This window comes from Lontra canadensis, unplaced genomic scaffold (assembly GCF_010015895.1).
Source record: "Lontra canadensis isolate GAN:19392208 unplaced genomic scaffold, GSC_riverotter_1.0 scaffold19, whole genome shotgun sequence".
Classification (NCBI taxonomy): Eukaryota; Metazoa; Chordata; class Mammalia; order Carnivora; family Mustelidae; genus Lontra; species Lontra canadensis.
In genome coordinates this window covers 13,045,440-13,167,335 of record NW_022631013.1, presented here as the reverse complement: position 1 = coordinate 13,167,335, position 121,896 = coordinate 13,045,440, and the positions used below count along the sequence as shown (strand labels likewise).

The 121,896-nt window shown below is 45.9% G+C and overlaps 4 protein-coding genes and 1 long non-coding RNA gene across 7 annotated transcripts in view; 3 read left to right on the top strand and 2 right to left on the bottom strand.

Moving 5' to 3' along the window:
* Window positions 1-4,261: 4,261 nt before the first annotated feature.
* TOMM5 (translocase of outer mitochondrial membrane 5) lies at window positions 4,262-9,055 on the top strand. The gene is made up of 2 exons (XM_032860621.1): window positions 4,262-4,474; window positions 8,421-9,055. Exons 1-2 carry the CDS (start codon window positions 4,354-4,356, stop codon window positions 8,453-8,455), a joined length of 156 nt encoding a protein of 51 aa, XP_032716512.1. The 5' UTR covers window positions 4,262-4,353; the 3' UTR covers window positions 8,456-9,055.
* On the top strand, window positions 8,622-76,926 carry FBXO10 (F-box protein 10). Of its 3 annotated transcripts, none has more exons than XM_032860618.1 (12): window positions 8,639-8,716; window positions 23,395-23,513; window positions 51,851-52,441; window positions 55,365-56,198; window positions 60,442-60,591; window positions 62,864-63,000; window positions 67,111-67,181; window positions 68,932-69,084; window positions 70,253-70,522; window positions 72,225-72,538; window positions 73,637-73,818; window positions 76,110-76,926. In XM_032860618.1, the coding sequence occupies exons 2-12, from the start codon at window positions 23,439-23,441 to the stop codon at window positions 76,282-76,284; spliced, it is 2,952 nt and encodes a 983-aa protein (XP_032716509.1). In that variant the 5' UTR covers window positions 8,639-8,716; window positions 23,395-23,438; the 3' UTR covers window positions 76,285-76,926. The 3 variants fall into 3 exon arrangements, with proteins under 3 accessions (XP_032716510.1, XP_032716509.1, XP_032716508.1); XM_032860617.1 differs by lacking the exon at window positions 8,639-8,716 and adding an exon at window positions 20,534-20,573; XM_032860619.1 differs by lacking the exon at window positions 23,395-23,513 and having other exon boundaries at window positions 8,622-8,716.
* On the bottom strand, window positions 56,422-70,245 carry LOC116869409. Its single transcript, XR_004383034.1, has 3 exons — window positions 70,232-70,245; window positions 62,101-62,103; window positions 56,422-56,502 (listed from the first exon to the last, which is right to left on the bottom strand). It is a non-coding gene; the product is annotated as an uncharacterized LOC116869409 (long non-coding RNA).
* A 17,895-nt stretch (window positions 76,927-94,821) lies between the features above and the next one.
* POLR1E (RNA polymerase I subunit E) lies at window positions 94,822-111,053 on the bottom strand. The gene is made up of 13 exons (XM_032860616.1): window positions 110,942-111,053; window positions 110,274-110,377; window positions 109,024-109,100; window positions 106,817-106,902; window positions 104,619-104,677; window positions 103,718-103,862; window positions 100,952-101,059; window positions 100,259-100,355; window positions 99,870-99,874; window positions 98,405-98,533; window positions 97,402-97,483; window positions 96,503-96,634; window positions 94,822-95,299 (listed from the first exon to the last, which is right to left on the bottom strand). The coding sequence occupies exons 1-13, from the start codon at window positions 111,015-111,017 to the stop codon at window positions 95,140-95,142; spliced, it is 1,260 nt and encodes a 419-aa protein (XP_032716507.1). The 5' UTR covers window positions 111,018-111,053; the 3' UTR covers window positions 94,822-95,139.
* Window positions 111,054-121,756: 10,703 nt separating this feature from the next.
* The window catches only part of ZBTB5 (zinc finger and BTB domain containing 5), an 11,829-nt gene continuing 11,689 nt past the window's right edge, over window positions 121,757-121,896 (top strand). Inside the window, exon 1 of the mRNA XM_032860613.1 lies at window positions 121,757-121,863. The gene's annotated coding sequence lies outside the window, so the exon portion shown is untranslated. The remainder of the gene's footprint in view (window positions 121,864-121,896) is intronic.

Here is a 121,896-nt window from a genome sequence, read left to right as displayed (position 1 = left end):
AGAGTCAATTATCATATGGTTTCACTTATTTGTGGAGCATAACAAATAACATGGAGGTCATGGGGAGATGGAGAGGAGAAGGGAGTTGAGGGAAATTGGAAGGGGAGGTGAACCATGAGAGACTATGGACCCTGAAAAACAACCTGAGGGTCTTGAAGGGGCGGGTGGGAGGTTGGGGGAACAAGGTGGTGGGTATTAGGGAGGGCATGTATTGCATGGAGCACTGGGTATAGTGCAAAAACAATGAATACTGTTACGCTGAAAAGACATTAAAAAAAAAAATAAAGCGTGAAAGGACTTCCTCTTGCTGGGCAGTGATTTTTAGAAGCAAGCTATCCCCTCTACTGGGTGAGGACTCTGGTTAAGGATCACAGAGCAGTCCTTCCCTGATCCTAACCTTTATTTCATTCGTGGTGGGTCCTCAGGGGACTTCAAAACAAAGCTGATTTTGGGAACACCGGACCATGTTCATCTCCTGACGGAGTAAGGAAGAAGACACGTGGAGTTGTTAATGACACTGTCCAGATTAGCTACTGCTGATGGCAGTGGAAACATGGGAAGAAGGACTGCTGTCAGCCTCTTAATGAATAGCAGCCACCCTTTATCCTGTCCCTCCCAAGCTGAGGTCAAACAACATCCCATTTTTCCAACCCTTACCTCTGAGTTGAAGATCATCAACGAGAATAATCACAAAGTATTGAAATCTGCAAGGTCATGTGGAAAAGTGCTGGACTGGGAGCCCAGAGACCTACCTAAGTCCCAACTAGCTATACCTCTAGATTCCCTCTGGGCCTCAGTTTCCTCATCTGTCAAGTGAAGGGGTTGAACTGTTCAATAGCCAAAGCCTGTAACTCCCAGTGCTTTAGAAACCACAAGGTTCCTGTGATTATGCGTCAGAATTATTCCCCAGTCATGAATCATCTGTCAGTCTCTGACCCTGTAAATACAAATTCCTCCCCAATGATGGGATTAAAACACTCAATTCTCTTATGGGTAAGTTGTGCGCACCGAACGTTTGGGTGCAATACTGTCTGGGAAGTCGAGGCAAAGGAAATAGCTCCTAAATCCCTCCTGGGATCAAAATGGAAAACAAGACAGGCTGTGACATCAGCTACCATTTCCTCTATGATCAGACTGCAAATATCAATGTTAAATTATGTGTGCCTGCTTTTCATTTTTGCCTTTCATGGCACAACCATAGGGAATCCGTTGCTTCTAACCTTTTAGCAAGGTGATGAAGGAAGAACAGGAAAGATGAACACATATTTTCAGCATTTTTGAGCTTCAAGTGATTTTAAAGATTAGACCCAATCCCCTCATTATTCCAATGAGGAAAAAAAATGAAGAGTCCAGGCTGTGGCACAGCTTACCCCAGGGCTAACTTCCTGAAGTGTGTGATTCCCAGTTGCCGCACCTAAACGGAGGGCCAGTGGACAATACCACCACCTACAGGCCGTAAAAGGAGGGGCACCCAACAAAGAAAGAAAGGAGCCTAAGCTCTTTTAATGAGTTTCCTCCATTACCGGTGGAGGAGCCACGCAAGGAGAGGACGGTTGATCAGGATCAACATTTCTGGAACAGAAAGAGCTCACCCTCCCAGATTGAATCCAGAACCAGTTCCTCACCTCAAGACCGACTGCTCCTTATTTCTATCCACTACTTTCCTGTCTCTCTACAGGTAGGCTGTCAAGCACCACACCTTTCAAAGAAAAATTGTTAGGAGAGTAAGGTTGCCCTTTAACAGGTCAGTTATTTGCCACCCATCACCTGTCCAGTCAACAAGTGCTGCTTTATACAGCATTGAATGAATGAAGTCCAAGTGCTAAAAATTGGATCTTTTTACCAAGATAAATGATTTTTTGTGAATTTCTCCCCTCATTGGTTCCCTGTGAATCCAAGCAAGTTACTCAAAAGCATCTCAGTAAAGAAAAAAACAGCAGTTCTATATGGGAACTGTTTATCTAAACTCTGTCAGCATCGGGATCTTTATTACTGGAATCACTTAAGAACTCATTCCTTTCCAGCTCATTTTGCCTCACTGTTCAGGTGGATGAGATATGCCTTATGGTTACATTCTTCCTACTGCTGGCTACACGCTGGCTGTTTCGATGTCTGATCACATTTGATCATATTTTGACATCCACACACTCCAGACCAGAATGCCCTAGATGACACAATTAGAATTCAAAATGCTTAGACTGTTAGAACTGAACCGGACTTTCAAGAGCATTTAATCAGGGGCACCTGGGTAGCTCAGTCATTACAGCTGCCTTCAGCTCAGGTCATGATCTCAGGGTCCTGGGGTGGAGCCCCTCATCAGGCTCCCTGCTCTGCGGGAAGCCCACTTCTCCCTCTCCCACTCCCTCTGCTTCTGTTCCCTCTCTCACTGTGTCTCTCTCTGTCAAATAAATAAATAAAATCATTTTTTTAAAAGTGCATTTAATCGTGTCTTCTCCCTTTACGACTAAAGAAATGGAGTTGTACTGAAACAGAGATGCATCCCTGGTCACATGGCTTGAGAATGGCAGTGCCAAATCTGAAAGCTATGTCTCCAGTCTTCCTGTCCAGGTTCTTTCTACAGCCCCTGCTACCTTCCAGTGTCAGTGCAGTACTCTCAAAGTGTTGGATGGAGGATGCTCCTTGGGAACAGCCCCTTCCATTCCAGAGCTGCTTCTAGTATTCCACTGCATGAATTATAGATAGAAGAGATTACCAAAGCCTGAATAAGCAGATGAGTTCTCTTTCTTGCCCCAACATCTTGCATTCTGTCAATCAGGAAGGTGGGCAGCAATGCTTTAGTTATCAGTTATTGCAGTAAATGACAGTTCTAACTTATCCAAACGCACTGTTGCTATTCAGTGTGTAGTTAGGAAGGCACATTCTGGGTTTTGTTTCTTGTTTTTTAGAGAGGGGGAGAAGGGAGGTGGGTAGAGGAGAAGGGAGAGAATCTCAAGCAGGTTCCAGGCCCAGCATGGAACTGAAGGCAGGGCTTAATCCAGCAACACTGAAATCATGATCTGAGCCAAAATCAACAGTCGGACACACTTAACTGGCTGAGCCACCCAGACGCCCCAGGCACACTCTGGTCTTGAATTATGTGAGCAATTCAGTCATCTGGATTGTGTCTAAAAATTCTATATGGCTAGTTGGCATGCAAAATTTGGAGCTGCACTGTTTTGATGATTCTGTGACCGGAAATCTGATTGTACTAAACCTCTACCTCTTGACTCCAGTGATGCCCATCCAGGAAGGCACTAATGGTTAAAAGACTAACAGAGGATCAGTGGCGTGCAGGGGAAAGAGAGTGCATCTTGGCATTATAATTATCTGCATTAGAACCCTGCCTCTGCCCATCACTAGCAGAATGACTGTAAGCAGTGCACTTGGTTTCTCAGCCCCCTCTCATCTGTAAAATGCTGAAAGGAGCTCAACTTGTTTTTTATATACTGTATTACTGGGCCTATCTGTAAGGATTGGTTAATGCAAGAAATGAGAATACAATAATAATATGGAGTTTAAAACTTTCTTATGTCTGGGTCCCACGGATCTAAATACAAAACCCTACCGTAGGGGTGCCTGGCTGGCTCGGTCAGTACATGATACTCTTGATCTCAGGGTCCTGAGTTCAAGCCCAGGTAGGGCACAGAGTATATATGTGTGTATATATATTTATATAAATTAGAATGGGGATGACAATAACATTAAAAAAAAAAAAACTACTGCATATACTACTTGTGTAATCACAAGCAAGTTTCATCATTTTCATCTTTTTGTTTTAACTTTCGGAAAATTTTCAAACATGCTCAAAATAAAAAGACTAGGATAATTAAAATGATATATTAATCAACAGTTTAAGCAATTTTCAACACTTTGGTAATACCGTTTCATTTCCCTTCCTCAACACTTTTTTCCCCTAAGGTATTTTAAAGTATATTTGGGCAAGTTGTTTTAAAGCTCTCTGTGTTTCAGCTTTGTCATCTAGGAAATGAAGATTTGAATATCTAACTCGTGCACAGAACTGTAGCTATTGTTATTTATGGTGGTATCTTCGAGCATCGCCCCCTCCAAGGCGTAAAAGCATTTTGCAGCATACCGCGCCCTGCTCAAGACAAAGCTTATTCAACAACAGCCTTGAGGAACCGGAGTCCTGCGTGGCTGAGACTACGACGCCCCCTTCAGGCAGCCCGCTGCAGAACCTCGCGGACGAATGAGGATTGTCCCTCGCAGCTCCCCGTCGCCGCGCGCGAAAAAGGCAGGCGGGAACAGGAAATGGGATGGGGCCGGTTCCGGGCGCCTGGCAGCCTCTGAGGAGAGCAGAGCGTGGCACCTGGAAGCCGGGGAGGCAAAGCCGAGATGTTCCGGATCGAGGGCCTTGCGCCGAAGTTGGACCCCGAGGAGATGAAACGGAAGATGCGCGAGGATGTGCTCTCGTCCATACGGAACTTCCTCATCTACGTGGCCCTGCTTCGAGTCAGTGAGTGTCCTTCTAGGCTGCGGTCATGAGACCCGCGGGGAGCTCGCGGACACCACCCACCCAACTGTGGTTCTCTGGGGGCCCGCGAGCTCAGCTAGTTGAGTCGTCGCGGGGAGAGTGGGACATGGGGATCGAGATCAGCGGGCGCAGGCGCGACTTAGGGTCTGCGGGTCAGGGTCAGAAGTACACGCGGTGGCCGGGACTGCGAGGGTGATCATCCCGCCTCGCCCTGCGGTAAGAGCGTTTGAATTGAAAGAGCCTCAGGGTTTATTACCTACTCCCCTGCACTCCCCTCGGCTCCCCTCCCGAGCAGCCCCCTCGTTTTGCCGACCGAAGCTGACAGCTAGAGTAGAGAAATGGCTGGCTCAAGGTCATTCAGCGATTCAGTGAATGCTCTTGGTCTAGAATCCAGAGCTCTTAATCCCAAGTTTCCTTCCTTCAGTGCTGATCTCTCTGAAATACAGGGTTTGCTTCTTTTGCTCACTTGTACAGAGGGTGACGTAAATAGTTGTTTCTTACTTTTTTTTTTTTTAAGGAATGAGAAGAAAAAGGAGTCTGTAGGATTAATAATAATACCTGAAGGTTTATTTGAATTTACGTTTGGCAGAAGCTTATTTGCGTTAGCTGGTCTTGACCGTAACGCTTTGAGGGAGGCCGGGCTTAACATTCTGTATATCTTTTTTTGCGAATGAGAACTCACCTTTCAAAGGGGGTCTTAACACAAAATATCAGAGTTTAAAGGGACACTGAATATTAGAGAGGGGTGCAGCTTTGTAGATCACTTCTGTAGTTTTACTGATAGGAATCTCAGAAGTGACCTGTACCCCAGTCCCCAATTCTCAGTTCAGTACTCTTTTCATTGCACCTTGCAGTGTATTGCTGACAAGTCTGGGTGGAGAGGCAGGGATGGTTGAAATAAAGGAAGGCCACACCAAGGTCATACCCGTAGAAGGCTCAAATTGGGCCTAGGCCAGAGCTCACTGAAGCCTGGTACCCCGTCCCTGACTATGGTATTACCCTGCGTCCCCAGGAGAGGGAGCCCTGCTGAACAGAAACACCAATCCTCCTCCTTCAATGGCTTTTTGAAACTCCCAGCTTATTTTCTCCTCTTCCTTTTTTGTTGACTTAGCTGCCAGTAAAATATTTATTTCTTTTCAGTGATCTTTGTATCTGATATGAATTGATTTTCTTAAAAAAACAAACAAACAAACATACAGAATACTGTCCCACATTACCACTTTTAAAATGACAGTATAATTCACATAGTATACAGTTCACCAATTTAAAGTGTAAATTTCAACCTAAGTGTCTCTTGATAAGTGGGCAAAGAAGATGGGGTGTGTATATACAATGGAATATTACTTAGGCATAAAAATCTTGCTATTTGCAACAACATGGATGAACCTATAGGCTATTAAGCTGAGTGAAATAAGTCAGAGAGAGATGAATACCATATGATTCCACTTATATGTGGAATCTTCAAAAACAGAATAGAAACAGAGTGATAAATACAGGCAACAGACTGGTGATTGCCAGTGGGGAGTAGAGTGGGGGATATTGAAATAGGGGAAAAGGTTTAAAAGGTACAGACTTCCAGTTGTGAGAGAAATAAGTCATGGGTGCAACGTGCAGCATAGAGAATATAGACAATACTGTAATAACTTTGTGTGGTAGCTAGACTTATTGTGGGGATCGTTTTAAAAATACTGAATCCCTAGGACATACACCTGAAACTAGTAGGATACTGTATGTCAATTATACTTTAAAGGAGAAAAATTTTAAAAATGAAGAGTATGTAATTTAGTGATTCTTAGTATAGTCAGAGTTAATGCATTTTAGAACATTTTCTTTACCTACAAAGTGGACACCATGCCCATTAGCTGTCATTCCCCATTTTCCCCTTCACTTTCCCTTGGCAACCACTAATCTGCTTTTTCTTTATGGATTTGCCTATTCTGGACATTTCATGTAAATGGAATTGTAGAATATATGACCTTCTGTGTCTAGCTTGTTTCACTTTGCATTGTTTTCAAGGCTCATCCATACTGTAGCATGTGTCAGTATTTCCTTCCTTTTTATTGCCAAGTAATTCCATTGTGTGGGTATGCCACATTTTGTTTATCCATTCATTTGATGGATGTTACCATTTTCATCTGATAAGAATTAGAAATATCTGGACATACTTCTACTTTGTCAGCTTTCAGCAGATCTCAGTATCTTCAGTTTAATGTCAACAGTATGTTTCATTACTTTAGCATGGGTATTGAGAAAGAGGATCCTTCTGGCAGCTTTTTTGGTCTCAGCCCCTTTTATTAACTAATTTTTTAAATTGTGGTAAAATACATGGAACAAAATTTATCTTAACTATTTTAAGTGTACAGTTCGGTGGTATTAAATACATTTGTAATGTTGTACAGCCATCACCACCATCCATCTCCAGAGCTCTTTATCTTGTAACACTGAAACTTTATGGTTTTGACATCTCTTAAGGCTCTCATAGAAGTGAAATCAAATAGTATTTGTCTTTTTGTAACTGGCTTGTTTCACTTTGCATAGCGAAATGAGGTTCATCCACGTCATAGCATATGTCAGAATCTCCTTCGTTTTTAAGGCTGAATAATATTCCATCGTATACCACATTTTGCTCATGCATTCATCCATCTTTGGATCCGGATTGTTTCTACAGTTTAGCTACTGTGAATAATGCTGCTATAACATGAATATGCAGATATCTCTATTTTTTATTTTTTGAGGACCCAGCATGCTGTGATCCGTAGCAGGTGTACCATTTTACATTCCCACTAGCAGTGCACCAGGGTTCCAGTTTTTCCACATTCTTTCCAACAGTTTGTTAGTAACCATCCCAATGGATGTTAGGTGGTATCTCATTGCAGTTTTAATTTGCATTGTCTTAGTGATTAGTGATAGCACTTTCATACAGACAGTAATAACACTTCATTAGATCCCAATGCAATATTTTTGTTTTTTAGCCATTTCTGTTTTTACGCTACTAGACCCTTATAAGAACTAAAGTAGGCCTGTATCATAATGTGATTTGGATTGTATAAGTGATACATAGCTAATTAGTGGGAGAACCAAAATCGGTGTCTAGCTCTTCTGCTTCCCCAGTGCAGTACTATTTTCTCCCACCCTCTGCCTTTTTCAAATATGTGGGTTTTTCTTTTTTTTTCTTTTTTTTAATTTTTTTAATAAACATATAATGTATTATTAGCCCCAGGGGTACAGGTCTGTGAATCACCAGGCTTACACACTTCACAGCACTCACCATAGCACATACCTCCCCAATGTCCATGACCCCACCCCCCTTCTCCCAACCCCCCTCCCCCCGGCAACCCTCTGTTTGTTTTGTGAGATTATGGGTTTTTCTTTTTAATTATTTATTTGAGGGGCAGGATGCAGAAGGAGAGGGAAAGAGAGAATCCCAAGCAGACTCTGCTGAGCAGGGAGCGTGATGCAGGGCTCAATCTCATGACCCTGAGCTCATGACCTGAGCTGAAATCAGGAGTTAGACATTCTACTGACCTGAACCCAGGCACCTCTTAAATATGTTTTAAAAAGTGAAAAAATGCCAGTTTGTTTCTCCTAGCATTTTGTTTCTTTGACAGTTAAATCACCCAAAGTAAAAAGTATGGTCTCTTGAAGGAGGGTTGAATTTACTCTTAGTAGTCCTAAGAGAGAGAACTACCTAAAGAAAAGTTTGTATACGGTGTAAGAATGAACCTTAGAATAGTCAGAGCTTCATGACACTGGAAAGACAGTGAGTCTCTTTTGCTAGGTTATGCAGGGAGAGGCTTGGCCATAATTTGGAGTCATTTTAAAAATGTAGTGAACTAAACCTGTAAGATTCCCGCCCCCCATCTTATAAATTCCGTAATGTAACTTGTGGGCTAATAGATCTGAAATTCTGGGTTTATTTTTCTTTCAGCACCTTTTATCCTAAAGAAATTGGACAGCATATGAAGATGGGCACCACATGTGAATGCATGATATGAGGAACCCAGTTACAATTTCTACTCCTATCTACAAATGAATAGGCCCAGAAATATGTAAGAGACTCTTGGATTGAATGGACATAAAACTTTTACTTGTTAAGAACAAGTTTGGCTCTGGTGACTGACCTTCATAGCTAAAATTTAAAACTACTTGGGAAGTAAAGACATCTTGGGTCATAATACACCCATATGCCTGTGATGTTCAGCCTCTGTGAATGTTGATATAATTGTAAGTAATGTCAAAGTCCATTTTCTAGCAAGTATTAATTATAAGGGAATTATGTCTACAATAGCACTGTCTTGTTAGTCATTTCTGTTTACCTTTTACTTTTGTCTGGAGTATGTATGTTGAAGAATTCCTTATGATTAGTTTTGTTTTACAGAAGCCAGCACATAGCCCCAACAACACTTGAGCACAGGACCATCATTCTATATTTTTAATTAAAGTAGCAACTAAGGAAAAAATTGGGATTTTATTTCTCTTAACCTGCTTTTTGCTACAGGCCTCTTTAATATTGTAATTATTACAAACTACATTAAATTGAGTTCCTCTTGTTTTGGACTGAAGGATTGACTGACATTATTTTATTGTTAAGCAGTCTTTGTAAAAGGCAACATTGCTCCGTGATGCTGGGAATCCATCTGTACCACCACCAAAGGAAAAAGTGCTGCTTTATGTCTGTTCTCTAAGTTTATTGGGGGAAGAGGACAGTCCTTAACCTTCTTCCCGGATACAACTACAGTCACCTCTTTTTAGCTAATTGTATTGGTATTTACCTTCATGTCTCTAAATAGCATGATTGTGGTGTTATTTTATGATTTTTTCTTTTTAGACATTGCCTACTGACTTCTCCATGTGTAGAGGGATTAGGACTCTTTCCTTACCTCCGTCATTCTTACCGCTTCTCATTTCTTCTTCCTTCCAATGTACTTAGTGTGCTTTTGTGTGAATCAATTTCATGATGACTCTAAATGCTATTTGTTTTCTTTTCCTGTACATATTTTTGTTTTTCCTCGGCTTTGTTTTCTATAAACTTAACCTAAATCAACTAGACCCTTTACCATATATCTAAATTGATCACAGTGTTCAGTTTCCCTAGGCATCCTATTTCATCTTGGCAAATAAGTCTTTCCTGGAGCTTTCTGACCTGTCCCAGTCTGGATTGTGGTCCCCTATGCCTTAGGTGTAGTGCTGTGTTCTGGGATCTCCACTCACTGGCAATTCCAGGAATTCCTTTTCCTCTTCTCCCATGTTAGATCTCTTTTTTTCTGTATCTTGTTTTCTTTATCTCACATCTGGAATGCATTTGAGTCTCTGTATTGAGTATAGTACCTCTGCCCATAACTGCCTAGCATCCCCAATCCAGAGAACCCTCTATTTTACCCTTTTCAGAGAATAAACGTCTAATTTGGGGAGGGAGGTGGGCAAAAGAGGCTGCTTAGTTAGCTACATAGAGTTGCAGAGAGCATTATGAATACTTAAATCTTCCACCAGTCCTTATTGTAGTGTCTACCCCTTTGCTCCTACTTCCAAAGGTAGTGGAAGACACCAGTTCCTGAACCTTATAGGGATTCTCTGATGTAAGTTAGGTTGTTTGTTTTGCTTTTCTACTGCTGACTCAAGATGTTTTCTTGGAGCTACCATGTTATTTAGTTGTCCATCTGCTTTCCAGCTTCTAGCTTTTTGCTGCTATTGTCTCCTTTCTTTTCCCATTCTTTTAGATTTATGCCTTAAGACGAAAATCTTTGCTGTCATTTAATGGAATTTCAGGAGGCAGTGGAAGTAGGTGAATGTGCTTGATCTACCATCTTTACCCAAATAGCATGTATTTTTACCTTGTGATGCTGTGTTTCATTTTGGTAATTTATATTCATTCCTGACCTAAGGAGGTATGGTATATAGCACCATGGTCACAGTCACTGGCTCTAAAGACAAGCAGATGTGATTTTGTGTCTTGATTCCAACACGTAGGAAATGGGTGACTTTTAGCAACTGAACCTCTGTATCTCATTTTCTTCACCTGTAAAATTAGCATGGGGGGAACATTTGTCTACTTCAGAATGTGTAAGGATAAAGTAAAAGAATACAAGTGGAGCCATGAGTGCAGTGCCTGACATTTGGTAAATGCTATTTATTGTGGGTTTTTTTTTAAGATTTTATTTATTTATTTGATAGAGATCATAAGTAGGCAAAGAGGCAGGCAGAGACAGAGAGAGGGGGAAACAGGCTCCCCGCTAATCAGAGAGCCCAATACAGGGCTCGAACCCAGGACCCTGGGATCATGACCTGAGCCAAAGGCAGAAGCTTTAACACACTGAGCCACCCAGGTGCCCCAAATGCTATTTATTGTTAATGGTTAGTGTTTGGTAGAAGGTGATTAGAAGTGATTTGTGCTAGCATTCACTGTATTAGTAGGTTTCATTTATATTTTCAGATGTTGTGAGATAGCATGTTTATATTCTAATTGTATACAGACTTCAACATTAGCAAACACTTAAACTCACTAATAACTGTTAATTTTACAGATGAGGAGTTTGAGACTCTGGAAGATTTGGTAGCTAATAAATAGTAGCTGTCCAAGATTTAGGGGCTTTTAATTTTTTATTTATTGTATCCTATCTTTAAGTGCTTTTCTTTGTTGTATGATTGTTATCCTGGATTCTAGCATGTGTTCAGGCTAGAATAAGGGAAAATGTGATGGTGCAGTTTTTATTGCTGACTTTTTAAAATTCAGGAGGGGGGTATCTAATACTTGTAATAAACAATTTGGACACAGTACATCAGAAAACATTTGGCCATGTGTATATATTTGGTTTGAATGTGTGATGTGAAATAGTAAAGAACCATAGCAGATTTGAGTTTTGTAAACTTAAAATGGAGCATAGAAAGAAATGCAGATAATTGAGAAAATGCTAACCCACAAACAGGTTTTGTAGAGGGATCCGATCTTAGAATCTTGCTCCTCAATTAGGTTAGTGTTCTTCCTGCTACCACTGAGTTTCTTTTTCTTTTTTTTTTTTTTTAAGATTTTATTTATTTATTTGAGTGAGAGAGAGATCACAAGTAGTCAGAGGCAAGTGGGGGTGGGGGACAGCAGGCTCCCTGCTGAGCAGAAAGCCCAATTCAGGGCTTGATCCCAGGTCCCTCAGATAATGACCTGAGTCAAAGGCAGAGGCTTAATGCACTGAGCCACCCAGGCACCCTGAGTTTCATTTTTAAACTGCTTAATCATTGTTCTTTGAAGTTCTTCCGAGAAGTAAGTTAGCATTTCAGTTATAGCATATTCAGTAGTTTACAGCTGGGCAAACTTGGGCCTAGATTTGGAAGGAAGAACAAGTGTAGGAATGTGAACGTTTAGGGATGCCTGGGTGTTTCAGTTGGTGGGGCGTCTGTCTTCAGCGCAGGTCATGATCTCAGGGTCCTGGGATCCCTCTGCTTGTGCGTGCTCGCTCGCTCTCTCTTTTTCTCTCTCTGTCCGAAAAATAAATAAAATCCTTAAAAAAAAAAAACTTTTAAAAAGCGGGGGGAATGTGAACTTCCCCCCTCCTTTGCTCGACTAAGCATATCTCTTTACCTATAAGATCAGGCACCAGAGTGTTGTAGATAGGACAGACGTTTTAACCTTCTGTGAAAGGTCAGATGGTAAACACTTCAGACTTTGTGAGCTCTGCGCTCTGTCAACTCTTCTTGTAGTATGAAGGCAGCCATAGATGATATGTAAACCAGTGCAGCAGCCAAAACTCTTAGTTGCTGAGGGAATGAGTACCTTGGTCCTAAAGCTGAGATCTGGGTCATTTACCACAACATCCACTGTAGTCTTCTTGAATCCTCACCCCTCCCCACCTAACATGCCATTTCTCTGCTGTCTTTCATCATAGTTTAATGCCTCAGTAAAGTGGTTTATTTTCATATCCTTTCTCTGGTGATCTCTTGAACCCAATCCCAATAGGTTTACATCCCCAGTGATCCTCTGAAACTGCTCTTGTCAAGGTTAACACTGACCTCACTCTGTCTGTAGCACACAACGCAGTTTCGTTACTGTAACCACCTTGCAGACCTTCCAGAACACTAGTTTCCTAATTTTTCCTCTCTCCACCCTTTCTATCCCACTTATCCTCTCTTCTTCAGATTCTTTTGTAGAACCTCTTTATGTCTAACCTGAAACTTGCAGGACCCTAGGCTTCATTCCACAGAATTCTTTCTCTCTCTCTCTCTCTCTCTTTGTTTTTTTTTTTACTGTATCTCCTTAAAATTCTCTAATGGCTTCCTATCTCACTCAGAGGAAAAGCCACAGTCGTTCTGGGTGTCCACAGGTTCTGTACAATCTGGTCCTCATTGTATCTCTGAAATCGTCTTTAATGACTCTTCCCTCCTTCACTGCATTCCAGCTACACTGGCCTTGCTTCCTCAAACAAACTAGACATGCTGCCTCTGGGCCTTTGCACTATTTTCTCTGTCTGGAATGCTCTTCCCTTAGATTTTCAAGCGTCTCACTCCCTCTTTCAGGTCTCCGCTTAATGGTATTTTTTTCAGTGAGACATTTCCCAACTCCTCTGTAAGTTACAGGATGTTTCATCTTGTGAAAATCCAGCAAGTTGTATACTTAAGATATGTGATTTTTCCATAGTTACTATTTCAAAAAACTTTTTTTTTAAGTTATAACCTCTCCAGGACTCCGGAGCCCCTCCTTTATTTTTCTTAATGGCACTTAACGTATTTTTCCTTATTTATTTTGTTAATTATCTGTCTCCCTTCATTTAGTATATGTTTGGTGAGGATAGGGATTTCATCGGTTATGTTCACTGTAGTATCTTAGTACCTAGAAGACTGCCTGGCACCTCATAGGCACTCCGTGTTCATTAAATAATAGAATTAGAGTGGAGAAGTTTTTAAGTAGCTATGGGAAGTGTGAGAGCAAGCTAACAAAAAAGAGCTAAGCTTGTCAGATGAGATTAGTACCCCAATTAAGATAGGGGCTTCTGCCTTTGCAGTGCCTGAATGTGGGCTTTTTGTCTAGCACTGCTCTGCTGTCCAGAGGCAGGCTTAGAGAAGGTGGAGAGGTGGGTTTGTCCAGGTTTGGGGCTCCGCCACGTGGCTGAGGTGAAATGACAGGGTCAGGGAGGGATTGAAATAATGCACAAGAACATCTAAAGGGATCAGGAGGAAACGGCGGGAAGGAGCTGATGGACAGAAGAAAAATAGTGCTGCTGAGGTCAACTGCAAAAGTGGGAGTGGCAGAGCAGTAGCCCTAAAGCCCTCTGTATGCCCCAGATGTCTTTCCTCTACTTTCCATGTAGGTAAAGGGTCCTGTTCTGCAAAATAAGATCCATTCATTTTGCTTCTTTTCTGAAGGGAGAAATCTCACCAGTGTGTGGCTTTTCAGGCTGTTGGCACAAGAGATGGTATATTAGAGTTTGTTGGTTTCACGACTAAGTATGTATGGCATGGTCTGACTAGGACCACATCGGACATACTACCACAACTTACTCTCCCCCAATTTATATGTTCATTTAGGAGGAAAGAAAATCTCCAAGAGCAAATATGTTCATGATACCAGGAGACTGAAGACTAATTTTTATGGGACAGTGTGGAAACATGGAGACTCTTACTGCATGTGTTACAGCAATGGGGAGTTTATGAGATGCTTTTCTTCGCAGAAATCAAGTTGCATTGCCTCTGATCATTTGAGCTGATGGGAGAGAAGCAATACATAGATAATTTAAAATAATAAAAATATTGCAAAAATGTTTTAAGAAATGTGGTAGATAAGAACTAGAGCAGGGAAATGTAGGAAATGATCAAATGAGTTGCTCATCTTCATATTTGTAAAATTCAGCTTTTATATAACTTCAGTATACTTCTGAGTACAATTTAATAGGCTTACTATTATATCTTTACATCAACTGAAATTTATACTCAATTTTCATAATAACCATTGTTTTCATTGGTTTCAAGCAAATAACAATCTTCACTGAACATGAAAGTAAAAGTGCAAATAAGATTTTAAGCCTACTAAATCTAAGAAGTTATTAATAAAATATTGTTACTAGCTTAGTGAAACAATGATTGCTATTAAAGTGTTGAGGGCAAAGGCATTGAGTTTAACATCTTATTTTTCTTCTTTATGCTAGCCTACACTTCTGTTAGCAAGCACTCTTAACTATGTGTTAGCTAATACAGATCAAAATATTTTTTATTTCCTTCTTCCTGATTTGTGTCTAAAAAAGATGGTAAAGTAACATGTTTTTAATACTTGTGTGTTGGGACTCTAAGGTAAATGTGTCTTCCTGTTTATGAGGAACTGATCTGTTCACATGCAGTTTTAAGAGTAAATGGGTGCTGGGTGTCGGATACCTGGGAATCAAAGGATGCATACTAAGAACATTTGGAAGGATTTTCATACACAGGTACCTCTTGGTGGTGGGCTCCCTGCCACAGGAGAGGCTCAAGTGTAACAGGACAGAACACTGGTAGTGAAGTATGTTCTGTAAGGCAATGCCAGGCATTGTGTACAGAGGTGCTTTTCAAAACAAGCTCCATACCGAATCACATGGGAAGCTTAAAAAAAAAAAAAACTACTGAATTAGAATTGGCTGTGGATGGAGCCCAGGAATCTATTTTTTAAAAAGCATTCAGGTGATTTCATTGGTCCAGGATCTGCTTTGGGTAATCCATAAGTGAGTTGACCTTAAGGCCTCTTCCAATTCTGAAATTCTGGACTGATTTAGGAATAAGAGTCAAAACTGAAAACAAAAGCAATTTTAGGTTGCATTTGTAAATGACAACATTACGGTCTCCAGATCTGACAGAAGCTTCAAGAGTTGCCAGCTTGCCAGAGTCAAGTTTGGTAGAGTACTGGAGATGACTAGAAAGCCTGCCATGGGAGAAGTGGTTGAAAGAATTAGAGGTATTTAGCCTTGAGAAGACCTAACGGGGAGTCTGAGTGCTGTTCTTAAAAACGAAAAGTGTATTGTCAAAAGAATTGTTTGGGCAGACAGATTAGGATAAAGGTTTGGAAGCTAAGAAAGATTCTTTCTTGAACTCCCTAACAGCTACTGTGACCAAGGTGGGCTGGGTCACAGACGGGACTCTTCACTGGAAATGAGTAAGAATCTGAACGTGGGTACTTTATAGCGGGAATTGTCACTATGGGGAAATAAGGTTTCTGTTGTCTTATTCTCTTCCTGAAAGGTACTTGAATACAAGTGCTATCTCACGTTTTTCTGTCCCACATAGAATCTTTACAAAGAAGGGGCTGAATAAATGACTGCTGGATTGGAGGTGGAAAAATTAGGAGCTTTCTGGGCAATACCTCTTGTATAGGCCTCAGAAAAATAATTCCCATTCTATTTGGTGGAGGTGTTCACATGCACAGATTTTATTCAGTGACTACAGAGGAGCAGGCAGGCACTGGTTGCTGAGTGATACAGAAGGGAATTCAGTCATGGTACATGTCCTTAAGAGGCTTACAGTCTAGCAGGGGAAGCAGACATTACCTAATTTCATCAATAATTGCATATTTTATAAACTGCGGGGTGATGTGGTGGTAGCTGTGAGAACTTGAAATAGGGGAGCCCTGACCTGTTGGGCTGGGGAGGAAGCCGGGAGGGCTCCCTGAGGAAGTGATTCATCAAGTAATATTGGATGACTAGCAATTGGCCAGATAAAAGAATGGGGAGACTTCGAAAAAGTATTAAAGACTATCTATTTATGGAAGAAAGAAGGCCAGTGTGACCCAAGTGTGTTGAGCACAGAGGAGCCAGAAAACCTGCAGTCCTTTCAGAAACTGTTTGTTTTATTCTCACACTTTAGTCTTAAGAGAGATCACACCCTGACATCTGCTGGCTAATGTATATACTGCAGTTGCAAATTACACCAGAACAACCATCATTAACCTATTTTCTTGAAGTCTACAGTAAGAAATGAAAATAAAGCACCACGTCTTTTCCCTGTTCGCATTATGGACGTCGCATAGGAGACAGCACAGTTGTGACTTACAGTCTACTTGCGTGAACTCAGTATTACGGATACACAAAGGTGGTGCCACTTGCCTTGTACAAGTTCACGAACACATAGAAATCATGTATATAAAAGTTGAATAGACTTGTTACTGAGACGAAAAATATTACAAAATCACTTTGTCTTATAAACCCACTATCTGATGAAATGGTTTATGAAACATTCTCAAACTGTTATCTTCACAAATAAAACACAGCTGGCTTTAATGCAGTAAGCATTCTAAGGCTAAAGATGTGCTTTAAGCGTGTCTGATAATTTTCATCTTTTTCCCAGCCACATTAGTAATAGTATGTTCATTTTCCACTTATGTCTATAAAGGACAAAAACGCAAAAAAAAAAAAAAATATTACATAAGTAGCTGTACTGACAATGATACTGCTACATTTCAAACTTGTGCTGGCAGCCGGCTCACCACGCAGTCGTTTGAAATGTTCATTAATCAACTGGCATTAAAAGGATAAACTTGGTGAACAAAGGGTGATTGAAAGATATCAATATGTAATGTAAAAAAATGGGTTGTTGGAGGGTAAGGGTTTATGTGTTAGGAAAGAGCACTAGCATCAGGAGTTAAAAGACCTAGGTAATAGCTTCAGTTCTGCTCTTAATTATATGACTATATGAGTCAGATTTTTTTTTTTTAAACTTGAAACACCCAAATCCAGTTTAGGTAGATTTGGAGAGAAAAAGAACTCAATGAAAGGATTATAGATATTTAGCATCACTAGGAGGCCTGGAGAATCGGGCTCAGAGACTAGGCACCTGGAACATCACCCATGGTTACTTGGTCACTCAACACAGTCTGGTGCAGTGAAGATGCCACCGTCTCTGCTGAGGATTAGATGCCACCACTTAACCAAAGCCACAGGCCCAGAACCCTGCAGTTTCACGACAGCCAGTGCTGCTGTAAGAACTTCATCTTGCTGTGTTTGCCATGCTTACCAAAGAGAATTATGCCAGGTCTCCACTTTGCTGTCTCTGGCACCCCATTCGTAGTCCAGGGAATATTTGTAGTGTCAGGGTCACGTGGAGAAGCAGAGAAAATACCTGGATCTCAGCCTTTATAGTGAAAGGCATGCTCTGATTCCTACCCAGCAAGCTCGAAGATGGGGAATTCCCAAATGTAGGGAGTTCAGATAACCGGGCAGCCGAAAAGGAGGATACATCTACTACATTGACCCTGGACAAATCACACAGCCTTACTTTTCTGTAAAGTAAGGTCAGTGAAGTTCGCATGGCTGAGGAAATGCTATATGTTTACCTATTCATTTTACAATAATTACCAACTATGCTGGACTGCAAAGGTGAACACATCCTCTCTAGTCTAACGGAGGAGAGAAGTCAGTAGACCAGCAAGTGGGAGGACAGGCATACACAAAAGAAGTGCAGGCAGAAAGAAGGGAGAGCCCAACTGCAGTTTACAAATGATGTTCTTTTATTTAAGTACTTCAATGTAAAATCATTTTCCACGTTACAAGTGAGTCTTGTGCCATTAATGGTGGACAGCACACTCTTGGAGAGAGCTGCTCTTGCACTCTTGAAGGGCTTAGCTGTTCTATAGAAACACCAAAACAATGTTGGCTGGCACAAATGCAGAAAGGCTTTTGATTGCTTACTGACATATATCTAGACTGTCAGTTTCATACAATGGGACACTTTTCAAAGGATTAAACGTGTCATAGCTTCGCCAGTCATCAATAAGATAAATCATCCAGCTCACTGTAGCGTGAACCACCACTGTTCTGATCTGACCCAAGTCAGAGTGCTCTTTCTACTCTATCTGGCTACTGTGTGTACAGCTTTGTGTCTTTGCTCAAAAGAAATTGTTGGCTTTAGGTTTAGGGTGTTTTTTGTTTTGTTTCAATTTATAAAGGAAAGCAGCTGCATGGTAACTTGGACCTCATCCAGAATCTGTAATACCAAATTCATCATGTGGTAATAACAGATGGAACACATTTTTATAAAATACATCCTATAGAACCAGGACAGAGATCAATGGGACCACAAGAGTCAGCTCAGTCCAGTGCAAAAATCTTGTTTTCACAGGATTCTCAAGTTAGATTTCTATAGCTAACATTCTCTTACAAAATCCAGGGGTCTACGGGGAGCCTGGGTGACTCAGTCCATTAAGTATTTGACTCTTTTGATATTAGCTTGGGTCGTGATTTCAGGGCCGTCAGTTCAAGCCCTGTGTTAAAAAATTAATTAAAATCCTGGGGGCTCAGTGGGTTAAAGCCTCTGCCTTCGGCTCAGGTCATGGTCCCAGTGTCCTGGGATCGAGCCCCGCATCGGGCTCTCTGCTCAGCGGGGAACCGGCCTCCTCCTCTCTCTCTCTCTCTCTGCCTGCCTTTCTGCCTATTTGTGATCTCTATCTGTCAAATAAATAAATAAAATCTTAAAAAAATTTAATTAAAATCCAAAGGTCTATATCCAACTGCTTGTTTGATCACTTCATTTTGGTGACCCAGGTATCTCATATTTAACAAATGCAAAATTGATTTCTGGATCTCCCACCTCCAAATATGTTCCCCTTACAATAGTTAACCATTTCAATAAATAGCAGCTCCGTGGGCCCACATCAAACCAGTTTGACTCTACCTCAAAAAAAGTATCTCAAATCCATTCCTTTATCTTCACTACCAATACCACAGTCCAGGTCTTAACCTTGCTTCCACTCTTTTGTCTATTATCCACACAGTAGCTGGCAGTTTTTAAAAAAAGTTATCAAACCCCTCTCCACCACTTCAATGGCTTCCTTTTACATAAAATTTTAAAATCCTTATCATGGCCTACTACGTGCTGCCTGATCTGGCACCTACCTACTTCTTTAACTTCACTTACAGTGTTCTCTTAACACAATAAGCTTCAGACAAACTGGACATCTTCAATTTATCCAAAAAGCAATCTTTTCTCTGCCCTGCTTTGCCTCACTCACCCCACCTAAAAACCTTCACTCAGGCTTTCTGTGCCTCTTTTCCATCTGGCTCACTCCTTAACCTTCCTCGGAGAAATCTTCCCTGACCAACGTCATCTTGCCCCATAATTTAAAATCAGGGTTTCTTCGGTGAACTTACCATGATTTTTAAATACACTTTTTTTAAATGATAGTGATTAATGACTACCTTATCCACTCAAGAACTCAAGAATTAACTTTAGGAGGACAGGAACCATAGAAGTTTCATTCATTTCTGTGCCCATAATAATCAACACTGGCACCAACAACTAACACCTGTGCAACATTTACTGTGTGCCAGGCATTGCGTTAAACACTATACAAATAATAATTTATTTTTAAAGATTTTTTTATTTATTCATGAGAGAGGCAGAAGCAGCCACCCCCCCTACCCCCCCACCCCCCCGTAGAGCAGGGAGCCCAAGTGGACTGGATCCCAGGATCCTGGGATCATGACCTAAGCAGAAGGGAGACGCTTAACCGACTGAACAACCAGGCGCCCCACATATAATAATTTAATATAAACTCCCAATAGATTGCCTGGCCTACAGCCAGCGAGCGGTCAGTTTGTTGAATGTGCTCCTGCGTGCACACCCACGAGTTGCTCACCACCTCCTGGAGCAGCCCATTACCCTGACAAATAACTGGTGACTGGAAGAGTCTTCTTGGTATTGACCCCCGCATACCTCCCTGCAAATTCCGCCCACTGATTCTATTTCTGGCCTTCTGGGGCCACGCACGCACTGGAAGCCGTAACCGTCCTTTCCACAAGCTCGACTTGGCAGCATCCGAAGCGTCTCCCTGGCGTCTCCCTCTCGCTCCCCTCCCCGCCCCCTCCCTGCAGAGACTCCGGGTTCCTCTTCTCTGTGCGGTGGTCTGGGAGCGTCGCCCCGGCAGCCGGCCCCGGCTCCCAGCATCCCCCGCCTCGCGCGTCACGTGACGGGGCCCGCCCGCAAGAGCCCCGCAGCTGTCCGCCCCCGGGCGGGGCTCGCGGCGCGTCCGCCCGCCCCCTGGCCGCGCGCCGCCGTTCTCGCGTCTCCGCTCGGCTGCGCTTCGGCTCCGGCTCTCGCGGCCCCGGACTGTTGTGGGCGAGCGCCCCAGAGAGCCCCTGGAGAGGTAAGCGGCGGTCGGCTACCGGAGGCTGACGGCGAAGTTATTCCACTCGCGTCCGCGGGATGCCCGGGGCCCTGAGCAGGGGGCGGCCCGGGCGCCTGGAGGATGCCCGTGGGGGGACGTGGGGCGCTTTCCGAGGCGACTCGCCGAAGAGGCGCCTCTCGGTCCTGGCGGAGGCTGAGCACCTGGCCCTGGCGGGACCGGGAGAGGGTGCCCTCAGGCCGCCCGAGGCCCGGCGCTCCCGCACACTCCTGGCACCTGGAGCCTCTGCCACGCCGGAGGAGAGCTGTGCCTCGTTTTCCCAGCCCATAAAACGAGCCGGCCAGGAAAGTGGAGCTCCGCGGTTGCATTCAGCCTTGAGGTTTTACGAGTGTGCAAGTGAAGTCGAAGAGGAGGAAGCAGATTTCTGGGGGTGGGAAGAGCCTTCGCCCAGAAAGGCAGGAGCATCTGGGGCCGGGCACCTACTATTAAGCATCCTGTGTATTCTGTGCAAATCGCAAGTCTCTGAGTTTGTTTCTCCAGGTGGTAACACCTGGAGAGTGTTAACACCTGCCTTGCCTCCCTCATCAGACTACACTGGAGTTCAAGGGGGAAAGCCATTTGAAGAGCCGAACTCTGGAGTCAGTTAGACCTGGGTTCAAGTCCTAGTTCTGCCACTTGCCAGCTGTGTGACCTTGAGCCACACAAAACGCTCATCTGTTAAAAGTAGATAATAATAGTACTTAGCTCATGAGGTTGCTGTGAGGTTCACTGCAAAGGGCTTAGCGCAATGTCTGGCACCAAAGTGCTCAATTATTCATATACTGTTCAATTTATTTGGTAAGCTAGAGAGAGCTTCACATGAGGGGTGTTTAAATCACACTGCAGTTTATATATATTTTGTCCTAAAAAGAGTACTGTTTGGGTTCCGCAAGAAAGAGGCCAAGTGGGATCGTTTCCCCTTTTCTCTTTCTGGGCCCCCTTTGCCTTCTCATTTACAACTGGCATGTAAACCTGTTGTTCCTACCAAATGAGTCAGGCAGGATGGGAACATTCATGTACTGGAGCAGATGGGTATCAGATTCCCTCTGAGGGGAAAGAAAAGTGCCAGGCATGTGCTGCCACCAAGAAAAGCACAGTACAGTGATTGACTGTTCAAGTAGGAAGACGCCTGGGAAACTGTCTAATCCAGCTGTCTCATTTTGCACATGGAGAAACTGGACCCAGAATGAGGACAGGATTTGAATTTTCAGTGCTGGACAGAATGTTGGCACTGGGTGGTAGAAAGAACACATACTGTTAACCAGACTCTGTGTTTTCCCCGATTTCTTTGTTAATTCCTTTATTCAGCAAGTATTTATGGAGACCTACTGTGTGCTTGTACACCTACTAGGAGCAAGAGGAGAAATCTATTGATCTCCCTCTGCTGGTTCTCAGTACATTTTATAATAATAATAAGTTCTGTCTCCCAGTGAGCTTTCCTCTTAGCAGCTGGCCCCAAGGGACAGAACCACACAGAGAGGTCTGAATTATTTCATGATCAGTCACGGAGGTCCCTGAGCCCTTGTTGCAGCCTCTAGAAACTGAAGAAAATGCTGCTTTGTCAGGGCTTTTAGGAAAGGATTTCCTTCTGGCCTGGAGTACTTGGATTTCTTTGTCTTTCTGGTTTCAGGCCTCTTATTGTTTTTAGATTTCTGAAAAGAGCCACCCTCGCCACACTGCCTTCGTTTTGGTTTCCATGGTTATCAGATGAATTGTTTTTATGATAGCACAAGTAGCTGTTAAGTAATACATGGTCAAGCAGTCCGCAGTTCACTGTGGATTTCTGTTTCTGGGGGTGGTGCTCTGTTCTTTGGGGTGGTTTTTTTTTTGTTTTTTTTTTCTTCAGTGCAGTGCATTCGTCCTATTCTTTCCTCCTTTTCCCCTCCTTCATTCTTTCCTTTAACAAACATATATTCATGCCATAGCCAAGAGGAGTGGGACCAAGTAGAAACAGAGATAAAGACAAAGACCCTGGTTTAGGGAACTCGGAATCTTTGGAGGGATAGTCAGGGCGTTACCGTCTACAAGAGCAGATCCGAGCTTCTGATAAAAGTGCAGACAAGGATCCAGGGAGAGCACTCAGAGGTGGGAGGGAGGGTCCTGGGCCACCAAGAAGACATCACAGAGTAGGCACCCCTGGGTGGCTCAATCAGTTAAGTGTCTGACTCTTGATTTCTGCTCAGGTCTTGATCTCAGGGCCGTAAGTTCAAGCCCCACGTTGGGCTCCATGCTAGGCATGGAGTCTACTTTTTAGAAAAAGAGAGAAGATATCACATATTAAGATGCTCTTCAAGAAAGATGTAAAAGAAACAAGTTCCCTTTACATGTCTCAGTCACATAGTAGTAATAGACGGTACAAGAAGCATATGTTCTTTCAGTTTGCCTTAATGAATGAACCTTCTCTTAAGTCACCTATCATGGGCTTTGAAATGACTGCTAATTTCTCTCAGTACCCTCCTTCTGTTAGCTTAGGGTGATGTATTACTTTCCTACTCATAAACGTGGTGTTGTGTGTATAAAGGTAGATAGTAGAGACATTTGATTAAGATTTTGTCTATTTCAGTTGTTTAACCTGTATGTCTCATTTCACCAGTTGGGTCTAATGTAGTCAGAGACTCCTTTACTTTTCCAAGTAATCTCCCAAGTCCTTTAATGCCCTCTTTGGTGAGAATTCCAATGTCTCCCACTTCCAAGCTCCCATGGGGTTTACACAATCCAAAGAAGTGAATCTGACTTCCACTCTCCAAAGGAGAGACAACTCCAGGGTCTGGGCAGTCCACCCACATTGTTATTTCTGACACAGCTATATGGTATCACTATTGAAGAGCTATCCTGCACGCTCCAAGGATGTGCGGTCACTGCTGCTCAGCGCCCTTATTGGACCAGGTTCCTGCCAGCTTGATCCCATGCTTGGATTCCAAGGTTAGAGCTTTTTCAGTTTGTGCTCCCATGCTTAGCCATTTTCCCCTAAAGCACCACACTCTGGGCAGTGTGTTGAGCATGTCACCAGGCTGGTTTCTGCCTGTCCTCTAGTGAGTACTCTTTGGGGGGATTTGGGGCTCTTTTGTGCTAGTAGCCTTGGTCAGGGTCACTGCAGACCCCTCAGGAGGTTACCCTATTGCCAAACCTCTCATCAGGGTTTGGAGGCTCAGTCCATTCCTGACCCTAACCCAAGGCATTTTGGCAAATTGGTTCTACTTCCTCTCCAGGATTCTGCCTACCAAGAATTCTCAAATGGCAGATAGCTACCCTAGAACTTTGGATGCCTATTCAGCTTTTCATATAGAAGAAAGATCCTCTGGTGTCTCTTGGCAAAGCACATATCTGTTCCCAGGAGACTTTCTCCACCCGTAATCCCAAGAAAAGTAGGCACTATTGCAAATTTAAATGGCATGTACTCTGTTAGGGATTTAGGGCTAGGTTTTAATTTAAAAGTGAAGTTCCCTCAACTTTTTAAAGAATCAAACAATAGTTGGTATGTGTATTTCACTGTCTTTATTTATTTAAGACTTTATTTATTTGAGATAGTACAGGAGAGCTGGAGCCCGAGTCTCCCCCCCCACCCCACCACACAAGTCGGGGGAGGGGCAGATGGAGAAGTAGACTTTCCCCTGAGCAGGGAAGCCTGACACAAGGCTAATCCCGGGAACCTGAAATCATGACCCGAGCCACCGAGGCGCCCCCTCATTGTCTTTAATTTAAACTTTCAAAATATGAGGTATAACAATGCATGCAAAGAAACCTCACAAATGGTTGCATAGTTTAACAATTCTAAGAGAAATATACATGGAACCACCACCATGTCAAGAACTGGAGCATTGCCAGTACTCAGTAGCACCCCTTCCAAATCATAACCTCCTTCCCAGAAGCCACTACCTTGACTCACATGATAATCATTTGTTTCTCTTTGTAGTTTTGTCACCTATATTTGCATCCCTAAAGAGTATAATTTAACTAGTTTTTTTTTTTTAACTTCATACATAGAATCATACTGTGTGCGTTTTGTGTTGGCTTTCTTTTGCTTTGTGTGCTGCATCCATGAGGTTACCCTGCTTATTTTCATTGCTGTTTCATGATATATGTCACAATATACTTATTTGTCCTATAGTTTACAGATACTTGTGTTGCTTATAGCTTCTGACTACCAAGAACAGTACAGCAGAGAACATCCTTAGACATTTTCTGTTGTTTTTGTGAAGCTTCTGTAGGTAATAAGTGTTGGAGTGGAATAGCTTTGCTAGATAATGCCAGTTTTCTGAGTGATTGTAACCATTTACTCTCCTACCAGCGGTATGTCAGAGTTCCAGTTGCTTTACATCCTTGCAAATACTCAGTATTATACGTTTAAACTCTTCTCGTGGGTCTGTAGTATCTTTTGTGATTTTACTTTTCTTTTCCTTGGTTACTACTAATGTTGGGCACTGTTTAATTGATTAATTGGATATCCTCTTTTCCAAATCGCCCATTCAGTCTTTTGCCTGTTTATCAGTTTTTCTTATTGATTTGTTGGAGTTCTTTATGTATTTTGGTTAGTAGTCCCTTGTCAATTATGTTTTAAGAATATCTTCTACTCTGCGATTCTCTTTTCACCCTCCTAAATAGTGATGTCTTAGATCCTGTTCTGTAGAGGCAAGGCCTGAAATAGGGTTTCTTGTTCAAGTGGTATATTGGGAAATGTGCTCAGGAAAAGGAGAATGAGGGAAGCAGAATGGGGGTAGGAGGGGGAAGACTGGTATAACCAGGTGAGGTGGCAGTTTTCCAAAGAAGGGACATTTGTGGGTTATCAACTGACATTCCTATGAGAAGGTTGGGTGTACTGGCTAGTGGAGACTCTGGTTGGGTTACTAATAGTATTCTCTACATTCCATTGAGATACATTCTTTTTTGTTGTTGTTTAAGATTTTATTTATTTATTTGACAGAAAAAAACACAGTGAGAGAGGGAACACAAGCAGGGGGAGTGGGAGAGGGAGAAGCAGGCTTCCCACTGAGCAGATAGCCCTGATGCGCAGCGCAATCCCAGGACCATGAGATTATGACCTGAGCCGAAGGCAGTCGCTTAATGACTAAGCCACCCAGGTGCCCTGAGATACATTCTTTTCTTTTCACTCCACCCAGATACAGCTCCAGGATTCTGGTTGGTCACAATTTCTGGGAAGATTTACAAGAGGAAGGGTAGTGGAACAAACTACAATCCTGCTGCCACAGCCAGTGCAAAAAAATGTAACGGCTGCTCATTACCTTCCTCATCTGCCATCTATTCTAGATTCCTTTCCTTTGTCCCTTGAATGTTCAGAGAGTGCAGTGATAAAGCCACCTGGTTCTGGAAGTTCGTTGTGTTCTGTTGTGTTATTTTTGACGACAGATTCAATATTTTTAATGGTTCTGATGGTTTTTAATTTCTTCTTTAGTTTTACTAAGTGATATTTTTCCAGGAGTTGGCTCCTTTAAAGGTTTCACATTTATTTATATAAAATTGTTTATAATATTCCTTGTTATTATAATGTCTGCGACATCTGTAGTGATGTGCCCCTTTTCGTTAGTTTCATTTTTACGTTTTCTCCCTTTTACTCTTCCTTAGTTTCAGTAGCATTTCCTTTCACAGAAACAACTTTTGTCTTCATTGATATTCTCCATAGTAAGCTGGTTTTCTATTTCATTAAGTTCTGCTCTTTTATTTTTTTCATTCTACTTTTCTTTAAAATATTTTTATTTTTAGGGGCGCCTGGGTGGCTCAGTGGGTTAAGCCTCTGCCTTCGGCTCGGGTCGTGATCTCAGGGTCCTGGGATCGAGTCCCGCATCGGGCTCTCTGCTCAGCGGGGAGCCTGCTTCCTCCTCTCTCTCTCTCTGCCTGCCTCTCTGCCTACTTGTGATCTCTGTCTGTCAAATAAATAAATAAAATCTTTTAAAAAATTTTATTTTTATTTTTATTTATTTATTTATTTATTTTTAAGATTTTATTTATTTAGGAGCACCTGGGTGGCTCAGCGGGCTGGGTTATAATTCAGGTTATAATTCCAGGCACCTGGGATCGAGCCTCACATTGGGCTCCCTGCTCAGTGGGGGCTCTGCTTCTCCTTATCCCTCTGCCCCTCCTCCCTGCTTGCGTTTCCTCTCTGTCTCACTCTCTCAAATAAATAAATAAATTATTTATAATTTACATAATAAATTATTTATTTATTTATTTGAGAGAGTGAGACAGAGAGAAAGCAGGAGCAGGGGAGCTGTAGGTGGAAAGAGAAGCAGGACCCCTGCTGAGCAGGGAGCCTGTTGTGTGTCTCCATCCCAGGACCATGGGGTCATGACCTGAGCTGAGGACTTATTAATTAACCCACTAGGCCACCCAGGCGCCCCTCATTTGTATCCTTTTGATTCTTTCCATTTAAGGCTACACATTTTTGGGGCTCCTGGGTGGCTCAGTGGGTTAAAGCCTCTGCCTTCAGCTCAGGTCATGATCCCAGAGTCCTGGAATCGGGCTCTCTGCTCAGCGGGGAGCCTGCTTCCCTTTCTCTCTCTGCCTGCCTCTTTGCCTACTTGTGATCTTTGTCTATCAAATAAATAAATAATCTTAAAAAAAAAAAAAGGCTACACATTTTCCTGCAAATACTGCTTAGTAGGTGCTCATAAGTTTTGATGTGTGGTATTTTAGCCATTTATTTCTAAATATTTTCTAATTTCCATTGTGAGTTCCTCTTTGACTCATAGGTATCTTAGAAATGTGTTTAATTTTCAAACATACGAGTATTTCCTGGTTATTTTTTATTGTCCATGAGCTTGTTCTATATAATTTTAATCCTTTGAAATTTGTTGAAATTTTTATTAAGGCTTTGTTTATGGTCCATTTTTATAAATGTTGCATGTGTGCTTGAAAAGAATGTGACTTCTGCAGTTACTGGATTCAGTGTTCTGTATTCCATTAGGTCAGATTTATTAATTCACATCTTCTGGGTTTATTTTTGCCTATTCTAGCTATTACAAAGAGAAATGTGTTAAAATATCCTAAGTTTATGAATTTGCTTATTTCACCTTGTTTTTTTTGCTATCTTTGAGCCATATTAAGTGTATACAAATATAAACCTGTTATATTTTCCTGGTGAATTAACCTTTTATCATTATAAGTTTGCCCTTTTCATCTCTAGTTAAAGAATGGTGGATTTTTTTTGTTTGGTTGGTTGATTTAGGGAGTTGGGGGAGGCCTTAAACTCTATTTTATCTGATACCAATGTAACTACACCATTCGTTTTTGGTTAATCTATGCAAGGTATATCTTCTCCCATCCTTTCAGTTTTATTCTTTTTGTGCTGTGTGTTTTAAATATGTCTTTTATAAATAGCATGTGCATTTTGCGTTTTTTTTTTTAAAGATTTTATTTATTTGACAGACAGAGATCACAAGTAGGTGGAGAGGCAGGCAGAGGGGCCGGTGGGTGGGGGGGAAGCAGGATCCCTGCTGAGCAGAGAGCCCCATACGGAGCTCGATTCCAGGACCCCGGGATCATGACCTGAACTTTAACCCACTGAGCCACCCAGGCACCCTGCGTTTTGCTTTTTTATCACCTGTTTTTAATCTCTTCATTGGAAAATGTGGTCCTTATTAATGTCACCACTGATGTACTTAGGGTTAAGTTTGCCTTAATATTTTATCCTTTGAATATATTTGTCTTGCTAGTACTCCATTTTGCTTTAGCTCTTCCCTCCTTTTAGAATATTTTTAGTCATTTGCTCTTTTTCCTTCTAGTTTGGATATTATGCACTTGCTCTTCTTGAATAGTTACCTTTGAAATTTTAATTTAACCGAAGTTGATAAGTTATGGATAAATATGTTATGGATAAATATAAGTTATGGATTAATTAATTAATTTAATTTTGGATAAATAAATATGGATAAATATCCTGCTCTTCTTTTGGACAGTACGGGACCTTAGACCACTTGATCTCTTATTTTTTCCATCCTGCTTAGTGGTAGACTAGTCGTAACACAGTGTGTCAGCTTTGATTAGAGTCAGTTAAAGACCACCAGAATAAATGTGATGAGGGAGGAAAAAGGTGAGAGAACGAAGAATTTGAGAAAACAATATGATTTTGTCAGGACTCTTTTGGTTGCAAGTAATCAATCACCTTATTAGACTCTCTGGACTTTAAAAAAAATCTGTTTGCTTATAAAACTACATAGTGGGGCGCCGGGGTGACTCACTGGGTTGTGCCTCTGCCTTCAGTTTGGGTCATGGTCTCGGGGTCCTGGGATCGAGACCCGCGTTGGGCTCTCTGCTTAGCGGGGAGCCTGCTTCCCCCTCTCTCTCTGCCTGCCTCTCTGCCTCCTTGTGATCTCTCTCTCTGTCAAATAAATAAATAAAATCTTTAAAAATAAAAAATAAAACTGCATAGTGGATCCAAGGGTTCAAAAAATCTTTTTAGGATTTTTTTTTAAGAGTATCTCCCTCTCCGTCTCTCTCAGTCATTCAGCCTTGCGTGTCTTAATTCCTTCATTCGTCAGATGAACTCTTCCAGGTTGTCCCCACCACTGGCAGGACTGATGGGATCTTCTGATTCTGCTTTGGGTCAAGTATGAGATAGAGGGTTGAGGCACTATAAATGATAGTCCCACTTCTAAATGGACTAACTGGAGTGGGAGCAGAGTTCCTCTGAGGAACCAGAAGAGGGAAGGTGTGCTGGGCAGACAAAAATTATAGCTACCTCAGTCCACTGTGCCGAGTAGTGACTTGGAAGAGTAACACACAGAAAGAAGAGGGTGTGATTGGAATTAACTCAGTTAATCTGTACAAGAAAAAGGGAGAAGACATCACCTCTTCATGAGCCCATTGATAGGGAAGGAGGAATCTGGCCAGGCAGTTCCTTCACCCACCAACCAATGCCAATGGCAGTGCTTTGTCATTGTTTGTGGTCCACAGTAGCAGAGAAAAGGGAGAGCTAGTGTGGGCTGTCTAGTATGTGGGCGTGTATTCAGCATGTCAGCTGTGGTGCTGGCTATTCCCACGGGCCTTTTTAAGAGCAACTTCTAGATCCACAACTCCTGTTCATGTCAGCCCCACATAACCATGTTTTCTCCCATAAGATCTTGCTCTATTCCTACTCCCTAGTCAGAATTTCGTGGGCCAGAGCCGAATGTCAGACCCAAGAACGGCCAATTCATAGGCTTACCAACGACCTGTGATATGAACTACTGGAAAACAAAGATGAATGTTTGTAGAAATTTGAACTGGGAATTGTGGAAGAGCACTTAACTACAGAAATTGAGGCTGAAATGATATGTAAGTCAGGCTTTTGAAGAGTTCTGGCTAGCTGGTGTTATGGGGAAGCAGAAGCACTGAGAGAGAGAAAGGTGTTTATAGACTCCAGGTAAAAGGAGAATGGAGCTGACCCATGAGGGATTGCTGAGTCACGTGATGAGCCCCCACAGGCAACCCCATGGGGCTGCTGTGGATCCAAACCTTTCATCCTACACTCTGGAAGATCCAACCCTACTGTGATCCTATTCCATAATATCCTCACTAGCCCACATAGGTTTATATGCTAAGCCCTTCCTTTGCACTTGCTGAGATCAGAAGACTCACTAGAACAGATATTCAGAACTTGGGGGCAGTGCCCACGTGGGTGAATTTCTGTTACTGCCAATGACTGCTCTGAAAAGAAATCTCACTCTTCTTGTCATTGGATGGTCAGCAGCTACAAAACTTGTCGGCTTGAGGACAATAAATAATACACCCACTGCTTCGCCGGCTGTCAGTGTCTGCATTGTTGGCCATGGAGCAGGGCAGTGGGTTTGGCAGTGAGCTCCTTTCCCTCTGTGGTCTCCTTGTTCCTTACCTCACAACAGAAACCCCTAAATTATTGCCTATAATTAATTTTTTTCCTGAGATATTGGAGGTTTGGTTCAAATGCATTACAATGAAAGAAAGGAACTTAGGGACAGGAAAAGGTCCTAGGAGAGAAGGAATTCATCACCATTTATTGTGTGTTTACTATGTGTCAGGCACGATGTTAAGTGATTTCCATCCATTCTCTCATTTCAGCCTCACAACAACTCCCTAAGGTATTATTATCCCCGCTTTTATAGATAAGCTCAGACACAGGATGGTCTGACTCCATTGAATGTGTAATTTTGGGTGTAAAGTAACAATCACTTGGTGTGGAATTGCCTCAAGCTGAGAGCAATTAAGGAGAAATATGAGAGCCGTGTGTGGTGGCGTGGGAGTCAGGAGGTAGTGGGAAAGGTTCTGATCAGGTGTTCTCTCCACAGACCAGGCCTGGGAGGAGCCCCAGTAATCTCATGCACTAATGCATAATTGCAGGATTAAATTCATCCTTATTTCATGATCTGTGAGTTTATGTGTCTGTGTGGTGAGGTTAGAAGGTCCTCCCCCATCATTTCACAAGTTTAGGAACCCCAGAAGCTCAGGAAGGGAGCTAGGAGGCAGGCCGCTGCAGCGGAAAGAACAGAGGCTCCAGACTCCGTCCAGGTGAGGAATCACAGCTTACTAACTAAATAAAAGGAGTAGCTTTATTCCTGGAATTGGGGATAAGAAGACTCCTGCCTCTTAATTCTTGTAATTGCTCACTGAGATGACATATAAGAGGTACCTGGCATTTAGTAAGCCCTCAACACACCATTCCCTGCCATCTCCAGGTCACCCAGTTGATGAGAATCTGGACTAAAACCCAGGTTTTGGAATTCCCAACCCAGTGCACTCTATAGGTGACCCACCATGATGGTCAGGGTGTTGAAGGAGGGAGAGAGAGCCCTCACTGCTCCTGACCACACTCGGCACTAAACATGCATCAGAACACAGCCTTCTGGTCTATGCCATCAAATTTCAAAGCTAAAATAAGAAACAGCTGGTTATTTTTCAGGCTGAGGAGGGCTGAGGCTTAAAGAAATTATGAAAAGCCCAGCTGAGATTTTTGTCATTTTCAAAGTTTTAAATTTTGTCTCATTTCCAGTAGTATGTGTGTAGGTATGTATACAGGGCTCTTTCTTGATTTACAGTAATTTATTCTGTATACTTTCAAAATAAAATCCACAAAACTTGAGAGACATTTACTTTGAAGAAAGATCTAAAGTTAACCTGTTACAGTTGCTTCATTAATTCAGTTTGTAGTAATTTACACTGGTGTTTAGTGTGCTTCATAACATGGCAGGTTGTATTTTTTTTCCCTTCATCAATTCTAGATAGAGGTGTTTTTTTTTTTTTTTTAAGATTTTATTTGCTTATTTGACAGAGGGAGACACAGCAAGAAAGGGAACATAAGCAGGGGAAGAGGGAGAGGGAGAAGCAGGCTACGGGCTGAGCAGGGAGCCAGATATGGGGCTTGATCCCAGGATGCTGGGATCATGACCTGAGCCGAAGGCAGATGCTTAATGGCCGAGCCACCCAAGCGCCCCTCTAGATAGGGTTCCGAGCTGTCCTAGAATCTCCCCTACCCCCCCCTTTTTTTTTAATTAAAATTCCTGCCACTTTGATACTGATATGGCCTCCCATAGGTAGGATGTACGTGTATTTTCTTTAGTAAACAATGAAGAATATGGCAGCTCATTGTATAATGTACACAGCAGAGTTATGAAGTCCCCCGCCCTCAAGATTACCCAGTGAGGGAGAGGCAGAACCCAGACTAAAAGCCTGCTGAATCCCTTTTATCTGAATCCTCTCAGATAAGGGATAGGGCCTTTTATACTGGGATATGAGGCAGTACCCTCTGCCTGCAAAATTAAAGAGAGCTCTGTGAATCAGTCCCGCTGGCCTTTCTTCCAGACCCTTTCAAACTCCTGGAGCTGCTGCCAGACTGAGCTTCTTCCTGTGGCCTCAGCCTGGCTAGAGGTTTCTTACCCTGCGACTGCTGACACTCTCCTCTGTCTGCAGTCCCCTTTCCTGGATTCTCTGCATGCCCCAGCCCTACCCATATCTCAGAGTGCCGCTCTTGAGAGGCCCGCTTGTCCATGAAGCTTGGGTTAATGGTTAAAAACCTAGTCTTTGGTGGGGGCGCCTGGGTGGCTCAGTGGGTCAAATCCTCTGCCTTCAGCTTGGGTTGTGGTCCTAGGGTTCTGGGATGGAGCTCCGCTCAGCAGGGAGCCTGCTTCCCTTCCTTCCCTCTCTTTGCCTGCCTCTCTGCCTACTTGTGATCTCTGTCTGTCAAATAAATAAATAAAATCTTAAAAAAAAAAAACAAAAACCTAGTCTTTGGGGTCAGACCTGGTTCACAGGGGGGTTCTGTTGCTTTCTAGCAGAGTGATTTGGGGTAAGTCATTTGCCGCATTAGTTTCTCCCAGACTTAGTTTCTTCATTTGTAAAATGAAGACAGTGATACTTTAGATCGGTGCTTTTCAAACATACAGACACACAAGATCCCTGGTGATCTTGTTAAAATGTCGATTCTGATCTACTGGGTACGGGGTGGTGCCCAAGAACTGGTGTTTCTAACCAGCTCCTTGGTCCTAGGAACAGCACTCTGAGTTGCAAAGCTTTGTGGAGGGATTTTGAGAGAATAGAATGAAATTATGCATGAAAAGTGCTCAATATGGTGTCTTTCAGATATTCGTGCTGAGTAAGTGGTAGCTGCTGCTGGTTTTGTTGTTTTCTATTATTACGGGCTGATTTCCCTACCTGGAGGTCCCTTTATAGGCTTTAAACAAAGGCTTTCCCTCTTACGGCACTCCTGAGCACTTTTTCACTTAAAGAGATTTTATGGTTTGGGGGCTTTGTCTCCTACCAGACTTGAGGATAGGGTCTTCGTTTTATTCCTCATTCCCTTACAGTGCGGACTACATACTCAGGTTTCTTTTTTTATTCCACAGGGATCTTTGTCACAGTACAAATTCAGTGGCTAATGGATTAAACAGTCTCAGCTATTCTAATATACCAGATAGTGATGATGATGATGATGATGGTGATTCATTCCTTTGATAAATGTTTATGGAACACCTACCATGGACAAGGCAGAGTTCTACACATAATACAAAGCAATGATAGGAAGTTTCTGCTTTTCGGGACTTGCTCAGGGGAGCCAGACAATAAATAAAGAAAAAAATATTATTTATAAAAAGATAAGCTCCTTGAGGGCAGGGAATGTGTATAATTCATCACCATGAATTTCCTCATAGTAGGTGTCACTGTACATCTGCACACACTGTCTCACGTGTCACATGGGCAGTCCTTATAACTGGGCACTTCTGCATGTCCCTCCCACACGCCACACAAACCCACCCACACAGACCCAAGTGAACTATAGAGATGTCACTAGACAACTCTGTAGTTTTAGAGGTTTTAATCCTGACCCTACCTTGCCTGTGCATCATGCTGCCCAGCAGACTGGCCAGCAGACCCATTCTCTCAAAAGCAGTGGGAACCTAGACAGCAGAACAAAGCAAAGCTTCTCTTCCAGTGCCTGCTGTTGACCAGAGTCCTGCACGCTTCTGTAAGCGTATTCACTCCCGATTTCTCCTTTGCAGAGTCCTTTTCCATTACATGCCCTTTAGATGTTAGCCTGGCAAGGACTCGGTCATCAGACTTCTCTCTGTCTCTCTAGTGAGCTCATCCCATCCCATGACTTCAAATGTCATTCAGGTCTCTCTTCCAATGTCACTTCCCCAGGGACCTGTTCCTTGACAACCGATTCTAAAATGGCACACACACACATGCCCCTTAGTCTGCTTTATTTTCTCCTCATAGCGTTTGTTACTGATTTTTAAATTTATTGTCTATGTCTAAAGGTAGTACTTCAACTTGTTTACTGCTTATCAGTGCTTAGAACAATACCTAGTGAGACAGTGAGCAATATATGAATCTTCGTTGAATAAATGATTTTCTTTGGAAATTCTGAAAATGCTCATGAAGTGTAGTAGGACAGCCATCATGAGCCTGTTTACAGATGAGGGCAGAGGTTCAGAGAGATTAAAGGATTTGCTCAAGTCACAACGCTGGGAAGCAGTAGAGCTTGCTTGTTGAGAGCCAAGTCTTATGGGGCTCACGTCCCAAGAGGGTGCGCTCTGCCCCACCTGCTGAAGCTAGGGGCACCCGGTGACTCAGAGAGTTAGGAGGATGCCACATAGAAGCCCTGAGTTCTCACACTCTTGGGAACACACAAAGGGAACAACTTGAGGCTTACCTCAGGCCCTGTTCCCTCCTGTCCCAAACAAGTTCCCACTGTTGTTTCTCCAGCTCTTTCCAGGCTCACACTCCAGGTGCACAAGCCCTAGGGGACATTCGTTGCTTTTAATTCCATAGCTCAGAGGCCCCACTGGCAAAAAGGAAGGGCAAAACTTGAATACATTTTTTTAAAGTGTTACCTGGTTATAGAAATCCCTGTTGCTGCATGGATCCCCACGGATTAGTGTAAAGGTACAGTAAATAAAGCCAATGGAACAATAGGGAGTGTAACAGCTGAATAAAAGGAAGTCCTCTTTGAGTTCAGAGGGGGGCCTCGGGGTAGAATTATCAGCCTCATTCTAGATTGAGCCTGTGAGGTGTTGCTAGAGTTGGGGACATGGCCAAGTTTAGAGGAAGGCATGTGCTGAAGGGTGGGAAATCCTCTGCTGGCATATCTTCCTTCCCTTGACAGGCCTGCTGCAAGACCCATAGCTTTCACTGTGGGGTGGGCTTCTTGGAATCCTAAGAAAACTGAAGCTCTAGTAGTTTCCATGCCAGGCAGCTTTGCCCCAAATCCTCTGGAGGCCCTCACATAATCCTGAAAGAAGGAAACCATCATTTAGTATTTGCTAAGTTGTAAATTTCTGCTATCACTATTCTATCCGACCTACCTCTCATGGATGGATCTCCTTGAACTAGAGCTCTGATCAGGCCACTCTCCTCCTGAGGAACCTACAGTAGACAGAGTACAAGCTTCCAGGTTTGGCATCCAAGGCCTATACCACCATGCAACATGTATAAGAGAGCAGAACTCCAGTGGCTCCAGGGGAACAGAACTGAGACCAACTAAAGAAGTAACTAAGAGCTGGATTTTGGCTCAGTCTTGGGAAGTTCACTAAAGGTGGCTTCAGACAAACCATCGAATGGGCATCTCAGGGTATCTGGGAGCTTCCTACTAGTGCCGTTTAGAGTTTCACATGCTCTATCTGTCAGGAAGGCCTAGGTTATACTGTGGTAACAGTCCCTAAATTCTCAGTGTCTTAACCCAAAACAGAGGATTATGTTTTATGCATGATGTGTGTCTGTTTCAGGTTAGCATGGGGATGCTGTTTGTCCTCCCAGAGTAGCCACGGTCTCAAATGTTGCCAGTTGGGCTGCCCAAGAAAAACAGAACTCAGGATGATCTTGCATAGGCGGTTAAGTCTCTAGTCCGGAAGTAGCACACACCCCTTCTGCTCAAAACTCATTGATTAATACTAGCCATGTGGCCCACCCAACCACTGGAGGGGCCAGTGCGAACCTATCAATAACCCCGGAGGGGAAACTGGGACTAGTTGGTAAAAAGCACTAATTCCCAACACAGTGGACCTTGGATCTCCTCATGGTTGCAGAAATCCTCTGGGGTAGTGTCAGGGTCTCCAATTTATATATGAGGAAATGGAAGCCCAGGGCGTTAAGTGACTTGCTCAAGGTCTCCTACAACATGGTCCAGATCTTCTGACTTTGCGATGATACAGGGAGGGCCATATCACGGAGAGGGGTGAAAGCTGAGGAGATATGTTTATTGAGGGTGCTGTGTCAAAGTCGGGGATGGGGTCCCTTTTTATACAGTCACCAGGGACCTTGGTAAGCATGCAGATAATTGGTTTTACCCCAGAGACTCTCATTCTGGAGATCTGAAGTGGGGCTAGGAACAGGCCCTGGGTGATTCTGAGGTAGAGGACCAAGAGCCATGTGTTAAGAACCACTGTTAGGGGAAGTGTCTTCAAGTCTGGCTTAAAAATGTTCTTTCCTCTTGAGCTCTATAAGCTACAGCAGTGCTCAATTCTTGCTATCCCAGGTTGTCTATCTCCTATTAAGCTTTTCTCATCCCAGTACCCCCACACTCCATAAGGGCTATATTTACAAAACAAATGAACTCAGGAATAAAAGAGATTTTTATTCTTTAATTTTTTATTCACAGTGGAACTTCAAGAATTTCTACATGAAAATTTTTTTTAAGATTTTATTTATTTATTTGACAGACAGAGATCACAAGTAGACAGAGAGGCAGGGAGAGAGAGAGAGAGAGAAGGGGAAGCAGGCTTCCTGCTCAGTAGAGAGCCCAATGCGGGACTCGATCCCAGGACCCTGAGATCATGACCTGAGCTGAAGGCAGAGGCCCAACCCACTGAACCACCCAGGTGCCCCTACATGAAAATTTCTTTATGGATGCAGGAAACTTGAATAGAGAGGGAAGGTCCTTAAAACTGGGTTTATATAGTTAATTAATTAATTAATTAATTTTATTGACATATAATGTATTATTTGTTTCAGGGGTACAGGTCTGTGAATCATTAGTCTTAGACAATTCACAACACTCACCATAGCACATACCCTCCCCAGTGTCCCTCACCCAGCCACCCTGTCCCTCCCCCCAATCCCACAGCAACCCTCAGTTTATTTCCTGAGATTGAGAGTCTCTTCTGGTTTGTCTCCCTCCCTGGTCCCATCTTGTTTCATTTTTTCCCGCCCTAATCCCCACGACCCCCCACCCTGCCTCTCAAATTCCTCATATCAGGGAGATCATATGATAATTGTCTTTCTCTGATTGACTTACTTCACTTAGCATAATACCCTCTAGTTCCATGCACATCATTGCAAATGGCAAGATTTTGGGCGGCGGGGGGGGAGGTGATGGCTGCATAGTATTCCATTGTGTGTGTGTGACCACATCTTCTTTATCCATTCATCTGTTGATGGACATCTAGGTTCTTTCCATAGTTTGGCTATTGTGGACATTGCTGCTTTAAACATTGGGGTGCACATGCTCCTTCGGATCACTACGTTTGTATCTTTAGGGTAAATATCCAGTATTGCAATTGCTGGGTCATAGGGTAGCTCTATTTTCAACTTTTTGAGGAACCTCCATACTGGTTCCCAGAGTGGCTGCACCAGCTTGCATTCCCACCAACAGTATAGGAGGGATCCCCCTTCTCCACATCCTCGCCAACACCTGTCATTTACTGACTGGTTAATTTTAGCCATTCTCATTGGTGTGAGGTGGTATCTCACTGTGGTTTTGATTTGTATTTCCCTGATGCCAAGTTATGTTGAGCACTTTTTCATGTGTCTATTGACCATCTGGATGTCTTCTTTGCAGAAATGTCTGTTCATATCTTCTGCCCGTTTCTTGATTAGATTATTTGTTCTTTGTGTGTTGAGTTTGATAAGTTCTTCATAGATATTAGATACTAGCCCTTTATCTGATAATGTCATTTGCAAATATCTTTTCCCGTTCTATTAGTTCTCTTTTGGTTTTGTTGACTGAATCCTTTGCTCTGCAAAAGCTTTTGATCTTGATGAAGTCCCAATAGTTAATTTTTGCCCTTGCTTCCCTTGCCTGTGGTAATATTTCTGTTGCTGCAGCTGAGGTCGAAGAGGTTGCTGCCTGTGTTCTCCTCAAGGATTTTGATGGATTCCTGTTTCACATTGAGGTCTTTCATCCATTCTGAGTTTATTTTTGTGTGTGGTGTAAGGAAATGGTCCAGTTTCATTCTTCTGCATATAGCTGTCCAGTTTTCCCAACACCATTTGTTGTCTTTTTTCTATTGGACATTCTTTCCTGCTTTGTCAAAGATTAGTTGACCATAGAGTTGAGGGTCCATTTCCGGGCTCTCTATTCTGTTCCATTGATCTGTGTGTCTGTTTTTGTGCCAGTACCATACCGCCTTGATGATGACAGCTTTGTAAGAGCTTGAAGTCTGGAATTGTGATGCCACCAACTTTGGCTTTCTTTTTCTACATCCTTCTGGTTAGTCAGGGTCTTCTCTGGTTCCATATAAATTTTAGGATTACTTGTTCCATTTCTTTGAAAAAAGTTGATGGTATTTTGATAGGGATTGCATTAAACATGTAGATTGCTCTAGGTAGCATAGACATTTTCATGATATTCTTCCAATCCATGAGCATGGAACATTTTCCCATTTCTTTGTGTCTTCCTCAATTCCTTTCATGAGTACTTTATAGTTTAATGAACACAGATTCTTTGCCTCTTTGGTTAGATGTATTCCTAGGTATTTTATGGTTGTGGGTGCAATTGTAAATGGGATCGACTCCTTAATTTCTCTTTCTTCTGTCTTGCTGTTGGTGTATGGAAATGCAATTGATTCCTGTGCATTGATTTTATATCTTGACACTTTACTGAATTCCTGTATGAGTTCTAGCAGTTTTGGAGTGGAGCCTTTTGGGTTTTCCATTTAAAGTATCATATCATCTGCAAAGAGTGAGAGTTTGACTTCTTCTTTGCCTATTCGGATGCCTTTTATTTCTTTTTGTTGTCTGATTGCTGAGGCTGGGACTTCTAGTACTATGTTGAATAGCAGTGGTGATAGTGGACATCCCGCCTTGTTCCTACTTTAAGGGAAAAGCTCTCAGTTTTTCCCTGTTGAGAATGATATTCGTTGTGGGTTTTTCATAGATGGCTTTGATAATAATGAGGTATGTACTCTCTTTCCCTACACTGTGAAGAGTTTTGATCAAGAAAGGATGCTGTATTTTGTCAAATGCTTTTTCAGCATCTACTGAGAGTATCATATGGTTCTTGTTCTTTCTTTTATTAATGTGTTTGATCACATTGATTGATTGGCGGATGTTGAGCCAACCTTGCAGCCCAGGAATAAATCCCACTTGGTTATGGTGAATAATCATTTTAATGTACTGTTGGATCCTGTTGGCTAGTATTTTGGTGAGAATTTTTGCATCCGTGTTCATCAAGGATATTAGATTGTAATTCTCCTTTTTGATGGGGTCTTTGTCTAGTTCTGGGATCAAGGTAATGCTGGCCTCATAAAATGAGTTTATAAGTTTTCCTTCTATTTCTAGTTTTTGGAACAGTTTAAGGAGAAGAGGTATCAATTCTTCTTTAAATGTTTGGTAAAATTCCCCTGGGAAGCTCTCTGGCCCTGGGCTCTTGTTTTTTGGGGAGATTTTTAATGACTGCTTTAATCTCCTTAATGGTTATGGGTCTCTTCAGGTTTTGTATTTCTTCCTGGTTGAGTTTTGGTAGTTTATATGACTCTAGGATTTCTTCCATTTCTTCCAGATTGTCAAATTTGCTTATGTATAGTTCTTCCTAATATGTTCTTATAGTTGTTTGTATATCTTTGGTGTTGGTTGTGATCTCTCCTCTTTCATTCATGATTTTATTAATTTGGGTCCTTCCTCTTTTCTTTTTGATAAATCTGGCCAGGAGCTTATCAATCTTATTATTTCAAAGAACCAGCTTCTAGTTTTGTTGATCTGTTCTACTGTTCTTTTGGCTTCTATTTCATTGATTTCTGCTCTGCTCTTTATTATTTCTCTTCTGCTGAGTTTAGGCTTTCTTTGCTGTTCTTCCTCCAGCTCCTTTACATATAGAGTTAGGTCGTGTACTTGAGACCTTTCTTGTTTCTTGAGAAAGTCTTGTATTGCTATGTATTTTCCTCTCAGGACTGCCTTTGCTGTGTCCCAAAGATTTTGAACAGTTGTGTTTTCATTTTCATTTGTTTCTATGAATTTTTTTTAATTCTTCTTTAATTTCCTGGTTGACCCATTCATTCTTAGTAGGATGCTCTTTAGTCTCCATGTATTTGCGTTCTTTCCAACTTTCCTCTTGTGATTGAGTTGTAGTTTCAGAGCATTGTGGTCTGAAAATATGCAGGGAATGATCCCAGTCTTTTGGTACTGGTTGAGACCTGGTTTGTGACCCAGGATGTGATCTGTTCTGGAGAATGTTCCATGTGTACTGGAGAAGAATGTGTATTCTGTTGCTTTGGGATGAAATGTTCTGAAGATATCTGTAATGTCCATCTGGTCCTGTGTGTTATTTAAAGCCTTTTATTTCATAGATGATCTGTCCATTTCAGTGAGGGGGATGCTAAAGTCCCCTACTATTATTGTATTATTGTCGATGTGTTTCTTTGATTTTTTTTATTAATTGGTTTATATAATTGGCTGCCCTCGTGTTAGGGGCAAAAATATTTAAAATTGTTAGATCTTCTTGTTAGACTGACCCTTTAAGTATGATATAGTGTCCTTCCTTATCTCTTATTATGGTCTTTGACTTAAAAATCTAATTTATCTGATATAAGGATCGCCACCCCAGCTTTCTTTTGATGTCCATTAGCATGATAAATTGTTTTCCACCCCCTCACTTTAAATCTGGAGGCATCTTTGGGTCTAAAAATGAGTTTCTTGTAGACAGCATATCAATGGGTCTTTTTTTTTTTTTTAATCCCTTCTAATACCCTGTATCTTTTGATTGGGGCATTTAGCTCATTTACATTCAGGGTAACTATTGAAAGATATTAATTTAGTACCATTGCATTGCCTGTAAGGTGACTGTTACTGTATATTGTCTCTGTTCCTTTCTGGTCTGTTACTTTTAGGCTCTTTCTTTCCGTTGAGGACTCCTTTCACTGTATCCTGTAGGGGTGGTTTGTGTTTGCAAATTCATTTAGTTTCTGTTTGTCCTGGAAGTTTTTATCTCTCCTTCTATTTTCAATTACAGTCTAGCTGGATATAGTATTCTTGACTGCATGTTTTTCTCGTTTAGTGCTCTGAATGTATCATGCCAGTCCTTTCTGGCCTGCTGGGTCTCTGTGGATAGGTTTGCTGCCAACCTAATATTTCTACTGTTATATGTTACGGACCTCTTGTCCTGAGCTGCTTTCAAGATTTTCTCTTTGTCACTGAGACTTATACGTTTTACTATTAGATGATGGGTTGTGGACCTATTTTTATTGATTTTGAGGGGGCGTTCTCTGTGCCTCCTGGATTTTGATGCTTGTTCCCTTCACCAAATTAGGGTAATCCTCTGCTATAATTTGTTCCAATATACCTTCTGCCCCCTCTCTCTTTCTTCTTCTTCTGAGATCCCAATTATTCTAATATTGTTTCATCTTACGGTATCACTTATCTCTTGAATTATCCCCTTGTGGTCCATTAGTTGTTTGTCTCTCTCTTGCTCAGCTTCTTTATTCTCCATCATTTGGTCTTCTATATCACTAATTCTCTCTTCTGCCTCATTTATCATAGCAGTAAGAGCCTCCATATTCCATCACACCTCATTAATAGCTTTTTAAATTTCAACTTGGTTAGATTTTCGTTCTTTTATTTCTCCAGAAAGGGATCCTTTTTCCTCCGAAGGGGATTCTCTAGTATTTTCCATGCTTTTTTTTGAGCCCGGCTAGCACCTTGGTAATCATCATTCTGAACTCTAGTTCTGACATATTACTAATGTCCGTATTGATTAGGTCCCTAGCCATTGGTACTATCTCTTGGGTTTTGGGGGGTTTTTTTCTTCGTTTTTTTCTTCATTTGTTTGTTTTTGGGGGTTTTTTTGTGGTGAGTTTTTCTGCCTTGTCATTTTATCCAGATAAGAATAGATGAATGAGAGAACAAAATACTAAAAAGGTAGCAACAAGCCCAGAAAAATATACACTAACCAAATCAGAAGAGACCCAATACTGGGGAAAGAAGAAAGGGGGAAGAAAAAGAAAAAAAAAAAAGAAAAATATATTTTAGACTGGTGAATAGAACAGAGCCACACACTTGATTTTGAGTGTATTTTGGTCTGTTAGAAGAAACTGCCTCCCAAAATTTTAAAGAAAGAAAAATGTATATATATGCAAAAATAAGGGTAAACATGATGAAGGGATGGAATATGACTGTAAGGATGAAAATTTAAAAAGATCCTTAAAAAGGAATTGATAAGAAGGTGGTTGAAAAAAGAGGAAAAAATGTGATTAGGCTGGAGACCAAAACAAAGCCATGTGCTAGATTTCAGGTATATTTTGAGCTATTAGAAGAAACTGTATCCCAAAATTTTAAAGAAAAAAAAAAACCCCTATATCTATACAAAAAATAAGGTTAAGTACAAGGAAGGGATAAAATATGACTATAACAATGAAAAATTTTTAAAAAGATATTGATAAGATAAAATAATTTAAAAACGTTAACATAGGAAAGAGGAAAAATTTTTTAAAATAGAATAAGAAAAAGAAAACAAAATTAAGAAAATTTAACTTTGAAAAACTAAAGAATCATGGGGGGAAAGCCATGAATTCTTTGTGTTGCTTTCCCCTAACTCTGGAGTTCCACAGTTCTCATTGATTGGTGAACTTGGTCTTGTGTGGATATTCTTGCTAATCTTCTGGGGGAGGGTCCTCTTGCCCCGTGATTCTCAAATGTCTTTGCCGGAGGCAGAATTGCACCGCCCTTGCCAGGGGTCAGACTAAGTAATCTGCTCTGGTTCATTCTCGAGAGCTTTTGTTCCTGAATGCTTTCCATAGAGCTTTGGAGGACAGGAATGAAAATGGCAGCCTCCAAATCTCCCACCCCATAGGAGCGGAGAGCTCGGGGCCCCACCCCTCGGTGTGCCCTCAGAGAAAAGCAGTCAGTCACTCCCGTCTCCCTGGTCTCAGGCCGCACTCTGTGCTCACCTGGCCTGTGACCAGGCGTTTCTATCTCTGGTGCACAGCTCTGTTTGGAGTCTCCAAACCCAGCAGATTCCTGCCACGCGTTCTCGTGCCGCTCCTCCTGGAGGAGAAGGAGGGGGTCTCTCTGGATCTGCCACTTGTGGGGTCCCTGCTCGAAGAGTAGTGGCCCGACTGTGCCTCAGATCATAGTTTAAGGTAACCCTGAGCTGAGAGACCCTCCTTGGCTCAATCTCTGTAGTTGGCCTCCCTACTCTGATGCCTGGGAGCTCTGCCACACTCAGACACCCCTGGTCTTTTTGTGACCCCATAGGTCCTGAGACCACATTGTCCCCATGAGGGCTCCGCCCCCTGGTTAGCCTCTGGAACAACATCCCTCACTTCTAAAAGTTCCGATTTTGTGTTGTGCAGCTCTCTCACTTACCAAGAGCCTACCCCTTCCCCCAACAGTTATCTTCTCATATATTGCCTCGGAATCACTTCTCCATCCGTCCTACCTTCCAGAAAGTGATCAATTTTCTGTTCCTAGAATTGCTGCTCTTCTTCTTTTCCATCTCCTGTTGAGTTTGTAGGTGTTCAGAATGGTTTGATAACTATCTAGCTGAACTCCTGAGACCTAATAATATTTAGGTCTTCTACTCCTCCACCATCTTGCCAAGTACTATGGCTCAACTGATTTTTGACAAAAGTGCAAAAGCAATTCAATGGAGAAAGGATAGGCTTTTCTACAAATGGTACTGGGACTATTGGACAACCATAAGCCCCCAAAAATGAACTTCAAACTAAGCCTTGCACCTTAATCAAAAATTAACTCAAAAGTGGTCACAGACCTGCATGTAAAATTATAAAACTTTAAGAAAAAAACATAGGAGAAAGTCGTCAGGATCCAGAATGAGGTAGAGTTATTAGACTTGACACCAGAATTACAATTCATAAAAGGAAAGGAAAAGTGTCAGAAATGTAGTGCTAGTTTGGTGCTAGCATAAGGATTAACAAATAGATCCATGAAATCGAATAAATCACCCAGAAATAGACCCACACTACTGCATTCGATTTTGAACAAAGGCACCAAAGCAACCCAACTGGGGAGAGGAGATTCTTTTCCATGAATGGTGCTGGAATCACTTAATTTCAACCACTGCTTCATACCATAACAAAAATTAATTCATGATGGATCATGGATCAAAATATAAAAGTTAAATCACAATGCGTTTAGAAGAAAATATAGGAGAATATCTTCACAACAAGGGAATTAGCAAAACCTTCTCGGTTAAAAGGGATCAGTCATTTGAAAAAGGTGAGTTAGACTTCAGCAATATTTAAAACTTCTCATCAAAAGACACCATCAAGAAAATGAAAAGATAAGTTATAGACTGGGAGAAAATATTCACAGAACATATATTTGGTAAAGGATGTATTAGAAAGTCCTATATTGAATAGTAAAAAGATTACCCAATTAAAAAAAAATAGGAGATGTGAACACACTCAAAGGGAAATTGAAATATATGTCCACAAAGCATTTGTGTAAGAATACTCCTAGCAGCAGTATTCATAATAGCCCCAAATTGGAAACAGTTCAGTCTTCCGTCTGTAGGAGAATTGATTTTTTAAGCCTGTAATATATCAATATAGTATGCAATGAAATAATTGCTCAGCAATAAAAAGGGATGAACTACTGATACATGCAACAAAATAGATGACTCTCAAAAAGGTAATACTAAGTGAAGGAAGCCTTAGCACAAAAGAATACATACTGCACGTTTCCATTTATATGAAATTCTGGAACAAACAAAACTAACATATGTTGGAAAATTCACAACAGTGTTTGCCCCTTGGGATTTGGGGTAGGAATTGACAGAAAAGTCATGAGGGAATATTCTGGGGTGATGGTAATATCCTATTTTTGATATGGGTTGGAGTTACACGTGTGAATGCCTTTGTCAAGATTCTGCAGATGCACACTGTGGCACATCTGTACCACGGAATGCGCCTCAGCTTTATAAAGAAAAGGACTAGTGATGTGCACAACTTGAATGAATCTCTAAGGAACTATGCTGAGTGGAAAAAAAAAAAAAAGCCAATCCCAAGAGATTATGTACTGTATGATTCCATTTATGTGACATCTTGGAAGTGATAGTGTTTTAGAAATAGAAGACAGGGGATGCCTGGGTGGCTCAGTTGATTAAGCGGCTGCCTTTGGCTCAGGTCATGGTCCCAGGGTCCTGGGATGGAGTCCGGGATCGAGTCCTGCATTGGGCTCCTTGCCCAGCAGGGAGCCTGCTTCTCTCTCTGCCTCTGCCTCCTTGTGCTTTCTGTCTCTGACAAATTAATAAATAAGATCTTTTTTTAAGATTTTATTTATTTATTTGACAGAGAGAGATCACAAGTAGGCAGAGAGGCAGTCAGAGACAGAGAGAGGAGAAAGCAGGCTCCCTGCTGAGCAGAGAGCCTGATGTAGGACTCGATCCCAGAACCCTGAGATCATGACCTGAGCCGAAGGCAGAGGCTTAACCACTGAGCCACCCAGGCAGCCCTAAGATCTCTTTAAAAAATAAAAGAAATGGAAGACAGATTAGTGGTTATAAAGGATTAAGAACAGGGAAGAAGAGAGGCACCTGGGTGGCTCAGTTGGTTAAGCGTCTGCCCTCGATTCAGGTCATGATCCCAGGGTCCTGGGATAGAGCCCCGTATCTAGCTCCCAGCAACATGAGAAGCCTAGCCTGTTATTCCTCTCCCATTTCCCCTACTTGTGTTCCCTCTCTCACTGTGTCTCTCTCTGTCAAATAATAATAATAAATAAAATCTTTTTTAAAAATACAAGTAAAGAACAGGGAAGAGGCATCAGGATGGTAGATGTGGTTATAAAAGAGTAACATGAAGGATCTTGTGGTATCAGGGCCTTTTAGTGCCTTGACTGTGGTAGTGGATACCCAAACCTACACAGGTGATAAAACTGTATAGAATGTAATGCAAACAGACACAAAAATGACTCCAGGTGAAACTGAAGAAATCCAAATAAGGTAGTAGGTTGTCTCAATGTCACTGTGCTGGTTGTGATTGTAGTTTTGGAAAGTGTTGCCACTGTGGGCAACTGAGAAAGTATATAAGAGATTTCTCTATATTATTTCTTAAAACTGCATATGAATCTGTAATTATCTACAATTACCTCAATAAAAATTTCAATTAAAAATATTTCTTAGAGGGATGCCTGGGTAAGGCATCTGCCTTCAGTCGGTTAAGCATCTGCCTTCAGCTCAGGTCATGATCCCAGTGTCCCAGGATGGAGTCCCCACATCAGGGACTCCCAGGATGGAGTTCCCACATCCCTTTACCTCTGCCTGTCACTCCCCCTCATTGTACTTTCTCTCTCTCTCTGACAAATAAGTAAATAAAACCTTAAAAAAATTTTTTTTCTTAAAGAAGTGTCTAATATCATGTCTGGGAGGATATATAAAAACTGAGCCAGGAATATCTTGACATACCACATGGCAAGGATGCTATCAAAGATTACTGAGGTTGTGTCAAAATGACTGAGGAACCAAATTGAGGCCAAAGATGTCTCAATTTGAGCTTCAGTATGAATAGCAGTTTCAAAGACTTTAAACCTATAAAATAGGTTTAAATCCATGAATTCATCATAATAGTTTAAACACACACAGATTGGTTACCTTCAAAGAATAATGGATGCATGGAACCAATTCATTGTCTCGATACCTAGAAAATGAAAGAGGCCTTTTTTAAGGGTACAGTACAGTGGGGTAACCAAATGGTATTTGAGGAGAAGATCTCCTAATATAATTTCTTCACCAAAGAAATTAACCAAATGATACAGTTAGAATTCTCACCTCTTTGTTACCTCCAGGGAATTCATGGATCTAGGTATTGAGCATCAGTGGACACTAACATCAAAAAAAGAGACAGCCAGACTTGTGGACATTTGATGATAAAAACATGCAATACCACTTGTACCCTTGCTAAAGGGATTGCACCTGAGTCTGATCAAGCCTCTGGATCCAGCTGCCAATGTGCAGAAAATACAGAAGACAGGGCAACAAGTTGAACTCTCCCATGAGAAAGCATGCAGTCAGCAAAATTCCGACGGAGGCTGGTCAGATGGTTGAGCTTCTTCAACAGGCAACTTGAAAAGAAAGGGATGGAAGGGGACCCTGTGGGTGGAATGACAACCAAACACACATTGAACTAAAAACCTGAGGACAAAAGTCAAACTCTAGAATCTAAAGATGTATACTTAGGTGGTGAAACCACAAAGAGGAAGTGATAATACAGAATCAGGAGTATGTTTACCTTTGTGGGAAGAATTGGATTGGGGCACATGGGGAGGCTTCTAGAGTAGCTGACAAAATTCTGTTTTCTGATTTCGGTAGTGGTTAGCAGGATGTTTCCCTCATAAAACAAATCACTATACAAATCACCATGTACTCTTTTTGATTCACACTTTAAGAAGGCTGCAGTAGAATTATTCTCAGGTAGCTCTGGGAAGCCAAAAGTGGAGCTTGATGTCTGAGGAGAGAGGATGAAGAAAGGCCCTGTGAGCAAGGTGCTGTTGGGAGAGAGATGGTAGGTGGGATGAAGATCAGTGATGAAACTAGAGAAATAGACCAGCTCATAGCTGTCATCTGTGCTAACTTTTATCCTGGAAGCCATGGGGAGCTATTGAGGAATTCTAGACTGACAAGTGGCGTACCCATATTTACATTTTAGAAAGCTTCCCTTGGTGGCTGGATGTGAAGTGGATTGGATGGAGGAGGCAGGACTAGTTGCAGAGAGACTGGCTGAGAATCCAAACCAACGATGGTGAGGCCAGAAACAACTCCGTGACAGAGAAAGGAGAGAGGAAAGGACTAATTTGAGATTGCTTAAGAAGGTGGAAACACACAATGTGAGAGAATATCTGGGAGAGAGCAGGAGAGAAGTCGACAGAGAAGAAATCAGGGAGGTTTCCCTCGTTACTGACTGGGGTGGCAAGGTGGAAGGTGATGGTGCCATTAACTGGGACGTGTACAGCAGGCCTGGAGAGATGATCATCTATACTATTTTGTAAATTGAGATACAGTTTACATACAATAAGATGCACAGAACAGAAGCAATGCAGTCCAGTGAGTTTTTCAGATATTTGCATGTGTGTGACTAACACAGCAGTGAAGATGTAAACGTTTGCTTCACTCCCGAAGTTTCCATGTGACCCCTTGAAGTGCTGTTCCCATTTTCTCAGCGTAAATGATTTTGTCTGTTTTTGAACTTCACTTGTATGGAATCATACAATATGTTGTCTTCTGCAACTGGTTTCTTTTGCTTAACATTATTGTTGTGGCTCAGCTGTCTGTTGTATATATCAGTAGTTCATCCCCTTTTACTGCCGAAGAATGTAGCATTCCATGCGTACACCATGCTTTATTTATCCGCTCTTCTGGCGGTGGACATTTCGGTGGTTTCAGATTTTATGTTTGTTTTACTATTAAGAATAAAGCCTCTGTAAACATTCTCCTATAAACCATTGTGTAGATGTCCATTTTCATTTATCTTGGGTAAATACCTAGGAGTGGAATCACCTAGGAGTGGGTCATAGCATAGGTGTGTGTTTAATTGCAGAAGAAGCTACCAAACAGTTTTCTAAAGTGATTGTAGTATTTTATGCTCCTACCAGCAATGTATGAGAATTCTGGGAGCTTCACATCTCAATGCTTTGATGCTTTCCGTGTTCTTTGTTTCAGCCGTTGTAGTGAGTGTGACACACATCCCTCTCGTTATGGTTTTGATACAAATCAGGTAATGAATACTAATGATGTTGAACATCTCTTGAACTTGTTGCTGCTTGTTTTTCTTTTGTGAAGTTTCTGTTCAAACCTTTGCCTATTTTTTGTTGGATTTTTTAAATTACTAAGCTGTAGGATTTCTTGATACATTCTGAATATGAGCCGTCTGTCCTGTATGTACATTGCAAAGATTTACTCCCATTCTTTCAAATGCCTTTTCATTTTCTTAATGGTATCTTTTGATGTGCAGAAAATTTTAATTTTGAGAGACCAATTCATTATTTTTTGTCTTTTATGATTAGTACCTTTTGTGTTCTCAGAAATCTTTGCCTATCCTGAGGTTGCATATTTTCTTAGGTTTTCTTTTTTTTTTTTTTCTTTTTTTCAGATTCATATATTTATTTTAGAGAGAGTTTGTGTCTCCCCGGGGAAGGGGAGGGGCAGAGGAAAAGGGAGAATCTCAAGCAGAGTCCCTGCTGGGCATAGAGTCTGACCTGGGACTCAATCCCACAAGTTCTCTCTGAAAAAGCCTGAAAAGGTATGGCTAAAGAAGGAGGTGAAGAACGGGAGACAGGTATCATGGAGACTGCTGTGAATAAAGCAGTGTTCGTGTGAGGAAGTCACAGCTACCAGGAGCCCAGCCTTTGTTCTGTGATGTTTACCAGTCCAGAGCGTGGCTTTTCTTCAACACTGTCAAGGACTTCGGAAAGTCTTACGAGGTGATCGTTATAGAGAAACCTACATACCCAGGCCCTAATACTAATCTGTAGAGTTAGAGCCAGACCTGTTACGATGAAGCTCAGAATTCTTGTAGACATAGTCACACATTTGTGCTTCCAGCCTTCCTGAGCCTAGATAGCTGACAGGTATGATCATCATGTTCATAAAACGGAGAGGAAAACCAAGGCCTTGAAGAGGTTTACAACTTGATTACAGTCTGTTGTGAAGTCTGCCTATTTCCAAGTTTAGTTCCTACTTGTCCAGAGACTTTATAGGGTTTCAGACTTGGAAGTTGCTCTAGGTCATCTAACACAGTCCCCTTGTGTTTAGGTGGGGAAACGGACACTCATAAATGAGAGGGCTTTGGCTAGGTTTAAATAACAGGAATTCAAAGAAGCCAACTTGAGCAAAAAGAATTTATAACAAGAGTACAGAGCCAGCTGATGAAATTTAAAAGGCAAAGCTAAAGCTGAGTTTTGGACAGAGGCTGGAGCCATGACCTGGAGTGCTGAAGAGAAACTGGGATGCCCCTGGTTTATCCCCTTTTCTCTGTCTCTGATTTATGCCCTTTTTTACTGTCTCTGATTCATTTTTCTCTCAATGTAGACTAACTTCTTCTGCCCCATCCCCACTCCCACCCCGGCAGAGAGAATGGTCACTAGCAACTTTTCCTGAGTTTATAACTTGGGAAAGAAGTCATTCATTCTCTTCTATTCAGGGAAGAAGTCAACCTGATTCTTTTTTTTTTTTTTCCTTAAGATTTTATTTATTTATTTGACAGAGAGACAGCGAGAGCAGGAACACAAGCAGGGGGAGTGGGAGAGGGAGAAGCAGGCCTCCGCTTCAGGGAGCCGGATGCAGGGCTCGATCCCAGGACTCTGGGATCATGACCCGAGCTGAACGCACTTAACTATTGAGCCATCCAGGTGCCCCAGAAGTTGACTTGATTCTAAAATTGCAACTCCTACTCTCCTGGAGATCTCAGTGGCCCATTTGGAGCGAACCAGAGTCCAGCTATTTGCTGCCAAGGGTCTGGGGTAGTATTATTCTACAGACATAGCCCGGGGAGCCCTGCATCTCCAAATATGTGGGGTGAATTGTTGTTTGGAAGGGGGCAGAGAGCAAGGGAGCAGATGGCTGGGCAGCCAGTAGGGTAGGTGTTTCGGACAGTAGGGTTGCATCAGTATCTAATAGAGCCAAGACCAAAACCCACAGCCTGTGATCCAGCGTCAGTCTTTCCTAAGGCTGCCTTACGTGGGAGACAGTGGAAATTATTATTATTATTTTTTTGGACAGTGGAAATTATTTGATCTGGTAACAGGAGAGGCAGACAGATGGACACTCACTGCTCAGTTCTTACTCCTATTGGTGTGAAGAAATAGAGATCCCTTCCTTGAGAGTCTAGGAAATCCAGAGCTCTAGGACTGTAGCAGCCAAAGGTGGGTTCCCTCTGTATTAGTCCAAAATCTTAGTGACGAGTTATAGAAACCCAAATCAAGGGGCGCCTGGGTGCTTCACTTGGTTGAGCGACTACCTTCGGCTCAGGTCATGATCCCGGACTTCCAGGATCGAGTCCCGCATCGGGCCCCCAGCTCCTTGGCGAGTCTGCTTCTCCCTCTGACCTTCTCCTCTCTCATGCTCTCTCTCACTCATTCTCTCTCAAATAAATAAATAAAATCTTTAAAAAAATTTTTAAAAAATAAAAAATTTAAAAAAAAGAAACCCAAATCAAACCAGCTTAAGCAAAAAAGGGTATTTATTAGAAGGTCATTAGATACCTCAGAATTGAAAAAAGAACTGAAGATTCCAGGGCAGCTTCAGGAATCTGGAATCTGTACCACCAGATCTTGTGATCTGTGATCACTTGTGATCACATTTTTCTTTCTCCTTTTCACTTTTCATCCTTCATCTCCTCATTTCTGCTTGGCTCTAGTACCACAAAGTTTTCTCCACAAGTGGGGAACATGGCTGACAGCAGGTCAGAGTCATACCCCACAGAGTGTCTGGCCAAGAGAAAAGAGAGTCTTCCCTGCTGGCTCCAGCCAGAAAAATCCCAGGGGAGAATTCCATTTGAGGGGTTGGAGTCCTATGACTGGCTAAGCCTTGTTCCCTTGCATACCCTTGGGGTCAGGAGAAGGCAGGGAATATTTTAAGAAAGAGAGCTGTAAGCAGGGGCAGCAAAAACCTCTATTGTTTTGTGTCTGTCTCCCAGGTGACCATGGAGGCCGGCGGCCTCCCCCTGGAGCTGTGGCGCATGATCCTAGCCTACCTACACCTGCCCGACCTGGGCCGCTGCAGCCTGGTATGCAGGGCCTGGTACGAGCTGATCCTCAGTCTCGACGGCACCCGCTGGCGGCAGCTGTGTCTGGGATGCACCGAATGCCGCCACCCCAACTGGCCCAATCAGCCTGACGTGGAGCCTGAGTCTTGGAGGGAGGCCTTCAAGCAGCATTACCTTGCCTCCAAGACCTGGACCAAGAACGCCTTGGACTTGGAGTCCTCCGTCTGCTTTTCTCTGTTTCGCCGGAGGAGGGAACGCCGTACCCTGAGCGTTGGGCCAGGCCATGAGTTTGACAGCCTGGGCAGCGCCTTGGCCATGGCCAGCCTGTATGACCGAATCGTGCTATTTCCAGGTGTGTATGAAGAGCAGGGTGAAATCATCCTGAAGGTGCCTGTGGAGATCGTAGGGCACGGCAAGCTGGGAGAGGTGGCCCTGCTCGCCAGCATCGATCAGCACTGCTCCACCACTCGCCTGTGCAACCTTGTCTTCATGCCGGCCTGGTTCTCCCCCTTCATGTTTAAGGTGGGTGCCCGCATCCAGATGGGTGGCCTCTCTGGGCCTGACTTGGGCCTCTTCACAGTGGGTTTATGACCCCATTTTTTTGGAATTGAGGGTTTTGTTGTTGTTCCTATAACACTCCTCTGAATTCTGCACCAGATGAGAAATGGGTAAGGGATCAGTAATGATCAACAATCTGCTTTATTTTTGGCAAGACTGTATTAAAAAATAAGCCAAGGACTCAAGACCCAAACTGCTTTGTACTTCTTTCCTTCCACACTGGACGAACTGGCTCCGCAGGTAGGGTAGCTAGGTGGGAAATCCAGGTCCGCGAGTGTGCCACATGGTGACAGGAAGCAGAGAACACTTCATGCCCAGAGACGGCCAAAGCCAGGGGAGGCTATGCAGGACCAGTGACCTTTAGCCCGTTGGCCCCCCCCTTGGAGAAAGGTTGGGGAAGGTCAGACTTTTACCAGGGGTGACTGGGGAGAGGGTCAGGAAATACCAGCCTACACTTATCTTCTAGGAACACAGAGCACAGCTGTATTCAAAGCCAAGTATGTATTGACATGTGGGTAGATCCCAGCAGAATAGTCTATGGCTTTACATTGCCTGGAAACATTATAGCATCTGGACTTCTAACCTGTCCTAATAAGTATATTGCCACTATGACTACCAGTCAAAACACATGGTCTCTCAGGTTAGTAATAATCATCATATGACAACAGTGCACTTACCATGGGCCTGGTGTCTGCTTTCCAGCCATGAGAGAGAGGGGTCATGCCGTCTGGTTTTCTAGATGAGCAAACTGAGGCTCAGCACAACTAAGTGACATACCCGGGTCTCAGACTTAGTAAGGGACAGAACTAGGACCCAAGCCTATACTCATAATCTAGGTGACTTTCCATCTGTGACTTCTTTTGTTCCCCACAACAAACAGTGGTGGTAGACAGTAGACTTGGTATCCCCATTTTGCTGATCAGGGCCGCTAAAGCTCAGAGACGCTAAGTAACTTTCTCAGGTGGATAATTACTCAGGTGGTTAGAACTCAAATTCTAAGTACTTTTGAAATTAACATAATGCTGGGTTCCTTGGAAACTTAAAAGCCTGTTTTTTAGGCCTAGAATGTTCAGAAGGACTGATGAACAACTCCTGCGCTGGTCTGTAGACCCTGAAGAAGAGTTTGATTCAAGAGCCTTCGCTTTTCCTATGACATTCACTCTTAGAGGAATATGTTTGGTTCAGCCTCTCCTTCTCCCTCAGAAGCACAGTTGCAGATGCTCGGGGGTGGGGCCTGGCATACAGTAATGCTCCGTCCGTGATCATCTTTTAACTGAAAACAGGACAAGGGGCTAGGATGACCTTGCCTGTAGAACGCAAAGGCCAGGGTGATTTCACAGCGGTTTTCAGGGACTTCTGAGGAGAACCCCAGCAATGGCTCTGCATCTCCAGAGAGCTGGTGTTCATCTACAAAGAGGACCCAGTAAGAGGAAAATGGATTTAATTGCAGCAGGAAAAAATTAAGTCAGCCATAAGGAAGCTTATAGGGGTTAAGATGAGTAAGTTCTGGGCCAAGCTCTCCGGGTGCTCACTGCTAGAGAATGTAAAAATGGTTCAGGGGCGGATGTGTCTGGATTACTCAGTGGGATCAGGAAACACTCCCTCCTTTTATGGTTCATATCCTTCTGATGGAATTTAGGGTGAAATCTGGAAACAGTTCTTTTTCAGGAATATAGAGTAACTGGGCTTCTCAGCCAGGCTTGGGAGCTAAGGGGCTCGTCTGAGTGGTGTGTGGGATTCAGCACCTCCCCACTTCAGCGGAGCCTCTGCTCTTTGTGTCCGTGACCCTGGGTCCCAGTGGCTAATGTTCAGTCATCCGGCTCTTTTCCTCACTCTCTGTTAGCCGGCAAACCCCGTATTGCATACAAGCAGCCTCAGAGAGATGAAGTCCTGTCCGAAGTAACACACTTGAAAGAAGCCGAGCTGGGAGTTCTGTGCAGCCAGACTCCAGAGCCCGTCTTACCTACTGCTCAGTACTGCCCGGCTGTGGCAGCACACCTTGTCCCCATCTTCAGGGACAAAGCCTGCTTCCTTTGTTCTGCCCCTCCCCCATACACATATGGGCCAATTGCCACACAGGCCGGACTCTTCCCAGAACCTGTGGCTGGGCTTCTGCACCTGCCTGCCCCAGCCCAGGTAGGGCTCAGCCCCTTGTGGTCTGTCTCCTGCCAGCTCTCAGGCTTCTTCCTGGCCCTGTCCTGAGTTCACATGCCCAGCTGGTGTTCTGTGGGGTGCTGCAGGGCTGACAGAGGGTGGTGCAGGGAAGCTGTGCTGAAGAGGTGAGACCTGGTGAGGCCCCTCACGACCCCACACTTTCTTCATGCATCCAAGACACCAAACTGGGACTCCCTCGCCCTTCATGGGACACAGGAATGTTGCGCTCAATTCCAGCCAGTTCCTCCCTTCCTGATCCCCCTTGAGTGATGCTTGCTCTGCCGGTTCACCTCCCGTGTTACCGTGTTGAGTCCGTCTCCCCCAGCATCCCTCTGAGCACTCAGCTTCTTCCCTCGTCCCCATCTTCACCCTCAAAGCTTATGTTCTCGCTAGATACTAATTGAATATTGGGGGGAATTTACCTGAGACCTGAGGTCTTTAGGAAGGGCCCTGTTGCAGAGCGAGAACTTTCCTGCCTTTATTTATTTCTAGTCCCTTTGTGATTGGAAGGAGGGAAAAACAGGCAACTCCTAATTCTCCTCCCTCTGATTCAAAGCAGCTTCCTGTCCCTGTCCCCCTATGCTGGGGCTGACACATGCCCTTAGGGAGGAGGAGAACAGGATCAGCCAGATGAATGGCCTCTCCAGGCTCCACCCTGCTTAAAGCACAGAGTACTGACCAGCAAAACAGTTCTTATCCCTGTTTCATCTGCTTTCTCTTTTCCATTCCTCAGACAACCTCGGGTCATGTCCAGTTTGACAACTGCAACTTCGAGAATGGGCACATCCAGGTCCATGGCCCAGGTACCTGCCAAGTGAAGTTTTGCACCTTCAAAAACACCCATGTTTTCCTGCACAACGTGCCTCTGTGTGTCCTGGAAAACTGTGAATTTGTGGGCAGTGAAAACAACTCTGTGACTGTTGAGGGCCACCCGTCTGCAGACAAGAACTGGGCCTACAAGTATCTAGTAGGGCTTATCAAGTCCTCCCCCAGCGTACTCCCCACAGAGGACTCGGACTCTTTAATGTCCCTAGACCTGGAGAGCAGGGACCAGGCTTGGAGTCCAAGGACCTGTGACATTGTCATTGAGGGCAGCCAAAGCCCGACCAGCCCAGCTTCTACCTCCCCAAAGCCAGGCTCCAAGGCTGGCTCACAGGAGGCAGAGGTGGGCAGTGATGGGGAAAGAGTGGCCCAGACTCCAGACAGCAGCGATGGAGGCCTGAGTCCTAGTGGTGAGGATGAGGACGAGGACCAGCTCACATACAGACTGTCCTACCAAGTGCAGGGCCCACGCCCTGTACTGGGGGGCTCCTTTCTCGGCCCACCACTTCCAGGGGCATCCATTCAGCTGCCCAGCTGCCTCGTGCTGAACTCACTGCAGCAGGAGCTGCAGAAGGACAAGGAGGCCATGGCACTGGCCAGCTCTGTGCAGGGCTGCCTCATCCGCAAGTGCCTCTTCCGGGACGGGAAGGGAGGCGTCTTCGTTTGCTCCTATGGCCGAGCCAAGATGGAAGGGAACGTCTTCCGGAACCTGACTTACGCAGTGCGGTGTATACATAACAGCAAGGTGCCGTCCTAAGGTTTACTCAACAGACCGTGAGGCCTTCCTGGGTCACTAGGAACATGATTTTGATTAATGAGAGAAGGTTCCTATGGCTATACAGAGGAAGGCTTTGGTGGGGCTGTTTTGCATTTTTTTAAGTCCTCTTCATTCTACAACACACTCTTACCTTCCATCCATCTTTTGATTTGGACAGAGAAGAAACTATTCTTCCCATTTTACAGAAAAGGAAACAGGCCCAGAGGGGAAATGTGACTCAGTCAGGGTCACATAGCAAGTTAGTGGCAGAATTGGGACTAGAACCCAGGTCCTTTCACTATGTCATGATGCTTCTCAAACGTGTCCCCAAGGCCTAGTAGAAGGAACAAGGACTCTTGAGCCTGGGTGAGAGAAAATTGAGGGGCACATGATCACGGGCTTTGATCCGCACTGGAGAAGCTTCCCAGAGAGGTATCCGAGCTTTGTAGGATGAGTAGAGGACGGCCGAGGACAATAGTGTGCATGGGGTGAATAGATGTGGAGTGAGGGCATTCAGGCAGCCAGAACGTTCTATGCTGGGGCCTGGGTGTGCGGCTGTATGCTGAGGATGAAGGAGTGGTTGAAAATGAGGCAGGGGAGGTAAGCAGAACCCACCTTGCCCCAGGCCTGGAAAGCCCATTTGAGAGGCACTGGGACTTTATGCTGAGAGCGGTCCGTGCTTTCGGTGGTGCCGTCATGATCCTGCGGGCTCTTTGGAGTGCTGCAGTCCAGTCGACACAGGAAGGGCTTCTGGAAGGAAAGACATGGCCTTTTAGAAGAAAGCATGGTCTGGCTCCTGGGTTTGAGTCTTACCTCTCCACTGACTCACCACGAGCATCACCATCCTCTTCTGTAAAATGGAAAGAAGCCTCCCAGCCTTGCGTCTCTCACTGGGGCATTGTGAGGGTCCAATGCGGTAATACTGGTGAAACGCCCAGTAAGCTCCAGGGCGTCAGACGCGTGTCGCGGGAGGCTTGCAGATCTCCGGTGGCTGGAATGGCTAACAGCAATCACATTTCATTACGTTTGCCCAGCCACTTCCCAAGAGGGTCTGAGGAGGTGTTGCCCTGAAAGGACAGCGGAGTGCCTCGTGGAGAATAAAGAGAGCGGTCAGATCAGAGGACGGGCTACCGTTTTGCCCTCAGGTACCACTATGATAGGATCTGGTCTGAGCCCCCAGAAGGGTCCTCCCTCTTGCATAGTTACTAGGAGTGTGGCTTCCAAGTCAAATTCTGGCTCTGCCCCTTGTTAGCTGTGTGTCCTTCGGACGAACGGTACTATTCTGCCTTCAAGGAGCGGCAAGGATTAACTGGGGTCATAGAAAGTGTTTCTGGCACAGAGCAAGTGCTCAACAGATGTTTTTGTTTATTTTTTTAAAAGCGCTATTACAGTCCCGTGTGAGAGGTGCCATGGGTGGCGTAGGAGCCCAGCCTCAAGGAAAGGTTTCCTGGAGGAGCAGTGCCTGGGCAAGGTGAGGCTGTGAGACAGCGGAGGTGTGCCTGAAGGCCAGACGAAGGAAAGGACACCACACGTTCACACAGCCACAGCATGAGCTGAGGGCTGCTGCAGGAGACCGGGGAGCTAGCAGGGGTCAGCCAGCTGAGGCACAGACGTCTCGCCACAGAGACTGGAGTTTGCTGTGAAGGCAAGGGAAACTCACAGGTTTTAGGCAGAGGAGAACTGTGGTCAGATCTGTATTTGGAAAGCTCATCTGTCAGCTTTCTGGGGGACGGAATGGAGGGGAATGAGACCGCAGACAAGATCAGTGAGAGGCAGTGGAAAATTGTGGTCCAGAGATGGAGAGGAGGGGACAGGACATTCTGGAAAAGTGGAAACGAGGGTTTTAGGAGGAAGCGGTCAAAGGCCTGAGGCCTGTGTGGCAGAGGCAACAGCAGGAACATAGGAGGTTGGGGTATGGAGACAGAGATGCTGAGTTTGGGGCATTTCCAACGTCTAGCAGAGATGCTGTCTGGTTACCTGGTTCTGGAGCTTTGGGGAGGGAAATGCCATGCCAGGCAGACTTGGGAGCAGATGGTAGTTGGGAGTCATCGAAAAGGAGAAGTGAAAAGTTATACAGCCTTACTTGTAGCCCTTTTAAACTATTGTCTCCAGGGCCTTTGGGCAGGAATTGTACAGCCTATAAATTCCTAGTGAGTCTCTAGAAAAGAACCTAAGAAACTGATATTCAGGATTTTTGATGAAAACTTCATGCATCTCTGGAGTATCCAGCATCAGGTGCAACTATATGCTGAGTGGCCTTCATACAAGCAGGGATCTGTGGGCGGGGGTGATGGGCCTGCTGATCCGCTCCCATGCCTGGGAGCAAAGCTTTGATCTGGTAGCCAGAGGGCAGCCACCCATCCCTGCCCTCTAGAATATCCCCAGGAGAGTAAGACTGGCAGAAAGAGCCCAGTTGCTTCGGGCGCCAAAAAGAAACCGAATGTTTTTCTTGCTGTTTTGTGTGTCATGTATAGAGACTGAGGTCAGTAGCATTTATGTGTGGAGATGAACATACCTCTTGTTTTGCCAGGCCTTCAGAGGACCAGGTTTGGGGTCAGTCTAGTGAGGATTGCGTTGGTTTAGGTTTTGCTTTCATTATCCTCCGCCTACCATAGGCTTCATGTTCTTCATCTTCTGCCAGTTTGCCAGGAGGCTTTGCTCTGCTCCTCAGAGAGGGCCGCCTCCATGGCCTTGCCCCCGGCAGCAGACTGCTTTCAGCTGTGGCTCTGCGCTGGTGGTAGGCTTGCTGTCCTGTACCGCTGTGCTCTGTCTAGTGAGTCTTGGAAGTAGCTTCCTCACCAGCGTGAAGGGGCCTCTAATGATAAGGGCCGAGGTGGTGTTTTTTTCTTTCCCTTCTTTGAGAGTGGCAGGATTTGCTGCCCTTCCCCCAGCCACTTCAGCCTTGTTTGGCAGGAAGGTTGGGGAGAAAACTCCGATGGGGGCTTAGTGCTCTTTCCACAGTGGCTGTGCTAGCTTTCACCATGCCTGTACCATGAGGGAGGCTGTCCCCAGTCTTTCCCCGCCAGCACCTAGCAAGACCCCTGGAGAAGTCAACAGACACACCTACTCGCAGAGTTTCCGCACCCTCACTCTAGTTCACACTTGGCCTTTAACAGTTCGCTAAGATACGTGGCTGGATTCTTACTGGTTCCTGGGGCACCTGCATCTGTGCAGGCGAGCACAGGCTCACAGCTCGTCTCCCGGGAGGGGCCTGTGGTCCTTGGATTTCAGGCTCGTTGGTTGTCCTGCCACCTCAGTTCTCTGATGGGTTCCAGAAAGTATGTGCTGTTGTACATTATCTGATTCTATTCTTGGAAGTGTGGGAGCAGTGAATGCTATTACCATCTTTCTCTATCCTAAACAGAAGGCTTCTCTTGAATCACACTTCTGTTCTACTTTATCTCTCCCAGTCTTTTATTCTAGTGTAATCTATCGTATGTTAGTAGCACACAGTTTATCCTAATGTAATATATTTTTACTATGAATACACAGTTGCTTAAAATAATACAAATGTATTCTGAATTTTTAATATGCTTATTAAATAGGGCAAGAAAATGTAAGTGGCAATATATGCCCTTAAATGAGCAGTGCGCTGGATTGTGGTACTTTATTTAAGGGAGGCCTCCCTGTACCAGTACTCCTAATTGTCCTGTAGTTTGGAGTATCGGTGGTTTTTCCACCCATGGATCATACACCCAAGAAAGATTCAGAATGGACAAGAGTAGGATTCTGTTTTACAAAGTGGAAGAGAAGGTAGGAGGTTATTCTCGGGTGCTTTCTCAGGCACGTGAGTTTCAGCAAAGGCACATGTGGGAACTTGATTCCATTCATTGTAGCTGTGCCCTTGGAACCTGGGGAGATCTTCATGTAATCCCAGTCCACATAGAGTTTGAAGACCACCAAATCCCATCTTCTCTGAGGGCCCCTTCCATCCCATCATTCAGTTATTCTGCTCGCAAGTTGTGAATACAGGGCACAGGCCAACCTTCAGTCCAGGTTTTCCTAAAAAACAAACACACATACAGCTCTGTGGTTGGTAAGGAGCCTGCTGGGCAAAGCCAAGCAGGGCACAGAGCTCACTCTGCTCCTGGGAGCACACAAGGTGGGAAGAGGCAGTCCTTGCCTGCGGGCGGAACAGCAGATGGTAAGAAAAGGACTCAAGTGTTCCCCAAGTGGTTTTTTTTAAAAAACCCGTGACAAGAAAACAAATGGCTTTCTCGTTTCTGCTTAGATCGTCATGCTCAGGAACGACATTCACCGCTGCCGTGCGTCAGGCATCTTTCTTCGCTTGGAGGGCGGAGGCTTGATCGCTGGGAACAACATTTACCACAATGCGGAGGCAGGCGTAGACATCCGGAAAAAGTCCAACCCACTCATATTGGTACTCCTCTCTGTCTTCTTGCTCTTTTCGGAGTGGCGCTTGGTTCTCAAACCTTTTCTAAGATTATTTAAATAAATGTTGCCATCTTGAGCTTATTTATTTTTAAAGACTTTATTTGAGAGAGCACAAAAGGGGTGAGGGTCAGGGGTGGGGGGGGGGATGCAGACTCCCCGCTGAGCAGGGAGCGCAGGGAGCCTGGTGCTGGGACTCTGGAACCATGACCTGAGCCGAAGGCAGATGCTCAACTGACTGAGCCACCCAGGTGCCCCGCTATCTTGAATTTATATTGATTCCTCTTTGGAAGTGGCTCTTACCTTTTTCTCTGTGTGTCCTTGTGACTCTGTGCCTCCCTCTTTCTGTATTAGGAATGGCTTTGAAGATGTCACCTCCCTGCAGTCTCCTTGTCAGTAAGAAACAGGACTGGGTAGACAGGGAAATTTCACAGAGCACGTTCTCAGCCCTGATAGGCTCTGGTTGGCTTTGAGTTTGATGAAAATAAAGATACATCTGCCCCACCAGACACCTGGATCAAAAGTCAAGCACCAAGTTAGGTCATTCTTCATTATAAGAAGGACATTTCAGATACTTAGTTCTGAAGATTCTTTGTTTCATGGGTACTGTGAGGTCATGTGAGTTTGATTTTACACCATCATGAAAGCCACTTAAGATGGTAGAATATGGGGCCAGTGATATGAGAGAACAGCCCCTTTTTCTACTCTGGGCTTCCCTGAGAGACACATTTCCTAGGAACTAGGAGATGTGTCCGACTTCTCATTGGCTTGAAAAAATAATAGCCACCCTATGTGTAGTGCTTATTGTATGCCATATACTGTTCTAAGCACTTTGTATATATTTACTTATTTATGGCTTAATCTTTTCACAACCCTTGTGGTAGAATTGCTGTTATTCCCACCTTACAGATGAAGATACTGAGGCACAAAGAGACTAAGAATGTTGCCCCAAATCATACAACGAATGACAGAGCTGACAGTCAGTCTGACTCAGGGCTGATGTTCTTGACCCATTGCATCAGACTGCCCTTACAAAATGCAGATGAAGGAAATTCCTAACTATATTTAAAGACATGCCTAGCCAGTGTCCTCTTTCAGCCCCTCCTCTCACTGCGCTTCTGCCGTGCAGCTGGCGTCTGATGCACAGCCTTGGCTGAGGAAATTATTGCCACTGTTGCCAGAGAGATGAGAGGAGCTTCCCTCCTAGGGACAGAGGGGACAGGCGGGTTTAGCAGGGGGAAGGGGGCATTCTGTCTCTGTTCTGGCTTTGAGAAAGGGTGACGGGGGTGGAAATGCCACTGCTTACGCTTCCCTCTCCGAGCTTTCCAACCCTGTGAGGGAATTCTGTTAGACAATGGTTGCCTGGGTTGAGTCTGCCAAATCCTTCAGGAGAAAATCTGGAAAGTGAGTAAGAATAGGAGAGCTTACGGTGTGGAACATTTTCAAGCAAGCTAGAACGATGTTTTTGTGAAATCGTTTTGGAAGAGAAACCACTAACTTCCTGGTTTAAGTACAGGAATGTATTTAGGCTGTAAATTAGCAGAGTGAAAGCATTTTGTTATCATTTCTTATGATCTAAAATTTTGTCCCTGTGCAGAAGCAGGTAGCTGGGAAGCTAAGTCTCATATCTGGCTCTGCTGCACACTGTGTGACCCCGGGCCTGCTTCCCCATTCGTACAAAGAGATATTTGAAATAAATCTAAGGGTCTTTGTAGTGCATACACCTTCTGTGATCTCATGCCCCGTGGAACCGTCAGCTCCCCAGAGCCGCGCCGTTCCACAGGCTCCCTGAATGGGAAGTGAGGCATAGGAGCCAAACGGCTCTCCCCCTTCCTTGAAGGTGGCCCACTTGGGATGACACGTGGCCAACATTGTTGTGTAGTGGGGTGCTGCCCTTCCCTGAGAGGTGGGCTCCCTGGCCCCGGGGTGGTCCAGGCTGGCCAGATGTTGGGATGACGGGATGCTGGCAGAGGGTGCTCTGGAGGCTCAGCAGCGTTCAGTGGCATGCTTTGCGGATGCAGAGCAAGGGGCTGGGTGGTGAAGGCACCTGTGTCCAGATTGTCCCTTACAGCTGTGCGTGTGTGCAGGGGCCAGCAGCATGGTCCGTTGACTTAGTCCCACGCCAACGAGGGGTCTTCAGTGGCACTGTCCTCTCTGTAGTGTGTGTTCACCCTGGCCCAGCTGAGGGGCGGTGGTTGAGCACTCAGCTTCTTGCCGACTTGTCTGATCTATCTTCTCTGCTGTCTCGTGTTCCCTTGCAGTGTAACCAGATCCACCACGGCCTTCGTTCTGGCATTGTCGTCCTCGGCAATGGGAAAGGTATCATCCGGAACAATCAAATCTTTTCAAATAAGGAGGCTGGCATTTATATCCTGTACCATGGAAATCCAGTCGTGAGGTATGTGTGCTGTACCTGGGCCATCCTCACCCGTGGTCCTTTCTTTTCTCTCTGATCTCTCTCTTTCCTGCTCCCTGGCTTTCCTCCATTTGAAAACATTTCTGTTTACGAACACGGCTGTCTAGGAGAACAAGCAAAGACCAGACCCCACCCTCATCCCACTGTAGTAACGCAAGTGCTTTCGTTTGCGTTCCCTTCCAGTTCATGGTGTTGCCATTCCATTCAGCAGACATTACTGAGCACCTCTGATAATGGTAACGAAGGTGCCCCCCTCCCCTGGAGCTTACTCTAGCGTTGGGGGACACGTGGGACCAGAAATAACTCTAAGATAGAGATGGCATAAAGGTTTGAGCTTTCAGACCGACAAGTCTGTTGGGTTGAAAGTGGCCACCTAGGATGTTCTGTTAAGATCTGGCCTCAGCACGGAAGCATGCTGTGACCGACCAGCGGGGCGAGGTATAGGTGCGAGGGGCAGGTGCACCGCCGGCACCAGGGAGCTGCCATCCCAGCTCTCGTATGCGGCAGACTGTGACAGATGTTATCGAGGGAATCCTTCTACCTGGGGATGTGGGATGGCCTCGTTTATAGGAGTGCATGAGAGTTGGACTCGGAAATCTGGGTAGCACGTGGACTGTCACGGAAACGGGGCATGGACATTCCTACTAAAGGAAACCACACAAGCAAAGGCAGCAGAGACCAGATTCAGGGCTTAGCTAACTGTCCACTGTGGCTTGAGAACACATCTGACACGTGTTAGATCTTGCTTTAGGAAAATAACTGGCTCAGGTGTGCAGCAAATATATTCTGAAGTGGGTTTTTTTCCCCTTGATTATGCCATACGCATTTTTCCATATTGTTGGGTGGGCTCCATCAGTTTTGGAAAGTTTCAGAACAATCCATTGTTTTGACATTCCATTATTTTTTGGACCAGTCCTAGACCTGTTAGGCAGCTGTTTTCACCACTGTTACAGCAGCTTCTGAAAACAGTTAGTGGTCCCAGAGCCCTTTTTCCATCTTTGCGTGTGTATGTGTATGTGTTTGTCCATGTGTTATTCCTTTAACACACATTTAAGTGTTTACTCTCTATGGAAGGGGACAGTGATGTAGTGTGTAATAATAGCCTCTGCTCCATAGAATTTAGTCTCATGCTGAAGACAAATGTATGAATAACCAGGAGGGGAGACTCACCAAAATGGGTGCTTCCCTAGGCCTTCGTGTAAGTACCAGAGGAACTTGGCACAGTTCTAGCTAGGCGAGTCAGGGAAGGGCATGAGGGGAGTGGACACTGAGCTGTGGGTAAGTCGGCTTTTGTGGCCAGGGAGATGGTATTCTGGGCCCAGCGGCAGTGAAATTCAGCGTGTGTCCTGGAAAAATGGGAACAAATGTGTGTCTTCCACAGGATGCCAGGAGGGTGAGTAGATCAGCCTACAAAGCAGGCTCTTCCTGGAACACAGAACCTCAGATATCTAGTAGGATATGCAGCATAATGGCTCTCCAGATCCATCATTTCCTGATCCGTGGAGCCTATGAACATGTGATCTTACGTGGTAAAAGAGAGGTTGCAGATGTGTTCATTGAGGACCTTGAAATTGGGAGAGTATCGTGGATTATCCAGGTGGGCCCATTGTAAACCTCAGGATCCTTAGAGGGAAGCAGGAGAATGAGCTGGGAGGAGGAAATGGAACAACAGAAGCATAAGTCAGAAGGTTGAGGCTAGAGGCCAAGAAAGCTGGGAAAGACAAGAAATGGATTCCCCTAGACCTTCCAGAAGGAACACACGTCTGCTGACACCTTGATTTAGCCCTGTAGGACCCATTTTGGACTTCTGACCTCCTAAACAAGAAGGTAATAAATCGGTGTTGTTTTAAGGTACTGCTTTTGTGGTAATTTGTTATAGCAGCCCTACACCAATCTGGGAGGTTTGGACTTGACCTTGTGGGTGCTGGTAACAGTTGAAGAATTTTGAGTAAGGACTGGTTACAGTCAGACTGATGTCCTGGTTTTTCAGAGAGAATCTGTGTGAGGGGCACCTGGCTGGCAGGGTGGTTCGAGAGTGTGATCTCAGCCTTGCAGCTGTGAGCTCCAGCCCCACCCTGGGTATGGAGAACACTTAAAAGTAAAAATGAGATCTTTTTAAAAATAACAGCAACAACAACAGCATCTTTTTGAGAGAATACGTTTGGTTTTTTGTGATAGAGGGTGGGGGTCTGGGGGAGGGTACAGAATCAAGTTTGAGATCCCTGAAGTGGCCTGGATAAGGCAAACTACAGGAGTTTCTTTGCCTGCGAGAGTTGTGTTACCTCTTGTGTTTCTCTTTTTGCTTTGGCTGCAAGGAAGCTCAGGGCTCAGAAGGGCTCATCCTCAGTAAATATCCCATCCTTGGTTCTTAGAACAATCATCTGTCCCCTTTTCCTAAATGTTTTCTGATACCTCTTTTATCTTTATTTTGTCCTCCCTGTGTACACACACATACCTATTTCTCCAAGTGGCCATGGGGTCTTTCTGAAGGTAAGTGAGAGTTAGAGTGAGAACCCACCGCCCATGCATTTGCTTCTAAGGCACAGCTTGCAGAAATATGGATGAGGCACGCCCTAGCCCAGGGACAGTCTCTGACCATGAATTCCAGAAGCCCACAGTAACCATCTGCTGATTGAATTGTAACCAGATCAAAGCACACTCCAGATCTAAGGGCAAAAATGGCGATGTTTTTAACAGAGGATTTCACTTGTTCAACTCAAATGCATGGTGTGGGCACAGTTGACATTTGGCTTACCCAGCATGAACATAATTTGCTGTTTTTTTTTTCCCAAGGACATAAACCATTTGGACTCTGCCCTCAGAAATGGAAAGCTTAGCTAAATCCTACTCAGTGAAGTTCTGTGGGGTGCCAGGCCCCGTATCAGGCTCCAAAGAGCCAGATGAATTCTTGGACCTAAATCCTTCAGCCACATGACGGGAGTTGGGAGGGCTGCCTCCCAAGACAGGAGGCAGGTACCCTTCCAGGAAGAAAGGTCACAGCATTCCTGTCAGTAAAAATAACAAAGAGCAAATGTGTGTTCTCCAGGGATAACCCAACTGTGCTGATGTCTGGGTGTGACTGGCCTTGTTTTAATAGGAAACTCAAGTTGCAGAGACTGGGAAGCAGTGCATGTCCTTCAGATGCTCGGGTTTTTCATTCACAAGGCCTTTCCGGGGCCGTGAGGGCTGTTGTGTTTCTCTGAGCAGGAGCGTGTTTTCCTTTATCTTCCTCATGTGGCTAACCCAGCCCATGAGGTTTTATGTTGGTTACACATTGTCTGTTATTCTTTTTTTTTTTTTTTTACACATTGTCCAGTATTCTTAAAACCCCATTTTTAAAAAAATTTTGCTTTTCTTCTTTTAAGGCATGTCATCATCATTTTATGTTGTCATTTGGTGGTGGTTATATATAGAGGTGGTGGTTAAGGTAATGGAAAAGGTCATGAGTAGCTGTTGGATACAAACAGAAGATGGTAGGGTCACTATACGCAGAGAACAGATTCAGGCTTTGGACACAAATCATGCCCAGAGAAGCTTAACACAATCTCCTAGGAATTCTTGACACTACCATGACTTGTCGCCTGTGCTCCACAATGACCTGTGTTTCAACTGGTGTTTGTATGTGAGCGATAGTCAGGAGAGGCTACAGAAATGTGAATATCATTATGCTTGTATGGCCTAGTTGTAGGTTTAATTCCGGATCAGGTTGTCTCTAGGATAACTGACAATTTTTTAAATGCCTGGGTTTTAGGACTTGAGAAAATGCTGTATGCCCCTGTGGACTTGAGTCATCTGGGGAAAGCTACAAAAGAAAGAAGTCACCTTAGGGTTGCCTGGGTGGCTCAGTCAGTTAAGCCTCTGCCTTCGGCTCAGATCATGATCCCAGTGGGATCAGGTCCCGCATTACACTCTCTGCTCAGCGGGGAGCCTGCTTCTCCCTCTCCCTCTGCCTGCCACTCTGCCTACTTGTACTCTCTCTCTGTCAAACAAATAAATAAAACCTTTAATAAAGAGAGAGAAGTCACCTTGGGCAGGCATTGGTTTTGACACATGACATCGGTCTGGCCTCACTCTCTTCTTCTTCCATTTTAGTGGGAACCACATTTTCAAGGGCCGTGCAGCTGGCATAGCAGTGAATGAGAACGGCAAAGGCCTCATCACAGGTAGGAGTGGGAACTTCTACAGCTGTGGCCAGCTGAGCAACCAGCAGCCAAGCCAACATCCCTGACCTTGCCCCCAGCCAGTCCTTCTCCTTGACCGACTGGCCACCGCCTCTGACTAGTGAATGAGCACTCTGGGACACTGGCCCCATGCACTGGCCCTGCTTGTCCCAGGGAGGGGGTGTCTGTCTGCTCTTTGCCAGGTCCACTGCTGATAGGATCTCCCTGGATGGCTCACATAACACGGTCAGAAACACTTAGGACACACAGACCGAACCCCTCTTCTTGTCTTTTCTATGGACTTGTGCCTGCTGTGGAACCCCAGCCCCTTTTCCCCGCTGCCGGGCTAACTCCTCCCATCCTTCAGGTCTCAGCCTAAATGTCCCTTCCTCAGGGAAGCCTGCCCTGCCCTCCCGTTGCGCACACACTCACTGTACCCAGCAGGCATGCTCTGTAGGACATCTTACTTTCTTTGTGGTCTGTGTAAGGTCAGTCTCCTCTCCTGTAAGGCAGCAAATTCTCTATGACCAGGATCAGGTCTGTGTGGTGCATGACCGTAGGCTCCGCACAGAGCATAGGAATACCCGGGGCATGAGAGACTTGTCCAGTGAGTCCCGCTGACTGCACGCACATGTCCTTCATTCATCAGACATTCACTGAGCACACACTGCATGCAGGAGCTGGGGCTACAGCAGTGAACAAAACAAGCTGTGAAACTGCTGCCTTTGGGGTCCTGCTGTCAGGAACTGACATTTTAGGAGGGAAAACAAACCCACACACATACACACACAAAAGAAACATCTGGGTGGTAAGTGCTTTAGAGATTAAATCTCTATATAATTAACTTTATTATATATTTACATAAATCTATTTTATATGTATTTTATTTATAAATATGTAATATGTAAACTATATATAATTTATTGAAATTAATTAAAATAAGGTGATAGAGGGACTATGTGGGTATTTAAGATTGTGGGCAGGGCAGGCCTGACCTGAGAAGGTGACCTATAAGTCAGACCTGAGTGATGGGACAAAGCCTGGGGAGAGAATCAGAATTCCATGCAGGGCTGCCTGTGGAACACCGTCAGCACACCTGGGGAGCAGGGAGATCGCTCGTGTGACTGGGTATGGTGAAGTGGGCAAGGGGTGGGATGGGGTCACAGAGGCAGGAAGGGACCTGTCACACAGGATCTCCTGGGCCATTGCACTCCAGTCCCAAGAGCCTGAGAGTCTGCCCAGCCATCATGCCAGAGGCATCAAGGTCCCAGCACAAGCCCCCCGACTTGTGACTCCCGGAGAAGTGGTGGATGAGGAGAGGAGAGGAAAGCTGTGGTCAGTCCAGAGCTGAGGCTGAGAAGGACCAGCTCGTGCCTCCCCAGGCTGGTGGGGGAAATGGCTGGAGTCTGCCTCAGCCCTCCCAGAAACAGCCCCCAGGACAGGCAACCCTGCCTGGCCTTGGTCCAGGGACTCTATAGCCAGTTTATTTTTAGTCATTGGTCCTGAAGGCCACTGGATACAGTGGAACCTAGAGATATAAGAGAGCACAAGACAGTTAGAGACCTTGCCCTTGAGGAAAGCCCATAGCGCTCGGGTCCCTGAAAAGTCAAACACCAGGCAAGATTCGGAGTGGTGACTTCTGACAGTGCGGCCTGGGTGTCCTGGTTCAGAAGGTTCTTCTCTCAGCTGTCCCAGTCTTCCTGGCCAGTGTGGGTGGCCCTTGGTCTTGATCCTCTCTTCTGCCTCTCCATAGAAAACGTCATCCGTGAGAACCAGTGGGGAGGCGTAGACATTCGCCGTGGAGGAGTCCCGGTCCTCAGGAGCAACCTCATCTGCTTTGGCTACTCAGATGGTGTGGTCGTGGGGGATGAAGGCAAAGGACTGATAGAAGGAAACACCATCTACGGTGAGGCAGGTTCCTGGGGGGTGGGGTCCGGGGTCCGGCCCAGACAGGGAGGCAGGAAGCCCAGGTTCCATCTCTAGCTGGTGGGTCCTGAGAAAGTCACTGCCTGTCCCTGGGCCTCAAAGACGCCCTGAAGGACAGCGTCAGTCTCAGGCCACAGGCACACAGCCCCTCTCAGAATGCAGAAGCCTCTCCTAAGCCCCCTTGTGACGCATGCAGTCAGCCAAGCAGGGAGCTTCATCGTGATTTAAAATAGCAAAAGGTGGGGGTTGTGTGAGGACAGAGCCACGTAGGCTCTGACATGTGGGCATCTACCTCTTACCCTTTGTTCTGCTCCCGAGAACTAGAAATCTAATGGGAGAACTAGGATAGCCCTGGAAAGGAAACTGTTCTCACTCAAAGGAAACTGTGCCTTTGAGCAAACCTTACTCTCTGGACTACGCCTCTACTAGTCACAAGAGCTAACGTGGGTTCTCAGCTATAGGGGCTTTAGCTGCACATTCTGTCGTCATGACTGCCTGCTGAGGTAGATACGGTTATTAACCCCATTTTAAAGATGAGGAAACTGAGACACAGAGAGGTTCAGTAACCTGCTCAAGGTTACACAGCTAGGAAGGGGTATGGCTGGGACTCAGACGGAGGCCACCTCCGTCTCTCTGCAGGACAGGGTTGTGCTGGATGAACTCTGAGGACCCTTTGGTGCTGTCCCTCTGGGTTTGTGTCTTCTGACCTGGAAGTGTGGCCTACACCGTTCTCAGAGCACTTTTTTTAAAGATTTTATTTATTTGACAGAGATCACAAGTAGGCAAAGAGGCAGGCAAAGCTGGGGGTAGGGGGGAGCAGACTCCCTGCTGAGCAGAGGGCCCAATACGGGGCTCGATCCCAGGACCCTGGGATTATGACCTGAGCCAAAGGCAGAGGCTTTAACCCACTGAGCCACTCAGGTGCCCCAAGCACTTTTAAACCCTATGGAATGATCCTGGTTGTGAAACTGACCTGATTGTTATCCCTCTTGTATGAAGGAAAGGCCTCCAGCCAAAAAGAAGCTTGTCTGAGGCCATTAGCACATCAGGGCCTCCTCTCCCACGCCAGTACTTCCCCCCTCAGGGAGATACTGGGTGCTGCCTCTCTGCGGCTCCGTGTCCATGACCAGCTCCTTTCCCTGTCCTAGCTAATAAGGGCTGTGGCGTGTGGATGATGTCATCCAGCTTGCCCCACGTCACCAGCAACCACGTCAGCTACAATGGCCTGTACGGAGTGGCAGTGTTTAGCCAGAAGGATGGTTCTGGGGAGTTCCCTGGAGGGCACGGGGCGCAGGAGAACTTCAGCGAGGACGGAGATGCTGTCCTTTGGGAGACGGAGCTGGAGAAAGATGACGACCCGCTGCGCCGGCCGGTCACTACAGCTCTTGTTGAGTCTAACAGTATTAATCACAATGGAGGTGAGTGCCTGCCTGCTCCAGAGCCTTCCGTGCTCCCACCGCCTGCCTTAGGAGGCACTCTTCTCGCTTTGTGGCCTCCTTTCAGCCACTCCCCCAGCCCTCGGGACATCATCTTCCCTGAACTTAAATCCATCCTGTCCTGCCCCCAGCCCCATTTCTTCCCTGAAATTCCCTTTCCCCTTATCCAACATCCCAAAGAACTTGAAGTTCACAGCCAACTCTGAATGTGCCCTCTCTCCTGACCCTCATCTCTCACCCTTACTCTCATCCCGCTGGCACTTACAGGGCCTGGGATGGGATCTGTTTCTGTGGCTGTTTCATCAACTCTGACAGGCTATGAATGTGAGACAAGGAGCCAAACCCCACTCCTGTCAGCACCCTGCCCCACCAAATCCCATACCCAGCATCATGTTTCTAATCCATTCTGAGGTACATTATCCACATTTTAACATCTAAGGACACGCATTTGTCGTTGATGGCATATCATGGTTTAATTGTTGATTTTTCTTTCTTATATCGAGAATAAGTGTGTTTTAAATCCACTGGTTATCTTAAACTGGATAAAAACTGATAAATACTCAGTGCTTATTGAATTGAGGGGGGAGAAGAAGCATATGAAGTAGATCTAAGTCCAGGTTCCCAAACCTGGCTGACCGTCAGGACCGCGGTGGCAGCTGACGGAGGTAGTCTTGTTAAAAGGAGGCTCCTGGGCACAGGCGAGCTCTCACCCTGGGACTAGCAGAGGGCAAGGAGAGTGGGAGCCAATTGAAAAGGAGTTCTGTCCCCTCCCAGGTCAGGGCTTTCTTCATGTGGCCCTGCTGTCTGTAGGACAGGCAAAGCCACATAAATTCACAGATCCTTGGTTTATGTTTGCCGTTCCCACCAGGCCAGGAGAAGCAGCAGGCACGTGGCACCAAGAGGCTGGAACTTGCAGACTCCCGGCCCACTGTGGCCCCTGTTGGCCTCCGCCCAGCCTCCTCCCTGCACTGCTGGTGTCTCTTGCTCTTGTGGTGGGCAGATGTCACCATGGGGAGTCCTCTCCTCATCATCCCCAGGTCTCCCTGCCCTGCTATCTCTTCCTGACCAAGTCATGTGGCTCTACGCCTGCTGAGTTTTATACTTTTTTTCTAAAAGTATGTAGTGTCTCTAAGTATATACAACCCCAAACACTATTTTCTTTCCAAAATTTCTAACATATTTTAGATATTTAGCTTATAAATTTTTCTATTCAAAAGTTACAGAATTTCCCTTGTGAAGGAAATGTCCCAAAACAATAGAGAGGCTTAGAAAAACTGAGCAACTTTCCAGCTGGTAGCTCTGTGTGGAGGTGGAATGGGCAGGTGTAACAGGTAGTGAGCACCCCATCACAGGAGGTATGCACAGCAGTAAGATGGTGACACGGGACACATGTGAGCAGGGAAGGAGAGCCTGGGTCTTGTGAGCCCCTGAGCTCAGGGAGTCTTGTGTCACCTTGCCCTGTTTACTGAGCACTTAGTTCAGAAGGAACAGAGCTTCCTTGATGTTCCTGGGTTTCCTCCTACTCAGTTTGTCCTACATCTTGAAAGATGGAACTCCCAAGGGCTGGTTCTGAGTGTGGGTGCCTCTTCTTCCTCACCTTTCTCCCAGGGTGCACAATTGCATGGAGGTTTTTCCTGACTGGTGTTGTCAGAGCTGACCCTACTCCCAACCCCTCTACCCGTAGCCTCAGGCCTCTATGTCCAGAGCAGTGAGGCGCTGCACGTCCTCACCAACGTGATCCATGCTAATGGGGACAGAGGTATCACGGTGGCCCAGAGCAGCCAGCTCACCCGCGTAGCCAACAACAGCATCTCCTGCAACCGCCAGAGTGGAGTCAAGGTCGAGGCCCAGTGCAAGGTGGAGCTCCGGGGCAACGGTATCTATGACAACAGAGGCCATGGCATCATCACCAAGGGTGACAGCAGCGTCGTCATCGAAAATGACATCATTGGCAACCGAGGCAGCGGGCTGCAGCTCTTGCCCAGGTCCGACACGAAGGTGTGTATGTGTACGTGTGTCTGACTCATGGTGGCAGCACAGGGCTCAACCCTAGGACAGTCCTCACACTCTGTCCACTGAGAAGCCCGAAGCACTCGGTACCACCAGGGACATCCTTCCTCCTGCCCAGACACAAGTGGGGCTTCCCACGGGAGGGGGCAGGTGGACTGAGCCCTAAAGGAGGGACAGGAGCTACCAGCAGAGAGCCGGGGTGGGGGTGCCACTGGGGGCATCTTGTGGTCTCCAGGTCAAGCTTAGAGCTCTTTCAGCCCTCCCACTAATAGCACTGCCTCCCATAAGACTGAGTATGCAGTAGGTGCTTAATGAGGAGAGCCTATGTGCACACTATTCCCTGTATACCCTGCATACTCTTCTCCCCTTCTCTCCTCAGTCCTGCACCTGGGCTATCACTTCCTTCAGGAAGCTTCCCCTAATTCCCCCAGGCTGTCTGAGGCACCCCTTTTCTGGACATCAGGGGTGCTTATGCCCACCCCCACCTCACAGAGCACTTCCCACAGTGCTTTGCACCTGCTCTTCTGCCTATCTGTCTCCCCCAGAATTGTCTGCAAAGCACTGCGCTGGGTGCTAGGGTTTCAGTGTTGGGCCGGACCGACTCAGTCCCTGCACTCGTGAAATTACCATCCCAAAGCCTTTTTTTTTTTTTTTTTTTGGCTCTGCAGCTTCTTGAGTAGTGACTTAGGCAAGGAGGAAAGAATTCCTTGGCTCTACATCTGAAAACGATGGAAACAAAGGAAGGGGGGTTGCGGGAGACACGTTGTGGCCTCAGGTTGCCAATGGTCCTTGCCTCTGGTACAATCTCTCCTCTGTGCCAGGCCTTTGCATGTTGTTCCTTCTTCCTGGAACAGCTGTCCCCTGCTCTGCATCTGGTAAGCTCCGACAGCTTACCTGTTATCCGCTTCAGGAAGCCTTCCCCGATTCTCCCCACTTGATCTCGATTGCCATTCCCTGAGCTCCCGTGGCGCGGTGCTGCCCGAGCATGCTCTCACCACTCCGCTTTAGAACTGCTGTTTCCCTTCCTGGCCCCCTCACCAGTCAGGGAGTCCCCACGGTATGACAAGCTCTGATGGTCTCTCCCAGGTAATCAAGAACCGGATCCATTCGTTCCGGGCCTACGGCATTGCAGTGCGGGGCCGCGCCAAGGCCCTGGTGCAGGAGAACATCATCTTCCAGGGCAAGACCAGCAAGACCATCTTTCAGCAGATCTCCAACAACAGGGAATGTGTCCTGCAGAACAACAAGTTCTTGGTGTTCAAGAAAAAGTAAGTGTCTGCCGTCTGCCGACACCCATCTTCCAGAACCACAATGAGGTCACAGGAGGAGCCAGGCCCCGTGACTGTGGCAGCCCCTGCTCCCCACAGTCCAGCCAGCTCTCGGCCCTGGTCGGGTTATTCAGGCCAGTGCTAAGGCCCTGCACCCGCCTCCCTGGGAGGGAAGAGGCTTGAAGAGTCCGGGGTGTGGGGGTGCAGATCTCCACTCCGCCAGTCACTGGCTGTGGAACCTCGGGCAAGTTACTCGGCACCTGGATCCTTAATAAAATCCACTTATGGGGCGCCTGGGTGGCTCAGTGGGTTAAAGCCTCTACCTCTCTCTCTGCCGGCCTCTCTGCCTGTCTGTGATCTCTGTCTGTCAAATAAATAAATAAATAAAATCTTTTTTTTTTTTTTTTTAAAGATTTTATTTATTTATTTATTTGTCAGAGACAGAGGGAGAGAGAGTGAGCAAGCACAGGCAGACAGAGAGGCAGGCAGAGGCAGAGGGAGAAGCAGGCTCCCCGCCGAGCAAGGAGCCCGATGTGGGACTCGATCCCAGGACACTGGGATCATGACCTGAGCCGAAGGCAGCCGCTTAACCAACTGAGCCACCCAGGCGTCCCAATAAATAAAATCTTAAAAAAAAAAATATCTGCAGTGTAGCACCAAATTGAGAGAAACTCAGGTCACATGACCTAGCAGCCAGAGGTAGTCCCGAAATGTCAACTGCTGTCACTGCTGCTGTCACTTGTTTTTAATACCTCTGCCTCTGTGTAGCACTTTTCTGCCCTAGTCTTCCTTGTCCTTCCCTGCCCCCCATATCAGCGACCTCACCATCCCTCCACTCTGTTCTGGCAGCAAAACCTCTGTGACCAACTTCTCCCTAACATCTCAGTTCAGTCAGTCAGTTACTAGGTCCCCTCCTCTTCCCAACTGCCATCACCCCGACCTGTGGCCCTGCTGCCAGGGTGCTGTCGTCCTGGTCTGTGGGTGGACCGTGTTCTGCTTGCTTCGCCGCCGCGCTGGCTCAGGAGGCAGCCACTGCTGTGGGCCTCACTCCCGCACTCTGACGACCCTGTCCCGCGGCGCCGGCTTCCTGCCTTGTGTCCCGGCCCCGCCTCCGCGGGCTATCCTGTGCATCCTGCCAGGTTACTCGGTCTGTCAGCTCTGGTCCTGCCATGTCCATGGTCAGAAACCTCTGATGGAGCCCCTTTTTCTCTGTTCCTTTTTTAATTATACACTTTCTGTAAAAACAGTTTTTGAGGAAACATCATATATGTATGTTTTATATATTCATAACTTATGACGTAGGAAAAAAATAGAAATTCTAATCTTTTTTACCTATGTCCCAGCAGATCATATATTGCAGACTCCTTGAGGTCTGCTTCCTCCTGCCCCTTTGGGGACCCCAGGATACAGAGAGCGCAGAGCTGTCAGCTGGCCATTATCCCCCAGGCACTGTTAGGCCCTAATTTTCCTTTCCAGGCTCCCTGGCTGCGGCCACACTCCAATGCCAGCAGTTCTTGGAGCACACCTGCAGGCTTCTCGCTCACCCACAGCAGCTAGCTTCCAGCCCTCCACACCTTTACAGTCCTGCTCATTGCAACATCGTCATAAAAATGCACAGAAGGCATTGTCACTGGCTAAAGCAAATATGATATGGTGTTAAGAGGTTGTTCCTTGTAACTCAGATGACAGGAAGCCCTGAGCAAAGCTTTCCCTGACCCTTCATAATCTCCATAAGAACTTGGGGGACTGGAAACTCACCAGCTTCTGTCCCCTGTAGATTTGCAGGCTCCAGAATGTCATGGAAAAAAAATCGTACAGTGTGTGGTCTTTCTGGTCTGGCTGCTCTCACTTACCCTAGTGTACCTGACACGTGCCTATGGTGTCACATGTCACTCTTTTTGTTGCCAAGTGGCGTGCCATTATGTGGATGTACCACACCATTTATCTGCTCGCCGGCTGAAGTTTGGGGTGACTAGGAATAAAGCTTCTGTGTACACGCATGTCATACATTTGGGCGGGGGTTGGTATGAAAAAGAAGAGAAGTCACTGATGTTCTCTACATCCTGACAGAGATGGGGAAATTCAGGCTTCTAGAGGGAACTGCTCCAAGCTTTTGTGCAGAATTGCAAGTATAGCTGGAACTAGAATCCAGGACTTTTGTCCCTTAGCGTCACACGTGTCCCACCACCTACACCTGGATCCAGTGATCCTGAACCAGAGGTGAGATTGTGTGGGGCATTCAGCAAACGCCCCAGACCCTCAGTTCATGGACTGTCCTTTTGCACCTCCAGGTCTGACACGTGGCGCCTGGTGAACCCACCGGCACGGCCTCACCTTGAGAGCTCTCTCCGAGGCCCCTCTGCAGCCCACAGTGGGCAGAAGGGGACAGCCATGGCGACTAGGATCACAGCCCGCGTGGAAGGTGGTTACCACAGCAACCGCAGCGTCTTCTGCACCATTCTCTAAGGACGGGAGCCGCGGAGTGGGGCAGCCGGAGGGCTGTCCAGACTCCCAGAGCAGCAACCCCGTACCCTGCGCTCGGGCTCCGATGGGTGTTCGGCTGAGCTGGGAGGTAAAGGCAACGTTGGGATGGAAGAAGCAGCATCTGAGGGGCTCTGGGCCCCCTCTCGGTCCTCCTACTCACCATACCCCAGAGGAAACAGGCTTCCAGACTTCCTGGGGACTGAGAAAAAGAAACAAATTGGTGGGCTTCCTGTCACTCGAGCTCTCATAGAGGTGATGAAGGGTTGGGGAAAATTGATACTAAAGCTTCGGTCAGGTCTTTCTGTGTGACTGACAGGGAAGTGAGGTTTTACACACCAAACCCTGACTTGAGTCAGAAGAGCAGATTGACTCCTGAGGGAGGAGGTGAGCCTAGTGAGACGGAAAGAGCCCCAGAATTGTCCCCTTTCCCGGGCCTCTCTTGATCCGTGCTGGGCCACACCCTCCCGGCTGTCTGCAGAGGCTGCAGGAGTTGAGTTTGGTTCCCTTCAACTTGAACTGTGAGGGGGAGGGAGCCTCTCTGGAAGAGCTGCCCCAGGGATGACAAGGGACAGGCTGAAACGACGGGCTTCCTTTGAGCAGCCCAGGCACTGCGCTGGGCGGGGCGGGGACAGGGACAGGCGCAGGAGACTCCACTCTGCCCTCAGGGAGCTCCCACACTCGGGGATGCTGGCTCGGGGCTTGCCGTGCAAGGAAGGGTTCGGGTCCTGCACACACCCCCACCGGCTGCCCCTCTTGGCCCCACACTGGGGGAGATGAAGGTGCCCGGGGCCCCTTGTCTGTATCCGTGTTCTCACATGGATAACTGCCTTTACTGACCCCACTACGGTTCCCCACTCTGTGCCTTGGCCCACACACTGTCCTCCTCTTGGCATGCTCTTCTCGCCGTCTGCACATGTCACATCCTGCCTAGTCTGTGAGCTTTAGCGGAGACATCGCCTCCACAGAGCTCCCCTCCCTGCAGTGACCATGCTCTTCCCCCGATGAGGCTCTGTTGCCCTTTCTCCGCCCTCCTCTCAGGTACTGTGCACTTTCTGCCTTGCTTCGGGGTTTTCTAAGTCCATCCCTGTCCCACCTACCTGCCTGTAAACTCCCAGAGAGTAGGATCAGGATTCCCAGTCCAGGGTTGGGGTAGGGTCAGTAGCCTGAGGGGAGGAAGGGCCTCCCAAAGGGCTTTACTGAACCGTACTGTGAATGTGTGAGGGTTCCAGAGCCAGGTGGGCTCAGAGGGCACCTGCTTGAGGACGGGGACTGACTGCAGGACTGGCTCAGCGGGAACAACCCCGCCCCCCTCGGCCTTTCATGCGGGGCCTTCACCAGCCTGCTGGGGGCGCTGTTGTGCACCTTGCCTGTGGCTTCCCAGGCTGGTTCTGCCAGACCCTCGGTGCTGCTCTCCTGGGTTGGGTGGGGGGTGGCTGGAGGGAGCCAGAAGCACTGGCTTCCCCCTGAGGACTGTGGGCACACAAGCACCGACCCCCCACTGTCCCAGCACGGTCCTTTGCACTTCTCTGGTGGCCCCAATGTGAGTCGCTGTACAAAATGCCGCCTTTGCTATTTTGTAATGACTCTTCTGTGAACTTGTGCTTATGAAAATCTCTGCAACCAAAATAAAGTTCTATATTTTAAAAGAAGCCCTCTCAGGGGACTTTTCTTGGTCTGGGTACGTGCTAGAGTTCCTGGGCAGCTGGGTGCAGGCCCCTGCTCGGCCTTCCCGAGGCGCTGCTCCTGTGGCTGAAGGAGACAGAGGCCCACAGTCTGCTGTCCCTTCAGCTCGTGCCCACGCTTCTGGGTCCCAGGATCTGGACGGCCAGGTGTCAGGGATGGCACTGCAGCCCCCCACCCACCGTGGGCTGTGTGGACATGAGCAGAAACAGTACCTGGAGGAGAGGACTTGACAGCGTACAGAACATTCTGAGATCATGAACTCGTTTTTCCCGTATCTGCATGCCACCTAAGGAGAAAGGTAGTACTTAATATTTTTCTTCAAATCCTCTTTTTAAATTAATTGTTTTTTAGAAGAATTTTGGATTTACAGAACAAGTGAGCAGATAGGTAGTACAGAGTCCACGTATTACCCTCCCTCACCCTGCATTTCCCTGCTTTACCATCTTACAGTCTCACGTGGTGTCTGTCAAAATCAACTGATATGGACTCATTATTACCTGAAGTTAAATACTTGTTCCCTAATGTCCTTTTCCCATCCAGGATCCTAGCCAAGAATTTCTTTGCTGAACTAAAAAGAAATGTTTACATCACTATTAAATGCAAAGTTACTGTTTTCTAATGCACATATAAAACAAACTATTAAAATGAAAATATAATGCCACAAACAAACAAACCTTTGTGGAGGGCGACTGCCTTCAGCTCCAGTCATGATCCTGGAGTTTCGGGATCGAGTCCAGCATCAGGCTCCCAGCTCCGCGGGAAGTCTGCTCCTCCCTCTGACCTTCTCCTCTCTCATGCTCTCTCTCACTGTCTCTCAATGAGTAAGTAAAATCTTAACAGAAACCTGGCAAGCCAGAAAGGGCTGGCAAGACATATTCAGAGCACTAAGTGAGAAGAACCTGCAGCCAAGAATACTTCATCCAGCAAGTCTGACATTCAAAATGGATGGAGATGTAAAGAACTTCCAAGACTGGCAAGGTTTAAAAGAGTATGTGACCACCAACCCGGCACTACAAGAAATATTAAGGCGGGGGAGTTCTATAAAAGAAGAAAGAACCCAAGAGTGACCGAGGACAGAGATTTACAGAGACAATCTATAGAAACAAGGACTTCACAGGCAACATGACACCAGTAAAAACTTATCTCTCAATAATCACTCTCACCGTGAACAGCCTAAATGCTCCCATGAAATGGCACAGGGTGGCAGACTGGATAAAACGACAGGACCCGTCCATATGCTGTCTACAAGAGACCCATTTGGAACCTAAAGTTACATCCAAACTGAAAGTAAAGGGATGGAGAAGCATCTTTCATGTCAACAGGCCTCAAAAGAAAGCTGGGGTAGTGATTCTCAGACAAATTAGATTTTAAGCTAAAGACTGTAGTTAGAGATACAGAAGGACACTACATCATTTTTTTTTTTAAGATTTATTTATTTGACAGAGATCACAAGTAGGCAGAGAGGCAGGCAGAGAGAGAGAGAGAGAGAGGAGGAAGCAGGCTCCCTGCTGAGCAGAGAGCCGGATATGGGACTCAATCCCAGGACCCTGGAATCATGACCTGAGCCAAAGGCAGAGGCTTTAACCCACTGAGCCACCCAGGCACCCAGGACACTACATCATTCTTAAAGGGGCTATCCACCAAGAAGATCTAACAATTGTAAATAATGGGAGCAGCCAACTACATAAGCCAACTGTTAATCAAAATAGTCATATTGAGGGGCGCCTGGGTGGCTCAGTGGGTTAAAGCCTCTGCCTTCGGCTCAGGTCATGATCCCAGGGTCCTGGGGTCAAGCCTCGCATCGGGCTCTCTGGGCAGCGGGGAGCCTGCTTCCCCTTCTCTCTCTCTCTGCCTGCCTTTCTGCCTACTTGTGATCTCTGTCAAGTAAATGAATGAAATCTTTAAAAAAAAAAAAAGTCATATTGATATGAATACATTAATTGTAGGAGATCTTAACACATCAGTAACAGATCATCCAAGCAGAAAATCAATCCATAAGTAAATAAAGCCTTTAAAAAAAAAAAAATCCTCCATGGGAACCAGACATTTGGGGAAATATGTTACTGCAGTTTATCCTAACCGGCAAAACCTTGTGTATTTTGATACATTGAAATATCAAATATCGGGGCACCTGGGTGGCTCACTTGGGTTAAAGCCTCTGCTTCGGCTCAGGTCATGATCTCAGGGTCCTGGGATCGAGTCCCACATCGGGCTCTCTGCTCATCCGGGAGCCTGCTTCCCCCTCTCTCTGCCTGCCTCTCTGCCTATTTGTGATCTCTGTCTGTCAAATAGATAAAATCTTTAAAAAAAAAATCAAATATCAACAGCATGCCAAATGCTGACTGGGTGAGGTCATTGCCCTATTTTTTACAGAAGGAACTAAGGCTCTGAATGGTAATGCTTGTTAAGGCCCAGCAGGTAAAATTCACTGCCAAATGTTCAGAGCTTGTAGGCAGGAAAGGGGTGGTTAGGGCTGTTAGCTAAAGCCTTGGCAACAAAAAAAAGGACAGCAGAGACACGCACGGTGCCATCTCCTCCCAAGTGATTTGGTGGTGGGACACCCATCCTTGCTCTTCCGTGGGGCATGGGGGTGGGGAGAGCAGTGTGCGAGCGAGCCTGCCCTGCAGCAGCCTGCACCAGTGGGCAGGGCTAGCCATCCCACACAGCAGCCCACACCTGCCCAAGATAACCTGTTCTAATTTTTTTTTGTCCCCTCAAGTGAGCCAAAATCTATCTCCCTGGCTAAACCCTACCCATATCTCAGGATCTTACTTCAGTATCAGTCCATTCCTGATCCCTTTGAATCTCAGTAGTCCCCCTCTCCCCATGTTACCCATGATGGCACTGAACCCTCCATATTGCAAAAATCGGATGATTTGTCTGATCCCCTACCCCCATGCCCTGTGAAACCAAGCCCTATTGATCCTCTACACCCAGCACAGACCAAGACTCTCTAAGTGTTGGATATGTGGGTAGATGGATGAATGAATGGAGGGATGGATGAAGAAATAAACCCATCCCCACTCCCAGCATCTCTACCTTCTGGAGCCTCTGGAGGACCGTCTTCCCTGTGTAACAACCCTCCTAAGATTTGCAGACAGCAGCTGTATGCAGGCTGCCCTGCTCCCGGCCTCCTCTTGTATGTGCCACTTTGCAGACCATCGCATCACCCTGGTCACTGCTCGAGACCCACTCCCGTGCTCTGGCTATGTCTGGGAGAGCCCAAAGGCGGAGTGGAGGAGTCCTGTCCTGCATCTCAGGATGGATCTCCCAGCTCTCTGGGTAGCAATTACAGATCTGAAGATAGGATTCTCCAAGGGTACTACTGTGTTTCCCTGGGTCATCTGCTTTCAGACTGCAGTAGTAAGGGTCCCCCTCCACTGGGTTGTCACAGGTGAAGGCTTAAGCCTGGCCCAGCGCCCAGTAGGTCTCAGCTGCCCCCCACACACACCCAAACCGCTTAAACTGTGGCTTCCCTGGCCTTTCCTGCTGTCCAATCAGGCCCAAACATTGATGCCTACTGGTGTGAGTGTACAAGCACAACAAAGAGCAACACAGCTTTGTCCAGGTCTCCAAATCCTGTTGAGACCCCTACCCTAGTGGCCTGAGGAGGTTCTGAGTACAGGGAGTGGTGGACATGGTGTGGCCAGACTAGACACGAGCCAGCATTGTGTCTTAGAAAATAGCACATGAACCTACCCAGTCCTCAGCAGCCTGGGGCCCATTCCTTCCAACACAAAGAAAGCCTCCTCTCCAAATGGTACCTCATAGTAGGCTCCTATGGGCCTTGATAGACCGCTTCCAGCCCTAAGCAGTTTCTCCTGATTCGAACATGCTCATCCCATTAGCTCTTTCTCCCTTGTCAAGAATTTTGCAAGGTGCAGTTACGGCCATGGGGGTCCAGAACCAACCCACTGTGATTAGCATCGTTTTTAAGTGAAGTTGAGCCTAGCATGGCCCCCCTGGTGCAGTCTCAGCAACTCACAACAACACAGCCATCAGCATCTGCTTTGAACACTTTTCTTGCCTGAGCACGGCTACAGATCCCGTCTAATTGTCAGGATGGTGTTTCACTTCCTGGTTTTGGCCCATCGTTTGTGTTATCTTCTCGGCCTCCTTGGCTAAAAGGCTGATTCCAGGGTTAGAGCAGGAAAAGTACAAGATGGCTGGAATATCTTGGGCCAGAAAGGAAGGACCCTCAAAATGATGGGGATACAGGAGCTAGTTTGAAGGAACTAAGAATGGCCAAGTGTGGTACAGTCTGAACATCAAACTAAATAATAGTACCAACGTTCATAGACTAAAATGAGAATCTAAGTCTATCCTGATCACTGAATGAACAAAAACTATTTTAACAGGAGAGAAAAGAGGGTTTCCTCTGTATAAGAGAAAATAATTTTGCAACCATCCTGGTAATTGATTCACCAAGAATCCTCAATGGAGGCTAAAAACTCATGGTGACTTCGTGATGGAGAGAACATAACCTAACCAAGTCACAAAAGTTCACACCACAAGTACAGGACAAACAGCACGTGCCTCTACAGGGATACCACACCCCTGGAACACAGCAGCATGTCTGGTTTTCCTGCCAAAAATGTTTATCCTGAATCTAAATGCAAGGAAACTCCAGACAAACCCAACTTGAGGGACACCCCACACGATAACTGGCCTTAGTCTTCAAAACATCATGGTCAAGAAAGCAAAGGCCAAGGAACAGTTTCAGAGAGGTTAGACAAGACCAGACAAGTGTGATGGGCAGGAACTGAAGATGAACTGTGGGGCTGGGCACTAGTTTGGGGTCATTGTTGTTTCCTGCTACTGATGAATGTGCCGTGGTCGTGAAACAGAAAGTCCTTGTTCTTAAGACACAACACACGGTGGATCTGAAAGGTAAAAAGGTAGGATACTATTTTCAAATTTCCTCAAATGGCTCAAAAAGAAATACATAAATGTATAAAGCAAATAATAAATGGGACAACACATCAACAGTGGCAGAATCTGGGTAAAGGATAAACAGTTCTTTGTACCATTCTTGCAACTGTTTTCTAATCAGGACATTATGTAAAAATAAAAGTTTTTAAAAGGGGACACTTTGTTTTTGTTTTAGATTTTATTTATTTATTTATTTATTTATTTATTTATTTATTTGACACACAGAGAGAGATCACAAGTAGGCAGAGAAGCAAGCAGAGAGAGGTAGGGAAGCAGGCTCCCTGCTGAGCAGAGAACTGGATGCGGGACTCAATCTCAGGACCTTGAGACCATGACCTGAGCCGAAGGCAGAGGCTTAACCCACTTAACCACCCAGGTGCCCTTGTTCTTGTTTTTTAAGATTTTGTTTATTTATGTGACAGAGATACAGTGAGAAAGGGAACACAAGCAGGGGGAGTGGGAGAGGGAGAAGCAGGCTTCTCGCAGAGCACAGAGCCTGATGCAGGGCTCGATCCCAGGCTTCTGGGATCATGACCTGAGCCGAAGTCAGATGCTTAATGACTGAGCCACCCAGGCATCCCTAAAGGGGACACTTTGAAGAATTTTATCTAATTAGCTCTTTCCAGGTCAGGGCCCCTGTAAATGTGTTAAATATAACTTCTCTGACCTCATCACTGTTAACAGCATCAACACCGAGAACACACCCCCTGCATTTGGCAAGGTCCCCCTGTGGTCGGCCCACACGAGGATATATTTGCCGTCCTAGACATTTGCCCGTCAGTCCCACACCTCTGTGGGAGCAACTGAAGACAAGCTGCCTCCCCACCGGCACAGAGGTGGTTCAGAGTCCTGCTCACATGCCGTAATGCCATCATTCCTAGAAATTAAGTCTCACGGTGTCACACCCATCAGAATCTACAAGTATTCACGGAAACACATTCTACCCTATGAGCCCACCAGGAGTTCTCTTCCCAGAGACAAATCAGGATATTCTCTTTTCCGATGCACAGTAGCATACTTGATTTTCACCACCGCTTAAAGGAAAACAAGGTATTTCGATCTCCTGCTCACATCTCTGTTGGAGGGAGACAAAGGATGTATTGATGCCCCTACCCAGGATCAGACACAAATGACACACATCAGAGCAGAGCCTGGAAAACACATGCAGGAGGCATGACCTTGGCTCCGAAGCAGTGCTCCAACCAATCCCAGAGCACAAAGAAATTCAATGACGACCGGCCCCGATGAGTTATTCCAAGACTCATCTCCACCAAGTCTTCTTTCACGGTGGGCCCAGCTGTTGTGAATTTCCTCCCATTGCATTTTCGCAAAGAACTGAATTTTCTCTTCCCTTGGGTCCTGGTTCTGGCTCCCCAGTGCTACAGAGCACAGACCTCAGCCACTCCCACTGCCTCAAAAGCACCCTGAAGACGTCACTTTGAGTGCTAGCCCTGTACCTGTCTCTCCAGGCTCATTCCTGCTCCTCACAGCGCCCCTCCAGACACGGACTTCCCTGTCGCCCCAGTGGCAGATAAGGCTAGGTGACGGTCAGTGTTCACTGCCATCTCCTAGGGGGCCCTTCCTGTCACTAGAGGCTGGGGAGCCACACTGATTTCCAGAGTGCCCTGCTGTTAGGGTTCTAGGTACAAATCAGGTTCCTACCTACGGACACAAGCCTTGAACAACCTGGGTCTGAGCTGCACGGGTCCACTCGTATGTGTTTTTTTTCAATAAATACAGTGCAGTATTTTAAATGTGCTTTAATATGATTTTCATAACATTTTTTCTCTTGCTTACTTTAAGAGTACACTACATAATACATACATCGTGTGTTCACAAGATATGTGTCAATCAGCTGTTTGGGCTTCGAGTCAACAGTAGGATACGAGAAGTTTGGGAAGGGCCGGCTTTAGACTGCACAGGGGGTGGGCACCCCGAACTCCCACGTTGTTCAAAGGTCAGGTGTACGGTCACGTGACCAGATGAACCTCAAACACGTAGGCTAAGTGAAAGAAGCCACACAGAGGGCCACATGCTGTGTGATTCTGTTCACATGAAACATGTAGTCAAGTCCACAGGGACAGAACACAGATGACTGACTGCCAGGGACTCAGGGGAGGACGGAACAGGGTGTTTCTGCTTGACGGGTACAGGGTTTGCTTTAGCGTGATGAGAAAGTTCAGGAACCAGATCGCAGTGATGGTGGCACAACATTGTGAACGTACTCATGCCCCTGAATGGTGCATTCTTAAATGGTTTTTTAAAGGTAAAGTTTATGTGTATCTATTTTACCAAAAGAATATGTGGCCAACCCATGCCAAACACAGCCAAGAGAGCCAAAAGATCCACCCTGAAAGGGGCCACACACTCACACTTGGCGACTGGGACTCTGGTGATAACAGCTGTCCCCTGCTGCCGCACAGCCACAGAGGATCGGGGAGGGCTCGATCCCAGGGAGGGCCTTTCCAGCTCAGATACCACCAGATCCCACAGTCTTTGGTGCGCGCTTGACATCCAGTATGAAGTTCTTTCCCTCCCAGTAGACTCGTTGGTTTTTGCAAATGCCCTCCTCTGGTTCAGAAAAATTCTCTTGACAACCACCTGGACGTAATTCACAAAAAGGTGGAGCCTAAACTCCAAGCCCAGACTTGTTTTTCACTATCCACCAAGTCATCAAACATCCTTACACGCCAACCAACCCTGAGTAGCTTCTGGGCACGTTTGAGAGCGCAGGCCCCCAAATCGAAACCCACAGCAAGTATACTGCCCGGGAAATTCAGACCCAGGGCGCCCACCGCTGCTCCAAGGAAGGCAGGATCCCAAATCCATCAGCTGACACACGGTGCAGCCCAGAAACAGAACTGCTTCCAGAGCTGGGCCCCACCCGATCCACAGAGCTCCAGCCTCTGCGACCTAAGACATGGGGCTCTGTCCTGGCTGGAGAGGTCTCGCATCCTCCCACAGAGCCAGCTCTGGCTGTGGACTGGGGGCCCCAGCCTCTGCAAGTCCAGTCCTGAGTCTTCAGATTCCCGTCTTCAGGATCTGCACAGCCAGTCAAGGGATCGGGTCCCAAATCTACGCCTTTCCTTCGACTCATCCAGCACTGCCTGTGGCTGGGCCTCGTGCTGGCCATGGTCAAAGAGACAGGTTCATCAGACAGTCCCCACTATGACAGAGCCCATGAGACACCCAGATAAGTAACTCCTAGTCAGGACCAGGCAGGGGGTGGGGCCCACGAATCAAGGACATCTAGAATGTTCTGGGGAGCCTAAGAAACAGCTTCTGCCCACCAGCGGGATGGCATGTGTCCTGCCCATCACCACCCAGGGCTTGGGAATGGCTGATGGCTGTCACACAGCCCAGAGCACCAGGTGCCGCCTGCCCCTGTGGATCCCATGTGAGGGCTCAACAGGCCACTCTGGCGGGCTTAATTAAGCCCTAATTAAGCATTCTGTCCAGAACCCTCTTCTCTCTCCTGTACAACTGCCCACCTTAGAGCAAACCACTCAGGAAACCACATCAGCTGTTGGGGGACGGCAGCCGTTGGCAGCACTGCCGACGACGGTCAGTGAGTGCCACCCCGGCTCAGAGGGGGTCACTGAAACCACAGAGCCCAGAAGCCAGAGAGCAGCCCTCAGGATGCCTTCTGCCTTCTGGCCCTGCCCACACAGGGAAGTGCACAGTTGGGGTCACCCCTCTCTCAAAGGACAGGGGAACTGCCGTGGCTGGAATTCTGCCGGAGGAAGGGAGGAAAAGCCGAGGCCACAGGAGCTCAGTGAGGCACCATCTCGAAGGACGAGAAACTAAACACGGACTACGGAGAATGGGTAAGTCACCGCTCATCCTGGGGGCTGACATGCCAAAAAACATCAAGAAACTGTAAAACAATCCAGAAACAGCAGTTACTTTAATGTCAGGTGTGAACCACAGGCGATAAAGCCACATCTACGCTCTGGGCACAACTGTAAAGTGACGCTGGGCAGAGCAGGCAGGAGACGCAAAACAACTTTGATCTGGACGCTGGCTATGGGCAGTAATGACTCATTTTCTTTAAATCTTCATTATTACTATTTGCGCACAATGACACCTGTCTTAGGAACTGAAAGTCTCTAAGAAGAGAATCAAAGCCCCAAGGACAGAACACAGGCTCCCAGGAGAATGGCACCGGGTGAGCCCGCACCCACCAGCAGCCCTGCCCCTTCCCTTCTACCCCCTCCTCTCCCCTCTGCAGACCTGGAAGGGGTCAAAGGTCTGCACCTCGGCTCCATGCTCTGACTGGCAGAGAGCTCTGAGGTCTGATCGGTTCTCTTGGGACGGCCACAAGCCAGCCCGCCTTGGGGCGCATCTGTGGCACCGACATCAGAATAGGATGAACATGTTCATCATGTTCATGGTGAACATCCAGTTCTCCAGCCCGGAATCAGGGCATTGTTGGTCTGAGAGCCTCTGTACTGTCCCCTCCAAACCCAACCACTTTATAGCCCCTGCTGCTGTGACCTCCCCCACATCTCCCGCATTTCCACTTCTGCCACCTCTGCTGCCAGCACACGCATTCAGGCTCTTACATGGTCTCTTACAGGGGTCACGGAGCACCTGCTCTCCCTGCTTCCGTCTTGTTCTCCTGACAAACCATTTCCACACCACAGCGCAATCTCTTTTTAAGATTTATTTATTTCAGGGGCGCCTGGGTGGCTCAGTGGGTTAAAGCCTCTGCCTTCTGCTCAGGTCATGATCCCAGGGTCCTGGGATCGAGCCCCGTATCGGGCTCTCTGCTCAGCAGGGAGCCTACTTCCTCCTCTCTCTGCCTGCCTCTCTGCCCACTTGTGATCTCTGTCAAATAAATAAATAAAATCCTTTAAAAAAGATATATTTATTTCAGAGAGAGAGAAAGAGAGAGAGAGAGAGAGCAAGCGAGCATGAATGAGGGAGGGGCAGAGGAAGAGAGGGAAAGAATCCTTGGGCAGACTCCCCACTGAGCAGGAGCCTGACTGGGGCTAGATCCCAGGACCCTGAGATCATGACATGAGCCTAAACCAAGAGGTGGCTACTTTAACCAACCCAGGTGTCCCACACAATTTTTCTAAGATGTAATTCCGCCGCTGCCTCAAACCCTAGGATGTCACCCCGTAACCCTTAGGATAACTGATTAGGGTCTGCAGTGCAACTCTGGAGCCAGTCCTGCTGGCTCAGATCGCTGCTCTCTCACTTACTAGATCTATTCCTCAACCCCTTGGTAACTCAGTCTTCCCAGTGGGGAACAAGCTTGTTGTGAGGACTGAGTTAATGCGTGGAAACCACTTACAACAGTGCCTGGTGAGAAGGATTCTCTAAATGGTAGCAACTATTTTCACAGATTGGTGCTTTTTAGAGAACTTCAAGGCTGCCCCACTTGGCTCTCCAGCCTCTTTACTGTCCTCCAGCTCCCTGCGCTCCACCTCCCAGGGAGCTCCAGCCCCGTGGACCCTCTTCCCTTTTGTTCTTTCCCCTGAGGCTTTGCTCATGACGCTGTCATTGCCAGTAAGCTCTTGCCTCCATGGCTTGTCTGCTTGTCCATAGTTTCCGTCTCTCAAAACTATCTTCGACTACTTATGTATATCCCTTGTGGGAATGGAACATCCTGAGCGGGGCCTGGGGGTTCTGAGTCACCAGGAGTCTTCAGTATTTAATCGATGTTTCATGAATACTGACTCAATGACTGAAACCAACAGAGCAGGCCAGCCAAAGCCCAGGCCCCAGAAATACCGCCCTTCTGTAACCGGCAACAGAGTCTTCTCTACTCGACAAATACTAGAAATCACGGCACGTCTGTAACTTCACGACATCCCAGTCCACTACAACTATTCCCACTGGAGCCGCCACCGGAAGAAGGCAGATCCTTGGGAAATGAGCGAGGCTCAGGTGCTTTGACAAAATCAGTCCACGACTGAGAGGGAAAACAGCTTTGGAGGCAGAGGAGGAAGGAGCAAGAGCGAGCTACACTGCAGGTGCTTGCTGTTTAGATTTTATGTGACCTGACATTACCAGGCCATTACTGAGTAAAATGAATACACTTTTTGTTTGAAAGAAATGTTAGGAACGAAAAACAAGGAAGGATGGAGTTAGTTCTGGAAGTTTCTATAAAGCCTTTTCATTTAGCCATTTCTATTTTCTTGCAGATCCCTCATTATGGAGTTAGGACTGTGTTCCCTGGACAATAATCTAGGCCCTAGAAGTTTATATCAAAATCTAATGACCACCATAAGAAAAGCAATTACCTCCTAATTAAACATTAAGATGATGGCTCAATGTATCAACATACTGCCACAAAACAGTTACAAAATAAAAACAAAGCTTCTCCACTTCCCCTTCACCTCCTAACTCATACTCTGATGGCAGATTAATGTTACTAAAAGCACAGGTCTGCTCATGCCTTGCCCTCATTCAAAACCCTTCAATGGCTCCCCATTGCCTTCAGGATAAAGAACAAACTCCTAAGTGGGTGTTTGAAGATCCTTCTCCTTTTGGCACTGACCTACTTGAATAGCCTCATTTCCTTCGAACCACCTTCAAATAACCCCTGGTCCCAACAAAATGCACTGAGAGCCCCTGCCATGCCTTTATCTTTTCCCACCTCTGCCCGGAATGTCCTTTACCCACCCCCAAACTCCCCATGTCAAACCCCCGCCTCCCTGTGAGACTCACTCCAATGCTACCTCCTCTATGAAGTCTTCCATGATGCCCTCCTCCACTACACCTGCCCGCCATCTCTAGGCTTCCACTTTTCACTACAGATGATTCTCATGTATTTATCCCCAGCTGGCTTGTCTTACCGCTGAACATTTCTGAACATACTCTCTACCTCCTGGTAAACTCTAAATCCCAATACATTTTCCCCTCACACCAAACATATGTCATGCATACAGAAGGTAAGGTAACAAATGGCAGAAAACAGTACAATATGGTCAGCAACAGCCGAATTTATCAGGGCGCTTAGAGGGCTAGCAAGTAGGAAACATATGAACTCCATCCAGTGTTTGGGACGTTTGGTCAACAAACCCGTTTCTACTGAAATCTCCTATTTACTATCATTATTTACCCACAGATCTTTCACTCCTGCGGGGTGTGTGTGGGTGAGCCTGTGCTTGTGGGTTGTGCAGAAGGAAGGAAGCAGAGGGGAGGAGGGGGGATGAACATCAAAAACTGGCAACAGCAAGAGAGAAGCTCCTTCTTCAGTGAGGACAGCGCGAAATCCACAAGAGCCCCCCACGTCCCTGCGCTAGTGTCAAACACGGGGGCAGAGGAGGGGGCGGGTTTACGTCCTGCCAGGCGGGGGTTCTGACTTTCCCCAGTAGCTGCGGAGCTTGTTACAACACAGGTGGGCCCCAGGCCTGGAGTTTCTGTGTCTGTAGGTTGGGGTGGGGCTCAGCTTTTGCATTTCTACCAAGCTCCAGGTAAGGCTGATCGGGACCACACTTTAAGGATCCTCGTTCTAGGTGGGCAAATGAATCTAGGTAGGAGGACCAATGTGGTACAAGACACAGGCATTTCTAAAGCTAAATAACTCACTTTTAATCAGATTAAGGCACATGGAAAAGCAAAATCATAACGTGATTTTTCATTCTCACTTGTAATTCAGACACTAAATCCTATAGGGTAGACTGGAGAGTCACGGACAAGGGAGTTAGGAGACAAGGGTTCGAGTCCTGATTCTGTCACTGGTTATGGGTAACCATGAGCGCTCCTTACCCTCTCAGAACATCACTGCCCCACCAAAACCTCAGAGAGGCTCAGTCTGAACGATGTCCAGGGCCAGGTCTTACATCCTATGATCTCATCATTTTGAAACCCTGTTGGCAATTTAGTTCTAAAACTTAGTATTATGCATTTCTATAAAAAATGCTCAAAGATACCACAATTTGGAAACTGAAAACATGAGAAATAATTAAGTTAAGCTGGAGAAGATAATTGCAATAAATTGTTGCAATTATGAAAACTGAAAGAACCTTCACTTAAACAGGTTTCACAGAATTAAGAGCTCAAGAATATACCATGGAAACAGATTTTAAAATATATAAGAAAAATACTACTGTTAGTAATATTACTCGCCCATAAAACCAAGGAAATCTTGCCATTCGCAATGATGTGAATGGAACTACAGAGTATGGGCTAAGTGAAATAAATCAGATAAAGACAAATACCATATAATTCTATTCATATTTAAGAATTAAAGAAGTTTCAGAATTAAAGGAACAAAACAAATAAGCAAAGAAAAAAGAGAAACCAAGAACAGACTCTTAATTATAGACCACAAAATGATGGTTTCCAAAGAGGGTGGAGGGATGGTGACACAGGTGACGGGGATTAAGGAGGGCACAGGGTGTTGAAGGGAAGTGCTGAGTCACTCTATTGCACACCTGAAACTCATACAGCACTGTATGGTGACTGCAATCACAAACTTAATTTTTAAAACCGCTACAATTTTTAAAAGCCCAGCTCCCTTACTGAGAATAATCTACAGAAAGCAGGATATGTTCCAGAAGGAGAACACAACTTACCAGTGGAGCAGAGCTGAGGGGAATCGTCCAAGGAGAGAAATCAGCCGCTGCTCTTCCTGGCACTGGCACCTCCCCTCTTCCCCACGCGGCTCCTGGGCCTCCCAGCAGGCTCCTTTTAAAGAGAAAAAGCCCCTTCTGGGAGATCATAGCCCCAAGGTGAGTATCCAATGACCTTCCCATTGCTTGTCAATGAGCCCAAGTAAAGCAAATCGCCGGGCCACATGGCCAAGTCGGACGGTCCCCCAGTGGCCCGGCACCCTCTCTCCCGCGGATCCTGGGCAGCCCTAGCCTTGCCCACAACGGGGGTCTGGCCTCTCCCCCTTCAGCAGCACAGCCCCAGAAGCCCTCCAGATGTCGCTCATCGGCCACCTGAACCGGCCCAGGGAGGAGAGTCTACACGTCGCTGACAGCAACCTGGCTGCCACTGGGCCACGGGCCACAGAGAACATGACACCCGAGGTGTCCCGAGGCGGCCACGGGCCACTGCGAGGCTGCAGCGCTGAGTCCGCACCGGCCGGCCTGACCTGCCGGGTCTGCCCCACTGCCTCGGGTTAAAGTGAACAGCTCGGCATTAAGTCGATAAGCCTCCCGCAGAGGTAGGTTACCCTCAAACACATTATCCCCCCTCAACAGATGGGGGAATGACACCATGGGAAGATTAAATGATCTGCCCGGCCTCGCACAACCTGCTGCAGGTGGAGCACGTGGTGGTCCCAGCCTGGAGTTGGCTCAGGAATGGAGAAGACTCTGGAGAGAGCCCTCCCAGCAGGAGGAGGCCTTGCACAACAGAGATCCACGAAGATCGAGAACACCTCATGTCTCTCTTTTCTCCTGTTTCTCCAGATGCTGTGGAGAGAATGACCTTCAACCACAAGGATGGGGTGGAACAGGGCGTGGGTGCTGAGAGGACAGACCAGGCCTGTAGGCCACCAGGAGCCTCAGGGATCGGCACCAGAGGAGGGGGCAGGCCCAGCGGGGGTTCCTTCGTTGCCCTGGTCCTCTGCACCCCCCGCCCCTGGCAGTTTCACTCCTTTGTCCAATGAGTACTTGCATATCTAATGGGGGCAAGTCACTGAGAGAGACGCAAGGATGGACCGGACCATCTCTGATCCAGTCATGAATGTCCATGATGAGCAAGGAAACCACTAAAATACCAAGGAGAGATTAGTAAGGGCCACAGCAGAGGGGCTGGCCATGTTTGGTGTTGGAGTTCACGTCCGGCTGTGGATACAGTGGGGTGGTGTCAGGGCAGGCTTTGTGGGGCAGGCCATGAAGGATAGGACAGGGACACAGGCAGGGTTGGGCAGAAGGGCCCAGATAAGGGCACGGAAGTGGAGAAGGCATGAGGAGACCCTGAAGACCAGGAAGAGGAATGTGGAAGACCAAGGGTTGAGGGACTTAATGTGGGCCCTGCAGGTAGAAGCCCTATCACCAAAGGCCTAAAGCATGGGAATAAGGAGATTAAACTTCACCTCCAATCACAGTGCTCAGCACTGCACCTTGCTCACAGTAGACCCTCATTAATGCCGTGGAGCAAAATGTGGGAAGGCAAGTTCATGTGAGTGAAATGTACAACTGTAGAAGAATATTATATTGACCCAAAACGTCTCCAACCTTTTTATCAGTCAGTGTCTAGTCAGAACCACTCCTGACTTCAGCTCCACTATCTGAAGCGTTTGCTACGTTCTGCCCCGAATGGAGACGATAATACTTGCCATCAGCTTCTCACCCAAGAACACTGAAAATTAACGATGAGTAATGTCTGCACTGCTCCGAGCTCTCTGGAGATGTGTGGCAAAAGGCATCACTATTATTAATATTTAGAGACTCTACCCAGCTCTCATCTTTTTTTCTGCAGACTGTTATGTCTCCAGGATAAGGTGATGCCAGATTGGCCTCCACATAAACCCAATAGACAACGCCCGATGCACAAGCCTCTCCCTGAGCCCCTGACCTGGGGCTGCGGGGGACCTCGATCCCAATGATGCTGGGCTGGTTTCTAACCTGTTATCCGGGGTTGCCAGAGCGCAGGGGTGAAACCAGGCAGAAGAGCAAGACAGATTTCGGAAGGTGGTCTTCCTCGGGACCCCAATTTTAAGCACTTGAGAGAGTCTCATGAAGACTTCAAGGGGGGTCACTTTAGCAAAACCCACATCCTACACCAGTTAACATGTTTAGGTCTGACACAGTGCCCAAGAGAGGAAGAAGAATACCTCCACGGGCTCAATTACAAATGTAGTGGGAAGAATAATTTCAAAAGTTCAGGAGAGAAAAAAAAAAATCTATTTCCTTCCCCCAAAGCTTTCACGTCTATAAATACACTCACACGAAGGGACCCAAGACCACTCCTCCTTATGAAAACACTACCTGTCTGGTGTTTGCAAGATGAACGATGCGCCCATCTTGCTCTCAATGCCCTGACGCTCCAACAATATCCTCCAGTAGCTTCTCTCATCTTCTTAAATAAAACTCATTTACTCCTGCAGATTACAGAAGTAACACATGCACCTGGTAGAAAATCATGACATTACAGCTGACTCTTGAACAGCATGGGCCCGCTGAACGTGTGAAGTTTTTTCCAATAAATAAAAGCACTGTATTTTCCTATCATCCTCTTTTTTCTATCTTACTTTAAGAACACAGGATGTAATCCGTGTAACATTCGAAGTATGTGTTAACTGTTTACCCAAGTTGGGGGTGGGGGCGTCAAAACGACACACGGATTGACTCTGCGAGGGGATGGTGCCCCTCACCCTGGGTTGTTCGAGGGTCAAACGTTCACAGAAGGAGGAAGCAAGATGGAGACCAGCTTCCCGGTCTTTGGGCTGTTTGTGCTGAGCAGCCCAGGAGTGGAAATGGGGTGCTGAAAGCAGGGGAGGTTGCCCTCAGCACTGTGGGGCCCAGTCACCAGCCCCAGGAGGTCCAGCGGCAGTGTTGGGGAGCAGTGGGTGTCCACGCCTGCCTGAGGAAGCAGCAGCAGCTGTGCGCCCTCAAACCTCACAGCTCCAGAGGCCGCCGCCTGACTCCCACACGTGCAGCCTTTCATAATCCTATAGCTTTCTGTCCACACATTAAACCCCCTTTGAAGGAGAGCTAGAACAATGTGTTTTCTGTCCTTCACTCTGATTCATCTCTCTCAGGAAGGAGCTTTCAGAGCTGCCCCCTGCCCTCTGTGTGGCCTGAGCCAGGCAGAGCGACGGAAGGCGCTGATCACATCCTCTGATTTGGCTCCACTTCTGACAGCAGCCTCAAGTTCACGGGGCCCCTTTAGTAGCCCCAAGGCGGGGCGGCCCATGCTTAGCTACTAATGATGCCTAAGGCCTCCTCCCAGCCCAGCTGGGCTGTAACCTCCTCACTATGCACTCCAGGGGCCCTTCACATTTCTCTTTATTTACATTATCCATTAGATGTGCCCCAGGGTGCAGCCTGTAAGATCTGCCCACTCTGACCTCCCCAGGCCCCACCCTCCCACGGGAACCGGCTGCCATTCACAATCACAGCCACACTAAAGAGAGGTCAAGTCCAACAGGGCCATCACTGTACACAGCACAACTTGAGATGCTGCCTTCTGGCTTCATACCCACACCAAGGCAAGGCTTCTTTTTCTTCTCATTTTAAAAATAAAAATGGAAATGAATAGAAGTAGTGGCTGTGTGTGGCCAAAATGCTCCATGCAGAAAGCAAGCCTCTAGGTGATTCTCCTCCGCTTGGACTGGCGTTCTGAGGCCTGGGCTGGAGGCAGTGGGATGGACAGGATGCCCAGTTTGTGATCCTCCTCCCTGCCAGCTTCCAGAGATACCCTTCTTTTAGAGATCTTCAGTCTCATGGCTTTCGCGATCTCCATCATCCTAAGGAACAAACACAGAACAAATGGGGCAGAACGTCCTCAGCAGGTCTGCTCAGGAAGGCCTGACAGGAGGGAGCAGCACATCACACTCCTGGCCATGAAGAATCCCCAACGTGGCCCCCAGAGCAAAGCAGAGAAGGAAACAAGATCCAGAGTCATCAGAAAGACAATTTCAATTTAATGTCTCGTCATTAGAAAATATCCATATAAGTGATGGAAAACCAGGCTATCCTGACACCATTAACAACTCTGTTTACTTCTGATAACCAGGACCGAGCATTTGCTAGAATTTTGGTAGAGCTTTTACAGGCTCCAAGTACCTTTTTTCTCTTTTATTTTCAAACTCACTGCCTGTGAGAATGCCTTCTATGGACAGCCCTGAGGAGAATCCCGCCAGGGACTGCTACAAGAGTCCAGACAGAGGTGTTCTCAGAGGCTCTCCTGGAACACTGGCAGCCTTGGACACTGGATGCCCCGAAACCACTGACAGAGGCCAACATACCCGCAGTTCACGATCCTAGAAGTTCGGCCCCCTACTTAGTCTGAATCCCTCCTGGCAGGGCTGTAAAGGGCCCAAGACCACAACTCTGCCAACTCTCCCAGGACCCTCCCAGTCTGTCCCTGCCGCTCAGCAGGGCTGCTAGGTTACAGAAGCTGTGTGACATCCCTGGCAAATGGCAGCCCCACTGTGCTTCCCACACCTTGCCTGGCAGCCCCTTCCATCTGACTCAGAAAGTTCTTTTTGCTAAGCTGAGATTGGGTTCTCTTACAACGCCCAGCCCTGGGCTCCACCCCTTGGACCATACAGGCCTCCTCTCCCCAGTGACAGTAATTCCGAGACTGCTTGTGTACACAGGGACAGAATGCTAAGGGAAGCCTCAGGCCTGAAGGCCAACTATTCCCCTTCTTGGCTGTGTGAGCCTGGGAAAGTCACTGACTTCTCTAACTGAGGGTTCTCCCGTTGTTTTGTAGGGAAATCACTGAGATCATCGCAGACTTAATACTACACCTCACAAGACAAGGCTTACTTCAAAATGTCTGGTTGCTCATCTATTTACTCACTCGGGCACTGACAACTGTCTCCCGGTCCCAAATCCTGTCCATACTACACATCCCCAGTTCCCTCGATGGTACATCCTGCTTTCCGGTAGTACTAGAAATACATCAAGCCCCCACAGGGAGCTTGTAATTCCATGCTGCTCACCTTCTCTCACTGAGCTTCAAGTCTCTCTGTAACACTGTCAGGTCAATCTGGAAGTTGCTTATGTGCAAGGCAAGTATGATGACGTATGCAGTGATCTTTGCCTTCATAGAATCTGAAATCAAGTTCCGCAGGCTGCAAAGGCAGTGGAAGTAAAGGAGAGACAGTGCATAAGATGATTATTCTGAGAGCAAAATAAAAACATCCAAGCCTGTTCTCATACACACACAATGTCTTCCCATCTTGGGAAGAAGAAAAGAAAGTTGAGCACCATTCGAGGTCCTGTCATGGTGCCCACGCCATCACACACAGTGGAGCAGTGAGGCAACCCCAGCATCCCCTCCAGGTGGGACAAAGAAAGCCACATGTATACTTTCCCCAGACAGAGTTAGAGTCTCGCAATGATAAGGACTCTCAGAGCCTGACCCAACTGATCAGCTGGGCTGCTGGGAAAACAGTCATCCCAAACCCAGTTGCTGATGTTTCCTCAGAGCAGGAAACACTTTCCGAGCCAAGGGCAGGAAAGAAGGCCAGATATGCTGCTCTGGGTCCTTTCCCCAAACTCATCACACTGGCCTATGCTTTTCTGCTCCACTGCTTTCCCATGGAACACCGGTTCTGTGGGGTATGAGGAAGGATTCCTTGAAAGAAGTCTCCATGGCAGGACTTCCTAGAGCTGCTAATGGGAACTTCTCCAAGGGGCACAGAGCATGTAATATGTAGTGTTTCTTCAACTACCTTGACCCCAGGCCGCTGCAAATGGCCATGAGTGCTCTCCTCAGCAGTGTCTGCGGACATGGAAGCCAATCCATGCTCTAATGCCCCTGCCCAACCCTTCCCGCCTGCTTTCTCCTCCACAGGCAGAAGCCCTGGAAGTCAAGCCCCGGAAATCAAGCCCTGACCTGCCATTGTTGTAGGTCAAGCAGGTGAAGTGCTTCAGCAGTTTGCTGTTGATGATGTGGGGGACTCCAGGTCCCAGGGCACCTGCAACACAAAGGTGAGTTTGTGCGTTCGTTTTGTTTCCAAACCCTCATATCACACCTCCTCCATGAGCTGGGACAAAAGGCCAACAGCTGCGCCCCCACAAGGAACAGAACCGTGTGGGAAGAGAAGCAGGGGCCTGTGAACCAGGACAGCCACCTGCCAATGCAAACGTGCTCAGGGTACTTCAGCCTGCAGGCTGCCTGCGCCTGAGAGACATCTGTGACGGGGCAGCAATGAGAAGGAGGAACAGACTCCGATGAGGCCTGATGTCACAGAATTCATAAGATGCAACACAGACTGTGGCAAAAGCCCAGGGAGAGGGAAAGAAGGGCGACTGGAACGTGCAAATGAGCAATAACCAAGTACCGACAACATACAGACTCTTGGGGGCTCCAGCACTGTAACGAGACGGCACCAGCTTGGGCCTGAAACCACAGGTGGGTTTCCAACTCTGGGGAGATAGGAGTGTGGGACACCCCCCCAACACCTGCCGTAGCCCTCACTGAAGGTGACACGGGTGGCCAGGGGAAATGGACTCTCTTCTCTCTCAGTCGGAAATTAGCTGACACAACACAGCCCTGCCACCAGCCTTCATGTGAGCAAAGCCGATTTTTCTCCCCACAGGATTGACCTTTGTCCAACCGTCTCTTAAAATTTTCATTTGATTTGACTGGATACTATACTTTGCCCAATGCAGAAGAAAGAGCAGTCAATGTTAGCTCTGAACAATCATACAACCCAGCCTGTCCCCACTTTCAGATGAGGAAAGAGCCGGGCCAATTGTCTCGGCATGCTGGTGGCGCCCACAGGAACCCGTTATACAGAACGAAAGATCTGCACAAGCACAGGCTTTTCTTCTCTCATCAGAGCCGGTTACACAAGTAACAGGCTGAAAATAACTAGAATAAAATGTCTACTTACTTTTCCGCTTAATCACTTTCTGTGCTCGAAATTTGATGAGCGTGTCCAGAAACCATATGCATCGGGCCTGGCGGTCTCGGCTCTCCTCATCTGATGGCAAAGACTTCAATGCTTCTATGACAAAGGAGCGGGGGCAAAAAGAGGGGGGGGGGGGGGGGGGGCAAGGGAGGAATGCATTTAAGACCAGCTGTCAGGAGCCACTCCCCCTCACAATGAAAACAGCAGGCATCTGCCACAGCTGATACACAACAGTCGAGGAAGGGCCATCCTGCTAATGCTCCTTGTAACACAGCGAGCACAGGGCTAGGGCACTAAAGGGCTAGACAATAAATATTCCAGCCTCTGTGGGCCCTGTGGTCTCTGGCTGCATCTACTCAGAGCTGCCCCTGTAGTGCAAGAGCAGCCATTAATCATACACAAATGAATGGCCATGGCTGTGTTCCAATAAAACTTTATTCATAGGCAGCAGAACGGACTTGGCACAGTCTGCCAACACAGTCGACTGCCAGACAGTCCGCCCCATCCTGATGTTGTGCTCAGGGGCTCAGGCTCTTGAGTTAGACTGCCCGGGTTTGAAACCCCCTTTTAGTGGCTTAGGCAAGTCTCTATATTCTATACATCTCTGTATACCATCTCCGCCTAATAATTTAGGATAAAGATAGTAGCCTCCTTCTAGGATTTTTTGGTGCATTGAATGAGACAATGCAAGGAGAGCGTTTAGAACAGTACTTGGCACATGTAAGAGCTCCTTCAGTGTTAGCCGTTATTTTTATGTACTGTTCCACCACCAGGAGGATCCTGAACTCAGAGGTGAGAAGGCTCTTCAAGGTCATCTTATAGCAGCCTCATTTCACAGATAAGAAAACTGAGGCTCTGAGAGGGAAGACCACGCACTACCTCTCGCAGAGCTCAGGGACTCTATTTCCAGACTCTCAGCCCAGAGCTCATTCCTGCACCTGCTGTGCAGCCACAGTTACACAAAGACAACCAAGAACCAGGAATAAGCTTTTCTGCACATGTATCTTTGGAACAAAAACCAAAAAAAGCACTCTTGAAAACTTGGGAACCAACCCAGGGTTGACAATTTTTCATTTTCTCAAGATGAAATTATTAAAAGAAAAGAACTCAAAAAGTAAGAAAATTCCACTGTCCCTGTAAAAGAAAAGCTGCTCGAAGGGCCAAAGGAGACAGGGGAGTATTTTAAAACACACACTATTTAAATTAGTTAACTTTTTTTAAAGATTCATTTATTTCTTTTAGAGTGTGAGCTCGCGTACAAGCGGGGGAGGGGCAGAGGGAGAGAGAGGGAAAGAAGCAGACTCCCTGGTAAGTGCAGGGTTGGAAGTGGGGGCTTGATCTCACGACCCTGAGATCGTGACCTGAGCTGAAATCAAGAGTCAGACCCTTAGCCAACTGAGCCATCAGGGTGCCCCCATAAATTTGACTTTATGTATATTGTGTATAAAGTGACTTTATGTATGAAGTGTCCACTAGCACCTAGTCACAGGTTGGCACCTGGGCCTTGCCAGGGACAATCACTGTCAGCATAACACTGGGGACACCAGGGCAGCTCAGGCTCCAAGCCCCACACCGCAAGACCTCACCACCCTCTACTCAGCCAAAGGCGCCATGCACTCAGAGGCTACCTCTCTCTCCCCTGAATGCCACCCACAGCCTTGGGACAGAGGCCATTTTCAAGAAAACACTGGCTCATTCATGTTCAAATGTTGAAAAGACATACACCCCTACCAACGGACATCCCTAAAGGTCGGCTTCATGTCTGACTACTGTCAGAGAGTTCTGACATCACTGCCTCAGACACTCCATCTACCCCAGGGCGGGGGAGGACGTTACCTGTTCTCTTCAATCATCTTCAGTATTTCCTCTGAGGAGACATTCCTGAAAGCTTCGGAGGGGCTCTGAAGAGCTTCATACTCCGCGGTGGACAGAACTAGTGACAAGTCAAGAACATAACCTGACCAAAATGGAAACATCCAACGAGCTTGCTCACCTCAGAGTGGCCCCATGTTAGAGATGGTAAAGCTGAGGCTCAGATTGGGGAAGACCACACAGTATTAGGGGGCTGAGCGCAGGGAATCAGTTCTCCAGACTCCTAGCCCAGAGTCCATTCCCTGCCGGGGCTTTTTTGCCTCTTCAGCTGATTACAAAGCCACTGCAGTTATTTTCCTTCTGACTAGACCGACCAGTAGGAAAATTCTATGCTCTACGTTTTACAGATCAGTCTGCCCTAGACTTAGGGCTGACGTGAAAGTCTTATTTTGACTACCCACAGAGAGTGCCCCCCGCCAAGGCTGAGCTTGAGGGTTATCTGGCACTTTGCTGAGGAATGGGCTGGACTCCCAGAGGCTGAGGGCCGGTCCCACAGCTGGTGAGGAAGCCTAGCTGACTTCCCAGCAATGGCGCCAGGGCGAGTACTTCTGTGAGCGTGATGGGACCAGCAACGTCCTTAGAGAGCCTGTCTGCCCACTCACATGTGCGCCTCTCAACTTGGGAAATAAAGCAGCATTTCTACTGCAACAAGGATACGGTCTTCAAACTTATACACGTCTTCAGGCTTGGTGGCATCAGCATGGCAGGGAGGAAGGTAGAGGGAGTCATCCTGCAGGTCGTCATGGATGGCGTCATTGACCAGAGCTTTTCAATAAAGGAAGAGATGGTGCTGGTATCATGCTGTTTGGGTTCAGGCTCCCCAGTACTCTGTAACTTGTGTACTCAAGATTAATTGGCCCAGAAACTTCTAATCAGGATGCTTCTGCCAATGCAGCTTGACCAGGCTGACGTCCACTCATAACACAAACCTAACCAGGCCCTGGAGAAGGCACACACAGCACAGCTCCCCTCAAGCAGCCCGCACAGTAGCTGGGAGGGACAGGTGAGCTAATAAGTATTTACAATATAAGAGAAGCTAAAAGTGAGGAAGAGAGCCATTCATGGCTTAACGTCCAGAAAACTCCACAAATTGTGAGTAAAAATGAAAAATAAGAATATAAAACTGTGAACGACTCTATAAGAAAAACCACGTAAGGATTAAGTAAGCTAGGGCGCCTGGGTGGCTCAGTCAGTTAAGCATCTGACTTCAACCTGGGTCATGATCCCAGGGTCCTAGGATTGGGCCCCGTATTGGGCTCCCTGTTCAGCAGGAAGCCTGCTTCTTCCTGCCTGCTGCTTCCCCTGCTTGTGCTGTCCCTCTCTCTCTAATAAGTTAATGAAATTGTTAAAAAAAAAAAAAAAAAAAAGAATTGTAGGGGCACCTGTGTGGCTCAGTAATTGAGTGCCCCTTTGGCTCTGGTCATGGTTCCCAAGGGCCTGGGATCAAGCCCCATACTGGGCTCCCTGCTCAGCAGGAAGCCTGCTTTGCCCTCTCCCACTCCCCCTGCTTATGTTCCCTCTCTCACCGTTGTCTCTGTCAAATAAATTAAAAAAAATTAAGAAAGAAAAAAAACAATTGTATTAAAAAAAGAATTAAGCAAGCATATAAACATAGACAGAGAGGAATACAGGAACATTCTAATAGTTCATCTGGTAAAATGATGGGAAATGAGTGAATTCTTTTTTTTTAAAGGTGTTTTTTTTAAAGATTTTATTCATTTATTTGACAGAGAGAGAGATCACAAGTAGACAGAGAGGCAGGCAGAGAGAGGGAGACGCAGGCTCCCTGCTGAGCAGAGAGCCTGATGTGGGGCTTGATCCCAGGACCCTGAGATCATGACCTGAGACGAAGGCGGAGGCTTAACCCACTGAGCCACTCAGGCACCCCACGGGCCTAAATCACGAGTCTGATGCTCAACCAACTGAGCCACCCAGGCGCCCCTTTTTCTTTTCTTTTTAAATGTCCTTTGACAGCTGAGAGTCAACTGAACAAAAAAATTCAAAAGTTTATTTATGCTTTCAACTAAATGGAGACACATACTTCTATGTTCCAGATAAGAAAATATAATATTGTAAAGAAGATGTTGATTCTCTCCATTTTATTCTCAATGGAATTTTGAGGCAATTTGACAAAGGAATTCTTAAGATCACCTGGGGAAAAAAGGCATGCTACTCTACCCAATGTTTGTCAAAAATAAGGATGGATGCAGGAATTTGTCCCATCAGAAAACAAGCTGGAAGATGAGGCTACTGACATCCAGAGCCTGGTGCTGCCCTAGGAACAGAAAGGACAACTGAACAGAACCGACAGAATGTACTCAAGTGAGAAGGATGACTTTTTAAATCATCTACAAAAAAAGGATGGAGCTGGGGACAGCTGGCTAATCCTTTGGAAAATGTAAAATTAGGTCTGTACCATATGCCAAAAAAAAATCATTAAGATTTAAATGTTAAAAGTAAAATTGTGAAAATACTGAAAGAAAACATAGGGAAATATTTATATAATCTCAGGGTTTAAAAAGATGGTCTAAAAACTAATAAAATTCCATTTTATTTTATTTTATTATTTATTTTTAGGTAGGCTCCCCGCCCAGCATGGAGTCTAACACAGGGCTTGAACTCACAACCCTGAGATCAAGACCTGAGATCAAGAGTCATCCACCTAACCAAATGAGCCACCCAGGTACCCCTAAAGTCCCGTTTTACTTTACTTATTTTTTTTAAAGATTTTATTTATTTATCTGACAGAGAGAGATCTCAAGTAGGCAGAGAGGCAGGCAGGCAGAGAGAGAGGGGGAAGCAGGCTCCCCACTGAGCAGAGAGCCTGATTCGGGGCTTGATCCCAGGACCAGAGATCATGACCTGAGCCGAAGGCAGAGGCCTAACCACTGAGCCACCCAGGCGCCCCTAAAATCCCATTTTAATAGAAAAACTGCTCTTATGTAAACTTTCTCTTATGTTCTTATAATGCATCTGAGCAATAAATACATTTTTCAATAATATAATTAAATGCTCAAGCTGCTCATAAGTTTAAGAACAGAAAAAGATCCACTGATCCCATAGGGAAGCACTGTCTCAGTTCATCATCCTCACATCAGTTTTCTTGCCCCAAACCTCCCTGTGACCACCCTGAGACCGAGGTCTTCTCCCTCTGCACCCCGCCAACTGGAACCCTGGTGCCCAAGACACAGCACGCACACACCTGTCCCTGCACTGGTCTCCTCTACCTGACTATGACCTCCCTGCAGGCAGACGGGTCTTACTATATCCAGAGTCTGTTCCCCAAGGAGGAGCGCAGGGAGAGGCAGGAAGGAATCCAGCCCTGATGCCCCTTATTTCCATCTGTGGGGCAGGTAAAAGATCTCAAGAGAAGAGGAAGCAGCCTCTGTGAGCATACTCTTATCCCGAGTCCCAGCTGCTTACCGGTCACACCCTTTGCATCAATAATATTCTCCGCAGCTTTAGCGACTGCACAGTTGAGAGATTCACTGCCAACTTTGTTCATTCTTCTGGAGTTCAAAGCCCGCTTCTGTTTGGTGGTTCCAAAGGCTTCGATGCAAGAATCCATCTGTGCAGCGACAAATCTGGTTTGTCTGGGGACAGGCTGGGCACGACTACTCCTAGCTGTGTGACTGTGGGGAAACTCTCCACCTTTCTGAGCCAGGACTCCCTCACCTGTGAACTGGGGGGGGACTCATACCTTTCTATCACAAAGGCTTGTATTAACAGTACTCGCTTTGTAAACTGTCATGGGCTATTTACAAATCAAAGGTGTCCATTTGCATGGCGAAAGCCCGGACTAGACTGAGGATTGGTAAATTCCGCGCACAGCCTACCGTCTTCCAGCCCTACACTCACAGCAGATGTTGCTTATCACTCATTCTCTCCCACTGAGCCTGAGGACAGTCTCACGTCCTCCTCAACAAGCGCTCCAGGCAACGCTGAAGCCTCAATTGACTTGCCATCTGGGGTGAGATCATCCACGCTGAAAATCCTGAAGTTTACTTTGTTTTAATGTGAGAGCTTCCAGGCTACAGCCAGGATTTTCTGCAACTTGCATTAAATCCAAAATCAAGTGTTACACTACACCTATGTCAGCCCAGCGACCCAGTTCCGAACACGGCACGGAGCTGTGTCTAGCTGCCCCAGACGGAAGGACAGCGCTCCATGAGGCCGAGAGGTCTCCACAGGTAGACCGTCCGGGGAACCGCAGACCCAGTGAGCTGGGAAAAGCCCTCTGCTCAGCCAGCTCACTTTGCACGGAGAAACGCGGTCCTAGAGGGAACATGCTTCAGCTCCCATGTCTCAGTTCTGTCACACTTACCTTTTCTCTAAAACTTTTGGTCTGACTCTCTTGTGTCAATTCACTCTCAACTGATTCATCTGTCAAAACACAAACCAAGAAAAAACAGAGAGGGGGATAAAAAGCAAGCTGTAAGACCCACAGATTATAACAGGGATTAATATTTATTTCAGGCTTAATCTAAGAAAAACGGATTTCTTTACTGTAGGACTTCCCAGAGTTTAACATGATGGATTCTGTGAACATTTAGTCTGTGCCTTTAGTATACAGTTAGAGGATATGGAGAATAAATTAAGGAGTCAAATGAAAGGTCATTTAATCCAACCTCTTCATTTTACAAATAAGGAAAAAGCCTCCCAATGAAATGATGTATCCCAGGTCAGTTCACCAGGCAGTGGCCTAGACAGGATTAGAAATCAAGTCCTCGGCTATCTCCAGTAAATAGTTTTGACTTCCTTACAAAAGACCTAAAGGCAGACATAAATGTGAGGTATGTTACTTACATGACGCTCTCTCTGATCTCCCATAAACTACTCATATAGGGGCAGGACACAGTAGTGGACAGGAGCATAAGCTCTAGAGTGACCTTGTCTGAACTGCACTCCCAGTCCATATATATGAGATATATATATAATATAACTTAACATAATGTAATTATAATATACATTATATTAATATTAGTAATGTATAATTACCAGTTGTGTAATTATATTAGTACTACTAACATATAATTATACTATTTGTATTAAGGTATTATAAGTTACTTTGTATTATAACATACATATATATCAGCAATATGTCTCCTTCAAACTCTGTGCCAGTTTCGTCATCAATAAAACCACCAGAGAGTTATTACATGAAGTAAATGATGACATGCATTGAAAGTGCTTAGAACAGTGCCTAACACATAGTAAGGAATCAATAAATGTTGCATGTGTGAATGTATGTGTATATATATATGCTGGCTAAAATAAACCATTACTTACAATTTTTTTACATGTAAAAACAAAAATTTGTTTGATCAACACATTAAAGAATAATTTCCTTTGCCTCCTTAGAAGTCAGAAAAGGATTTGGAGAATAATTTAAATGTAGCTGTATTCAAAAAGCAAGGAATTCTTAACCTATGGACTCTGGACCCCTAGGAAAGTCACAGATGGATTTCAGGACTCAAGAGCCCTTTACAATCATATGCAAAATCTCATATATATTCTTGAATATTATATAAGTTTCCAGGAAGGTCCAGGTCCTTCAGATTCTTAAAAGGACTGACACCATTGCGCTGAGGGAATAAAGCTGAATTACTACCTCGGAAGGTATTAAACAGATCTACCAATGACTGTTAACAATCCTTCCTCATCTATACCTCCCGCCCCACTGTGGTCTCAGTATTTAAGATTTAGGGAACAGGAGTCCCTTGGGTCTGACCCTCTGACCTATCATTCTGGAAGATTCCACTCTACCAGAGCATTCTAAGATGCCAAAGCAGAGAAGCAGTACAAGCTCTCCCACTGGATTAGGGAAAAAATGGATTCTCTCCTGAACAGAAAGTGTAGAGACTTATCAACATGAAAATTACTGTCCAACTTGTAAGTAACTTCCATCTCCTGCTAGAGACCCTAAGACCTCTACTCCAACTAGAACAGCAAAGAGTTAAGAAAGGTCTTTGAATGAAAAAAATATCAGACATGCCCTCCAATATTCTGCTCTGATCACTGTTCAAGTAGCTTTTTTTAAAATTAACATATAATGTATTATTAGCCCCAGGGGTACAGGTCTGTGAATCGTCAGGCTTACCTGTTCAAGCAGCTTTAACTAAAACTTTTTTTTTGGATTCACTGAAATATGTATTGAGCAGCTAGGGAGATACAAAAGTGACTAAAACATCATTGAAGAGGTAAGCAGATGCACACATCATAGAAAGCCAGATGTAAGGGGTCACTGCATCACAGCAGTCAAGAGAAAAGTGCTTTAGGAGATCAAGAATGAGACTGCTTCCAGAAAACTATTTTCTGTTCTCAAATCTGTAAACGCTGTACGGACAGGACCTGTGACTGTTTTGCGACGTCTCCAACCCCTAACTTGTGCCTGGAGCATAGTAAGCCAGGAAGGCGCCCTTAAAAAATAACCACAAAATATGTTTTACAAATCAAAAACTAACTCATCTAACAAACCTAAAATATGCAGCGTTTTTGTGAGCCTTCATGACTAGGCCCTACCTGAAAACAGTGGCTGCATGTTGAACAACTCAGCATCATATACCTCCATCTGGCCAGAAGTCTTGTTCAGAATTCCCACAAAATGCCTGAATAAAGAAGGAATAATACCAATGACAATCAGTTATTCAAACATATTGTTTATACAACTTCCTTTTTCCTATTTAAAAGTTCTCACTGGTCCTTCTGCCCCAATCAATATACTTGCGGAACACACCACTTGCTGCTGAGGAAAGTTAATTCCCTATAGCAGCAATTCTTAGCATGAGAGGGAAAGGAGAGAATGAATGAGGGAGCTCACGAGGTGGTTCTGGAAGGAAAAGGGCGGGGGAAGCTCCCAGGTGATTCTGGTAGTCAATTACACTTGGGCTCACTGCCGTAGTGGGAAATGCTTTGGGGTTTCTAGATATAAGAATCTAGAATTACACTAGCATTTATTGCACACATAAATTTTATGGAGGCAAAGACAAGTAAAACTGGGAATTATGGGGAGACCAGTCTGAACTAGAGAATCTTCGGAAAGGCATGATGTGGTGTTAAAACAGTTTTAAGTATATACAAATTAATCTGACTTCTATCAGGGTGGTTCCATGGGGGCTTTGAAAGGGCCTGTTTTGTGGTTCACTGCTGGGTACTATCAGAGGGACACTGTCTGCGTTATACCAGTGCCTGACAGTCAGAGGCTGCTTGGGTGGACAATCATCACTGCACCAATGGGGAGCCTGGGGCTTAGAGAAGGCAGAGTTGTTCAAAGCAGGTGATCAGTGGCAGAGCTGTATGGAAACCCTGGAGCCTTTGACACTACCAGATCCTTTTTTTGTTAGCTCCAGCAGAAACTTATGGCAAGCTTTGGCCTATTAATTAGGCTGCCTTTTGGGAACCAAACAGTTATAAAGAATATTACAAAGTAATGAAGGTGATCAAAAGGTACTTTCAGTTACAAAATAATTAAGGGGATGTAATTAACAATACTGTATTTAACAATAGTATATCATATATATTTATTATATACAAATGAACAATATTATATATGTGAAAGTTAACAATATTACAAATGTGAAACCTGCTAAGAGAATAAATCTTAAAAGTTCTCATCATAAGAAAAAATAGTCTCTGTATGGTAATGGATAACTGCTTATTGTGATGACCATTTTGCAACATATACGAATAACTAATGGTTATGTTATACACCTGAAACTAATGTCATGTTATATTATATCTCAATTAAAATGTTTATTATTCAGAATTTTTTTAAGTAATCTCTGCTCCAGGGGTGCCTGGGTGGCTCAGTGGGTTAAAGCCTCTGCCTTCGGCTTGGGTCATGATCCCAGGGTACTGGGATCGAGCCCTGTGTTGGGCTCTCTGCTCAGCAGGGAGCCTGTATCCTCGTCTCTCTCTCTCTCTGCCTGTCTCTCTGCCTACTTGTGATCTCTGTCTGTCAAATAAATAAATAAAATCTTTAAAAAAAAAAAAAAAAATCTCTGCTCCCAATGTGGGACTCAAACTCACAGCCCTGAGATCAAGAGTTGCATGCTCCACTGACTGAGCCAGGCAGGCACCCCTAAAAAATTATCTTTTTTTTTTTTTAAAGATTTTTTTATTTGACAGAGAGATCAAGTAGGCAGAGGTGCAAGCAGAGAGAAGGGGGAAGCAGGCTCCCTGCTGAGCAGAGAGCCCGATGTGGGGCTTGATCCCAGGACCCTGAGATCATGACCCAAGCCAAAGGCAGAGGCCCAACCCACTGACCCACCCAGGTGCCCCTAAAAAATTATCTTAAAGAAAACTACAAATAAATGAGGTTTTAGGAAATCCTACAAATGTAACTCATTTTTTTCTTTTCAGGCATGTCCGCATGCTGGTGTGAAGGCCCCTGATTCTGGGAACACAGGGACATGGTAAACCTCTCCAGATTTCCCCCACTCCCCCTAAAATAAAGACCAAAACCAGGGGGCGCCTGGGTGGCTCAGTGGGTTAAGCCTCTGCCTTCGGCTCAGGTCATGATCTCAGGGTCCAGGGATCGAGTCCCATATCGGGCTCTCTGCTCAGCAAGGAGCCTGCTTCCCCCTCTCTCTCTCTGCCTGCCTCTCTGCCTACTTGTGATCTCTGTCAAATAAATAAATAAAATCTTAAAAAAAAAAAAAAAAAAGACCAAAACCAGCAGTGCCAGGCTCACCATCACTCTCCTCCCCTTCTCCCATCCTTTTCCCTACCTGCACAGAGTGTTGCACTTGAGAGCTCCAGTCCCAAAATTGTTTCCTACGTAGGACAGTCGGTCTGTTTCAGCAGCCTAAAATGAAAAGGGAAAAAGCACCACTAGAACCAATGTTGAAACGTATTACGCATCTCGTCCCCTCTTCCCACATTTGCAAAAGCTTTAGAATCCAAACCGAAGTGGATTAGAACTAGAGAGCCTCTGGGAGATGATCCAGCCCCACTATCCCAGTGAATCTGGGGCATCTCTGGGAGAAAGGCAAGAGGACTTTTGAAAGGGAAGCCCCAGATAATGCTGGTTTCTAGCTGGTCTTAAAAGTTCTTGGGGGAGCTGTACCTCAGGCCTTAGGAGAGAGGTCCTCAGCTCCCAGCACTTAGAGGTATGCAATAAAATGGTTCTGTCAACTACCTCCTGGACCCAAAGTCCAAGCCCTTCCTGAACTTCTTCGCCCATCTCTCCCATGACTGCTCCCATCCACACTGGCTGCACCACACACCAGCATTACGCTGGTGATTCACACCTCAATCACAGCCAAGCTTTCCTGCTTCCCTGTGTTTATCCTTGCTACTCTCTTCACTTGGACTGCGAAACCTCAGCTGTCAAACCGTCCTCCATCCTCCAGAGCTCAGCTCTGCCGCGCCCTCCCCCAGGAAGGCCTTCTGGAAAGCGGAGACTTCTCCAAGCTCACTTTCCCTCGCTCAGCTCTTGGCTTGTCTGCCTGTATGAGTTGCTGAGCTTAAAACCAGTTCTCACCTCTCTAAAGCAGCCATTTTGAACCCAGCAAATCCCCTTGGGGGGCATCTGGGAACGTGTGACATTCTAGATGTCACAAAGAAGAGGTGCTGAACATCCTGTGAGGCATCAGTCTGGCCCACAACAGAGAATTATCTTGGTCAGAAGGACAATAGTGCTGAGGCTGAGAAACCCTGCTCGAGAGTAGGAGCTCCCCCGGAGTGCGGCCAGGTGCGATTCAGCGGTTCCCCTTGCACCTTACAGCACTGGGCCACAGTGAGGGCTCAATAAAAGCTTGCTGAACGGACAAATCAAGGGAAGGGCACCACTTCACCAAAAGTACATAGCTGAATGGAGCCTGTCCCATACCCCAACCTGCTGGGGACTCACAGGAGTTCTTCAAAGGCTCATCTGCTATCCCTCCCCTCCTTTTCCTCCCTCTTGCATCCATCCACACCCAGGGCCCTCTGGGCCAAGACCAGCCCAGGGGAGACAGCTGGCTACTGCAGCACTTACCAGGATGCGCTGACTCTTCTTCCTTGGGTTTGTGGAGTCACTGCTCTTGTACAAAGTAAAACGCATGTTGCCTGGATTCTGCAACTTCCCATTGGAGAACTGGACTGTAAGATTGCAGCCCAAGAATGAGATGAGAGTAGATGGACCCACGGTATATGGTGGGGAAGAGCTGGGCTGTTTATTGGGAGGGAGTAACTGAAGGAATGGGAATGGTAAGGAAGTCCAGGTCCTGACCTAAACGGGGAGTGAAGGAGGTCCTGGTTCAGCTGGGAAGACGTGATGGGGAGGTGAGGCCAGTGCTGCCAAAGGGCTGCGACGGAAGGAAATAACTAGGGGAATGGAGCTGAGGCCTAGCCCAGACCTAGAGAGACGGGGAAATCTCTCCCTGGTGGAGAAGGAAGCTGGGCAGGTGTGAGTGAGTGACGGGATGACTGGTACAGCCCTGGAGAGGAGGGTGCCTGGGATGTCCTCAACCAGCTAGGAGGTGGTGACAGAAAGCTGGTGGGATGACAAAGGAGCCCTGGCCAAGTCCCAAGGAGTGGAGGAGACTAGAGGGGGTCTTGGCGCAGCTGGGAAAGGGGCACGACAGGGGCAGGAGGCCTGTAGAGGGATCCAGACCGAAAGGGAGGGAGTTCTGGGGAACTCTGCTCCGGCTCCGCAGTCTTTACCCAGTACTGCTCTCTGGCTCTCGTCGGGCTCCCCACAGTACAGCCACCTCGCACTCGGCAACACCTCAGCCGTCATCTCGCCAGTCCCGACGCGGAGAGTTTAGACAGACCCCGCCCGGGCCCAGCCAGCCTTCCACGCGCGGCGGCAGAACAGCGAGGCGGAAGAGGCGTGGCCTCACCAGCCCCGCCCTGCGTGTGCGGAGACGGCGTGGCCCCGCCCCACCCGACACCGCCCTTTTCCCTCTTCCCCAGAGCACAGAGGCGTACCATCTCCGCCCACTCTTCGCCCCGCCCCTCCGCTGGGTGAGGCGGTGGGGGCCACGGTTCTCTCCTCCGCCTGCCTCTCTGGTACGCCGCCCCTCGCTGGCGCAGAAAGGGTTGTGTGGCATTAGGGCAGTTGCCACGGCAGAAAGACCAAAGCACGACCTTAGAACGTGGACTCAAAGCAGGGTATTTTTTTTTTTTTAAGATTCTATTTATTTATTTGACACAGAGAGAGAGATCACAAGTAGGCAGAGACGCAGGGGGAAGCAGGCTCCCTGCCGAGCAGAGAACCCTGTGTGGGGCTCGATTCCAGGACCCCGAGATCATGACCCAAACTGAAGGCAGAGGCCTAACCCACTGAGCCACCCAGGCACCCCCAAAGCAGGGTATTTTTGAAGGACAAGAGCTCAGGTCCTTTCATCTCTGCTACCCACATCGTCTTCTTTCAGGACTCAACAAATGACATCACCAGTTGTCCCAATAAAGTTTTTACAGCAGAAAGAACCTTTGTACCTGGCCCTTATTTTGTGGGCAGATACTTCAAAACTAGAAGTATCATCACACTACCTGTTCATCACACTACCAACTTATTTATTTATATCAGTCTAGACTTGTAGATTCCCATTTTATTCAACAGATTAGAATCTGCTACTATCATTTATTTTCAAGTTCAAGTTTTATGAGATTGAGCAGGTGGGAACCCCATTAAGTTGGCTTCTGGGTACTTTTAGCATGTCCACATCATTCTTTTGAACATGTCCTTACTTTCTGGCACAAGATATTTCTACTGGTCTTGGAGTTTCTCTGTCCCAACCCTTGAATCACCCGTTTCTCCAACGAATTCTGGTTTCTTTTGGTAGGGAATGGTATTTTTAAAAAATATTTTATTTATTTGACACAGAGAGAGATCACAAGTAGGCAGAGCAGCAGACAAAGAGGGGGAAGCAGGCTCCCTGCCGAGCAGAGAGCCTGATGCAGGCTCGATCCCAGCGCCCCGAGATCATGACCTGAGCAGAAGACAGAGGCTTTAACCCACTGAGCCACCCAGGTGGCCCAGGGAATGGTATTTAAAAAAACCAAGATCTGTGCAGTAGGGAGGGACTGCTTTGGGGATGTCACGGCTCCTAGGCCTGAATGAACCGAATTAGGGAATATAGATAAGTAAGCACACTTTTACAACTAACAGTGATTAATTTCTAAATTTAGGATGTCTCAACCCATGTATTTCTAAAATTTAGGATTTCTAAATCCATATTGAAAGCCCTGAGATCATACTGACCTCTAATTCCAACTGAGCACCACAGGGTTTATTCTGATTTTCCTTCCTCCCATATTTGTAACTTCCTTTGCTGACACTGAGAAACCTGGTTTCCATTAGCCTTAATATACTTATCTGATGATATATGAATACACTTATTTGATCAGTCCTCCTGCAAGTAACACATCCCCCATCACTACCACCACCACCATCACCTGACATGGAGGCCTAGTAGCCCATTCAGGCTCGAACACTTTAAGCCAAGCCCAGGCTTCTGCATGGATACTGTATTAGTTTGGAGTTCTCCAGAGAAGTGGAACTAGTAGGAGATCTATATCTATCTATATATTTAGAAACAGAGAGAGAGAGAGGTTTGTTGAGTAATTGGCTCATACAATTATGAAGGCTGAGAGGTTCCATAATTTGCCATGTGTACACTGGTAGGAGAGCTGCTGGTGTAAGTCCAAAGGTCTGAGAACTAGGGAAACCAATGATGGAACTTCAAGCCCAATGACCAGAGAAGATGAGATTCCCAACTCACAGATAGAGCAAGAAAAAAATGGGAAAACTCCTTCCTCCACCTTTTGTCTATTCAGGACCTCAAGGGATTGGATCATCCTCACCTACATTGCTGAGGACAGTCTACTTTACTGAGTCCACTAACTAAATTAAATGCTAATTAGAATGCTAATCTCATCCAGAAATACCATCATAAACACACACAGAAATGTTTAATCTAACTGGCACCTAGAAGCTAGTCAAGTTGACACGTGAAACTGACCGTCACAGATGCTCCCTCCTTACTCTGCTCAGACTCTGACAACCCTCACCAGGGTGTCCCCCTGCCCAGATGCCCTTCTCACGCTCTTGGGCTCAGACAGTTTGTACCAGGCCACACTTTCCACATGGATAACCTGCTCGTCTTGCTTGGGCTCCACTACCCCTGCTCTGGATCACTGCAGACTCCCCTATTTCTCTGAGTGGAAAGCTACTTTGCTTGACCCCCTGAATGGCTTTTGGATTGAGTTGTTCCAGAAAAGAAAAGGAAAAAGGGGGAGGTGGGAAAGGAGCTTAGCTGCCTAATTATTTACTTGTCTCCCCTACTGGAGACAGACTTACTAGAAGTTAACAATTAACAAGTTGGGAGTCAAGCAATAAACTCATTTATGGGTTTGTTTGTTTGTTTTTAAGATTTATTTATTTATCTGAGAGAGAAAGAGAGAGCACACAAGTGAGAGGGGCAGGGAGAGGGAGAGAGAATCTCAAGTAAACTCTGTGCTGAACACAGAGCCAGACATGGGGCTCAATCCCATGACCCTGAGATCAGGACACTGAGATCACAACCTCAGCCAAAACCAAGAATCAGATGCCCAACCAACTGTGTCACCCAGGCACCCTGATTTATGGTTATCTTTACTGCTGCATCTCCAGCTCCTGGAGCAGTGCCTGGTACATAAGTAGATCCTCAATAAATGTTGAATGAATGAGAGACAGGACAAGGAATGAATCTGAATCATCACTAATCCTAGGAACCTTGGGACTGGAGCTCCAAGATGCTTACTAATGGTGCTTAAAATTAACGGGCATTGGATTTACAGAGTAGATTCTCTGTAGATATTGATTGGTGGCATGAAAACATTCACAGTTAAGTCAAAGTGAAAGGGTTACATATAAGGAATCCATTGTAGTTGAGAGGTGCCCTGCCCCCTCCTGATACAGGAACATATGTATGTACAGCCCTGCTACTCAAAGTGTGGCTCCTGGGCCAGCAGCAGCAATGTTATCTGGGAACTCATGAGCAGTGTGGAATCTCCAGCCCTACCAGATCTTCTGAGTCAGAATCTGCACTTAACAAGATCTCTGGGTGATTAGTGTGCGCTGTTGTAAAAGACTATTTCCCTCTAAGGCATATCTTTACCAGCCCTATGAAGTCTGTGAAAGTCCTCAGAATTGGCTGCTTTTATGGCTAGGTGGAAGAATGAAGAAAGCACCCATGGATTGAGAGCAAAGACTCCTAGAATTACAGTTAAGAATTCAAAGTGACAGCACCTCTATTTGGGGAAGCAAAGTGTTAATGGCAGGGTGACTGGGAAGGGGACTGTAGTATGCCCCTATGTTGTTTAATTATTTAAAAATGATTCAAAACACGTGTACAACCATATATGTATAAATGCATGTGTATATAACTGAGATGAGGCAGGGCGGAGGGAGCCCTACTCTGGCAGTGACCAAAATGTGAAAAACTACAAAAGCCCCTTCTAAATTAGAATCAGGGATAATCACAGGTGACATTTACCATAAAATGTCTGTTTATAAGCGTAGTTTGGAAATTCAGAGACTTCTGGAGTTCTCTCTTAGCTTCATTTTTCAGGAGGGGGAACCAATGTTTTTACAAAGTAAGTAAAAGAATAAGGCCCGGGGCTGGGTGCGGTGGTCGTGGGAGGCTGTCTTTTCCTTGGGTGATATCTCCACCTGCTGGCCGTTCAGGATATGGCTACAGAGGACCTGAAAACGCTTGCCACAACTTACTGTGTTCTCTCCAGGTGCTGAACTTTTTAAGCATAAAATTGTCTTGCTTTTTTTGGAGGTCTTCCTTTGGAAGGAGTCCTAGGATTTAAATTAATAGATACTAGAGCATGGGCATTAAAAAAAATCCTTAAGACTGTTCTTGTGATGATGAGCAGTGGGTGTCATGTGAAGGTATTGAATCACTATATCGTACACCTGAAACTAATATAACACTGTATGTTAACAATACTGGAATTTAAAGAAAAACCTTAAAAAAAAGAAAGAAATGAAAACAAATTAAGAACATCAGAAATAGTAAATGTTTTAGTAAATGTAAAATATTACCTTCTTCATTTTGTTCTTTAAGCTATATGTAATTAAGACAAAATTTAAAAAAAAAATCCTTAATACACACTGTCAAATTTTCCTCCAATCATTTTTCAGATCTTTTAAAATCTTCATCAAGGCACTTTGGGAGATGATAATGAAAATACACCATTCTTGCCCTTAGGACTTAATTACCTAGGAGGAACACAAAAATGGAAAGAAAGGCATACTCAAGGGTGGGTGCTATTAAAAGTCTTTGGAACTTCTCTTTTTAGTTCTGTCAGTTTTATTGCCTTTCTTTGTTCCTAGTATCACATTCATTTTTGTTAACTCTTCTTGATGAATTAACCCTTTTTTAAAAAAAAAGATTTTATTTATTTGACAGAGAGAGACACAGTGACAGAGGGAACACAAGCAGGGGGAGTGGGAGTGGGAGAAGCAGGTTTCCTGCTGAGCAGGGAGCCCGATGCGGGGCTTGATCCCAGGACTCTGGGATCATGACCTGAGCCAAAGGCAGATGCTTAACGACTGAGCCACCCAGGCACCCCAAATTAACCCTTTTATCATTTGAATTGTCCTGCTTTATCTCTTGTATCTTGTCCTAGAGTCCACTATAGCTGCATTAATATAATCATTCCAGCTTTAATATATTTAAAATCATTTATATAATCACTCAAAAAATCATTAATATAATCACTATAAACATATAAATATTTATAAATATAAATATTCATAATATAAATCACATTTAAATTATATTTAAATATCATTAATATAATTTAAAATCATTAATATAGTCACTCCAAAAAGATTTAAAATCTTTTTAAAAAAAGATTTTATTTATTTGAGAGAGAGAGAGAGAGCATGAGCTGGGGGAAGGGCAAAGAGAGGGAGAAACAGACTCCCCACTGAGTGTGGAGACCCATGTGGGGATCCACCCCAGGGCCCCGATATCATGACCTGAGCTGAAGTCAGACACTTAACAGACTGAGCCACCCAGGCGCTGCCATTATAAACATTTCTAAGTGCACAGTTCAGGGGTATTAAACAGTCATTACGGTGTGCAACCATCACCACCATCCATCTCCATAGCTCTTTTCATCTTGAAAAACTGAAACTCTATACCCATTGAACAGTAATTCTCCAACTGACTTTCCTCCCAAATCCTGGCAAACACCATTCTAACTTTTCATTTCTATGATTTTGACCATTCTAATTACCCCATATAAGTGGAATCAATCATACAGTATTTGTCTTTTTTTTTTTAAGATTTTTATTTATTTATTTGACACAGAGAAAGAGATCACAAGTAGGCAGAGAGGCAGGCAGAGAGAGAGGAGGAAGCAGGCTCCCAGCTGAGCAGAGAGCCCGATGTGGGGCTCGATCCCAGGACCTTGAGACCACGACAAGCCGAAGGCAGAGGCTCAACCCACTGAGCCACCCAGGCGCCCCCAGTATTTGTCTTCTTGTAATTGTTTAATTTTGCTTAGCATAATGTTCTCCAGGTTCATCCATGTTGTAGCACAAGTCAGAATTTCCTTCCTTTTCAAAGCCAAATAATATTCTATTGCATGTATATACCACATTTTGCTTATCTATTCATCCATTGGGCTCCTCTCATGATTTAGCTACTATGAATAATGCTGCTATGAATATGGGTGTACAAATATCTCTGTAAGACAGTTTTCAGTTCTTTGGGGGTATATATCCAGAAGCAAAATTGCTGGAACAGATGGTAATTCTATTTTTAATTTTCCAAGAACTGCACTACTGTTTTCCATATTGGCTGCAGCAATTTACCTTCTTACCAGTAGGGTGCAAGGGTTCCAGTTTTCCACATCCTCACATGTTATTTTTATTTTTTGGACAGTAGCCAATGGGTATGGGTATGAAGTGGTATCTCATAGCGTTGTTTTGCATTTCTCTAATAAGCAGAGATGTTGAGCATCTTTTCATGTGCTTATTGGCCATTTGTGTATCTTCTTTGGAGAAATGTTTATTGAAGTCTTTTGCCCACTTTCAAATTGTGTTTTTTGTTTTATTTTGTTTTGGGGTTGTTGAGTTTTACTTCTCTGTATTCCAGACATTAGTCCTTTATCAGATATATGATTTGCAAATATTTTCTCCCATTCTGTGGGTTGCCTGTATATTCTGTTGATAGAGTGTTCAGTGCACCACATTTTTAAAATTTTCATTAAGATCAATTGTCTAATTTTTTGTTTTGTGGTCTGGGCCCCCGGTGTTATATCCAAAATATTGTTGCCAAAATCCAATGTCATGAGGCTTTTGTCCTATTCCTATGTTTTTCTATTGGTAGTTTTGTAGTTTTAGGTCTTATATTTAAGTCTTAGATCAATTTTGAGTTAATTTTTTTAAAGACTTTATTTATTTGACAGAGAGAAAGAGCACAAGCAGGGGGAGCGGCAGGCAGAGGGAGAGGGAGAAGTAGGCTCCCCGCAGGAACCCCAAAGCGGGTCTCAATCCCAGAACCCTGGGGTCATGACCTGAACAGATAGAGCCACAAAGGCATCCCACTAGTTATAGGTCTACTCAGACTTTTCTATTTCTTTTTCTTTTTTAAAAGATTTTACTTATTTATCTGCCACAGAGAGAGAGATCACAAGTAGGCAGAAAGGCAGGCAGAGAGGGGGAAACAGGCTCCCCGCTGAGCAAGAAGCCCAATGAAGGGCTCAATCCCAGGACCCTGAGATCATGACCAGAGCTGAAGGCAGAGGCTTAATCCTCTGAGCCAACCAGGTGCCCCTGGACTTTTCTATTTCTTTGTGATTTAGTCTTGGCAGGTTTTGTATTTCTAGGAATTTGTCCATTTCATCTAGGTTATCTCTCTCTGTTGCTCTCGCTCTATCTTGGATAAAAAAAATCTTTAAAAATAATAATAAAATCTACTGAGACTTAACTTATAGCCTAACAAATGTTCTATCCTGGAAAATGTCCCAGGTGCACTTGAGAAGAATGTGTGTGTGGTTTTTTTTTTTTTTTTTTAAGATTTTATTTATTTATTTGACGGAGAGAGATCACAAGTAGATGGAGAGGCAGGCAGAGAGAGAGAGAGAGGGAAACAGGCTCCCTGCTGAGCAGAGAGCCCAATGTGGGACTCGATCCCAGGACCCTGAGATCATGACCTGAGCCGAAGGCAGCGGCTTAACCCACTGAGCCACCCAGGCGCCCCTAGAATGTGTGTGTGTTTTTGTTGGGTAGAGTGTTCTGGACGTGTCTATTAGACGTGGTTGGTTAATTGTGTTAAGTCTTCTATTTCCTTACTTCTGTCTCACTGTCCTATCCATTATTGAGAAAGGGATACTGTAATCTTTAACTATTATTGTAGAACTGTTTCTCCCTCCAATTTTGTCAGTTTTTGCTTCAAATCCCCTGGAAGTTGCTCCAGCTGGAGGGCTTGCAACAATGGAGGAGGGGGGTTATGGTACAACAACGGGTGCCCCTCTCTTCTTCTGCACCTCTGTATCAAAAGCAGCAATCAGTGATGCCGAATATTTGGAGGACAGAGTCCTCTTTTGCCCATCTTGGTTCCCACAAGCTGATGCAAGGGTCTCCAGGAACCAGTGCACAGTGCCTGACATGTGACTGAGGGGTGAGGGATGGGTAGCTTCTACTGTGCTAAGAACCAAAACTGACCAAAATTGACTGCAATTTATCACCCAAGCCTTACCCTAGAGGTTGCCTTCAATAGATTCCAGAGTTCCAAAATAGTTACATCAGACAGATTCTGCAGTGCCATTACTGTCCGGGTGAGGAAACAGATTCTTGGTGCTTCCATCCCTGTCATCTTCTCAGAATCCACTCTTCAAGTTCCTTTTTTTTTTTCTTATAAAACAAAGCATTATGAAATATATTTGTAATTGTTAGGGCTATAGCTGTCTTATAAATTTTTTCCAGAATTTTCATAGCTAATCTTCCTTATGAGTCTTCCCTTATGAGTCTCAGAATCAAGTGTCTACTTTCAAAAAGAATCTTCTTGATACTTCCATTGAAAAAATTATATCTTAATTTAAAAAGTATATTGTCAATGATTTAAAAACCAGAACAACTTGAAATTCCTGGCTTTCATAAATACTATTAAAATAATAAAGATTATTATAAAAATTAAATTAATACAGGGGTGCCTGGGTGGCTCAGTCAGTTAAGCACCTGACTCTTGATTTCAGCTCAGGTCTTGATCTCAGGCTTGTGAGTTCAAGCCCACCACAGACCCCACTTAAAAAAAAAAATTAAATCAGGGCCCATGGGTAGTGTCAGCCTTGGGCTCAGGTCTTGATCTAGGGGTCCTGGGATCAAGTCCTGCTCCCTGCTCAGCGGGGAGCCTGCTTCTCCTTCTCCCTCTGCAGCTCTCCCTGCCTGTGCTCTCTCATTTTCTCTGTGTGTGTCTAAAAAAATAAATAAGTAAATCTTTACAAAATTAAATTAATACAGAAGTATATAAGGACTAAAAATTAAACACTTAAACATTTCCTTATCACCTCCTCCTTCACTGAGGTAACTACTGTGAACAGTTTGATTGAATCCTTGATACTTAGCTGTATCTTTACAAACTTTTATGTGTACCTCCACAGGCAGGTTTTTATTAATTTTGTTTTATATGTATTGGGATCATTAGAGATGAAGGAGCAATAATATGTATAGATCAATTTTCTGTAATCCTCTGTAGATGCACACTCAGATTGTTTTCTTTTTCCTTCTACCAACAGCTGTGATCAAAAGCCTCTTGTATATATTTCCACATTTGTATATTTCAGAATACATTTCTAGAAGGAATTGCTAGCTAAAAGGGAATGAACGCATATTTTAAATTTTGAGAGATACTACCAGTCTTCAATTAGAACATCAATGATACTCCCACCAACAACATAGCAGGGGCCTTTTCACACTTTCCTAAGTTATAAATACGTAGATCTTTTTAATTTTTTCCAGTTTGTAAATCCAAGGTACCTAGCTCACAGTATTTTTGTAAGGATCCTGTATATGAAAAGACCTCTCACATGGCCTAGGTTATTGTCAGAATTCCATACATACAATTTTACTGCCCAATCTGCAGTAAAATACGTGTGGGGACTCTTAAAACGTCAGGCAATCTTAACAGAATTTACCATCAGACTTCATTGAGGCCTTAAAGAAATAAATCCAAAGGGCAACTTTTCCAACCTATAACGCCCGAATGGATGGATCATCCATGATGGTACTTAGGTATTAAGTTCTGAAGAAATGGGGTGTTCCATTTTTTAAAAAGTCTCCCCCTACCCCTGCCTCACCCCACCCCGAAAAGAACCCAGCGGCGATCGCCAGCCTGCCTTTGTCTCCCGAGCCACGCACAGCTCCCGCCGGAAGGCCCCTCAAGGGCTTGCTTCTCTCTTCACAGAGGAAGGAGGGCTTCCTCCCCGCCCAGCGCCCGGCGACCCCGGGACGCTGCTCGGGCTCTGCGTCCGAGCTTGCCGGGGAGCTCGGGAGCCGCCCCGGAGCCGGCTCTCCTTTGACAGCGTCCCGCGTTAAGTCCGCGCGAGCCTTGCACGTCGGTTCTGGAGCCGGCAGGCTGATCCCACCTTCAGCACCGACTGCGGGGCGAAGGGACCCCCGCCGGACTCCTCGGGCACCCGCGGTGGGAGACGCCGCCGCCGGGACCGGACGTGGGGCGGGATCGCACCCAAGTGCTGTCAGACGGACCGTATTTTTGGGTTAGCTATTTTAGGCTGGATTGTGGCCTAATTCAACCACACAGCGTCTCGGGATTTTATTTTTCCCAAAGCCTACGAGATGGGAAGGACTCGAGCTCCGGCCCGCTGCGGCTGTGGGCTTCGGGGAGCGAGCCGGCGGTCACGGAGCGGCCAGCCGCCGCGAGGGTGGGGAAATCCTTCAGGTCCAGCCAATGGTGGGACACACTCCCCGGCTGCCTGGCCTCGCGGCTCGCGCAGACCGCAAGCAGCCGCGACTGCGATTGGCACAATGAGGCGGAAAACCCGTTTACCTCAACCATAACGGCTCTCGATTGGCTACAGCCCACGGTCTCTTTTCTACAGTCCAAACCTAGAGCCGCTTAGTGATAAATCCCGCCTTAAAAGGCGTTTGATAACAGTTTTACGTGTTGTAAGGCAAATGGTGATTGGTCACAGCGCTCACGGATTCGGTCGGTAGTAAACACAGCGAGCTCCTGGGGCCGTCGATTGGTCGGCGTTCCGGGGGCCGAGTAAATTCCTCCGGATTCCGCGCGCCGGCTGGCTGCCCTTCTGCCCCGGCCCCGCCCCCGCCCCTCCTTATTGGCTGTAGCTCGGCCGGGGGCCGGAGGAATGGAGCGGAGTAGGCACTCTCGCGGGCGTCACTTCCGTTTACTGTCGGCCGCCGCCGCGGTGTTCTCAGAGTGCGGCGGCGAACGGGCTAAAGGAGCTGGGGGACTAGAGGCGGGGTGGGAGGAAGGGGGAGGAAATCCCATCGCGGAGACGCCGGCCTGGACGTTCCCGCCTCCTCCGACACTGTCAGGCCGGATCGGAGAAGGGTCACCGCCTCCTCCAGCGAGCAGGGGGGGCGGAGCCCGGCTCAGGTGAGGCGACCCTGTCAGCACCGGCGGCGGTGG

Excerpts from the sequence above, each read along its gene's own strand:
- TOMM5 (XM_032860621.1), top strand. The coding sequence starts at position 4,354 with ATGTTCCGGATCGAGGGCCTTGCGCCGAAGTTGGACCCCGAGGAGATG. Across the intron at positions 4,475-8,420 it reads CGTGGCCCTGCTTCGAGTCA|CACCTTTTATCCTAAAGAAA; the intron begins GTGAGTGTCCTT and ends TTTTTCTTTCAG.
- FBXO10 (XM_032860618.1), top strand. The coding sequence starts at position 23,439 with ATGTGCGGTCACTGCTGCTCAGCGCCCTTATTGGACCAGGTTCCTGCC. Across the intron at positions 67,182-68,931 it reads CGGCAAAGGCCTCATCACAG|AAAACGTCATCCGTGAGAAC; the intron begins GTAGGAGTGGGA and ends GCCTCTCCATAG. Across the intron at positions 73,819-76,109 it reads TTCTTGGTGTTCAAGAAAAA|GTCTGACACGTGGCGCCTGG; the intron begins GTAAGTGTCTGC and ends TTGCACCTCCAG.
- POLR1E (XM_032860616.1), bottom strand. The coding sequence starts at position 111,017 with ATGACGGCTGAGGTGTTGCCGAGTGCGAGGTGGCTGTACTGTGGGGAG. Across the intron at positions 110,378-110,941 it reads GAGCCAGAGAGCAGTACTGG|TCCAGTTCTCCAATGGGAAG; the intron begins GTAAAGACTGCG and ends GCAATCTTACAG. Across the intron at positions 103,863-104,618 it reads CCAAAAGTTTTAGAGAAAAG|ATGGATTCTTGCATCGAAGC; the intron begins GTAAGTGTGACA and ends GTCGCTGCACAG.